A 144,179-nucleotide genomic window follows, 5' to 3' on the forward strand; every position below is an offset into this window, starting at 1 on the left:
TTGATAGAAGGATTTGAAGTATAGATTCACCCCTCCCCTCTCAGTACATTAGCTTTCCATATTGGGCCTAACAATTGGTATCAGAGTTTGAATCTTGGAAAAGGGTTTAACAGCCTAAAGAAAAAGATCTTATCAATGGAAAGCTATAAACAATCTCGGAGAATTGTGTATCTGCAAGAAGAGTTGGATCATGCTAATCAAGTGATTGCAGACATGCAAAGACAAATGCAAAAATCATTGAAAGTTAGAAGAAGATTGTCTGATGATTTGCAGGACTCTCAAGAGCTGGTGGAACAGATTGAGACATCATTTGAGAACAGTATATCTGAAAAGACTGAAGAGATGATTGGAGAATTGAAAGAAAAGAACAAAGCACTGATTGATCAGCTAAAAGTAATGAAAAGAGGACATGAACATTTCAGCACTTAGATGACTGAAAATCTTGATGCATTGAGGACAGCTAAGGATAAAGTAAGAGATCTAGAAAGAGAAAAACAACAGCTTGAAGCATTAGTATCTGAAAAGAATGATGAAATCACTAGGATGACTGGAATACAAAGTAATCTGTCAGATCAATTGGGTTATGCACATCATGAAGCAAATTTGAAGGATAATAAGAATCAAGCATTGAAACTTGAAGTATCAAAGTTGATCGATGAACTTGAAAAAGATAAGAAATCCAAAGAAACACTGAAGAAGAGTTATGAAGCATCAAAGATGTTGGATGAGCAACTGAATACAAGAAGACCCAACAAAGATGCAGGACTCGGTTACAAAGGAAAAAACTCTACCGAGAAGGGAATCCACACTACCGAGAGAGGAGAATCATCAAAGCAAGCTCGAAACAAGAGGAACATCAAAGGAAAGAAGCCTATTTGCAACTACTGTGGAAATCAAGGTCATACTGCTAACTTGTGCCAAATCAGAAAAGGTAAGCAACCGAATGTCATTAGGTCTAATGGTTATTGTTACAATTGCAATAAATATGGTCACACATCTAATCAATATAGGACAAAGTCTGTTAACAGTTATCAGAAGGCAAAATTCAAAGGGTTTTGTAAAAACTGCAATAGATATGGACATAGTACCGAGAAGTGTTGGTTTAAGCAAAAGAACTATATGTGGTCTGCACACCAAGCAAATGCTAGAGGTTACCAAACTCACACAGGTCCTAACCGACAGTATTCTGTAGTACCATGGGATTACAATACAAGGACATGGTGTGAATGTTGTGGAAGATATGAACATATAAGTGCCAACTGCTTTATAAGGTTTGGAATGAACAACCGAAGATCATGGAGAAATACTGGTATGGCATGTTTTCATTGTCACAAAGTTGGACACATGGCTAGAGATTGCAAAGATCAACCTAGAGGAGACACTGAAGAAATAAAAGGCAAATTACAGATGATTTGGAAAAAGAAGGAAATTGTGTCAAATGAAGAAAGCACCTTACCTACCGAGTTAGGTGCACCTATTCCAAATTAATCAATAAAGGTATGAAGGGACTACATTCTCTCAAGGTTAAATCTTAATAGTTCCTATTTTATCATGCACTTAATTCAAAATCTGCATAGCTAAAGATGCATTAGGAAATTTGAAATTTTATCAAGTCTTTTGGAAGCCTATCTAGTCGGTGAATGCAGGAAGACTGGCTACTCGGTAAAAGCATAAAAAGGAAGTGGCAATGAGTGCATTTAATGTCTTTTGACCTAACTGCACGAAGCCCGATAAGGTATATTGTGTACTTAAAGCTTTTACATGGTCATTTCACACTTACCAAGTTTTCAAGAAAGCAGAGCAAAGCGATTCAAAGGCGATCAAACCACCTCCTGAGCGAATTTCAAGGTATTTACACATCGATCTCAAGCATTTCTAAGAACTAGTTTACCGATCATATCAGTTGTGATTATCTGTTTTACATTTGCTAAGTGGGAAGCGTCTGTCATTTGAAAGTTTTCAAACCCTAAGAATCTTTTGTTAAGTGATTATCCGAAATCTGCTATGGCACCTAAGATCCAGAAACCCGTTGTTGTTGCAACATTGAAAAGCCCTCACCGAAATACTCTTTAACTCCCAAAGTAGCTTCTGAATCGGATGATAAAACTGCATTTTCACTCATTCTGGATAAGGTTTTACTAGTTGAGGATGTCACATTCTTCACTAAGTGTCGTGTTGAGGAACTAGGTTATGTTGAAATCAAGGACACATATGATGAATTGTGTACCAATGGGAAATTGGATAGCAAGTATGAACACATCAAAATCAAGGGATTGACCAAAGCCCTAACCTATCCCCGTGTATTCAAACCTCAGTGGGTCAAGTTTTTTCTAAGCAGAGTTCGTGATGATTTCATGTGGTTAGAAGAGCAACCGTTTAAAATCACCAAGGAAATCATTGATTTGATCACCGGTTACCCTATCTTTGGTCATGCTCGAGCTTAGAAAATGATATCACAAAAGGAATTGATCACTCTAACTGGAGTTGAATCAGATTGCAGAGGATTGAAACTGAACAATGTGATAGATGCAGAGCTGAAGTTTGCCATTAGAGTCATAGGTTATTTTTTTTTCCAATCGGCAAGGGAAAACAGTGTACCCTGTGCAGTAGTTGACTTAGCATATAAAATTGTGAAGAAAGGAATGAAAATTGATCTTTGTGAAGTATTGTTGAAAAAACTGTTTGAGAGTCTAAACACCATAAGGAAGTCGAAGAAGAACAACTCGGCTAACACACTGAAGTTTGGATCACTGTTAGTATGCATGTTTTTCTACTTTGAGAAATTGTTTCCATCAGTCGGTAATGTAGTTTGGGAGCTACACCGACCAATCACCCATCAAATCAATGACTTCATCAAATGACTAGGTGATAACTTTAATGATATTATGGATGATTATTTCAGCAAGTTTCAGGAAAGGATGCATAATAGGTACCGGATCCCACCCCAGTTAGTAGAGAAATACAAGGATGACATATGTTTTGAAGTGGACACTGACTACTACTATGTTAATGATGTGGAACGAAGAACCCAATCTTTGCCACCTATGGGTTATGAGATTGATTTTGACATCACACAACAGTAGATAGATGCTTTTCTTACATTACCAAGGCATGCTACTGAGCTGAGATACGATACATATGAAGAAGTAAAAGAGAACGTTAAGATGAGTATTGTAGTACCAAAGGCTACAAGGAAAGCAACAAAAATGATCAAGGCATTAACGGAGAAATTTGAAGAAGGTTCTTCCTCCAGCTCTATCAAGGGCACTAGAGTCATCACCGAGGAGGAATCTAAAGCTCAAGAGGCAGCTATTACATTGCGCACCGAATTGCCTAAAGGAAAAGTTCTGAAAAGGAAGAAACTGGATACATCAAAGGTATCACCAACTCCTTTAGTCAAGTGCTCAAACACAAGATCATCTGCAGCATCACCGAGTAAGAAACCAAAGAATGTTGCCGCACCAAAGGTAACAAAAACTTACAAGAAATCTACTCAGAGACTCATTTTGACTAAAGAGTCTAGTGACACCAAATCTGAAGATGCAAACAAATTTCAGATTGTTAAGAGAAAAAAGGAAGAAGTTCATAGTGTTGATAACTTTTGTGCTAATCTGAAGTAATATGGTGGATTTGGATCATTTAGATATGTTAAATATGAATCCAGATCTGATGCAAAAAAGAGATAAATAGAAGAAACTGTAATCTGCACACTTCTGAAATTCCGATTGGTCCCATTGGAAGTAACTAATTCTCTTCCAAAAGAATTGTATTTGCATATTGATAATAGGTGGAAATATGCCATGGACTCGGAAAAGAAGATGAAAGAAAGAAGTCTGGTATATCTCTTTCCAGACATGTTGGTAGATGAGATCACTGAACATCTGACAAACTACCACTCAAACTTCCTAGTCAAGCAAAGAGCCTTGAAATTGATGAATGGTTTTTATCTAGATGTAGAGAATGAGACAAAGGAAAAGTGGCAGGAAATCTTTTGAATCAAGAATGATGGTGAGCAAGTTGAAGTTGAAACAGTTGATGTTACTGAACAAGATCATGATATCACCGAGCAAGACCCTGCTGACACTATACAAATTGATGAGGATATCATGGACACCAAGGCACCTGAACAGGAAATGATAGAAGGGAATGCATATGCCAAACTGGTATCCAGTGAGTTAGTTTTGGAGCAAGTTCAGCCCTATCCTTCGGTCACTCAGCCTATTTCAATCGAGGCCCCTCAGGATACTGAACAAGGAACAGAAGGTCACAAGTCTACAGAAGGAGAAACTACTTCTCAGGCCACCTAAGGACAGACCTCTCAAGCCCCTTCTAGCACTAAAAATGTTACAACCGAGACCCCAAGCACAGAAGCACCGACGAACACAACAAAGGCTACATCAGAGGTACAAGGAATTGATAAAAGTGTTGCCTCTACCAAGCAACCTACCGAGGGTCAACAAGCCTCACAAGCCATTGTGTTAGTTCAACCAATGAAAGGTAAAGAAAAGAAGATGAAAAAGCATAGTTCCAAATTAGATTTATCAAAACCAATAGTATTGCTGAATGTAGACATTTCTAAACTAAAAGGGCAAGAACTCATTGAATTCGGTGAACTATGCAAAGCCAAAGCAAAACAGGAGAAACAAATGGCTATTCAAAAGAAAAATAAAGTACTTCAGAAGGTGAAAGCACTATTAACAGATATGCTACCTAAAGCTACATTGACAACAGATGCAGCCATCCATATTCGACTGGATGAACTCCTCACTAAAATTGAGAAAGAGATCACCCATCTCTCTAATAAGTTGACCACTGAGCCAAACTCTATTCACAATTTTTATACAAAGCTACAAAAGCTCATGGCTCAACAATTGGAACTCAGGAATGAAGAGCACAAGATAAGGATGGACATAATGACTCTTCAAACATTATTCATTCCTCATCTTTCATCCGTCCAAGAACAGATCAACAAAGCTACCTCCCTATCCACTCAACAAGAGGGAAGCACCTTAGATGGACTAATTTTGCTGTTAGCTAACATTACAGCTCAGAATTCACTCATGGACAGTGTCAAGGATGCCCTCTCTGCCGCTCTCACCGATGCAAGGACAAAGTACAAATCCATTTTTGACCAGTTGCCTCCATCGAATGGTAACTAAGTTTTGATGTTTGTCAAAAAGGGGGAGTATAGTACCAAAGGGGGAGAATAGTATCAAAGTATACAGGGGGAGTATACTGAGCAGAATAGAGTATTCTTATACATAGTTAATTTTGATAGGAAGAGCAGTGAATCGAGCAGTGACAACCGAGCAGTTAATACAAAATATTGATCACCGAGCATGCAAAATCAGAATTTTGTACACTATATTGATAAGGGGAGTATACTATTTTATTGACAAATGTATATATTGTCTGTCTAATCAAATTTTGTAAGTATATAGATTTTTGAGTTATGACTTTGAAAGTAGTTTTGTCAAACATCTCAACTACTGTCAAAAGGGGAGATTGTTACTACTTATTAAGTTGCCATTAGTTTTATATCCAAAGTCATTCTATATACTCTAGTCGGTTACTACTACCGAAACATTCAGTCGGTAAGCACAGAGCAGTCGGTTATAGAAGAAAGTAGTCACAGAGCCCAGTATACACCGAGCTGTCTACCAAGTATCACTGTATGTCTACCGAGCAGCAATAATGATACAGCGAGTGAAACGTGTTACCGGATTCATTGAACCTAGACACACATGTGGAAACGTGTTACAAGATCAAGGAACAAAGAACTGTTATCACATTGGAAATCGCACTTCTAGATTGTGTATGATTTTGAGTTCATCTATCCAATGAAATATTTTGTATGGTTATTCATTCAATAAATCATATTTGTAAGATCGAAGCAATGAACCAGATCATTGACATAAGAGATATATTTATATAGCATGAATTGGGATCAAATAATAAGAGATAGAGAGAGAGATATAGGTGTATGAAGCAAGACATGTGTGATACATAAGAAAGCACTGAGTGCTATGACTGTTACAGAGACATAGAGGTCACCGAGAAGGATTTCAGAGAACAGTCAAGGAACAGAGTAAACAGAAGGGTTTACCGAGTTACTCTATGGGTTACCGAGGTATGCTATAAGCAAGGTAATCTCATTTTGAGCACATAGAATCTGCTATAACATTTCAGATGTAAAGTTGCAGGTATTTGTAAAGATTTTATTGTAATATTTTGAAGTTGTAAGAGAAACCTTTAACAGGGTAAAAGACTCTAACAAAGTCTATAAATAGTAAAGCCTTTAACCAGGTCCAACATTTAGAATAAGTGTTGTAAAATCCTTTAGCAAGGTAGATCTAACGATCTTGATACTCCTAACAAGGCAAGCTATCAGAAATAGCTAAACATGTAGCTCTAACCGAGCACTCTTTATTATTGCAGTAGTGAAGTTGTGGGTGCCATCCCCACCGCAATTTTTCTCTCTAACCAAGAGTTTCTGCGTAACCAAAATATGTGTCATGGAGTGAATCATGTATGAGTGTTATCTATTTGTTTTAGCTTTATGTTATGTTACAACAGTTTTTAGTTTATCCATAACAGTAAAGATATTGTTGATAAAAGGATTTGAAGTATTGATTCACCCCTCCCCTCTCAGTACATTAGCTTTCCATATTGGGCCTAACAGTTTCCAAGAGACATGTTCACAACTTCAGTTTGGCCATCTGTTTGTGGATGATAAGCTGAACCAAAAGAGAGATTAGTACCCAATCTCTTCCACAATGTTTTCTAGAAATGACCAAGAAACTTAACATCCCTATCTGAAACAATGCTAGTGGGCAAACCATGAATTCTAACAACTTCTTTGAAAAATAAGTAAGCAATATGACTTGCATCATGTGTTGTCTTACAAGGAATAAAATGAGCCATTTTGCTTAATCAGTTAACTACTACAAAGATGCTATCAAATCTTGTTTGAGTTCTAGGTAATCCTACCACAAAATCCATACTAATGCAATCCCAAGGCCTATGTGGAATGGGAAGAGGCTGATATAAACGAGCATTGGAGGAATTACCTTTTGCCTTCTGACATACCAAACACTGCTCAACGTACCTCTTGATGTCTCTCTGCATCTTAGGCCAATAATAGAACCTTTGAACCAACTCTAAGGTCTTGTTGAGACCAAAATGTCCACTTAAGCACCCATTGTGCTTCTCCTAAATGAGGTTCTCTCCCATATAACCTTTTGGAACACACAAATGTCCACCCTTGAATAACAAACCATCCCGCAAAGTGAAATCAGCATATGCACCATGGAAATTGGTGTCATGGAAATGGGGACAAGGCAACAACAAAGTTTAATGTTAATAAGTTAGTTTCAACCATAAAACCAAAACAAAGAACTAAAAACCATTCCAAACATATCAAAAGAGATTTCAAAAAAGCATGAAAGAAGTTTAACAAAACAAAAGAAAGGAGAAGAGCCTCCTTAAGATGCTTCTATGATGCCTTTTGATGCTTCTCCCTTGTTTCTCCCCTCTCCAAGTCCCAAATGAGTGTAGCTCTCAGCTTTTAGCACTAGCCATGGATGCCATATGGAGATTCAAGATGGTTGAATATGATTAACAAATGCTATGCAAGTGTAGATAGTGATGATATGAAAAAGCTCTATGCTAATACCAGTATAACAACAATACTCTAATGCTTCCTCTTTGCTTGAGGAGAAGGGTTCTATTTATAGAAGAAATGGGGAAATGAAGGGTTCAATCTTAACAAGGGTTAGGATTGAAAGGTATTCAATCCATGTGAGACTTTCAACCCAATCTCATGTTGACAAGTGTCACCATGAGGAGGCTTGAGAGGAGAGATAAGCAACATTATATGCTTGCAGGGACATGATGGTTACCCTAGGGGGTTGGGTGAGGGTTAGGTTAATGGATATTCCTTTTATCCAAGGGATAAATGAATGTGCAAGGGTTAAATGGTTACCTTAGTCAAAGAAATAAATGCTTTGAAGAGACCCATGAGTCAAAAGGATGGTTAAGCTAGAGGAAAGTCTCTAACCAAAGGTAAAAGGTGAGTTAACCATAAATGGTTATGTAAGGGCCTTTAATGGTTTGGAAGACTTTAGAGGTTAACCATTTGAAGACTTAAAGCCTTAAATGTCTTTCAAAGACTTTGAGGGCTTTGAGAAGTGACTCCAAGTTGCTTAGGAATGTGACAATATTCAGGGGATGGATTAGGCTAATTAGAAGGAGTTAGAAGAATCTAGAAGAGATTTAGGCATGCAAGTGGATTTTGTAGGAGAATGCAAGTGGGGGGAATTTTGAGATTTTCAATTAAAATAAAATTATTTATTTCAATTAAATGGTGTAATTTGCATTTCAAATAAATATTAATTTATTTAAATGAGAAAAAGGAAGATAAAGCATTAAATGCTTGAAGACTTTAAGGGAAACCTTTAAAGGCTTGAGAAGACTCTAGAAGGAAGCCATTAAGTTTGAAGACTTTAAGAGAAACCATTAAAGGTTTCAAGTGGGTGAGGATAAATAGGATTTTAAATAAATAATTTATTTAAAATAGTTGTGCAACTTGCATTTGTAGGAAAATGCAAGTGGGTGGAGGATAAAGGTGATTTAAATAAATGTTAATTTATTTAAATGTGAGAGGTGGGATTTTGGGGGAATTTAAATAAATATTAATTTATTTAAATGTGAGAGAAGATTTAATTAAACAAATATGATTTATTTATTTAATTAATGGTCTGAATTTGGTTAAGTGAATTAAATCAAATAAATTGAATAATTTATTTAATTAATAGGAGAAGAGGGTTAATATGAATTAATTAAATATTAACTTAATTAATTATTGATTGATGGTTAAATAATTAAATAAATACTAAATATTCATTTAATTAAGTGGACAGATTTATGTGACTACATTTGCCCCAATTTGAGACGGTGCGATTTAATCACGTCGTTTCAAAGAAAGAAAAATAGGTGTGAAGAAACATGCCTCATAAATGTTAATTTAGTGGGTGGTATGCCCCCTCGAGAGATGGGCTGATTTTTTTTTTTTTTTGAAGAATTGGGCGATCTCTCGAAAAAGAACGAGAAGTGGAGGGGAGGTAGAAGAAAAGAAATTAGCAATAACGGTGAAAGAATGGAAGAAAAACAGAGTGAATACGGAGAAATGGCAAGCCAGTGAGTACCCGTAGGTTATGCAGGAGATGCAGTGCAAATGTGGTGTTGTTCTTTTGATTGATACTATACAATTGATCAAAATTGGTTGGACAATCTGGTGCAATCGGTTTAATTGCCTCGATTAAGTCAAAGCATGACAGTTGATGTCAGTTGTTCGCTTGGACAAGATAAAGTCTGAGTAAGTGAATCAAAGTGACCTGATGTGACTTAGACAATTGATGCAATTGCCTAATGAAGTCAAGGTATTTGAAGAAAAATACTCGTTGAGACTTAGACAATTGATGTAATTGTCTGTTTGATTGTGTTTGATTGGTTGATCAATTGATAGTGTGTGAGTGTGATGGATGGTTGTGGTGAATCATAGCAGCCCCATTGAGACAAGGTCATTATGATAAATGCCTGTTGTAGTCTAGGTTTGCCATAATCGATTACTTGTTGAGACCCGAAGATACTTGATCGGAGTATCTGTTGATAGTCTAGGTGTATGTGAGTCGATGTGCCTATGTAGACAGAGTAATTGGCTTGATTGGGTTGATGGGAGATGATGTAGGGTATGTGATGCTGATTATCAAAATGGGGAGGGTGAGGGGGGGTTCGATGTTAGATAGAAGAAATGGAGGACCTATGATGCATTCCTATGGAAGAAGAGGAAAATAGAGTATCTATTGTCATTACTATGTATGAATGATATGCAGTTATTATGAATGTATGGATGGATGGAATGCAACGGAATGCAATATATACAGATGAGATGGAATGACGATCCATAGTGCTTTATTTTTCATCATTGAGCTTTTGAATTATTGTAAAAAAATACAAGCAACTTGACATAATGATTCAAGATGACCTGAGTATTCATTTCATGGATTTTGATATATCAAGTTAATACAAGCAACTTGATATAATGGATCAAGTTGACCTGAGTATTGCTTGCAGAACAGACAAGGATTATCTCCTTTCATGCATGACTTGGAACGTCCTCCTTGATCTTTTGTTGATCATCTCCTGAGACAAGTTCATACCGTAGTAAGAGATAAATCATTATCGAGCGTGGATGAGGCAGTAGGAACCAAAGATGGAGCATTGTACCTATAAGCAAACAACATATATAAAGAATATAGAATATGGATCCTCAATAATGGTTCATGCTCATATGGTCGAGGTATATGCTGTAGTCAGCAAGCCGTAGTGATCTATGACTGTATTTTACCTATGATCACATAGCTTAGTGAACTTCCCACGTAGACACCATTAGTACATGCCCCAAAATTTCATCGAAACAATTCGCAGAAGATACACAAACAATGCTGTAGGAATCTGATATATATATATATATATATATATATATATATATATATATATATATATATATATATATAAACGAATGAATAACCTACAAATCAACCAAGTACTTGATAGCTTAAACAAAATTTTCTTGTCAAAGAAAATGTTATCTTATCTTTGTTTTGGTAAGGAAGGATGTATCCTTGTTTAGATAGTTTGCACGTTTGATGTTCATTGTTTGGTCGATGTGATAAGTGGTCATCGTTCGATTATTTCACAATGTTTTGTTTGGTATCTGTTTTGAAAAAATGTATGTATAGTGTGTTGCCATGTTTTTGTTTGTCTTGATGTTTTATCATGTTTTTGGATTTTGTGAGATAGTTTTGAATGTTTTTGGTATTTTGTGATTGTTTTTAATGTTTTTGGGATTTTTTGAGACAGTTTTGAATGAAGAACTCAGTGAATCACAAAACAATGTAGTATCCACTTCCATCAAACTAGATTAAGGGTTTTACCCCCAGTTTAGACGTGACTATAAAAAAGCAGGATGCCAGACGCATGAAGTACTATTCTTGATTGTAGATCAATAACAAGCCATGACTTTGGACAGATGGATAAATGGATGTAATGAATGTGATCGCAACAAGTCTGAAAGATAATGGAGCCATAGCCTTTACGAGTGGTGCCTGTTTGCCAGGTTTTCACCATCGCACTTACGTAAGGTGCCACCGAAGTGGTTGTTCACCGTTTGGATGCATGATTTTTCTTTACTATTTTGATGTTTTTGTATTTTCTTCAGGTCATTTTTCTGAATGTTTTCGGTGTTTTTCTGTACAGCTTTTAGGTATAAAACCGTTTGAGGTGCATGTTGTTGATTGGATCTGCTAGTGGTTCTCCTTCGGAAGTAGCCAACTAATATGCCCTGGACCCAAATACAGCAATGATAACATATGGACCCAGCCAGTTCGATTCAAACTTTCCCTGATGTTCTCGATTTGGTTGGTTACGAGGATTCTCTCGAAGAACAAGATCACCTACCTCAAATGTACGAGGTCGAACTCGATGATTATAGCTTCTGCTCATGCGTTGCTGATAGGCTTTGAGGTGATTGTATGCAGCTTGTTGTTTCTCATCAAGTAGCTCTAAGTCTTGGAGACGGGATACTCTGTATGCTTCATCATCGATGAGATTGTGCAAGGAAACCCGTCATGATGGTATCTCAAACTCAATAGGTAAAATAGCTTCTGCACCATAGACCAATGAGTAGGGAGTTGCGCATGTAGGGGTTCGAATGCTAGTTAGATACACCCATAGTGTTGGATTCAATTGAACATACCAATCACGACTAGCATCATTGACTGTCTTCTTTAGGATTCTCAATATGTTCTTGTTTGATGCTTCAGCCTAACCATTGCCTTGTCATGGACTTCTTCAATTTTGACTTCTACTTCAGCTAGTTTCATTGCTAGTTGATCTAATCTTTCTCTGAGTGCCCTATTTTCCTCTTCTTTGTCTTCAACCTTCTTGGCTAACTCTGCATTGGTCAACATGTTTTCCTAATGTTCCTTTCCTCCTGAATCTTTTGTTGGCTCTGATACCACTATGATAGGGAGGTTGCTAGGTAAGTGCTCAAAACGCCAATTTGAGTCAAAAGGCCATAAAAGGAAACAAGAGGTATTGTTTGTGTCTGCTCCTGATGTTTGTAATAACAAGTTTAGTTACACTTGATAGGTCTCTCTACAAGTATTCACCATCAACCTCCCTTCTTAGTGGAAACTCATACCCTTGCTCTAGCTTACTCCAACTCTTCACTTCACCCATCTACACATTTCTCAATCCCTAGCTTACTGGACATTCAACTTAGTGTTTTCAATGTGCATTAGGCAGTTCCAACATGGTCATGTAGGGGCAGCAAGGTTTTGTTTAAGTTTGACAACTAAACTTAGTTCTAGGCCCATAGACTTTGGCTTACTCAATACACCAACCAAAAGTCAAAATCTCAAAAAGGGGTTACACACCGTCCAAAGTCCTATATGACATTTGTTTCATTGTTCTAGGATGGTCTCACAAAGTTCCATGAGTCCCAAATTCCTCCTTGCAATCAGGTTCTTGTAAGGTGTGTGTTATGCAGTCAAAAGGCTACTAGCCCGTGGAGGGGTAATTGACACTTTTTTTTCTTGTCCTGCTCTACGATGGGTCTGTCCTCCAACAACCTTGATTTGGATGGTATTTTTAAGGTATATGCTAGTGTATTTTCATGGTTTAGGCCACTGTTAGTGCAAAATCATGACTGTCCACTATTTGTGGCACTTTTGAAGGTTTGGTAGGGTTTGGACCAAAGAACATAGAAAGGTCTTCCCAACTCCACTAATCAAGCCTCCAAACTAGCTTAGGACTTCTGCCACACCAAATAAAACCTTCCCCTATTACTGACCTCTAAACATAATTCCAAACACTTGGCACACATCTAAGAAAGGAAGTGGAATACCATTGTCACTGTCAAAATGCGGCCTTTTACCAGTCAGTTGTTGCCACCTCTTTCAACCTGCATAATAAGAGTTTAAATTGGAAATATACCTCAATGAGGTCTGCAAAACACTAGAGAATCTTCCTATTACATTTCCTTCTCATTTACAAGGCTTGGATGATGCTTTTAAAGCATCCCATGAGCATTTGACAAACACAATTCACAAAAACAGTGAACTCACTATTTTGTTTACAAAGTGAGAATTTTTAATAGGAACAAGCTACTCTAACAAACCAAGGTGATCTTCAACACCCTTGGCCATATGTCTAGACCTCTGCCTCATACATTTGTTCACTCCAAATTTCTTTTGGGTGCAAACCTTGAGTTTTTTATCATGCTACTAGCCAAGTAATCAATACTTGCCTAGTATTCAATCAAGTCCTCCTTCCAAACACAATTTTGGCATAAAGTAAAGAATATTTACACTATATACATGAGTACCAACTTGACTAAATCCATTTTGTGGGATCCCAGACCTGGGTTAGTCAAGTGGTGGCATTTGTAACCTGAAACCCTTGACAGGGCAGTGAGCACACAGAAGTAAAATAATTTTGTACAAACAAATTGCCAAAGGAAACCATTACCACAATCACTTGGAGAGAATTGTACAGCTAGTATTCATACTTTCCTAAGGTACAGTATGGACTAGCAAAGCTACAGTACGAACTGTTATTGCAAAGAAGCAAAAAACAATGATAAAAGCCAAAATTTCATAATTTTTATTAGGAATCTCTTGCTCTTACAATCACCAACCTTCTTCAAAGAAAAGAGAGGTATTTTTATATTCCAACAAGTTATTTATCAAGCCTAGTACGGATATGAGGCTTTCACAATTTCATTTTGCAAGAAAAGTCAAAAAATGACAACTTTTTCAAGCCCAAATGACAACATTTATTGCTCCAAAAGACATTTTTGACAATCTAAACTTATCAACTTTTCTAAACACCTTATACATGCTTAAAAAACTTATCAAACATGTTTCAATGCTTTGGAAAGCATTAGAAGACCTTTTTGGCAATTTTGCACATTTTTGCCAAAAATTGTCAACTCAAAGCCTGAAAGGCAAAAGTTGACCTCTTGAGCCCAAAATGAGATCAAAATCACTAAAAAAGACACACAACAACCTAAAACAACATTATAAACTTGACACAAGACATTGCAAACATGAAAGCATTAAATACTCAAAAAGGAGAGTTTTGCTCAACTAGGTGCTCCTGCACCACACATGAAGTAAGGCCAACTGCCTAGAGCTCACTACTCAATTACAAAAGGAAGTCTCACTGACTTACAAAATGGATTATAAAAATTGAATATAATGTATTGCTACAAAACAACATTTGCTATGCCAGGTTCAGTACCAGTTTAAGCTCATACAATAACCATAAACCCTTCTACAAAACCTGCCTTAATATTCGCTCTACATATCCATCATATCTATCATCTATCATATGTGTTACACAAATGATCTACAAGATCTCATACTTATATATGAGTCTTATTACAACATGCCATGTCGGCTTACAAAAAGATATTACAATTAAATACAAAATACAATAATCATAATCTTGTCGGCTAGGATGTCAGTAACCATTATTGTCGCTGCCGATGAACTATCAGTCGATGTAGAGTCTGTCAGTGTCGGTGCCATAAGATTGCAAGGTTTCCATCAATGACAACACCTTCAATCACCTGCAATTCTCATTGGAGTGTGCAATGCCAACATTTTCACCATAACTTGAGCCTATAGTACCATCTTTTCATGAGTCATATAGCTTTGGAAATCTGGTTCTAAGAACTTTCTAATGGTGTAAGTAATTCATTTCCTATGGTTTTGTTGCTAGTATGTTTTATCACCTATCAAAGTCAAATATATTATTTTCGCTCCCAAGCTACTATTTTTTTGTCATTTTCTCTATTTTTCACAATTCTTATAGCATTGGAGAGATCTCTTGGATATGTTCATATCTAGCCACGCACTTTTTCTAGATTTTCTCCAGGTATATTTAATTCCTTTTTTTTCTTTATGTTTTTTCACATTTTGAATGATTACTTTGCTGTTTTGGTTGTTGGCAATCTTTCTATTTGAGTGGGATGACTTCATTTGGATTATTGTACATGTATTTCCAACATTTTTTCCTATTTGAAATTTTGGAGCATCTTTTGCAAGCACTTTTCTATTTGTAGATGCACTAAGATAAAGTATCACTATTGTATAAGTTTTTAGGGATTTCACACATCCTATTGTGTCTTATTTTGTACATGCAATATTATAAAGTATCATGGCAAGGTTTTTGTAATGTTGTAGTTTTCCATCACATATTTATCTCATGTGTGCATTTTAGTTGTAGGTAATTTCTTGTGCATATTCAGATGTTCTTTGTTCTCCTTTATGCACTACATGGTGACACATGGTTTCAATGGACCTTTAATGCCTCTCCCTTTAAAACATTATGTGGTGATTTGATGCTTCCTTGGTTTCTCTTTGGAGTGAGCTATGTAGCTAGTATTTGTTCCTATGTACTAGCCAGATGCAGCAGTTGGAGCACTTACCATATAGAAACTCTTGCATTCTAGTTTTATGGAGGAAATCTTCCATCCTCATTTAATTAGTGTTCCTTAGACTATTGGTGTCTATATTTTCATGATTATCCAATATTTGTTCTTATGTACTAGGTTGAAGTAGCGGCTATATTTCGCTGAGATGGAGAACTTACCATATAGACACTCATGTAGATTGTTGTCTTCTTGATTATGATCTTTTCCTTGTTTTAGAAGAGGTTCTTCATTCACAACACCATAACAGTTATCTTTTCACAAGTGCCTACAACTTCTTCATGCTTTGGTGACGTTTTTCATGTTTCTATTATTTTTTGGAACATTACTTTTGGGTGGCTTCTTAGTCCTTCATCTTGTATTCTCTCTTTCAAAGAGGAGTTCTTTTGCATGAGGGTTTATCTTTTTCTTCAATTGTGAAAGATATTTTCCTTGAAGATCTATACCTAATCAAATGCATTTGCATTTAAAGGTTTTACCTACTCCCTAAGTTGCACTTAAGGGGGGGTGTTAGAGTAATCTAGTACTCTAGTGCTTAATCTTAATCAAGTTATGTTCCTTTTAAGTGTCTTGAATCACATACATATGATGAGGATACATGGCATGATCTAGTTCTATCCTCACCTAGGTTTATCTTAGGTTGCTTTATTTAGCTTTTAGGTTTCCTTTATAAGGATTCATGGTAACATTATTTCATCATTCAAATAATCAATGTGATTCATTTTTTGGATCAATTGTCTTTTGGCCTCCATAGATTTGTTCTTCTCTCTCACATTGTGATAAGTGTTTGATTATAAGTGATCCTTGAGACTTGTGGCATTGAGGGATAAACTCCAATAGTATCTTGTTTTATTTTGTTCTTTGTTTTTATTTTAATTTGGTATTAGAGAAACATCCAAGTCACATTATGCCTCTTTTTATTGAAATTCATAGTTTGATTAGTCGAAGAAAGATGAGAAGCTATGGATGCAAGAAGAATAGCACAAATTTAGAGATGAAGTTGTTGCCAATATGTGTGTGTGTGTAATTTTTTTATTATTGCAAATCCTTATATAGTGAAACATTCACTAAAGTGATTTTCTATTTTTCACCATAGAAGTATTTAAAAATGAAAACTTAGTTGAGAGAGGAATAAGGTTGCAAGAAGTTCATTGAAAATTATTTGTGGAAAAACTCATTAAAAATTCAAGAAAAGTTGTAGTCAATGATAATTCTTGAGTGAAATCTCTAAAAGATTGTTCCATCAAATATTGTGTTATTGTTATGGTGAAGCCAATAAAGATGAAGAAGCCTCAATCTACAAAGTATGAAAAGAAGTCTCCAGCCAAGTCAAAGCATGTTGGCATGGCTATAGTCATTGTTGAAGAACAACCTAATATTGGTAAGATGATGGCCTCATTGAAGATGAGGTACTTATCCTATTTTGAAGAGGAAAAAAAATTGAAGACAAGGAGGGATGCAATGGAGAATATTTAGTAGTATGAGGTGCTTGTAGATCAAAGAAACTATATACCTCGGCAAGGTTATGAGACATACATGTGAGAATTGGTATCAAATAGTTCGGCTTGGGAGATCCAAAATTTGGAAGTTCAAAATTATACCTTTATGAGGGTGACAAGACACTTCATGTACAAATATTGTCCAATGATGTTGGAAACTTGAATCATAGCTAATTGGAGGTTGAGAAATAGTAATGATGAAACAATAATTGTCTTTATGCGCAACTCCAATATAATAGCAACTCTCAAATTTGACTCCTAGAAAATAGAAACAAATTAAATGCTAGGACTCTAAAGGTTGAGACACCTTAATCCCAACAAGATTCAAACGAAAAAAGAAACAAAATATAGTTATAGACAAACTTTTAGTCTGATAGATTTCACCTCTCTTCTTCCAAAAATTGAATATAATATCTTCAATTAAGACATTCAAGGGGATAAAATCTACAAGACACAAGTAATTGACTCCTCATGCATTCTTATCCAACTTCATCCATCATTGTAGATGGTTTTGTATCTTGTGAAACTAGAACCATTGATCTCTCTTTAAGGAGATCCTCCATCTTCAATTTCCACATCGAATAACTACTATTATTGAATTTCAAAATGTCCTAATGAGAAGTAGTCTTCTCCACAAATATGTAAAACTGACAATACCAAAGATCCCACTATAGCCAAAAACCCATCAACACTTAAGATAAAGGTGTCCCTCTCAACATAATGATTAACTCTAATATTAAATATTTGAAATCAAGGTAGAAATGTTGTAATAATAACTTATACAAAGTAATGAGAATTTAAAATTATGTAGCAAAGATTACCCACTTAGATGATTAAGGTGATTGCATATTCAACATAGAACATAAAATCAACATTACCATAGATGAGACCAAATTTACGTAGAGAAACCCTTTCAAGAAAAATATCCATACAAGAAAGATGGAAAGAATATTATTAATCTTCAAAGAGAGATGTACACAAACACACTTCACTACAATTCTTTGAGCAATCCAATAGCATCTAGATACTTGCAATTCAACATGAAACTACTATCTCAAGTCTCTTATCTATATAGATTTGTAAGAGAGAAAACCACTATGATATCCAAACCAGAAGTAAAAGCCACCTAGAAAAACCCATTCCTCCCTTAGTGGATAACCCATATACATGGTAAATGATAGTTAAATATCACATGGCCTTCACATAGGTGAGTGAACCATAGCCAATGAAAATTGGTCAGTCCCAAGTGCTCCATTACTCTCTGATGGCTCATACCCAAAACATGCAAATATGGATACCCAACTCAAGGTGTCATGCAAATGCATATGTCAATATAAACAAAGATGCAAGTCTGGGTGGTCTCTACCCAAAAAGTGGATGCCAAAATTATTAATCTACTAATATGTTTCTTAACCATCACCAAAAGTACATGTCTACTTCTATAAATGCAATTACAATATGTCATAGAAAAATTTAAAAAATATATTTTAGCCTCTTATATTCCTAGATGTCCAACCCATTCCAAGGAATAAGGAGACACACAAAAAATGACTTCGGATTGGAAGGTCAATGTCACATAATCCTAACACATACAACATGATATCAAGATCTAATATCTCCTTTAGAAAACATCATATGCCCCAATGAATGTATTCTAATCACAAGAGAACTTGTATCATGCCAAAATTCTTATGTGTAATCAATAGTACATCATGGCACAACACCAAGCATCCTCTCAATCAAGGACCACTTGTCAAAATTAACAAGTCATAAGTTGACACCTTAACAAAAAACTCCAGGATTCCCCAATGGCTAACCAAGATGTCAACATCTTTAATCACATGAAGATAAGCATCTCTTTTTAATGAAACTTAACATGTCAAAGAACTCTCACAATAGTAATTGGGGTCTAAGAGCTCCTCCCTAACAACAAGACCCTCTACAAAAGATCCATTAGTATTGAAACTCTCACTGAACCATGATATTGACATCTCCATGGAATCATGATAACCATATCCTAATGAAGATTGCCCAATTGATGGTATGATGAAAGAATAAGTATCCGGTAGATTACTGAGAGAGGGGTGAATCAGTAAATAGAAAAACCGATACAAACTCTCCCAAACCCAAACTCAATCACTCAAAGTAAACTTATCAATGAAATACCACTGTCAAGATCAATACTCATAAGAATATCAGTTGACTGTTACCGCAACTTAACAGTAAACAACATCAAGCTTGTAAACATCCGAATGCTTCATTTCTCAATGCTTCCGGTTACCATGTCTTATCAGAAATAGTTAAGTAGTTAATCAAATCAACAATAAGATCATAACCATAAAAACATTCACCACATGACACAAGTATTTATACGTGGAAAACCCAAATAGGTAAAAATCACAGTGAGATGGAACTCACAAGATAATATCTGAACTCTTCTGAAGTTCGCCCTGTTAGGAGCCAAGTCTGTTAAAGCTTTTACAAAAGTCCTGTTAAAAACTAATCCTATTAGGAATCACCCGGTTAAGGGATTGACTACAAATGCCTTGTTAGAAGCAAATACCCTGTAAGGAGTAACCTCAATAGAGGATTTAAGAATCCAATCTAATGGACCACCTTGTTAGAGGATTTAATAAGTAACCAAGCTTGTTAGAGATTATCCAGTTAGAGGATTTCAATTTTGTTGTAATTGTTAGAAAACAACAAGAGTTTCTTGATCTGTTTGAATAGCACTACATTTGTTTGATCAGGTCCATTTAAGTTTCTATCTGCCTTTACTCAAACTGTAGACTCATTTTCTGGTTTGGCAACCACACACTCAACTGATTTCAACCAACTCTTGCCAACTCCAAAACAAAACAACTTCATCAATCTTATGTACAAATCAATTAGGTCGGTAACACAACAAAAATCTAATCTTCTCATCGAGATTACAAACAAGTCGATACAATCATGACGGTTGGATTTCATAGCAATCTCTACACATTAATCAAGAAAACCTCAACCACTCCTTGATTACTGCTTCATCAATCTCAGTAACTCATCACACACTTTGCATTAGATGCAATACACTTTGCTCATTCCCTAGATCAACAAACAAACACGCCAAATCATTTTGAACTTGTCTTCATACAATGACCTTATATGTCACCATCAGATCATAAACCAACATAACAAATTCAACAACCTTAATTGGTTAGGGTTTAGCAAAAACAACTACTAGAAGGGTTTACCGATTACATAACATAGAAGGGTTTAACCTTTTACTCTGGTTACCGGTTTACAATATCCTTCACAAATTTCTTCCTACCGGTTACAAGACAATATCAACAATAACAACAATATTAGCAATATCATTACCACTTCAATTGACACCAATGACAACATAGCATATCATTAAAGCAATCTTCATGCAAATGCCAACAATCTCCCCCTTTGGCATTGATGTCAATACAAATATCAACACCATTGCTTTGCTGCTGTGATTGTGAATAGGAATCTTGGTTTACATTACCAAGTATTCACATACTCTCTTTGTCTTCAGTCTGTCACTAATTTTCCTTCTCATAATCACATAATTCTTCTCCCCCTTTGACAACAATGCCAAATTGAAAGTAAAACATGTAATGTTAAATTCTCACTATGCATCAACAACATACTGCAACTTGATGTTCCCCTTGTGGAATACATCCACTTCTACATCAACCCTTATAAAATTCTGCAGGTAATTTAGGGACTGATGTAGTCAACATCATGCTCAACTAACTTCATGAAGAGGGACAACCCCTAACTGAATTTTAAGATACTCAAAAGTAGTCTTAGGCAGAGGTTTGGTAAAAATATCTGCAAGCTGCTCCTTGGTAGAAACATGCTCTAGGGTAACATCTTTACTATGAACTTTTTCCCTCAAGAAATGATACTTCAATTCAATGTGCTTGGTTCGTGCATGCAAAACAAGATTCTTGGAAATATTTATGGCACTTGTATTATCACATAAAATCTTTATAGGTTATGAAATCTTCATCTTAAAACCTTCCAAAATGTGCCTCATCCAAATAGAATGTGTGCAATTGATATAAGCTGCAACATACTCAGCTTCAGCAGTAGATTGTGAAGTGCAACTCTGCTTTTTACTACCCCATGAAACAAGTCTTCCTCCAAGAAAAAATGCTCCATTGGTTGTGCTTTTCCAGTCATCAACATTTCCTACCCAATCAACATTTGTGTATGCCTTCAAATCAAAGTTTCCTCCATATGGATACCATAATCCATAGTCAATAGTACCTTTCACGTATCTAAAAATTCTCTTGGTTGCTATCAGGTGTGTTTCCTTAGGATTCTCCTAGAATCTAGCAACTATGCCAACCGCATGGGCTATGTTCGGTCTGTTGTGAACAACATAGTGCAATTTGTCAATCATTGACCTGTATTCTTTCTCATCAACAAACTTAGATTCATCTTCCTTAGACAACTTACAACCTGTAACCATTAGTGTCCCAGCCGGTTTACAGTCACTCATTCCAAATGTCTTCAAAATCTCTTTCACATACTTCGACTGTATAATGAAAATACCATTCTTCATTTGTTGTATCTGCAAGCCTATGAAATTTTTTATTTCCCCTACTAAAGACATTTCAAACTCATTTTTCATTTCAACTGCAAAATTGTTGCTCATGACATCATTACCTCCAAATATAATATCATCAACAAATACTTCACTGACCAGTAATTCATCTCCTTCAGACTTGAGATATATATTACTATTATCATTGGTTCTTAGAAAGCCTATCTTCATTAGATGTGTATGAAACCTTTCATACCATGCCCTGGGTGCCTGCTTTAATCCATATAAAGCCTTATGCAATCTACATACCATGTCTTTCTCATCAGTCAAAGCATAACTATCCGACTGCTCTATATATACTTCTTCTTCCAATATCCCATTCTAAAATGCAGACTTAACATCCATCTGATATACCTTGAACTTCTTATGGGCTGCAAATGCAAGTAAAGTTTTGACACCTTCCAATCTTGCTATTGGTGCAAAAGTTTCGCCATAATCTTCTCCTTCTTGCGCATAACCCTTGTAGACTAATCTTTCCTTGTTGCGAACTACAACACCATCTTCATTCAACTTGTTCTTGTATACCCATTTAGTACCTATAACATTCTTATTTATCGATCGACGTACTAGGGTCCAAGTGTTGTTCTTCTCAATTTGATCCAATTCCTCCTCCATAGCTTTAACCCAATAATCATCACCAAATGCTTCCTTAGCAGTTCTTGGTTCAATGGTGAAGATCATGCAATAATTCTCTTCGATTCTTCTTCTGGTCAGTACTCCAGCATCCTTATCTCCAATAATTTGCTCAAGATTCTGATTTAGTCTCACATATCTAGGAATAACATGATCATTATCTTCAGGTTCAACTTCTTTATTGTCATCATCCTCTTCTAAATTTATTTGTTCCGGTTAGACTGGTGCATCAGAATTTGCTTTGCCGGTTTCAGATTTCACAGTTTCTGGTTCCAAAAACAAAATGCAAGGATCTTCATCCTTTTTCTCTGAACTGGTTCTTTATGAGACTTTAGGAAATTTATCCACATGAACATCAACACTCTCAACAATTCTCTGTGTCCGGTTTTAAAACATTTGTAGGCCTTACTCTTGGTGGAATAGCCAAGAAATATACCTTCATCACTCTTAGCTTCAAATTTGCTAATGTAATCACCTCTCTTAATAAAACATTTGCTTCCAAATATCTTAAAATAGCTAACATCAGGTGATCTTCCATACCAATATTCATAAGGAGTCTTTTCCTTACCTCTCTTTACCAAAATCCGGTTCATTGTCTATGCTGACAACTTTTCTCCACAAGGTTTTCGCTAAACCTCCTTGTATCAACATTGTCCTAGCAGCTTCAACAAATGATCGGTTGTTCCTTTCTACGATACCATTCTGTTGTGGTGTCCTCGGTGCAGAAAGCTTCTGTTTGATACCATTCTCTTCACAATACTTAGTGAATTCCTCATAAGTAAATTCACTGCCTTGATCCGTCCTTGGACATTTTATCTTCTTACCGCTCTCTTTCTTAGCTAAGGCCCTGAATGCCTTGGACTTACCAATAGCTACAGTCTTATCTTTCAAGAATGTGACCCACATCATCCATGAGCAATCATCAGTGAGAATCATGAAATATTTGTCACCTTGAATGCCTTTTGTTCTTATTGGTCCACAAAGATCTGTATGAACCAAATCTAAAAAAGTGCTCCGCTAAAAAGGATTTTCTTTTGAAAATTGAAGAAGTCATCTTTCCTAACTGACATTCTTTGCAAAGAGCATTAACCGGTTTGTCTAACTAAGACAAACCTCTCACTGTCTTAGACTTACTCTAACAATGTTATCAAAGTTTATATGACAAAATCTCTTATACCAAAGTCAGCTATCATCTATTTTTGCAATAAAATAGTTGCTAACTTTAGAACTAAGATGAAACAGGTTACCTTTAGTTTGCTTCCCGATTGCAATCAATTCACCTTTGTTGTCAAAGATTTTGCACATACCATTTTTAAACTCCAGTAGGTATCCTTTGTCATTGAGTTGTGCCACACTCAAAAGATTGTGCTTTAGTCCTTCAACCCAGTAAACATCATCTGCACTGCTCTTCCCATTAAGAGAAATAACTCCTTTACTTTTAACTATGTAGGGTGAGTTATTGCCAAATCTAACAACATCGCTATCAAATTCTTTCAAGGAAAGAAATTTGCTCCGATCACCGGTCATATGATGTGAACAACCACTATCAATGATCCAATCATCAGAGTTATCCATCCTGGATACTAATGCCTTCTGGTCTGATATCTCTTCCTTGATAGCTACAAAGACAATATCTTCACTAGCATCATCATCAGATTCTTCATCAGTAATACCACTATCAATAGCAATAAGACAATCTCTCTTGCCTTTACCCTTATACTTCTTGAATTTGTCTCTCTTGTGTTCATTTTCACCATTAGGACAATTAGCTGCTATATTACCAATCTTGTTGCATGCAAAAAATTTTCAAGGTAATTTACCTCTATATTTATCAGTACCTCTAAGCAATCGCTTTGCCAACAAAGCTTCAAGGTCCACTAAACTGTCTTCACCATCAACATCTCTGCTAAATCTAGATTCATAACCATGACTAGTATCTCTACTTTTTCTCACAGATAGGTTAGAAACAAAATCTCTAAATGCAGACTCAGATTTCTATACACTACCATCATAACTATTTAATTCAAAAACAGTAAGCTTGTCAATGATGGAGTCAAGGGTTACCTTAGTTTTGTCAATGGACTTCAGTGCCTGAATAGCTGCAACTCGAATAGCATAGACCGGTAGCATGGTTCTCAGTACCTTACTAATTACTGTGGCATCTTCCACTTTCTCTCCTGCACTCTTAATTTCACCGACTATCTCTTTTATCCTTTGACCATAATGTTGGATATTCTCACCTTCAAACATCCTCATGTCATCAAACTTTCCTTTTAGACTCTCCTCTTTAGCAATCTTAAAATGTTCATCACCGCTATAAATCTCTTCAAGTTTTTTCCATACTTCATATGCAATTTCAAGACCATGAACATCTACATATTCAACATCAGACAAGGAACCGATAATAGCCTCCAATGCTTGATGATTTTCTTGTTGTTCTTTCTTTTGATCATCAATCAAAGTCCCAATAGGTGCAATATACTTAGTATCTACATGATCCTAATACTGACTTCCCATACTCTTGATGTAAATCTTCACTCTATCGCTCCATATCCTATAGTTTTCTCTGTTGAACTTCGAACCTTCCTTCTTCATCATGATCTAACAGATCTTTTCCTCAAGTTGTTAGGCTTAGACCTTAAAGAACCCGAGATGCTCTGATACCAATTGATGGTATGATGAAAGAATAAGTATCTAGTAGATTACTGAGAGGGGGGGGGGGTGAATTAGTAAATAGAAAAACTGATACAAACTTTCCCAAACTCAAACTCAATCACTCAAAGTAAACTTATCAATGAAATACCACTGTCAAGATCAATACTCATAAGAATACTAGTTGACTGTTACAACAACTTAACAATAAACAACATCAAACTTGTAAACATCCAAATGCTTCATTTCTCAATGCTTCTGGTTATCATGCCTTATCTAAATAGTTAAGTAGTTAATCAAATCAACAATAAGATCATAACCACAAAAACATTCACCACATGACACAAGTATTTATACATGGAAAACCCAAATAGGTAAAAACCATGGTGAAATGGAACTCACAAGATAATATTTGAACTCTTTTCAAGTTCGCCCTGTTAGGAGCCAAGCATGTTAAAGCTTTTACAAAAGTCTTGTTAAGAACTGATCCTGTTAGGAATCACCTGGTTAAGGGATTGACTACAAATGCCTTGTTAGAAGAAAATACCATGTAAGGAGTAACCTCAGTAGAAGATTTAAAAATCCAATCTAATGGACCACCTTGTTAGAGGATTTAATAAATAACCAAGCTTGTTAGAGCTTACCTAGTTAGGGGATTTCAATTATGCTCTAATTGTTAGAAAACAACAGGAGTTTCTTGATCTGTCTGAATTGCACTTCATTTGCTTGATCGGATCCATTTAAGCTTCTATCTGCCTTTACTCAAATTGCAGACTCATTCTCCAGTTCAGCAACCACACACCCAATTGATTTTAGCCAACTCTTGCCAACTCCAAAACAAAACAACTTCATCGACCTTAAATACAAATCAATTAGGTCGGTAACACAACAAAAATCTAATCTTCTCATCGAGATGACAAACAAGTCGGTACAATCATGACCGTTGGATTTCATAGCAATCTCTACACATTAATCAAGAAAACCTCAACCACTCCGTGATTACAGCTAGATCGAGCTCAATAACTCATCACACGCTTTGCATTAGATGCAATACACTTTGCACATTCCCTAGATCAACAAACAAATGCACCAAAACATTTTGAACTTGTCTTCATACAATGACCTTACGTGTCACCATCAGATCATAAACCAACATAACCAATTCAACAACCTTAATCGGTTAGGGTTTAGCAAAAACAACTACTAGAAGGGTTTACCGGTTACATAACATAGAAGGGTTTAACCTTTTACTCTGGTCACTGGTTCAACTCACAAACTTACATACCGGTTTACAGTATCCTTCACAAATTTCTTCCTACCGATTACAAGACAATATCAACAATAACAACAATATCAGCAATATCATTACCGCTTCAATTGATATCAATGACAACATAACATATTATTAATGCAATCTTCATGCAAATGCCAACATGGTCCACACATACTTAATTGCAATCCATGTAGATCTAACAAGTAAAATGGAACCAAGATCTCCGAGCCAAGAAGATAAAATCACCACTAAAAATCATTATCAAATGCTCCCATTGAAATATGTAACCAAGATATGCATGACATCATGATAAGCAATTAGGATAATAGTCCTGATAGGTGAACAGGCATTCCAATAATCCATCCTTGCATTCTAATTGAATATACCAATATATAAATGACTACAAATAATGTCAACTAACTAGATATACAACACTAAAAATGCATATGGATATAGATAGTCCACGTTTGATTCATCCCACTACAACCAAATGGGTGGCCAACTCATTAGATTGCATAACTCATATACGTCAAACCAATGTAGCATGCAAACTCACCATCACATTTGTAACCCACAAGTTGAAATAACCAAGAAAATAATATGTAAATCTCCCCAATCAAACATAAAATACCCTAGAGAATTGATTTTCGAAACAAATCCACAATCAAGTGCCCTAAGTCAAGGAACCAAACAATCATCCAAGAGATAAGAACAATCTTCTAACATTGAATTACCACCACATGTATTCGTGAATTAATAAAATACCATACCCTATTAATTGCATGCATGATGATATCATGTCAATGCTCAAATGTACATGGACATCCATGACATCATAATCATCATCATCATCATTATATATGAACTCAACTCTCACTAAATTGAAACTTTGTCTCATATGCATATCAACCATGTCTTTAAACCAATATACAATTTATTTACTTGTCTCCACCAAATTCTAAACTCTAAAAATACTTATAAACATACATTAGAAAGCACAAAACTTAATTACCAATTATACCATCATGTAAGCCTCATAAAAATATGCACTCACAGAGGTTTTCACCCTTTGATTTGTCTAAATGGTCATTAAATTACACCCTTAGGCTCCTACAAGAGCTCAAACAAGTATAATCGCTCAATCCACTATGCAATACACTACAAATCCTCTCCTTTGCCTCTTTGAAATAAAAAATATGAAGTTATGTATGTGTAAAATATGACTTGTTAACCATTCTAGATCAATGCCAACTTTAGGCAACCAATTTTGATAGAAACAAAAAAATCTAGCAACCAAACCTATACCACTATGTAGTACATAGAGAGATCTTCAATGATTATAAGAATTCAAAATTTATCAATATTATGGGTAAAATCCATCCCCTTTAAAGATGATTGCTCGAATAAGCTTAGAAAGAGGTTCAAAGTACTCATACACATAGGTGATGTTAGCATGAATAGGCTACAACATCCACATGGTGTCACAATAGTGGTAGCATGTTGGGTAGTATGGGTGTAGGATATGATTGTTTATTTTTTTTAAAGTTATCATTAAACACATGTTAGGGATTGTAGCTCTAGCTCAACTTAACTAGGGGTTGGGACCAAGGGTCTAAAGGCCTACTAGGCACGACCATCACCTTGAGGGTTGACCAACATTGGTGTGGTTACCAACTTTGTATCAAATTGATACTAGTAGTCAGTTGGCACTGGCTAGTATGAAGCCTATCATGTGAAGTATAAGGGTCTTTAGAACCCTACCCACCCTTTTGAATTTCTTTTTTATTATTTTTGAAATCATTTTTGTAGATTTTTTTACCATATATAAAACGTATGGTTGTATTTCCATAAGACACCAACGGGAGGGACATTTTTTCACTTCTAGGCCTTAGTTGCCAAAATGGGTCAAATTATATATTAATCCTTGTCTCTTAGGCCTTTGAAATTCAAGGTGAAGGTTGTTTTGTCCCATGGGGCTATTTATAAAAATTCCTTCATAAAAGCCTCATGGTAAAAACCCAAACAAATGCCTTTTTTAAACTCTTTTTTTAAAACAAACATAACCACAAATCTATAAACCCCAAAACTCTAAATCTACATTTTCAGCTTGCACGATATATCTTATACCTTGAAATGTATGAAATCTCTCTATCATTGTCATGGCTTCAAATTTGAAACAAATCTCCTTAAGCAACGGCTAGACAAAAAATAGGGATCTTTCACCTCCTTTAACCACCACCATGGCTCTAATATCACTTGTTAATAAATAATATTAGGTTGATCTAAACATCTTCTACATAATCCTATGAGAGAAAAACACACATATAAGCTTACAGAATAACCATAATGTAAAGATGTAATGCATACTACAACATTTCACAAAATATGCCTTGGAAAAACCCTCAAGAGGAAAAAACCTAGCCTCCAAAAATATCCTCAGTCAATGTATTATTTAGTAATGAAAAATATTATAATACGCTTACAAAGTCTCCATGAATACTTTTGAAACATCAAGCTCACATAAAACAACTAAGTGGTAAAAGTAAAACCGTGTGCTTCTAAACCATGAGTACACAAAACCATTTACTCCAATATTTTTTTAATACTAATTTTTTCTAATATTAAATATTTTCCCATGGGCAACCCACACAAAATATTTTAAATATGTCACAAGTTTACAAGAGGACCCAAATAAATATTTAATTTAGCTAAACATATCTCCTAAAGGAGCACCAAAAGTTATTAATATTTACTTTTACATAATTAAAATAATATTCTTTGTAAGGTTGTTTAAACAATTGGTCTTATTTGATTATCACTTAAAAGGAATAAAACCAAATGTGGTCAAGTGTCTACACTAACTAATGTTGGACATCAAACATTAGTACATAACATTACAAGGTTAGTATCAATGTGTCCTATCTCTCTCCCACTTGATTTTAAACATTGTAATGATATGAATAAAAAACATAAATAAATCAAGTATCAAATGCAAGTCGCATGGCCTCCTTGCGCCACGATAACGTATCCATACTCACTAATTTTGTAAGTGAATCTGTAGCATTGCCCCAAATTTCAACTTTGTAAATCATGACCTTACCAATCAACCATACTACAAATAAAGTGATATTAAACATCTATATGCTCTGTAGAATCATGGTACATTTGGTTCCTAGCAAAATACATCACATCTAATCAAAATTACCTTGAAATTAAAACTGGCTATTAAACACAATCTCTATAACCAAAATGCCATTTTTATAGATGTGTAGTATCCATATGCTCTAGTTTGATAGTATGCTCAATTATTTTTGTACACATATCAAAGCAAGTGAAAAATTTAGAGAAAAAAGTAGACCTTACCACTTTTCCACTATGTATTCTTTCCCATTGTAGTGGTTGTCAAGGATGCATGCTTCTAGGTTAAGATAGATCATTTTGGTATTCACTAGCCCAGGACCTAATTCTACCACTGAGAGGGTAACTAATTACAATCTAATGGGTCCACTTTCAATGGAAGTGTTAGGTTGATTTCGACAATATGGTTGACAGTCTTTTTTTATTTATTTTTTGATGAAATTAAAATCCATTATAGATAATGATATCTAGTTTTTGAATATGTGATTGTTTTTATGATTGAACATATTTTCCTATTTATTAATTTTTTTAGGAAGGTAGTTTATAAACTTGAAATGATAGGTATTACCATTTTTTAGTAACTTCTTATTATTTGGAACTTTGAAAAAATAATATGTTACAAATCTAGACAACCGTCTTTACAGAAATTAAAAAATAATAATAATTTAATGATTAGTTTAACTCAAATAATGTTGATTGTACACAAGGGGGTTTTAAAATTAATTTAAGAAAACTTAAAAAATATTAGGAAAAAATTATACAATAACATTTATTTAGGCCAAATTATGTTGGTTGTACACATGCATGTTTTGGCTCAAAACATGGGACTTTTAATAAGATTTTTTTGTAAATCCTACATAGAACCGACTTTTATCATTTAGGTAGTAGAATAAATAACATGTTTAAAAACTAGACACAAAACCCTACATTTAAAATTTTTAGACCTTGTTAAGATTCTAGATATGTGTAAGTGCTTCAAATTTTTGCTCCACTATGACAAACTTTGACTTTGAGGAAAAACACTACCACTTATGGTCAAATGTGTACCCATCATCTTGCACTTACCTTAGACAAGAACAATAATGCAAGTTTATCCTCTTACCAAGTCCTAATATTGTGAAACCTGGGATTAAACCAATATTTACCAATGCGTATACAAAATTTAGAATTTCATGTGTTTAAGGTCATGCATTTAGTTTTCACATAAGAGGAACACATGAAGAAATGATTTGAATACTCGTAAATTATACACAAGACTCCTCTCTAAATGCAATTAAGTGCACCAAGCATATCCATTTGCATGCATTTACAAAAAATTCATTTATCTTTATCAACTAAAATCCATTATCATAGTTCGCTTCAAGGCACACTCCATAACAAAGTATCTAATGACATACATTACTATCTACACTCAAGAATTTATTGGATACCTCTTTTATCTCTTTATTTTTACTATTAACACAATTTTGGATCTTGACAAAAGAGTAAGGGAGAAGTTAGTACATTTTTGCAATGTAGTCTAGAATGCTTCACAATAGTCCTTAGCACTTGAATAAAGCATTACTCATTTCAAATAGGACCAAGAAAACCTTGTTTACAAGTTCAACTCTATTTTGACTAAGATCACAAGTTTCTAGGATAGAATTGAAGATTCTAGATAATTGTAACTTTTGAATCCAATCTTTGTAATTGTGGTTCTCTATTGAATATTTATATACTTAAAATTCATTTATCGCAATCTTCAAATTCATAATCCAATCCTAATGTCCAAATATTAGCATTCTATAGCAAAATATCGTTATGTAAGCTTCACTTAAAGTTATCCAACCCAAAACCCTTCTATTTCTATTTTAGCACACCTCTAATTACAATTTCTAAAATAATTATTCTTCTTAAGCTTTATTTATTTATGTTTTCTTTAAAATTAAATTACTAACCTTAAATAAAGTTCAAGGTTGTCTTATTTTCTTTTAGTTATAAATATATGACGTTAACATTTTTGACTAAAAATTATATTGGAATCTATTTTTTAATTATAAATATGACCTTAACATTTTTTACTAAAAATTATATTGGAATCTATTTTCTATGGAGACAAAATTTTAAAGGGAGCTTAAAAAAATTAACATCATGGTTAGTAGATCAATAAGAAGTTGGTAGGTGCTTGTTTAACTAGAGGTGAATAATTCAAATCATAAAGATGGATCTTTCATACTAGAAATAATTTTATAATGACTACCAACCAAAATTAAGAATCTAATAAACTAAAATATTAATAGATGAAATAATTGTCAATCAAATCAAACCCCTAATTTAAATAGAAATGATGAAAAATGGAACAAATTTCCCTCTTTAAAAATATATATATTTAAGATAATTATAAAGTACAATAAACCTTTCATAATTTCTTCATTAACCACAACATTATTCTCACTCATGAAGGGCAAAACCGAAGAGAAACCATCATAATTTAACCCCCCACCCTACGGTTTGCCACTAGGCCATCTTGGGGACTTCCTCCTTGATCACTTTTATCGTCTAAATATATCTTCTTCTTGGAGAGCTGGATATATTCAAACGAGAGGAATTACGTTTACTACTTAGTGATAATCCTAACTCGAAATGCTTCGCCCCTCCGGTCTGCGCACTAATCTGCACTCTCTTCAACTAACCATGGAGTTCTCCTTAGCTTCCTCCCTTGTTGTTTATACTTTTTAGGGTTCAATACAATGAGAGTGGGACCTTACTCCACGGTTAATGAATAAAAATATTTACAGATATGTTTCTAAGAATCGTATAGTTTTACTAATGAACAAAAGGCCACTTGGAGGAGGAGAGTTCAGTTCAATCAAATCCATTGTAATCTGAACGTTAGTCCTTTTCTTTAATCGTGGAGTGAGATTCTTCACACAACAAAAATCGTCAAAACAAACAGTCTGGCTTCACAAGCTCACATGCGAAACAGTAATGGCATTTAATACTAGCAAACAAAAAGCCAACGGAGGGGATGGCCCAACTAAATCAAATCATTAATGATTGACAAAATCGTGCATCTCCGAACCAAAAGATTAGTCGACTCGGTGGGGTTGTCTAACATACTGTTGTACAAGCCAGGGTCACTCAGTCAAAAAGTATGTTGACAACATACCAAATAGTGTGTTGCAACTTGCTATGGAGTTGTCTCACCTTATTTTCCCGTTTTGATGCAGCAAATCTAACAACTAGATGCAGCACTACCGTCATGTATGTGATCCATAGAGGATTCTATTTTTCCTCGGATTCGAATGACATTCTATGCTTTGCCTAGTTGAGACTTCCTATAAAAGAGTGTAAACTATTAGAGTTCTGCATCGTACTGAATTTCTGTCACAAGTTCGTTCCGAGAAGTCAGGTGAGTTCTGGTTTTTATGATTTTTACCAAATGGACATATATATCTATCCTATCTAGTATTGGTATGGCTTAGCTTAATTTAACTTTGGTTTTCTAAGATTGCGTTTTAGCCTTGTGAGAATGACTGCTCACTACTTAATTTAGCACTGTATAGCAGAGATTTAACAAATTAGTTGTCATTTTTATCTTTGTATATCTAATGGCTGATTTTGAATGTAGTATTGGTAGTGTTTGTTTTAATGAAAACTTGCTATGCATGCATATATAGATAGGTTTGACTATATGAACTTGATACGGTTATTGGGTGCATTTTGCTGCTTCTTAGAGGAAATGTAGATGAAAATACTGCCTTGCCCAGCAGTACATCAATATGAAAACCCTACCAAAATTTGCAATTTGTTGAGTTTTTCACTGACATAATCAGGTGTCTCCGTGCGCTGATTTAGGATCATCTTGTGGGGCTTTAAGGCTGGCTGTGTAGGTAATGTCATTTCAATAAAAGAGAATGGTTTTTTCTTTAAGAATGTGATTTGAGTGGATTAGTGTCGAACACATGAGATTTATAATTCTAGAATTCTTGGAGGAGGTTGAACAATATTGTTCTTCTCATAAAGCTGGTGAATGGTCAATATTTTGTACCTTTTAAGCTAGCTATTTATGTAGCGTTCTTATTTTGTGAGTCAACAATTTTCTATATTTCTTGTTTTATAATACATTGGAAACACTTTGAACAAGCTTTATACCATCCATTCACATATTTGACAATTTGTTGATACTCTTTTGATTATTTTCTTGATTGACTTGTTTGACACCTAATTTACAGGATTGGGAGTTTGAAAGGTCATTCAGGGTTTGAGGCTGGTAAGGGGGGTCATTTCATCTAGTCCATCCTTGCCACCGGCTTCCTTATCAGATGAATCTGCCACTTGCTATGTACGAGTTAGTAAAATTAATTTCTCTGTCTGCCTTGATGTTCCACTATGCTACAGACCCAAGATGCTTGCAAGAATTCCTGGTGTTTCTAGAGGGCAGTCTTCTAGTGCCGTGCTTATGGCAGGGGTGAAGAGGCCCTTAATAAGGAAGAGCTTAAACCATCAGACCATAACGTGCCGCCACTTTACGGTGAGTATGGCTTTCACCTTAAAGTGGCTGCACGTTCTGACTGCTTATGGCAGGTTTTCAACGAGTTCAACATAGAGGTGAGGCAAATTTGATTTTATAGTTTCCTTTTACGTATTTTGTTACTAGTGTAAATATTTATTTACTACATTTAAGAGCTTTGCTAATTTGTTGCGCACAAAATTATATCTCTCATACAACCTGTTTTAAATTTTTCTACCAAAGAATTGCAATTATTGCTTTATCAAATTCAAGGCCTGGTTGTTTGTAAGAAGAAATTGACCTGTTGACCTTTTTTGTTCTGTTTTTAACAGAGATGGTGAAGGGAGAAGCGAGTCTTTGGCTAAGGATGTATTTACTGGTCACAGTGGCAAACAGAAGATCCTTGCTTGGGAGCTACACAAGGACCTCACAAATAAAGGTGTGTCCTGTTTCTTTGATGAGGATCCTCTAAGCTTGCCAATAGCTGAAAAATTCCCTCCCCGCATTTTTGAAGCCGCTGAGAAATGCAGAGTAGCGGTATTGGTTCTCTCAAAGGATTTCAGCCACTCAAAGTGGCCAATGCTGGAACTTTCCGCTTTCCTCAAAGCTAAAATTTCTGGCAAAAATCCAAACATGAAGATACTACCCTTGTTCTTCATGATATCACCAAAGTCCCTTTCTGAAATTACAGAGGACAACCAAGTATGGAAAGACTTGGGGATAGTTGATGAGACTCGAGCTGAATGGCATAGGGCTTTAAGAGAAATAAGGTCAATTAAGGGTTTGGAGTTCAAAGAAGCTGAGGATATGGTGCATTTCCGAGATGAAGTTGTAAAAGCCATCTGCTCCCTACTACTTTCACACTCACCTGATTCTATTCAAGGGCAGACACGTCAAGACCAGGTAACTCACCTGTTTAACCCTCCTCTTGAAAAATTCTGTTTTCAAGTGGGTGTCAATTTTTTTAACTTTTCCTTTGTAATTAGGTGTTGGATGGGTTAGCAGACATCCCAACAACACTTCTTCAGCCTCATCTTCAACAAATGTTACGGACATTGTTCTACAGCAACATTGTATTTTCTATGGACCTGTTAAATCTTCAATGTAGATCACCCATCAGCATGCTGTGATGCCCAAACACTGAACTACAGGCCCTTTTCCACTGAAAGTGAAGACTGTTCTTACAAGAGAGTTATGGGTCTTGAAATTGTGATACATTTATTTGCCTCCAAGCAATTCGCTGTTCAGTTCTGGTTTTCTTCTCAACTCTTATCTGCTGCTCATATCTGCATCAACCAAAAAACATGGTGAGTACTTTCGTTTATTTGAAATTACATTGTTTCCTTAATTCTTGAAGTTTGCAAATATCAATATGGTGTTATCGTTCCTCTGATAGATACGCATTATTTGAAAACAATCATAAAGTTGGAGAGTGATAGAATAGTTGCATTTGCATCACGTGAAATGTTGCTTCTCAATTCTGATAGCTGCTCAAATATGCAACAATAAAATAAATAGTGAGGAATTTCGTTTGTCTTTGGATTTACAATTCTTCCTTCTGTCTTGAATTGAATATGTCAATATGGTGTTTTTAATTAAGGTGTTTACTTGATTTCACTTCTTGTTTACGTGAGATACATTGTTTGTACAAATTATTGTAATTAAAAACTTATATTGTGATATGCATTGGTGGAAGTGTTTTGTAAAATTATGTAGGGCATTTTAAACTTCTGTTGTAGAAGATAACATATGATGCTCTCCACTGTCATTTTCTTGTATAATAAAATTGACTATCGTCACCTCGATATAAATTATCTTGGAATAAATTCAACAATAAACCACAATAAGCACATAATTATAGTCTTGGGAACAGTTTTTTTTAAATAAAACAATAAGTGGGAAACTTGAACAGATTCATTTTCAAAACATAACATTGGAATCAGTGCTGAAGAAAGATGCTAGCTACCAAAATTTGCCAACAAGAAAATGGAAGCAACAAAGTGGCACAGGAAGATGGAAAAAAATAATAATTTGAGCCTATAGAATGCAGAGCAGTGACAAATTTTTAGGTCATGGCAAACTTCACAAAGGGATTCTTATGGTATTATTTCTACTTATATATTATTTATATTCAACGGACATGTTACCAAAGTTGAAACACCTGTGTAGAATAGGAGAGCCTTCAAGTTTAGGAAGTAGAACCACTTAGGCTGTACTAGTTAGACTTACAAACCCTTACACAGCCTAGCATTAACATGAGGCAAACAACTTCATGAAAAGGTAGTTTACCATGAGTTCTCCCTCAATACGATCAGGACAATTTAATGTTTAGATTTGCTAGATTCAATTATCTATATTGTAATAATTATTTTTCAACTTAGAAAACTTGTGAGACAAATGAAGTTTATTAGGCTAATATCCGCAATCAGATTTGTAATTCACTTCTTCAACAGCCTTGAGGTCTATGAACTCTACAATAGTGAGGAATTTCATTGCAATTAACACAAATACATCATTAAAACCACAAACTATTGGATGTGGATGATCAAGGGTTTCTGTCTTGTATCTCTTGAGAAGAATGCATAATATGTGCACATCAGGATAAGTGCCATTTTTGTTTTTAGGGCAGTGGTGTCATGCATCCTGGATATATGAGAAGAGCACAGGTATGGAGGAGCCCACTGGACAATAGTGTTTTGATTAGGATCCAATCTTCTATTTCCGATAAGGTTGATGAAAGCACAATTTCTAAGTTTAGTTTTTTATGTATATGTTATTCTTAAGATGAGTATATATTGTAAATGATATAAAAATTGCGGTTCTTAATCTTCTAAAAAATAATTTTTTATTTCTCCAATATCAAAAAGTAGAAATAAAAATACATTTTACAAACGAATTTATATTTTTATTATTTGAAATTTTCTAATATATCTGTATAGAGGCAATATTAAAAAAACTCTCAAAATTTTATTTATAGAAATTGTAACTCAAAACTCTTTTGTAACTGTCAAAAATATAGATTTGCAGCTACGCCAAAACTTGCAGGTATCAATGAACTTCCAAATCAGCATCTTAACCTAGATCTAGAATGACGATTACTCCATAAGATCAACTGTCAGAGATGCGGCAGTTAATCTAAAGAAAAGGTATCAACATGATAACAAATCAATATATTAAGATTAGATCAGCGACTATCTTGGTGGCATTTGATTAACTCCTTTGATTTGGATCAGAGAGCTGCATGCAGAAGTCTCAGCTAAACGATCTTCTGTTCTACAGTAATATGGATTCGCCTAATGAAATAATTAGATTCCAACCACGAAAGCAATGCTCCAGATTTTCATCCTGTGTATCTGCCTGATGAGGATGCCTCAATAGGAACGATGCCAATTCAAGTGTCTTGACTAAGGTTTGATATGGAAACCCATCTTGAACTTGATAGTTTATTAAATAGGAGATGTTGGAATTGCTTTGAGCGTTAGTATTGCTCCTTTTGTAATTCCTCTAGTATTGCAAACAAAGAGCACAGTTTCAAGGCAACTATAATTATTCGTGGAGTTATATCTTTCATCACAATTTTATTAAAATGAAGTGAGGCCACTGTGAAACAGGGGGCATCATCAGCATTTTGCTATTTGTCTTAGCGTATCTTGTCCCCTGTGTTTGTGTTCTTTATGTTGTTACCACTAGATATTTAGCTGGGCAATTATATTTCCTCCTGTTTAATGGGTAACAAATTGATAGTCAATGAATGCTTTAGTTGGAACATTTCATGAGTCGTGAAAGCACCATTTAATTTACTAACCATTGCTTTTGTTGTTAAAATTATGTCAGCATTTCACCCTACAATGGACTTATCTTCACACTACTACAAGCGCTTCAGTGCTTGATTCTTTATTTTATTTATAAGCCAGTATTTTTTTCAATAAATTTCATTTGTTTGCCATTTTTTAACATTCTCTAAGCAGAATTTTTATATGATTCTTGCCAGCAGTTTAAATGCCTTGTTTATTCTAAAACATTCTCTAAGCTTTAAACAGTCAAGGCTGGATTTAAACAGAAGTGGAACAAGAAATATGTTAAAATAATTAAAACCTTATTGATCTGAATTGAAAGCTGAAATGCATCTTGTGACCTGGATTTCTGTCCTTTTGAAATGCTATTACATGGCAGTCACATTCTATGCTGTCTAATATCCAGTATTTGCATAAACCTTTTGACAGTGGATTTTTATGTGGTCATCATGGCATGCTAAGGCTTTACTTCACCATCCAATTTCCCATGTATATGGATTTAGTGGTAGGAACCTATTGTGTCTGAACTTATTATGATATGGTTGCCTTCAGAATAGTTGAATTGGCAGAGCAAGCCTTGTAAATTAAATCTATCCCGCTTTATCAGCATTCTGCAAAGAACAAACATGGTGTGTTACATACCTGAGGTTTATGTGTGATTTTCCTATGGGTGTGTGCTTATGTGTTTGCTAGTTAGAATTTGATGGTTTACTTTGTCTATTTATTTGTTTGAATTTTTCAGATATAATCTTTATTTAAGGTTTTTAAGACATGATAGAGGAAACATCTCCTTGTTTTGTATTGCAAGCTACAGTATTTGTGTAAAAAAAAGAGGACTGTGAAATTAAAAGAGTTGGTTATGAATCATGTTCATTCTTCTGTTCAACTGTAGTAGCTTAATATTTCTTGCGATTATTATGGATGTCATAATTACTAAACCCTATAGGTTGGTTACAATATTATAATTGGAGAGCTTAGGAAGTCATGTGAAATGTGTGACTACAAGATGGTAAGCAAACCTCTAGTTACCCAACATGAAAAGTATTGTACTTATCTTACATTCTTGCTTTATTGTCCTAAAGGGTCAACTTTCTTTCCACTCTCCTATTTCTGATATAGGTGATACTGAGAAAATTAACCAGTCACCAAGTACAATTTAGAACATGCTCTTGGAATCCTAAATACAAAAAATGCTACATGCAAAAAAGATATATCAGAAGGGATGAAAGCCAAAATAAATAAATTTTAATAAATAATAAGGAGAAAATGAAGAGAACGATGATGGATCAAGGATCATATGCTGTTAAAGGTGAATAAAATTCTGCATAAACCTTTTACCAAACTATTAAATACCTATTCATAGCATTCTAGAGTCACTGCAATCATTGCCTAGAATTGAAGCTTCTCTTTTTGTTATACTCAAAAAGATATGCACAAGAAAAGAGATATGTGAGCATCGACTCAATACATTGAAAGATGCTTTACTAATGCATTCTAGGAAAGAGTTATGGGAAATGTAATAACTGACTCCTTTGTGGAGAGGGTCTTTTGGCAGGTCAATCTCCATGCATTTCCTAGCATGAGAACAGAACAATTTTCCCTGAATTGTTATCATAAAGCATGCCTGTAGTATGAAAATTTACTGAGTGGTTAAAAACCCGACATGGAGAAAGAATTTTTTTTCTTAAAATAGAACTAGCAAGTAAATACAGATTTATTTTTCAATAAGCAACGATGAATATTCAATTTATTAACAATAAAAATTCAAAGTGCAATGATCATAATATATGAGTACCTGGAAGAGAATAAGAACTTGGCTAGCCAAGAATAGCATCCCAGTTAACTAGGTTTCTGGGCATTGAGGGTGCAGCAAACCCAACCAAGTGAACCATTGCCCCATCCACTCCAACCAAGCGAACCTCACAACTATCTCAAATAATAATCTTGTGAAGGAGTCAAGATCATGGGCTTAGGTGAAGATAAGTTTTTCCAAGGATTCACAGGACGAAGACTTTGGTGTATCCCATACTACACCAAGGGTCCATCATCGACCAAACGAGGTCAAGCATACTATTAAACAAGTGGGAAGAGGGTTTCAATGTATCTCATACTACACTAGAGATCCATCCCCAACCCAACAATCATATAGGCACAAGAGAGATTTCCACAAGTAATGAACCTTCCATATTGGTGGATTTCAATTTCAATTTCCCCTAGGCCATTAGCAATAAGTCTATCCACCCAAGAAGAAATAGCTCTGAATGTATACCACCTCGTGGCCTTAGTGATATTGTCAACTATCCACTTCACAATATGAGTAGCACCTAGCATTGATCACCTTCGCACTACAGGCGATTGCCCGCTAACCTTCCCGATGCAACAAACAGCTCTGATTTTTGTTACCTACAAATAGGGATAACAACAAGCTCAACCACTACAATATCACATCTAGGATGGCCCTTGGCAATCTTTCACTTTCATGATACAAGTGAATGTCGGCTAGTCCCTAAGGTACAATAGTTGCCCCAAGCATTGATCATTGGCATGGTCCAATGTTGCCTATCACCACTCCAATATCTTTGAGGTTTAAGCTTAGGTCATCTATAGCCTGGAATTTACTGGAATTCTAGTTGCATTTGACTCAACCTGACAAGCATTCTAAGAAAGATAAATTATTATGGAGCCTTCTAGACAAACACTAGTGTGAACCGGAATTATCCAATTGTTATATTCCTAGGTTGACCTTGTTCACCATGTTTAGTCATCACAATTATACACATAGTTGGGAAGGGTAAAGGTACTAACATTATATCAAGCAATAAGAATGTGAGATCCTCTCTACAAATACAAGGATACTAGTGGACTAGTGAGAGGTGAGCCATAGTCTACGATAGAAATGTTGGTTTAATGTAATGCTCCTCGAGGATGCGTCCCCTACCTTTTTATATCATGATTGCCTATCATACTCCAATACCTTTGAGGTTCAAGCTGAGGTCATCTAATAGCCTGGAATTTACTGGAATTCTAGCTAAATTTGACTCAACCTGACAAGCATTCTAAAGTGAATGAAGAATCGATTGAAGCAACTAAAGGTAGATTATTATAGAGCCTTCCAAGCAGACATTGGCATGAACTGGAATCATAGAAGTTGATGATTTAACCTCACAAGCCAAGAATCATCTGCAAGCACACCACCTAACACAAAGAAAGATCAAGCAAGGATAACTTGCTCAACACAACCTAAGAATTTTGTATTGACTGCACAAAAAGATTATGATTACAACGAATATCAGAATAAATGAATTCTTATAAAAGGATGAATGAAACCCTAAAGCAAGATTAAATTAGCTAGTGCCAAGGGTCACAATCATAATAAATGAGACAACTTAAGATATTATTAGCCTAATTTAATAAAAGGAAAAAAGCACCTAAGTTTAGCTTAAGTGAATAAAGTAATTAAAGGACCTACTTTATTTAATAAAAATAGATATTGTCCTAATTACTCCAACAAGAATTATCCAACCCTTATATGTTTAGGTTCACCATGTTTAGTCATCACAAGTATACACATAGTTGGGAAGGGTAAATGTATTAGCATATTATCAAGGAATAAGAATGTGAGATCCCTTCCTCAAAATACAAGGATACTAAAGGACTAGTGAGAGGTGATCCATTATTGTATTGGTTTAATGCAGTGCTCCTTGAGGATGCATCCCCTACCTTTTTATATTATGATTGCCTATAACTACTCCAATATCTTCAAGGTTCAAGCTTAGGTCATCTATAGCCTGAAATTAATTGCGATTCTAGCTGCATTTTGATTCAACCTAACAAGCATTCTAAAGTGAACGAATAATTGACTGAGATAACTAAAGGTAGATTATTATAGAGCCTTCCAGACAGATACTAGTATGAACCGGAATAATCCAACCCTTATATTTTCAGGTTGACCTTGTTCACCATGTTTAGTCATCACAAGTATACACAAAGTTGGGAAGGGTAAAGGTGTTAACATATTATCAAGGAATAACAATGTGAGATCGCTTCTTCAAATACAAGGATACTAGTGGACTAGTCAGAGGTGAGCCATAGTCTACAATAGAAATATTGGTTTAATGCAGTGCTCCTCGAGGATGTGTCCCCTACCTTTTTACCCTCATTTGGAGGACGCCTGGGAAACTTGCCCTCCCCATCCCCTTTGTTGTCAAAATTTAGAAAATATCCTTCAACTTCAAAAAAATTGTAGGGTACATTGTCAGACGGCTAGCTATCCTCTAACATACCGAAGGACAATTTCAATTACTTTTTAAAATAACTTACAACCTTTCAATGCTTGTTTGCTTTATGACATGTGCAGTAGGATTTGTTAAAAAAACATAAAAAATTGTGTTCGGCATGAAATTTAGTGTGGTTCTGAAGGTGTTAAATTGGGATTGGTGGCAAAGGCTCCACCCTTGACCCTGTCCTATGTCATGACAAGGAACGTACCAAGGGTGTTGCCCCTCAACCCTGTTGGAGGCATTGCCCCAAACCCCCATCAAACTATAAGTCTAACCAAGTAATAGATCAAAGGTGAATTGTGATCACAAAATCTACAAAATACATTGGACAACTTGTTTATCGTATACAAAAGACTGACAAAGACAAAGTTGGCATGCTAGAGTCATCATACTGTTGAATATGAGTTAAGCCATAGTTGGCAAGAAATGTCATTTTCATAATGCAAAAATGCATTTGCACAAATAACTCATAGAACAATCCCATCTAAGGTCAAATTGGAACATAACCAGTTATCTCTTAACTAAACTTTTCCTCTTTGTTAATGAGGTTGACAACAAAACATGCAATCTTGAAGGCTTTAGGGAAACTTTAATAACAAATCCATATCTTGAATATACACATGAGCCAAGCATGCCATCATTAACTCATGCTCATATGTAAATATAGAGAACATCATAATTCCTATTCAATTATCCATGCTCACAAAGGTTCTATAATGTCTATGATGAATGTTATATCAATGCTATGACTATCATATGAATATTTGAAATTTCTTATCTTTAAAAAAAAAAACTTGATAGCCGTCCCCTATTGTCCCCTAAAAAATGGCCAAAATGTACCCCTATACCAGTAACAAATCCCGTTGTCCCCGTCCTGAAAACTTGGGGGAGCATAGGTTTAATGTAACTCTGACATTTAATATTATAGCAGCCTACTTTTAAGTCAGATTTAACTTGATGATTATATTACTAGATTTAAAGCTTTCCCATAAGTTTAAAGGTTCGTATGACCAGAGGAGGGTCAAGGTAACATCATCCACTTATTTATTTAGGTATACAGTACCTATGGCAGTGAATACCCATTCATAAAAACCACAGAAAATTAGCAAGACTTAATTCCTCGACTTTAGAACAGGCAGAGCCTCAAGGGTCCTTAGCGAGCCACTGATTCACATAAGGTTCGTATACAAAAGTTTTATTTCTTCATATGTGTTTATCATTTTTAGTGTCATATACCACAGGACTAGTACAAAAATGTTCGTGATTCCTTTCTTAACTTCGTGCAAGCATGAACTACCATATACAAAAGTTTTATTTCTTCATATTTGTTTATCATTTTTAGTGTCATATACCACAGGACTAGTACAAAAATGTTCGTGATTCCTTTCTTAACTTCATGCAAGCACGAACTACCAAAATAGATGGTTAACCAGAACTAAGGACAGCCAATTGATCAGCAGATTAGTAGAACTTAATTGCTATTAGATTTTCTCTACAAAACTTATGTGAGGTTTTCCTCAAGTTATAAAAGCTCATACAATCAAGGTGATCTGGTGATATAATTCTCAAACTCTACAGCTTACAACTAAATGGTGCACCAGTTCCATAATGAGTTACACCTTGCCTCCTATCTGAAAGAACTAATGAATATCCTGTGTGTTGTTTATTTTCACACTATCTACCTGGATATATAGGCAGAAGTAACCAGAAAATATTTCATTCACTTTTCCTTAGCAAAGACTCCAATGCTCTAATTCTATCATTTATATCCTGGTTTCTTGGCGACAATAGAATGATGATTCTGGATCAGTTTCCACTAACTTAAGGAATTGTAATAACAATCTTGTCACTTGGAGTGGTATAAGAGTAAAGGCTCCCTACAGGCTTCTTCAACTTAGTGTTTTCTTTTACAACCAGTCATGTTAATGACACTATACCCTAAACCTTATATCAGCACTGGCAAATGGATGAGGGTTAGCAGTTATTACGGTGGAGGATATATTTGCAGCTACGGTGATAGTAATTATCCCAATGTAATACTTATCCAATTGTTTAACTTTTGTTTAATTTTGTTCCTAGATAGCACAGTTCACAGCTCATAAGTAAAAACCAGAAAAAACCAACTTAGCTGAATGGTGGTTATAAGCTAGACTTAGCTATTATTTTTTTCATTTTTCACACAGCTATTAAAGGAAGACCAACTTTTACCAAGCATCTCGAGAACTCCAACCATGTAGGACCATTTAAACAAATTCCTGACAAAATTTATAATAATTTATGCTATCCAAGAATCAATCAACCATGGTTTCGTAAATTCCAACCTAGAACTCAAGGCTTCATTTTGACAAAGATAAAGAGTACGTTGACGATAGTCAATCCCTTTTGGGTGGGAACCCATTATTGCTTATAGTAAAACAAAGTGATCACTTCATTGTTACATTCTGTCAAACACTTTGTGAGCATCCCTCAATAAACATCTACCTTTAATAGAAAACACTTATTAAGGCTCATACCCTTCCTTGCCCTCTTTATCACTAACATCAAATTGAAAACCATCACTCAACGCAATATTAATGAAGCATCTCACGTTAGATGCTATTATACAAAACATATAAATAACTCAATCGCTCTCTAATTTCTAGTGGTTCAGGTATATTATCTGAATTGGCATTTAAGAAAAAATAGGAAGAACATACCAGCGCTTTAAGAACCTTATTCTTGGTGGCAGACGTATTCCAAGCTCAGCATTGTTTAAGGTGTATTATGTCTGAAGAAATACTCCTACTATCGCCCGCCCGCCGTCTACACACCTCTGCAACTCTCCTCAACCCCAGTCACCTCTATTCACGGCTTCCCTCTGCCTTTCTCTCCCACGGCACAATCTAGATCGCCTGTTATCACGCCTTCCTCTGCATTTTTCTTCACAAAACGGAGCCTGAAATTGCAGATTTATGGAGGAACGCGAGTCTATTTCACTCCGCGCGCTGTCCTGCATCCGTAGCAGCAAATTTCTAGAGGATTGGAGGGTCGTCATGCTCCCTATATGGCACTGTCGCCCCTTCTTCCTTGCCCTACTCCATACTTCTGCACACTCACGTCATGCCCTCTTAACTCGGACTGCCTCCTTACCGAAGTGTCTATACACGGATCAGAATGAACAGATGATCTTACCTATCAAATTCAGAAATAATAGCATTAATCTAATAAATTGTGAAAATCTGATGACACAAGCAGAATACAACTGTAAAAAAATACTATCCCTGAATATAGTCGCCCTCTCCTTACTGCATGGTTGGTGTAAATCTCATGACCTGGCTCTTTTTTTTTTTACTTTTGTTACATTTTTCCTTCTGTTTTTTAGTTTTTTTTAATAAAGATCCAGATGGCAAGCCACCAGCTCAATGGAGTCTATTTATGTGTAGTTTCTAACTTGAATGTTTAAGAATGTCATTCGGTCAGTTACGATAATCTTTATATGTTAATCTCATTTTTTAAACACCTTAAAATCGATTAGACAAAGGTGTCTAGTGTTGCAATATTTATTCACTCAATCGATAGCTTGCAAATTCATCCATTCATGGTTCATGTAGAATGTCTACGAGACAATGAGAGGTTTATTTGAACAGCCTTCTAGAGTGAAGTGATGGTCTACCAATTAAATACTTTACTTGTAATTGGCAAGGAGATTCATAGTCTCGTGGTCTATTAAGTGTGACTTGACCTCCTAGTTGTAAGGCAAGGCTATAAAGTTTAAGGATTGTTTTCAAAATAAATTGTTAGGTTCATTTAGGTATCTGTATAATTAAATTAAATTCTTATACATACATCACTACAAAATATTAGTATTTGGTTAGTCTAAAAAATATAACACATATGTATAGATACGATCGCATTGTACATTAAAACAACACATTCATTTCATAACTTTTATTTATTCAACATGGTAATAATTAACTATCAAATATTAAGTTTATAGCTTGAATCATTAGGTCTATACTATATTTAAAAATATCAAGCACGATATAGTTAGGATTTTCATTTTAGTCCAAATTACATCAAAACCTTAAGCATTTAACACAAAAGAAAGTATAAGGTTTATGTGGATGTGACATGAACCTCAACCATATGCTAGATCTAATGGAGGACTACCTTAGTTGATTCCTTTTTAGATATTTTCTCGAGTTCTCAATCTTCTTGCTTTGTAGGATCCAAATTGATTTGATCATATGTTCAATGGACTTCCATTATAGATGAACTCAAGGTAACACATCTTTATAAGAAAAAATCCTCTTGACAAAGAGGAAATTCATTGTACATGTTGTGAAAACTATCTCAAAAGCTACCTTTGTTGCATTTTTTTTTATTAACAATCCCTATAAAGAAGCCTCAAAAACCCTTAATGTAAAATTTCTTGATCCAAAGCATCAATTTAAGGGTGAAAGGTTTTAGAATTCTCCATTTCCCCAATTGTCAAGTCGTTCCTTTGAAGACTAATTATCTACCAATTTACTAGCAACTATGTTGTGAAGCTCATTACCCTAAGTAGCGAATATTAAATTGTTCCCTCGTGTAGGATATACATTTTCCCTATCAAGGTTACCTACAACAATGTTTTGGCCTATTCTTCTAGGTTCTTTAATCATTTTATTTACATATATGATAATTATAGTAATTTGATTTTGGCAAATAATTTACTAAAAGAGATTGTATAGTTTTGTAGATAATTATGAATTTTCTTATGGTTGTTTGTAAAATCTATATTCTCTTCAATTCAACATTTTCAAGAGTCATTTAATTGTGGAACTGAAATATAGAAGTAGTTTTATTCTTTATATTCATATCTTTTGCTATTTATTGTGAAGCGAAGCGAGATTAAGTGAAGAAAAACAATCTACTCCATAAATTTGTAATTTTGTTGAACTAATCCTAGTAGAATATGTGTGAGCTTGAATTTCATCCTTATAATATTACTTGCAATAAGTTAGTTTCACAAAATACAAATGAAAATGCTACAGGAAATCCAAATTCAACCAATGAAATTACATGAAATACATTCTAAAATAAAACATTATTTTACCTTCATGATTTATGTCTCATTGTGTCCTAACTCCACTGTTCCTAGTTGCAGATGGTGTGCTCTCACACAATGCACTGTTGGCTTCCGAGATGGCATATGAAGAATGTACTGATAACTGTAGTTAATTGATACTATGATATGCAATACTACATGATTATGCTAAAATGATTATGCTAAAATGATATATGATATTGCTATTTGATAATTGCTAATTGCTTCAAAAACTCACAGATGCATATGATTAGCTTACAAAATGCATTTGAAGTCTCTTGAAGTCTAACTTGAAGATTTACTCTCTTAATTGAAGCTCTTGATTTTATAGACTTTGAGAGGATTAGATGATGTGGCTCAGATCAACGATCCTGATCAAATCTACAAATTTGGATGGTTATGAGTAAAGATGAAGGTTGAGAGAAAGGGGGAAGGAGAAGACAAGTGTCAGTCATCTCACCTTGACTGGGTTGCTGATTGAGAGAATCTAGGGATGGTTGGAGGAAATTTAGGCATGATAGGACAAGTGGACTCAAGCCCTTCCTAAGATGTAGGGGTGTTGGAGAGAATATAGGAAATGGTTATGAAATATGTGTACGTACACAATTTTCATTAAGTTTGGAAGTTGGAGATAAATGATGAATTAATATTAAAGAAATATTAATTTCCTTAGCCACATGTTTGATGAGTTGGCAAAGGGAAGATGAAGTGGAGATGGAAGAATGAGTTGGAAAAGGGATTAAATAATTTAAGAATTATTTAATATTTGAGACTATAGGATAGGAAAATAACTATTAAATACTGGATATTTAAATATTGGATATTTAATTGTTTGGAGGAGATAATTAAATATTAGATATTTAATTAACTTGGTTAGAGGAATAATTAAATATTAAATATTTAATTAATTAGAAGAATAGGATAGATGAATTAATTAATTAAATATTAATTAATAGAAAGACATGAAAATGAATTAAATAAATTAATCTTTTCAAATTAACTATTTAATAGAAGAATAAATATTAAATAAATATAAAATATTTATTTAATTGCTCGGCCAATTTTAGGTGTATACATTTTGCCCCTCTTTGAAATGATGTGAAGACAACATTGTTTCAAAGATCAAATCAAGTCTCGATAATGTCTGATAGAGATTAAAAATCCAAATTGTGTGCCCCCTTAGGAGATTGATCGTGAAATTGTTGAAAATTTTAGTTTGAACGATTAATCTCGTGATAATGTGATAAAAATTCAGTCAATTAAATTCATTTGTAAAAAACAAATTAAATTGCCCCATTTTTGAAATTAATTACTCTTCAAATAGTAAATATAAAATTAACTAAGGCTAATTTTAACTTCATTGTTATCCTTGTCAGCTTTTGGAGAGAATATTCTTGCTAAAGTGGCAAAATGGTGATTCCAGTGGAGTGTCATCGTTTTGAGCGAGTTCGGCGATATCAATGGCCTGCCGAGTATGGTTATTCGGTATGTAACTTATCTCGAGCTTTGTTTTCAAGTTTTCGTTCAAAATTTCATGTTTTAAGCGCTTTTTTGAATTTTTGAAATTTTTCAATTTTTTTGATTTTAGATTAGCGCTTTTGCAGTTTTTTTAAGCGCATATGCAATTTTGTTTAGTGCAAATGAATGTTTTAACGCATATGCTCTGTATGTTAGCGCATTTGCATAGAATGTTAGCACAAATGCTTAGGATAGCGCTTATGTTTCATTTGTTAGTGCTTATACTCAATAGGATAGCGCAAATGCATAAAGCAGTGCATATGCATGGTGGATTAGTGCATATGATAAAAAAGATAGCACTTTTTGTTAAAGTAGCGCATATGCGTCGTTGATTAGTGCATATGCTAAAAAAGATAGTGCTTTTGTTTAAATTTGAGATTGTTGATAGGTACAAAAGCTAAAAATCACTTTGATGATTAGTTTTAACATGTTTGATACGCATGTATGATAAAATAGAGTCGTGATTGAGTGATTGTATGATTGATAGATCGATAGATAGCTTTGATTACTGGATTGAGTAGCTCTAATTAGCATGATTGATAGATGTGATGATTGAGTAGCTCTGATTAGCTTGATTGATAGATTTGATGATTAAGTAGCTCTGATTAGCTTGATTGATTAATTTGATGATTGAGTAAATCTGATTAGCTTGATTGATAGATTTGATGATTGAGTAGCTCTAAGAAACTGATTTAGGTTCTGATGCAAGAGCTTAGCAGAGTTTTTTATTAAACTCAGTAATTGATAGTAAACCATGATTGATAGGTTTAAAAAATGATTTGATAGCTGAAGTTGCTTCAATTTGATTTGATAGATAGATAGATAGATGGATAATGATTGCTTCGGTTTGATTTGATAGATAGATAGATGATGATTGCTTTAGTTTGATTTGATTAATTGATAGATAATGATTGCTTCAGTTTGATTTGATTGATTGATAGATAATGATTGCTTTAGTTTGATTTGATTGATTGATATCTCTTGAAAAATAGGAGAAACTTGATGTTCTCCAGTGTCAGGAGAAATTACCGGCCATGTGTCATTTAGTTCCAAAGTTGTCCCAGGCTAAGATTAGACATATAGATGCCTATGGTTTATGACATTTATTATTTATGCTTGAGATTACACATAATAGAGGATTGTTGACTGCGTTAGCCGAGAGATGGCACAACGAGCATAACACTTTCCACTTGCCGACGGGTGAGATTAGTGTGACTCTTGAGGATGTCTGCAGGATTCTGCACATCCCGGTGACTGGCAGACTAATGTAGTATGATTATCAGGATCGAGTTGGGATAGAGGCTTGTAGAGTCATGTTTGTTGATGAGAGCATCAGTAGAGGAGAGATCTGATGGGTAGATATGGTGATGTACTACGAGACTCTTCATGTTATTCTTGTTGGTTTGATTGGAGGATTCATATGTCCTGATAGGTGATCGTGAGGTTTTTCTGTTGGCTGGGGTGAGGTTCTTCTGAGTATGATGCAGCATCGTACGTGATATGCTTGGGGTGTTTGCATGTTGGCACATTTATATCATGATCTTTACTAGGTTGTGTATGATGAGAGTGCTAGTTTATCTACAGGATGCACTTTATTGCAGATCTGGTGTTGGGAGCACATTGCTATTACATGACCTATCCATCATAGAGTTTGTGGAGAGAGGCAGCCATATGTTTATTTTTATGTAGGTATCCTTACTCAACATAAGCTGGGTGTGGCATCCTAAAATTGCAACACTTGCAATTTCGACTGCATTTGGGTCTTCACGATGGCGATGCAACACAGAACCTGAATGGAGACCCCAAAACTTGTTCATGACATCAAAAACTACATTTTTCAGCACCCTGGCCTAATCCTCCTTGCACCCTGTTGTCCCTGGAGGTGGGACCATGGCGCCCAGCGCCCTGGTCCCTGGCCCTATTTTTGGGCCCGGTCTCTTTTGGGTCTCGGGTCTTTAAGTTTGCAAATTGGAAAATAATCTTTCCTGGTCAGCCTAAGGTCGGAAAAATCAGTCTTTTAACCCTAATTGGCAAGTATATAAACTACATTTCCTCTCCCATTTTGGAAGATGGAAAAAAGGCAGAAGCGATACTCAAACATTCAAACATTCAAGCATTCAAGCATTCAAGAATTCCTTCAAGCAATTGAGCATTCTAAGTCTCCATTCAAGGCTAAGTGTTGCATTCAAGACAAGGATTCAACCATTGAAGAGGAGATCACATACAACAAACAACATACAACAACATTTACACCTATGCATGTAAGAATACAAACATTCTTACAACAAGGTATTGGTACTTTATTACATTACAATCATTTACATTTACAGCAATTTCTCATTTCTTGGTTAATTCCAAAACTGGGGTTTGACCTAAGGGCAAACCCTAATCCCTAACCCCCCAATCATCCTCTCTTTTTTGTGTGTAGGTTGCAGGTACGCGGCTGTAATTGAAGATCTGGAATCCTTGTGCAGAGACGAACAGATCCCCCTTTGTTTCGTGGATTTTTCGGAGGACCGTGTGCACGTTGGGCGCCATCATCCCGTCAACTTTCGCTCAAATTTGCAGGACAGCGCCGTCTCGACATTTTACTGCTAATTCCAGGTCCGCAGCTTCATCCTATATTCCTATCTCTGTTTATAAGTGAATCTTTCTCACTTTCTATGCATTCCTAGTTCAATCTTTCTATCTACAATCTTTACAAAAGAGGGTATTCTTGATGTCTCAACCCTTGAAACTCATTTAGAATCCAATCTTGCATTGTGTGGGATTGGATCTTGTGGGTTTCAACCCCTCTTTTGAATGTAAAGTCTCCCCTAAGTGAAAATCGTCAACCCTAGTGACCTCCTTCCCCTCTCCTCGGAGTGGTGGGGGGAACACTTAGGGTTCGATCGCGATTTTCCGCTTTACACTGGGTAAGATGGAGTATTGGTGTTGGGTGCTTGATTCTTTAGATAGCATTACTTGGAGACCATATGTTGATTGTGAGCCATGGATGGATGATGCACAGACATTACCGCTTATTATGCAGAGTAGATATCTTATTGGTCGGACACCTTTCATTGTTGAGCGACAGTTGATTGGTCGGATTTTGAGACAGTTTGGTATCATTCAGCCTATGCCTACTGGTGTGATGATATATGTGTGACGATATAGAGATAGGCGAGATTGGGGACCGTCTTTGTCATTTGAGATTGCTCGTGCAAAGTTTATTACTACTCCAAGAGTGGTTTATGATATGAGATTACACATTCTTGATCCTGGGGTTACTACAGAGTATGCTCAATATATATTAGCTCATCCATTTCCTTGGATTACGGATCCGACAGATCCTCCTCCTAGCTCAGGAGATGATGATGATGATTCAAATGATCCTGTTATCAAGAGACAAAGACATAGACGAGAGCTTAGAGATGCTCATGAGGCTGGGAGAGGTGGAGATGATGGTGGGGATGGAGGTGGTGGTGGTAGACCTGGATGGAGAGGACATCAATTGAGAGTCCGTGGAGGACCATTTGGACCGGCTGGCAGGATTGAGAGACCTCGTCCTATGGGTGGGAGAGATGTTGGACGGATTGGGAGGGTTACTGGCAGGGTAGGGATGAGATCACCTAGAGGATTGCCATTGACAGGAGTTAGGGTGACTGGATTGGATGGGGGTTGTGGGAGAGGCCTTGATTTTGGACAGATTCAGCCAGATCCTAGAGTTATTGCAGCTCATGGTGGTGATGATGAGGATCCTGAGGATCATGTTACCTTGATTAGATGATGGGTTTAGAGAGTTACTCAGACTGAGATTCCAATAGTTGGACAGGTTGGTGGTGAGGGGATTGGGGTTCATGGACCACAGTAGGATCTACCAAAGCAGGTTGCACCAGTGCAGGATATGCCAGATGTGGTTATACCAGAGCATGATGTTCCAGGGCATGATACTATTGACAGTCTGAGAGCACAGATTGATCAGCTTCGAGCATAGATACAGAGTCTTATGACTGAGAGAGACACAACTGTTAGGAGACAACAAGATACTTAGGGTCTTCTGGATCATATTCAGCAGGTTGGTTCAGGTACTCTCTCAGCGGATACTGTTAGAGCATTATTTCGGGCCAGGAAGGAGACTTCCTACTGGCGACGATGATATGAGGAGGCAGTTGTAGAGAGCCAGAGAGCAAGTAGTTATCATACCACCATGTTGATGGATACTAGCAGTGGTGGGGTCATGGGACCTCCTCAGAGGAGTGGTGATCATGGTAGATAGATATCTGGAGGATCTTCTTGCCCATAGCCACAGAGATGGGCAGAGTCAGGTGGTAGTGGTACAGGACAGTCATGACTTGATTTGAGGCGCTTGTATTGTTTATCGGATATCATTGTATACTTGGACTTTTATTGTTTTATGATGATCTATATGCAGACACGAATTCTATATGATGATGCTTTTTATTATGCATGTTACTCTATTTGATGATGATCTATATGCTTATATGCTTTGATTTTATGGATGTAATGATTAGATGAATAATGATATGATGATAATGACTTTCATGGTGCAAATGATAAAATGCTTTTGATTTTTTATTTTAATGATCCTGGATGTAAATGAAAATTTCACTTAAATGCTGTAAATGCAAATGATCTATATGAAAATGCAAATGAATGATTGCTTAATGCTTATGATGATGTACATACAAATGATCTATATGAAATGTTTTTGGATTTTATGCATGCAACTAAATGAAAAATGGAATAATGATGATACACTATATTATATGATGAATAAAAATGCACTTATTTGAATGCAAACTAATGCAATGATGTAAATGCAAATTGTTTTTGTTTTTCAAAGTATACTCAATCTTTATTTATGACCATTGATCTGTTAATAAAATGATATGCTTATAATGCAACTGATCTTCAATGCTTATCATGCAAATGAATAATGAGCTAATGAAATGATCTAACTAAAAATTGTATTGCCATTCTTCATATGTGATCTTGTAACAGTGCTTGATTTCATCATTGAGCTTTAAAATGTTGTAAGAAAATACAATCAACTTGACATAATGATTCAAGATGACCTGAGTATTTCTTACATGGATTTTGATATAACAAGTTAATACAAGCAACTTGATATAATGAGTCAAGTTGACCTGAGTATTGCTTGCAGAACAGAAAAGGAGTATCTCCTTTCATGCATGACTTGGAACGTCCTCCTTGATCTTTTGTTGATCATATCTTGAGACAAGTACATATTGTAGTAAGAGATAAACCACAGATAGCAATCAAAGAAAATAATCATGCCCCATCATAGCTTCTCTAGTCATGGACATCCTTGAGTCACATAGAGTATATGATTAGCAATAAAATCAAGATATAAACACTGAATCTTGTATGTCATTCACATGTTCTAATGGTCATTAATTGATATAATCATCTTAATGAATGATCTTTGATAATCCTTTATAACTTGCTTATTGATTCTTCAATTTCTGAGTTTCATGTTTCAGTTCTTATGAAATGCCTTGATTTTCATTGCTTTGTTGCTTGTTATCTATTTCAAAACCTTAGATGTTTTTGGTTTTTTCTAAGTTTTTCAAATGTTTTGGAATTTTCAAAGATTCAAAAGATCACCTTAGCAAAAGGAATTTGGATTTTGCCCCCAGCGGAAACAAAAATTTATTATGGATAAATGAAATGATCAAAATCCAAACCATGGCGGGATACAAATGCAAATTGATCGATTTTGATAAAATCTAAGATAGTGACTGCGACAAGTATGTCAAAGATTGATAAATATTGGTAAGCTGCATATTTCTTGCTAAATGGTTTAGAGAAATGGATGCGAAAGATGGAATATATGAGATAGGATAGATGGAAGCAATAGATTGGATATGATGACATGGATAGGTGAGCAAAGCGATCTCGTAGATGGAGGAACTCACTTTGTAGATAGTGCCTATTTACCAGGTTTTCACCATCTAAATTTATTGCATTTTTGTTGTTTTATACCCCCCCTTTTTTTTAACTTTTTATTGATTTTTTTTTTAGTACTTTATATCTCAAGCATAGAATTTCTTGAGATGGATAGAATTGATAGGTTCATCAAACCAATCACCTTCAGGGGTAGATAACTTGTATTCTCCTGATCCATATGTTGCTACTATGACAAATTGTCCTAGCCAATTTGGTTCAAATTTGACCTTCTTTTCCCGATCTTGTTGATTTCTTGGATTTTCCCTTAGAACTATGTCTCCAATCTGGAAAATGTGTGGCTTGAATTTGTGGTTATAGCTTCTTGCCATTCTTTGTTGATATACTTTTAAATGATCTGTTGCATTTTGGCGACGTTCCTAAATCAGTTCTAGTTCCTGGAGTTGAGAGACTCTTTGTTCTTCTTCTGGTATAAGACCATGCAAGGATACTCGTAGAGAAGGTATCTCTACTTCTATAGGTAATATAGCTTCTAATCCATAGACCAAACAATATGGAGTTGCCCTTGTTGGAGTGCGGACACTAGTTCGGTATGCCCAAAGAGCAGGATTTAGCTGAATGTGCCAGTCTTTTCCAACTTCATTGACTGTTTTCTTCAAGATTTTTAAAATAGTTTTGTTTGATGCCTCAGCTTGACCATTACCTTGTGGATAATATGGAGTAGAGAACCTATGTTGGATATGAAACTATTCACATAGCTCTTTTACATCTTGATTTTTGAATGGTCTTCCATTATCAGTGATAATGGTCATAGGAACTCCATAGCGATAGATTATATAATTTAAAATGAATGATGATATTTGTTTTCCTGTCACTGTTGTAAAAGGCACTGCTTCAATCCACTTAGTAAAATATTTAGTAGCAATCGGAATAAACTTATGTCCATTAGAAGATGAGGGATTGATCTTTCCTACCAAATCCAGACCCCACTGTGAAAATGGCCATGATCCTGTCATAGGATATAACTCTTGTGCTGGTGCATGAATTAGATTTCCATGCTAAAAGTAACCCATACGAATAAGTTTCTTAGCCAATGTTAAACCACTTGAGTGTGTACCGCAAATACCTGCATGAATGTCATTAAGAACTCTTTCAGATTCATCTTTTTCAAGACATCTCAACAATGTACCATCTAGAACACGCCTATATAGGATATCAGCAATAATGGTATAGCGAGAGGACTAATGGATAAAGTTTCTTCATTGATTACGAGATAATTCCAAAGGAAGGATATGATCTTTCAAATATTGGTAGGTTTGACCGTATAAGGATTGACTGGTTCCTGATATATGGCAAATTCGACAGGTATGTTGGGATTGGATGGTAGGGGTTAAGATATCTTCCACAAGAAATTCGTAACATTGTTGATTCTCTTTATTTTGCAAGAGAGATGCTATTGTAGCCATTGCATCTGCTGCTTTATTCTCATTTCTGAGAATCTGGGTGAATGTGATTTCTTTAAAATGTCCTTTAAATTCTTCCACTAGCTATTTGTATGGCATAAGCTTATCATCCTTTGTTTGATATTCATCATTTATTTGATTAATGACAAGTTGTAAATCACCATATACATGTAGTTCTTTAACATTCCATTCAATGGTCATTTTGAGCCCTATAACCAATGCTTCATACTCTGCAGTATTATTGGTGCATGGAAATCGCAGTCTATATGATTTCAGAATGGAATGTCCTTGAGGTGTGATAAAAAAGATTCTTGCACCCGATCCATATTGAGTATAAGAACCATCAAAGTACAATTCCCAAAATTTTGTACTTACTGTCAAGATATCTGCATCAAGAAATTCGATGTGCAAAGGCATGTTATTTTGTAAAGGTGCATCAGCCAATTGATCAGTAATGACTTGTCCCTTGATGGCTTTCCGGTCAACATATTCTATGTCAAATTCATTCAGTATCATAACTCATTTGGCTAGTCTCCTCGTTAATGTTGACTTGCTCAACAAATATTTGAAAGGATCTATCTTTGCTATTAGTTTTACAGAATGAATCAACATATAATGTCGTAGCTTCTGAGTTGCAAATACAACTGCTAGACATATCTTTTCGATTGATGAATAATTTAACTCATAGCCAACAAGTGTTTTGCTGATATAATAAACTGCTCTTTCTTTCCCTTCATCATCATGTTGAGCTAGGAGAGCGCCTAATGATACACTTGTTGCTGAGACACAGAGTAACAATGGTTTCCCTTTGGCTGGGGATATCAGTACTGGAGGACTCATAAGATATTCTTTTATTTGCAAGAAAGCTTCTTCACATGTTAGATCCCATTTGAATGGAACATTTTTATGTAGAAGATGGGTAAATGGAAGACATCTATCGGCCAATTGGGAAACAAATCTCCTGATTGATTGCAACCTTCCCTGTAAAGATCGCAATTGACTTATGTTCTTAGGTGATTCCCTCTCCATGATAGCTTTAACTTTTCCAAGATCAACTTCAATGCCACGAGCTGATATAATGTACCCAAGGAGCTTTCCAAAGGTTACCCCGAATGCACATTTCTTTGGATTTAATCTCAATTGATATCTTTCCAGCCTATCAAAAATTTTGCTTAAAATGTTCAAATGTTCTTTTGTTGTGTGAGATTTTGCAATTATGTCATCAACATAATCTTCCATAAATGTATGCATCATATCATGGAAAATTGTCATCATAGCCCTTTGATAAGTCGCTCCTACATTCTTAAGCCCAAATGGCATAACATTCCAGCAGTACGTTCCCCTTGCACAGGTAAAAGCTGTCTTCTCCTGATCTTCAGGTGCGATTTTTATTTGATTATATCCTGAGAAGCCATCCATTAATGAAAACATCTCATGTCCTGCTGATAAGTCCACTATGATATCGATGTTTGGTAGTGGGAAATCATCTTTTGGACATGCTTTATTTAGATCTCTGAAATCTGTACAAACCCTTATGCTTTTATTTGGTTTTGATACTGGTACAATACTTGAAACCCATTCTGGATAAGCCACTAGTCTTATGAAACCCACTTCCAATAGTTTCTTGAGCTTAGTTTTTACAAGGAGAGCAATATGTGGGTGCATCTTTCTTAGCTTTTGTTTAATAGGTTTTGCTTTTAAATCCACATTAAGATGATGCATGATAAGAACTGGGTTAAGTACTGGCATATCTGCATAAGACCAAGCAAAATTTATTTGTCTTTGCTTAAAGAATTCCATGTATTCTTTCCTCTCTCTTTCTGATAATGAGGCAACAAAATGAAGTATTTTAGGATCCTTTGATGTATCAATGTTTACTACTTCTATTGGTTCTATCAGGATAGCAGATCTCTCTTGAAAATATGTAGGAAAAATGTCAAACTTTCCATCTTCTGGTGCCTCAAGGAGGTTTTCACCATTAGATACGTCCTTTATTTTATCTTTTGATTGATCTAATGTTGCCATGAAATGGTTTTAAACAATAGGTCTCTTTCCTTGTTTTATTTTATTTTTGCGACTGAAAAGTTTGGCATTCTCCTGACTATGAGAAACATCACTTGATTCTATAGTGGAAGATATCTTAGGTGGGATGGGTTCAACAACGTTAAGGTACACAGCTAAGTCATGATCATTGGAAAAGACATTTAGTTCGGGGTTGTCTAAATTATCCCAATCAATTAGTTTAGGATGAAGAAGGGGTAAATCATAATCACTTTCATCATTAGGTGTTTCAACGTTCATGACATAATGATCAAAATTCAGCATAAAATAGGTATTATCATAGATTAGATGTTTTTGAGGATTGTCTTTCTCAAGCATTTCCGAATTAGTCTTAGCAAGATTAATATTAGCATTTTGTAGTTCACACTCAAGTGGTTCTTCAATTGACGTTTGTCCCTTAAATGAATGGATTATATCAACACACATGTCTTTGATACTGCAAATTTCTTCTTGATTGACTTCATTTGCATTTTGGAGTTGATATACTTGTGTACATGATAAAGAGGATTCTTTTAATAGATTTTGTCTCCTTTTAAATTCAACTTCTTCTGGACTAATAGTTAATCCAACTTTACTATCTCTTATTTCTTCTATGGTTCTTCCATATCTGATCCATGTTTGCACTTCTTGTGGCATTGTGTCGTTGTTTTTGTCATTCTCTTTTCTTTTTGCATACACCTCTTTTCTCTGAATTTTGAGTTTCTCTTGTCTTCTTTCTAATTTTATCTTTTGTTTTGTAATAGACAAGTCTTCTTTTGTGATAGCTGCTTGATCTTCATTGTGTTCTTTACTTGATGTAGTAGATAAGACATCTGGTCCCCATTCATACTCATTGGAATCTGTCTCTAAATCCTGATCTAAGATTACTCCACTATACCATACTGGAATGTCATATGGTGCAAAAAGTTCTTTGATTTCTATCATTTCTATTTTTACTGCCTCTGGAATATCTTGTTCAAATTTTGCCGTTGTTTGTATTTTCAGAACTTGTTGACAATATTTTTCGTTACCTAGGATGATAATCTCCTCCTCTTTCTTTTCATATTCCTCTTGCTCTCTTTGTTCATTGGTTACTATTTTGGCCGCTTGGTGTAGCTTTTCTTGCCAATTGTCTCCTTTAGAAACTGATTTCTTTCTCCATTTTTGTTGTTGAGTATTGTGTTGCTTTTGATTAGACTTCAGGTATTCCAAACCGGATTTATCTTCTGTGGATTGTGAGTGTGGACAAATAGGTTCTGAAATTCCCTGATGTTGCTTACCAATTGGTTTTTTTCCTTCATATCCCATCTTTTGCATGATTTCATATCCTTTGCCATATTGTTTTATGGGAATATTGACTTCTGCTACTATTGCTATAGTTTTATCTTCATCTTTGTATAACCAACCAAGAATGTCTTTGTCTTCATTTTCCTCTTCAAGGGTTCCAGCACTAACAAAGTTTCCTTTAAACATATGTTTTTATTTGCTTGATGTCTGTGATTGAATATTCGTAGGTTTTCCATATGACTTAGGGGAGAGTGGAAAATTATTCAAAGAATACTTTCCCATTCCTTCATCATTTAACTTGAGCTTTTCTTCAAAAGTTTCCCATAACTTTGCTTGAACTTCTTTGGTAGGATATACTGATTCCCTGTTATGTGGAACTCTTATATCTTGTGTTGGCTTCAAATTATTGCAATATTGACTAGAATCTACAATTATAGTGATCTCTTGCCCTTCGTGAGGAATTTTTACACATTGATGATATGTAGAAGGAATTGCTTGTATCTTGTGAATCCAGGGTCTTCCCAGAAGAATGTTGTAGGAGAGATTCAAGTCCAAAACTTGACACAATGTATCCTTTTCCACGGGTCCTATCTTTATTGGTAGCACAACAGTTCCTTTAGAAGAACGTTCTACTTCATCATAAGCCTTGATGGTTATTTTCTTTTTTGGGTCTACTGCATTCTCTGAATATCCCAAAGCTTTTATCAAACTTAATGCACAAATATTTAAGCCAACTCCTTCATCTATGAGTACACGTTTGACACGAGTTTTATTAATGGAGACTTCAACATATAAAGGAGCATTGTGAGGATGTTGTAAGGATGCGTCATCATTTTCAGAAAATGATAAGCAATGAGGAGCTATAAGATGTCCTACCATGTTTTGGAACTGATCTATATCCAAATCTTTTGAAACTACTGTTTCCACTAAAGCTTTCTCCAAAATTTCCTTATGCATAGGTGAAACCTTGAGAAGTTCCAAAATTGATGTTTGAGCGGGTATTCGTTGTAATTGCTCTACTAAATTGTATTGTTGTGATGTGGATGTTGAGTCTTTTGCTATACCTGGAAAGGTAACCTTTGCTTTGCTTCTTGTGATAACGTTGATTGGTTCTGAAGATGGATTTTCGTTAACAATGATCACATTTACTACATCATCGTATGTATAAGTGTAATTTACTTTGGTTTTTCCTTTGTCATTTTCCAATTGGGATGATTCACCTTTATCATAGTTTGGAAGTGGAGTTTTAAAAGCCAAATGGGATTCATTCATCTTATGGCTATCCACCGTGATGGTTCCATTATCAATTAGATCTTGGATAATGTGTTTCAATCTTTGACAATCATTTGTTAGGTGTCCTTTATTCTGATGATAATTGCAAAAATGATTGTCATTCCACCAATTTGGCTTGACTGGTGGTTCATAAATTCTTGCTTCTGGTAAAACAATCAATTTGTTAGCAAGCAAAGTTTTTAGAGCTAATTCTAAAGTTTCTCCAATATTTGTGAATTTTCTCCGAGGATTAGAGAAAAAGGACTTGGCTTTATTGTTTTCTAGATTGTTATTGCTTGGGATTTGACTTGATAGATTGAAAATTGGTTGTTGTTGTTTTGTAGTATTGTTATCATCATTTCCTTCATTGCTGACATTCCTATTCTTTGACCAGAACTTGGGTTTGTCATTGTTGTTGTTGTTGTTGTTGTTATTGTTGTTGTATGAATTATTGTAAAGTTTTAGTTCTCCTTTCTTTACCATTGCGTTCTCTATTTTCAGACCATTTTCGATCATTTTGGCAAAAGAGGGAGGACATTGCATCCTTAGTCGATAACTCATTTCACTGATAAGATTATCAATGAATATTTCCATTTTTTCTTGATCAAGTACATCTCGGGGATACCTATTAAACATGCATTTCCATCATTGTAAGAAGATCATAAAGGATTCACCATTCTTTTGTTTAACATTGCAAAGATCTAGCATTGTTATTTCATTCCTTATATTGTAGGAATATTGTGAAATAAACCTATTCACAAGTTCTTCAAAGGATTTGATTCTGGATGGTAATCTTGAAAACCACTCCATTGATTGTCCATTTAAACTCCTAGGAAAAAGATTCATAAGGTAAGTTTCATCGTGAGAAAATTCCATGCTCATAGTACAAAACTCCCTAATGTGATCTTGAGGATCAGATTTTCCATCGTATTTGTCATATTTAGGAATCTCGTAATGTTATGGAAATGGTATCATAGTTAGATTTTTATCAAAGGGAAATGGGCATATGTCTTCTAATGAATACTTCTTGGAACTTGTCCCATTTTGCATGTCTTGTATCTGTTGTTGTAGAGTTTGTATTTGTTGAGTAAGGTTGGATAATGGTTTATCCACATGAGTTCTTTTATCATTACGTTCTTTTTTTTTTGTCATCCTTTTCTTTCCTTGTTTCTTCATTGCTTTCTTTGTTCGCATCTTCGCTATTTGGCTCATCTGTGTTTTGGGTGTTACTTGCCTCTGCGTCTTGTTTCAAGTTTTTTATGTTAAAGTCTTGTGGTAGTTTAGCTCCAGATTTTGCCAACATCAAGAGATATTTCTCTTTTTGTTTTGCCAACAATTTTTCCATTAGCCTATCAAATTTGAAATCTTGTTCAAGGTCTCTAATGGTGCTATTGACTGCTTCTTCATCAACAACAGTGAATCCAAAAGTGTGGAATACAAGAGTATCTTCTTCCTCCATTTGTTGTTGTTTTCTAAGCTATTCGTATTGGGCTCTAGTCCAAACTGGCATGTGATTATTTCAAAGTTGTTTGAAATTTTCAATGGACAAAGTCAATAAGTGATTAGTGGTTTAGGAAGATATGCCTTGTTGATTTTACCACTATTGTTTATTCATTGGGATAAAGCGTCTCTTTGTTGAAAATCACATCTTTGTAATGTTTCACCGTCAAATTCTGTACCACAGCCACGTAAGTAGTGACGAAAACGGTGTAGGAATGTCCTATGTTTTAATAAGATCTTGTGATTGATATATAAGAATCTTACCCTTTTCTGAGTAGCTTTATAACCGGGTTTTCTTTTCTTAAGGTGATACATAAAAGTCATATAAGCATTTGACAATTTACAAGTTTGATTCCAATGTTGGTGCAATTTTGGTTTTGATATAACCTAGGTTCAAAATAGGAAAGATATATCCAAGATTAAGAACCTAGTATAGATTTGATCAAGTTTCGTGATAGAGGATTTGATTATCCTGATGAGAGACTTGACAAAATATGTTGATTTTTGCACTTAAGATGGTTGAATCTATAGCTTGTTAAATGTTGATGTTTAAAGAACCTTTTGGGTATAACCTATTGGATTAGCAACCTAGTTGTTTGAGCTAGTTTGAAAATACGTGATGGTTTAGAGACAAACCTACTTCGAGAATTATTTTGATATTTGATGTTTTGATACTTTGATTTTGATTTGGTGTTTCAAGTGTTGGAATGCTTTTTGTTTTACCCTTTTGATCACACTTTTTCAGTAACTTGTTGATTTTTGATCTTTTCTAGATGATAATTTTCTTCAATTTTTGACCATTTGGAACATGTTATAGACATAGAAGACACAATTTTTAATAAATGAAAAGCACAAGCAAGTACAATCCCTATGGCAGGCTGAGACAATAGTTGTTGAATCTCACGTGGGGCTTCCCTCGAGGCTACGCTATTCAAAGCGGATATTTAGATGCTTGACCCCATTGGCTCCACCCTTGGCACTCACTTCTTCGGGGCAGCCAAGCACCAGTTTCCATGAAATCTCCCCATGACAAAATTTATATCTCTACTAGGAACCGTATGTATGTGAGCCGCTTCAGAGGTCTGACCTCCTACGCCAACAACTAAAAGGATTTTGGCAACTAGTACAAGTGGTTTTTAGTAAAGGCTTATGGTCATGTGGCCATACATGCATCACTTTCAGCTCTGTAAATACAGAAGGTTCCCAGCCTATAGAGGTTACACTCCATAGGGTTTATGGAGAAACATAGTTTCGGTATGAACTTATCAACACATGTTGTTTGAACTTTTGTCACAAACATGATTTATTTATAGTGGATTGGAAGGACTCGGTATTAGCCCATTTCCACTTTAGGTCATTCCCCTCTCACTGGCCCCCTCAAGGCAGCTCGGGAAGGCAAACACTCTAAAGGATTTTAATTGCTTGAAAGTAAAGAAAGCATAAAAGAGTGGGTTTGGCTTTTTGGTCACCCAATTAAGGGGAGAGCATATACCTACCACTTTCAAGACACGGAATATAAGTGTTCTTTTTAACTTTCCATAACAATGTGATCTATCCTCTACTTGGAGATGTTGCTCCAACAAGCATGGTGTTTATTTTAGCTCTTCATAGCAAATGATTTTATAAACTAGGAATTGGAAATCCTGGTCAACAAAATGAAAATCATTGCAAAAAGTAACTTTGCTTTGTAAGAATGGACAAGTTGATTGTTTTTTTTTAACTTGCAAAATATAAGATTGATTGTGCTTTTTACCTTTGCAAGAAAATAAAAGATTGATGTTCATTTTAGAGTCCAAAATTTGAGGTGTGAATCCCAACTCTGCAAGAAAGTAAATGTTTGATTTGTTGTTTTTTTACCTTGCAAATGCGATTATTTTTAGAGCCCAAAAACAAGTGAGGTACTTTTTAGAACACCAATTTGAAAAATGAAGTTCTTTTTACCCAAAAGGAAATATGAGTTATTTTTAACCAACTTTGAAAAAGCTAGAAAATAAATCACTAAATCCTAACTTAACTCCTCCAAATCTGCAAGAAATTGTTAGAAACCTGCAATAAAAAAAAAAAGTTAGTGAAAAACCCTAGGTGGGCTTCCACATGCCTAATTTCAAATTACAGTTACAAAATTTTCATTGCGCTAAACTGTCTGCCAAATGCACTAGTCCTTGTTACAAAAGTGCTAACCTACGTCAGAAAAGTGCTAACCTTCGATGCAAAAGCGCTGATTTTCAGACAAAAGCGGTAACCTTCATGACATATGCACTAACCTATGATGCAAAAGCACTGATTTTTGGACAAAAGTGCTAACCTACATGACATATGCGCTAACCTATGATGCAAAAACATTGATTTAAAAACAAAAGCGCTAACCTACATGACATATGTGCTAACCTATGATGCAAATGCGCTAACTTATCAAACAAAAATGCTGTTAAAATTCACACATGCGTGAATCTGCATTACAAATACATTAATTTTATTTTTGCGAGATTTTTAAAGGTATATGTGAGGTCCAGCCCCACAGTGGGCACCAAAATGTGTGAGCTTGAATTTCATCCTTAGAATATTACTTGCAATAAGTTAGTTTCACAAAATACAAATGGAAATGCTACAGGAAATCCAAATTCAACCAATGAAACTACATGAAATACATACTAAAATAAAACATTATTTTACCTTCATGATTTATGTCTCATTGTGTCCTAACTCCACTGTTCCTAGTTGCAGATGGTGTGCTCTCAAACAATGCACTGTTGGCTTCCAAGATGGCATATGAAGAGTGGACTGATAACTTGTAGTTAACTGATACTATGATATGCAATACTACATGATTATGCTAAAATGATTATGCTAAAATGATATATGATATTGCTATTTGATAATTGCTAATTGCTTCAAAAAATCACAGATGCATATGATTAGCTTGCAAAATGTGCTTGAAGTCTCTTGAAGTCTAACTTGAAGATTTACTCTCTCAACTGAAGCTCTTGATTTTATAGACTTTGAGAGGATTAGATGATGTGGCTCAGATCAACGGTCCTGATCAGATCTACAAATTTGGATGGTTATGAGTAAAGGTGAAGGTTGAGAGAAAGGGGGAAGGAGAAGACAAGTGTCACTCATCTCACCTTGACTGGGTTGCTGACTGAGAGAATCTAGGGATGGTTGGAGGAAATTTAGGCATGACAGGACAAGTGGACTCAAGTCCTTCCTAAGATGTAGGGGTGTTGGAGAGAATATAGGAAATGGTTAAGAAATATGTGTACGTACACAATTTTCATTAAGTTTGGAAGTTGGAGATAAATGATGAATTAATATTAAAGAAATATTAATTTCCTTAGCCACATGTTTGATGAGCTGGCAAAAGGAAGATGAAGTGGAGATGGAAGAATGAGTTGGAAAAGGGATTAAATAATTTAAGAATTATTTAATATTTGAGACTATAGGATAGGAAAATAACTATTAAATACTGGATATTTAAATATTGGATATTTAAATATTGGATATTTAATTGTTTGGAGGAGATAATTAAATATTAGATATTTAATTAACTTGGTTAGAGGAATAATTAAATATTAGATATTTAATTAATTAGAAGAATAGGATGGATAAATTAATTAATAAAATATTAATTAATAGAAAGACATGAAAATGAATTAATCTTTTCAAATTAACTATTTAATAGAAGAATAAATATTAAATAAATATTAAATATTTATTTAATTGCTCATAGCCAATTTTAGGTGTATATAGAATACATTGGAGCCCCTTATATTAATAGTTGATGTATCAACCCTGAGTGAATACTGGAAGTCAAGAAGTGATATTTTTTATCCTTGGGATTAGTAAAATATTAATCTTTCAAGAAAGTAGGCTAAACTTTGAAGGGAATTTTACCATGTTGAAGTGAAGTTGACTTCTACATCAATAGTTTTGGTGCTAGAAGGAGGGCCAAAAATCTTATTCTACTAGAATTGGGAAGCTGGAGTATACGAGAGTAACTAGATCTATGTCTTGTGAGCTTGGATTTCAATTTTTGGAACTACGAAATAAGAGGAATAACTGTAGGCCTAGGGCTAACTTAGTCAGTCCCATACCAACCTCATATAATATGATCTTACCTCAACTCCCTATAGTTCATGTTAGCTAGGCGCAAGCTCCATCTCTTCCACCACCGATGGCTTTCTTTAATGCTAACTCACCTATTAGATTTGCCAATTACCATGACTTGCCTAAAAATCCAGACAAATTGTGCCCTAATTTACAAATTCATAGTGATGTTGGCAAACATCTTTGTATCTTCAAAGATATATATGTAAGAGCTCACATTCCTCTTGAAGATGTGGTTTGCAGGTTGTTCCCTTATACCTTGAGTGATGAGGCATATGTGTTGTACATCAATTTTCCTATGGGATCCATTACTTCTTGAGATTTACTGGAAAATGCTTTTTTATCTCAGTTCAAATATCCAATTGATTCTACAACATTATATAATCAATTTACCTTAATTTGTAGAGAACCACATGAACCAATAAGTTGTTTCAATGATAGGTTTCATAGAGCTTACTCTAAGTTAGAAGCTTCATATACATTGACCAAGAAGGCTGCATTATCATTATGCAACTTTAGACCCCTTAAAATCAATGTTTGTAACTTGAAAATTCCCCATGGTGGTGAATTTTTTAGAGGCTTATGCAAAAGCAATGAGTGCAAATAAAGAGATGAGACAGATAAGGTATGGTTTGTTGCTTAGCTTAGGGATTCAAATGATGACTAATCAAGTGCCTCTAGCTCATGGTTCTTTGATGCAACATATTCCATTACTCAATCCTATTCCTAATGCTTCTATGCCTACACCAACACAAAATCATGCAATTCAAGATAATAGTTGTTGGCGTTTGGAGGAATTGATTATGTGTTGCATTGATGTTTTTTCATTGATGTCAACACTAGTTGTTTTGTTGTCTATTGGCTTCTGGTAGAGTGGTTGGATTAAGATATTGATCTAGAGACCATCTCCGGTATTCTCTAATTTGGTCTAGCTTGTGGTATTGACTTGGATTGGTTGTTCATATGTTCTCGATACGTATCATATTTAGTTGGTTCAAGATTTGATGATTTGGATGCTATATTTTGTTCTAGTAAGCCTTTTGGTCACCGATAAGGGTTTTACCGACAATGCTTTGATGAAGATCTTTTGATGAATCTGATAAGTGGTGTTAGTGCGGCTTCTAGAAGGTTATCAGGATGTTGATGGTTATCTTCTTCTCATTCTAGTTGATCGGTGGTGTTTCATTTGGCTTATGGCAGCCTATTTTAGGTCTGGTGGTTATTTTGCTAGGTTATGGATCGGTTTGTGTAACATGTTGGTCGATGCTCTTGATGTGTCACCAGTTGGATTTATTGTTTGGTTTATGCATTTCAGTAGAAGGTTTTGTGAGCTTAAATTTCTATAGTCTATTGACAACTGATTCACCCCCTCCCCCCTCCTCTTAGTTGTCCATAGGTTATCTTAACAATAGTCACACTTTAGTCCTACATCCTAGACCAACAATTATAGAGATGTCACCTAATGGAGGTTCATTATTTTCTCAAGTGTCTAATTCAAATGGTCATGGCGAAAGTTGTACTAAATAAGACATTAAAGAGATTACTGAAATGTTGAAGAAGTTGACCACTAAAGTCATATTTGAGAAGTCAGATTTACCATACAAGGAATGTCAATCAAGGAATCTTTGATGAACAACAAAGATTCAATTCAAACAAGCCACCTAGAGTGTGGAACACAAAATCAATTAATTATGGGGTTGTTTCACCTTTAGATAACCCTCCTCAAGGTGACAATAATCAACCTACTTGGTTGAATTTGATAGAGTGCACTTTGAGCAATTGGTGTAGAATCCATGATTCTAGTGATCACTCAGAAAAGGAGTTCCCTTAGTTTAAGATAACATCTAACATCTTCTAATCTAATGTCCTGACGTTATTCCACACAGAAGAGTCAATGGAGCAGAATTGATGCCGAGAAATTGTCCCCACGAGTTAGGATGCAACTTTATTCCTAGAGTGTCACATCATATCAATGAAATGTCCTGGTCAAGAAAGTTCCTATGAAATTTATACCTTAATTGACAACAAAGAGTGTTCAACATTAGTTGTGGAGTCTTGCATATTTCTTTTTCAACAAGAAGAGACTTCTGAATTAGAGGCTAAAGAAGTATATATGACTAAGTAGTATCAAAAAGGACATACTTATAATTTGTAGAGTAAAAATTATAGTAAGACTAAGAAACCTTTAACTACATATACTCGTCCAAACAATTATCATACTCCACCTAACCCTCACTCTAGTAATTTTCCCAAGCCACCTAAAGAAGATGATGCTTATAAGACCCTCATTGTGCATAAGAATAAGAAACTCCAGATGGAGGCTAGTGATGTTAGTGCAAATCAATTAATAAATTACTTGGCTAAAGAAGTAATAAAAGTTAAAGTGAGTTTATCTTTGACTGAATTGCTAAAAACTCCTATTATCAAAAGTGCTTTCCTTAAAGGTTTAGAAGATCAAATTGATAGAGAGAAGCTAGAAAATAAGGACAAAGCATTAAAAGAGGTCTCTAAATTCAAAGAAAAGAACATCATGCCTGATGTAGAAGGGTATGTAGCTATATATAAAGGAAAAACATAGGTCTTACCTTTCTTGTTAACACTCAAAGTTTTTGGTAAGAGCCTACATTTTTTTTTAATAGATTTGGGAGCTTCTATGAATGTTATGCTCCTAGCAGTGTGTCAACAATGGGGCTAACCCCCACTAAATCCAATAGAAAGGTAACTCAACTAGATCGGACTAAGGTTAATGTCACTAGGGAGTTGAATTATATACATGTGCAGTTGGCTTGTGATCTTAGAATTCAAGCTTTCATGGACATACAAGTGGTGGATATACCTCATCAATATGGGTTGTTATTGAGTAGAGATTGGACTAGAATGCTAAATTGATATATACTTGCAGATTTCTCTTGCATGTGGTTGTCATGAAAAGGGATCAATAATCAAATAAAAATTGAACCTAAACCACAAATGAAGTTAATGGTTACAGATTATAATTAGGAAAATGAAGTACTGCATCTTGAAGTAGAACCAAGAGTATACAGTATAAAATAGTCAACGATGCAGATAAATGAAATATGTGTATATCATATAATACCTAGGCTAGTCATAATCTTGAGCACTGATGTCCTTAATGATTTAGATAAAGGGTCTTCTGATGAAGAAAATGATTCCTTAAACCAGTTTGTTAATATGATATCACAAGAAGCTGTAGAGTGTTAAAGGCATAATCTACCACTAGATTTGGTATTGTTGCAAGATTGATGCCTAATACATAAGATAAAGGAAAGCCAATGTTCATTGTATCTAACAACTATAGAGAATAAAGAAAAGAGAAATAAAAGTGAATTGTTCCTACAAGAATAGTCAAGTCTATTGAGTAAAGCTCAAGGTAATCCCAAGGGTGAACAAATTCAAAGTTCTAATAAAAGTCTTTCAAATGGAGAGATGAATCCTCCCAAAGTGGAAACATTTGTTTAGGAGAAGAAAGTCACCAAACAAAGCATAGTGAAAGATGATGAAATATGGACACTGAAATTTGATGGTTCTAAATCAAACAAGGGATTGAAGTTGGATTTGAATCGATCAATGTACAAGGGAAGTCCTTTTTAGCAGCTTATAGATTGCAATTTCAATGCACTAATAATGTTATTGAATATGAAGCTTTGATTCATGGATTACTACTAGCTTTAAAGAAGAATGTTAGAATACTAAAGGTCTTGGGGGACTCAGAACTAGTGGTTAAACAAGTCAAGAGATAGTATGTGTGTCATTATAAAATATTGGCTAGTTATAGGCATAGAGTCTGGGATTTGATAAAAGGATTTGAAGCTTTCAACATAATGCATATCCCTAAAAAATTTAACCATAGGGTAGATGCCTTGGTGGTAGCAACTAGTTCATTAGAACCCCTACCATTATCTAAGATTAAGAAATTCATGGTTGAGCTAGTCTCAATTCCCTCTGTACTCGATAATGTACAAAATTTCTAGTGTTTGAAGATTACGGGCACACCTTAGAGTTTATCAATAATTTTGGGATATTCAAAGCTCAAATTATAGATGAAAACATGATCCTTTGTAAGAGGAGATAAAAGAAGATCCAGTAGATACTATAAAGAGCAATAATATCCCTAAGGGTGTTATTGAATTGGAAAGGTTATTTGATGCAGACTAGATGCTGAAACAAAATATTTGACAAAGACAAGAGGGGATCAATGCATGACACCTACAACTTGGGAAGTGAAGAAGATCCTAAAATTGTCTTGATAGGGAGAGTTTGTTCTGAATCTAAAAGGGAAAATATTAAACAAGCATTGAAGGAGTATATGCATATGATAGTATGCTTATGAAGATCTTAAGACCTATGATACTTCAATTATTTCACACACGATCCCTTTGAAGTTAGGTACAAAACCATTTAGACAAAGACAAAGACCAATTAATGCATTGATCGAACCATTGATCTAGAAAGAGATTCAAAAGCTATTATCGACCAAGATCATTTTCCTTGTTAGACGTAGCAAATTTAGTACCGATCAGAAAGAAAAATGGAGACACTCTCTTTTGTGTAAATTTTACAAATCTGAATCGAGCCTATAAAGAGGATAACTACCCTTTGCCCTCATTAGATGAAGTTTTGTAGATAGTGAATGGTTCTCAAATGATGTCAAATAAACATAGGGGCTACTTTTCAAAGAGCTATGGATATTGTATTTAAGGATTTGATAGGTAAGTGTATTATTATATACATGGATGATTTAACAGTGTTTTCCAAGAAACAAGTTGTTCATGTACAAGATTTGAGGAAATTATTGAAGAAGGGTAAACAATTTGGAATATCATTGAACCTAAAAAAGTGCATGTTTGGAGTTACATAAGGTAAAATTTTGGGACATGTTATATTACAAGCAAGAATTTATATTGATCCTGAATGGATTAAAGCTTTGATGAATTTGCAACTCCTTGGTAGTAATAAGGAATTGAAATTTTGTGCAACAAATTATTATAGGTCTTGCAGAAATTGTATAGCCTTTGAATGCCATGATAAAAAAAAAATGCTAAGATTGAGTGGCATAAATTAGCTAAGGAAGCTTTCAAAACCATTAAAAGAGCTATTGAAGAAGCACCATTATTGTCATGCCTAGACTATAACAAACCATCTTACATATATTCATTTGCTTTAAAACATACATGTGTTATAATTTTTACTTAGAAAGCTGAACAAAAAGAAGAAAAAACCATTTCTTTCATGAGTTGTCCCTTTAAGCATGCATAACTAAGATAAATCAATGTGGAAAAACAAGCATATGCATTGGTTAAAGTAGTCAACAAATTTAGACATTACATTCTAAGGAGTAAAATAGTGGTAGTTGATCCAGATGCCTCAATAGAAATGTTGTTGATGCAAAACGAATTGGGTGATAGAAGAACCCAGTGGATGACCATATTACAAGAATTTGACATAGAAATCACACCTATGAAGCTAGTATAAGGACAAGCTTTATTACAAAATATATGGTCAGATCTTTGCACCTGCAAAAGAGACACAAACAACACAAACACACCAATGGGACATTGCATTAGAAATCAAAATCAATAAAGCATGTTAGTTAATCAGAAACTCTCAAAATCATCTCATTGTCCTCTACCTCCAAAGATCTTCAAGATTCAAGGTGGTACTCACTTGGAAGAGAACTTGATCTTTAAGATGACAACATAAATAATGAGGTTTAAATGATGAACTAGAATCCAAATGGATGCAACTAAGATCCTAGTGATTAGATGATCAAAACTATTGATATGAAGATGATATGCAAAATGGAGGTGTATTTCCAAATTGAACTATTAAATGATCTAATTAAGCTAAGATGAAGATGAGAATGCTATGGAATTGATATGAAATTAAGCTAAATGATAATCCAAAACATGATATAATCTAAGCTATGATGCAATTAGGGTGGCCTAGATGCTTGAAGATGAACAATTCAAGCTCCACGATAACTTGCACAACAAGATAACTATAATATGGATGCAAAATAATATGGATGGATTGATAGATTGAATAAATGGGCTCTATTTATAGAGAAAATAGAGAAATGGATGGTCAAGATTGAGCAATCTTAACAAGGACTAGGATTTAAAATTATCAATCCATGAGGGGGATTCAATCCAATCCCAAGTTGACAAATGTCACCTTGAGATGGCTTGAGAGGATGCTAAGAAAGAATTAGATGCTAAGTAAGCATTAGGGGTAACCTCAAAGATGACATCATTGGATAATGCCATTATCCAAGGGAGAATGCTATTGTCCAAGAGGTAAATTCTTGTGAAAAGCTAAGGGATGGCCAAAGGGACAACCACCATGGGATAGGATGATGTCTTTTTTACAAGATACATTAAATGCTCTTTGAAGACTTTGGAGGTTAACTTGTTGAAAGTTAGATAACCTTACAAGTTTGGAAGACTCAACAAGTTAACTTGTTGAAGAAGGTAGAGTCTTCAACACATTTTGAAGACTTTCTTCCAAATTTGGAGAAGTGACTCCCCCAAATTTAGGGATGTAGCATAATTAGAGGAATTAGGCTAATTAATGAGGGGTTAGAGGGGTTCTAGAACACTATTATCATGCTAATGGAAAATGTAGGAGAATGCAGGTGGAGGAAAATAGGTATTTTAGATAAAATAAAAAGATTTATTTTAGCCAAAAGGGATGCAACTTGCATTTGTAGGATTTTGCAAGTGGGGAGGACTATTCACAAATAAATAATGATTTATTTAAATTTACATGGATTTTTAATTAAATGTAAATTCGATTAAAAGGGAAAAGGGGTTTTTAATTAATTAAATAAGATTTATTCAATTAAATGGCTAGAGGGGTACTTAATCAAACCTTAGTTTAATTAATAGGTTGGCCTAGAAGAAATGGATTTTAATCAAGTGTTTAATTTGATTAATAGGGTTATTGGAAGAATAGGGATATTGATTGAACCTTAATCTAATTAATAAGTGAATAAATGATGATTAAATGAATAAAATTCATTTAATTAGTTGTGCAAGTTTTAGGTGTCTACACAAACAATAGCAAAATTTGACCCAAGACTAGTTAGGCAACAATATATGGTTGATGAAATGTCTCAAGAAGAGTGGTACATAGATATTATACATTTATTGGTACAAAAAAAACTTCTTGAGTACATGGGTAATCCTCTATTATGGATCATATCAAAGAAACATTCATAGCATCATACAGAGAAGATAGAAAAATGTAGAGTCTCGAGAAATCAATTGGTGTCCCTATCCAACAGAAGAGTCCACATGATGAACTCAATTTTCCCTAGGGCTGCGATGTTGGGAGCAAGCCCAAAGTGTTTCTTTAGAAAGTGGCATGCCCTATGATATTTTTCTCAATGCTCTTCAATGGTGCTTTCTTGAAAACGCCCCAAGAATTGATAAAGATGAACTAGAGTTGGAGAAACCCAAAATGCTTCGATGTCCTATGACATAGGAATGCCATAGCTAGGCAATGCCACTTCTAGGACCACGTCAAGGCCACCTACAAATTCATCATTCAAAAGGATGGTATACAATACAAAAACATCATCTTCATCTTCTCCTAGTTCAAGCAAAGATGCTAAGAACCAAGAGGCAATATTTGAATTAATGCGGTATCTAGTAGTGGAAACCAAGAATTCACTCCCGAGAATCCATTTTATCGCTTTCTCCACTAAATCTACATTCTGAATAGAATTCAATTTGAAAAAAACAATGCAACCATTGGGACGTGATGGAATCAAGAAAGGCTAATTGCCTTACCATGCTAGTCAGACAAATAGCAATTAACTAAAGGGTAAAGCTATCTAGCCATGATAATAAAGGTAAACAACCCAGTGCGAGGAGAGTAAAGTATGAATAAAACCAAGGAAATGAGGGGGTATAAATATGTTGGCCATTTGGTGAAATTGATTATGTGTTGCATTGATGCCAACACTAATTGTTTGGATGCTTTATTGGCTCGCTTCTGGTCCTGGTAGGGTGAGTGGTTTTCTAGTTGATTTGGATCCAACATGATTCGGTAGGCTCTGGTATAGTTTGGTGATAGAATTAGCTTGTTCATGATACTCATACTCATATTTAGTCAATTGGTTTTGGTCTAGTGATCGGACGCTATCTTATTTGCTTAGAAGCTTGGTTTCGGGTTCCGGTGAGGGTTTCACTGGAAGAGCTTTTGATGAAGATCTTTGATGAATTGCATAATTTGTGTTGGTGTAGCTTCTGGTGGAGTTTCAGGATGCTGATGGTGATCATGTTCGAGACTTGGTAGATTGAGATCATTGTTGTGGCGTGTGGACCTACACTGGGTCCCGGTTGGTCTAGGTTATGGGTTGGTTTAATGAAGCGTGTGGATTGGACTTCTCGATATGTTTTCGGGATGTCTTATGTGTTGAATATTATTTGTTTGGTCTAAGGCCTACATGGTTTGTAATTGTGTAATTGGTTTATTGTTTGGTAGCCGACCTGATTGTTTATGGTCGAGGGTTTGTATATATAGATGTAAGATCTCATTGTAGATCATCATGGGTATGTTAGAGGTCATGGTCAAGGGATGTAATGTGCGAATAATGTAATATCATTCAGGAAGAGGATTTGGTCGATCATTGGAGATTGAATTGGGTTTACGTAAGAGGATTTAGTCCTTCAGTATTGAGCTTAATCAGAACTATACTCAGGCATAGGAGATGCTATCTTTTGTAGTTCAACACTTCTCTGGATTATAGTCTGGATTTCTACATAGTTAGTGAGACTCCTTTTGTGATGAGTAGTGCGCTCTAGGTTGTTGGCCTTCCTGCAAGTGTAGGCCCCTCAATTGTAATTCACATACTTACTATAGAAGTATTATTTGACTGTGGGTAGGCTTCCCACTGTGGTTTTTCCCTTTACCGAGTTTTCCACGTACAAATCTTGGTGTCATGTGGATGGTATTTATTCTATGATTATTGTTTATGCTTAATTGGTTTAACTGCTATTCCAGTATTTGATTTAAGCATTCTAGTATTAATGTTTTAGGTTCCGGTATTAAATTTTTAATTGCTAATGGTTCTGGTAATCTGTGACAACTGATTCACACCCCCCCCCCTCTCAGTTGTGTTCTGGTTATTTGAACTATCTAACAAAATAAGAATACATGGTAAGAAAAGAATTAAATGGACACAACAACAAAATAAACAAAAATGTTTCCAAATTGAGTTGAGGCAAGGAAGAATTAGCACCAATAGTAGAAATCCCCCTATAATGCTAACAATGGAGAGAGATGATAGATCTGGACTAAAAATACATGTCACCAAGTAGTTCATTAAGGAGAAGAAACATCTAAATGTGTATAAGAAAGTACATACACCTAAAAAAGGGTATGCAACTGTATACACCTAAAAATGCTCTGAAGATATTTAATTAAATAAGCAATTATTTAATTAATCCCCCTTCCTAATTTAATTGAATTCATTAGGCAATTTGATTAAATTCTCCCTTTCATCTACTTATTAATAAATCTAAGGATTTATTTAATAGGTTCATTTCCATAGTCCCCTTTGATTAATTAATTCAAATTAATTAATCCTCCCCCCACTTCAATCAATTCTTCTAATCCTCTAATTAATTAAAACAAATCAATTTATGAGTTGTTGAGAATTAATTAGTCTTTTCCTATTATTTGAATTTTTAAATTCAAATTACCCACATGCCTCCTAACTTCTAACCACCTAACCTAACCATCCCTCTAACCTAACCCATTCCACCTAACCTTGGGTTTAACTAACCCTATCCTATCTTGCACATTCTAACCTCATTATCCTAACCTCCTATGGTGTGGATATTTTCTTCTTGAGACACATGGCACTTTGGCCACATGTCTCCTCTCTTGGACACTTGCCCTTTTATGAGAAAAGCTCCTTGACACTTCTCACCATAGAGATGACAAGTGTCTCTTCCTCCAACCTCCTCCAATTTCACCCTTGATATCTTCAGACTCAATCTTGACCATTGATTCCTGCCACCTCACCCTTGGCCTTGGAAATCCTATAAATATCCCCCATTTTGGAGCAATAAGGATCTGATCTCAATTCATCTTATGCATTGTTATTATAGGTAGATCCCATCTCATTTCATCTTATGCATTATTACTATAGGCATATCATTTGAGTATTGTTGTTTTAAAAAAATTCCATCTTAGATTTAGCTTAATTTGATCATTTTCTAGCATAATTGTTGAATCATGTAGCTTAATAATTCCCTCTTCTAGCTTAATTGCATCATCATCATAGCTTAATCATGCATATCATTAGCTTAATTAGTCTCTTGGATCAATCTAGCATAATCAATCTCATCTTTGCATATCATTATCATTTCAAATCCTCCATCTAGGTGTAGTCAAGTCACTGGGATTGCTTATCCAGATTTGAGAGCAAATCCATACTCACATCTCTTAGGAGGCGATAGGTCGCTTTGTCATGGCTCATCTTTGTTTGATTATTATTTGGTAACCATGCTTGTAATGATCTATTGAGTGTTTTGTGTTGCAGCTAGAGGTATCACACTTCATAGGCACGACAACAACTAATGCAGACACACATGGGACAATAATTATTAGGATTTGATGTTGTTGTGGAGGGACATTCATCAGGAAAAGGTGTGATGGAAAAATAAAAGGTACTACACAATCACCCATGATACTCTATGATATAGTGCATGTACAAAATAAGGCACATCAGAATTTGCAAAATCCCCCAAAACAATAAACAAGAGTGGTACTTTATCTTAGTGTGTCTACAAATGAAGAAGTGCATGAGAAAGATTCTCAAGATGCCCAAATAGGGAAAAGTGGTGGAAATACATGTAGAACAACCCAAGTGAAGTCGTCCAATGCAAATAAAAAGTTTCCAAGAGCCAAACAGACCAAGTAATTAGCCATAAAGTGAAAACACAAAAGATTGAATAAAAAATACTAGGGAAAAATTATAGATTTTGAAAATAGAAATAGATCTAGACATAGTATTGGACCACCTTTTCAAGACCTACTTGTTTGAAAAAACTGAATCTAGATGTGCAAGATATGGCCCCAAAAGTGCAAAAAAAAAGATCTGAGTTCATAGAACTAGTACGATAAATTGAAGAAGAATCTAAAAAAATACCAACACCATTGGATTGGCATTGAAATCAACTTTTTGACAATATCTCATCTGCGCAATTTTGACTTTGTATGACCAAGTTATGGCATAAAAACCAATTGTAGGTGGAAAAAATTTTCTTAGGGTTTGGAGGGCATGCACAAGTTGTTATTATGTTGGATACAAGAGTGAACCCAGATCAAACAAAGTGCGCTTTGTATCATTGGATAAAAGGGTGAACCTATATTGGATGGAGCATGCTTTAGACCACTGGATAAAAGGTTGAACATTGTGAAGCACCTTTCACATTGTTAGATAAAGGGTGAACCTAGATTATAGAGAGCACGCTTCAGACTACTCGATAAAAGAGTGAACCTAAATTAAATAGAGAATTTTCAAATCATTGGATAAAAGGGTAAACCCAGATAAGAGGGAGCATGGTTTGGACCACTAGATAAAAGGCCACACCTTCAAAAAATATTATAATTTTTTTTTGAACTTTGATTTTGACAATTTGATAGGTGATGTTAGTGTTTTTGGGCCTTCTAAGTGCAATGGTAACCTCCATTTTTCTCCAAAGTGACTAAATTTTTTTTTGACCTCTAGAGCTTGCTTCAAATAACATGCCCACTTCTAGACCATACAAGAAGGTAAATCTAGTGGCCATGCAATATTAATTGTGTGAATAAAAGTCTGTAAATCTTGAGAAGGGGTTTGTTGAATCAATGGTTTGATACCATGTTGGATTTTGCAACATAATCCTACAAGATCAAACAAAAAATAAGAACACCTTCCACATACAAGAGTAGGAAGAAAAACATTTGCAGAGAAAAGAGCAGAAAAAACAAGACCTTGAGTAATCAGACCAAGAAGGGGCAACCTCTCCATTAGATATAAACACAATAGCTTTAGGTAATCGAACCACTAGATGCAAAGATGCAACCTAAGAAATCCAAAAGCACTATCTCCACTAGTAGCTCGTGAGTCAAATCCATATCCATTTGTTGGAAAAATAGATCTAGCTAAGGTTGGGTGGGTGTCCGTTTATCCCCCAACCCAACCTTGCCAATGGGACTAGGTAGGATGCCCCTACAATTATATGTGGTATTGTTCCAAGAATTCTAGGGGCATAGCTAATTTTATTTTGAAGACCCATTGTTTACCTTGTTCACCCAATAAATAGAGTATCAATTGCACAACTATGGACACATGTAGTTTCATTTTATCTTGTTGAAATTGAAAGCATTGAGGAAGAAACCAACAAGGAATTTAGTAGATCATTTATAGTTTTCAAACAATCCCAGGAGAAACCCTACAACTATAGATATTACAATCAAGATCCCCATGCTTAGACTCGATACCACTAATGTTGAGAAAAATTGATTTATTTTAGAATGGATTTGGAAAAGATTAGGAAATTTTTAGACAAAGATGGAATATTGGACTTTGTTGGATTAGTAAGGTACGAATAAATTGAATGGTATGTAAAGAACTGCCTAAAACATTTTGGAACATGGTACAAAGTAAAATCATAATTTCTATTAAACTTTAGGGCACCAAAAGTTCCCACCAAGAGTGTCACAAGAATGAGGATCTTAACACAAGGGTCATCATCTACCAATGAATATGATAGGAGGTTCAAGGAGGTATGTAGAAAATCAGAGGAACCTCTAACAGAAAATAGAGAATTGAATTATTCATCTCTAGATTGGATAGAGACATAAGAACCACCCTACATGGCAGGGACTTTAAAATATATACAAACTTGATATTGGCATGCCAAATAGAGGCCCAAACATGGAAAAAACTAGAAAGAGATAGAAACATTGAACTATTGAAAATTATATGAGAGAAAATCAAGAAGCTAACCCTACAACAAGAAATAAAGATAGTAGAACCCCAAAGAATTTGGTGCACATATTGTAATTGAGAAGGACACATCCACATCGATTGTTCTAAAGACATGGTATAAAAGATACTTTCTACCACTAGAATACTTAAGAAAGATATAATTTATTATGCATATTATCAATATTGGGACCTACACATAATTGAGGATTGTCCTAGACACAAGCCTCTACCTCAAAATGGAGGAAATGAGTGTTGTTTTAATCATAAGTGTAGCTAGGAGGATACATATGATGCCAGATACTAGATATTGCCTTGGAAAGATAAATAGAATGTATGTGCAACACAAGTGATGCAAGAGCATCCTCGTTCTATGAGCAATCTTGCATCAACCAAAAATATTTCCTTTCAGTTTAGTTCTTGTTCAATTTAGTGTGCAATTTTCCGTGTTCTTATCGATAGTTTCTTGATTTTCATTGCAGATCCTATTTTTGGTTTTTAGGCTGGTTCATGTGGTTAATTCTAGATTTTTGATCCTTTTAGATTCCTTTTTGGCTAGTTATTGCTCCCGGTTGACTGTTTCTGGGTTTTGGGATAGTTCTCGTGTTTATCAGTTAATTTTACTTCATTACCGGAGCGGTTCTTGGCGTGTGGATCTTTTTGGGGTCTTGTTTGATGTTCTTGGGCATGTGGCCGACCTTTTTTCTGATCCGATCTTCTTGGTTGTTATTTTATAGAAGGATTTCTTTTATTCTTAGGGCCGACCTAGTTGCACATTTCATTTTCTTGCATTGGTAAATGTAATCTTTTGTGGCTGACCCAGATATGTTCTGGAGGGTATATATATGGCACTATATAATCATTTATAGGATAGGGGAAGTGGAAATTAGAATAAGGATTGAGATTGGTAATCCGTATTCTGGTTAATTCTAAGAGTCCTGGTAGGATTGTATCTGGCTTGTAGCCTGCATGTAATTGGTTAACTACTGAATTTTCTAAGATGATTGTATGATGATGACCAGTTGGTTGCCAGAATTTCTAAGGCAATAACATGATTTGTTTTTGTAATCTTGCTATGTTTTCTTGTTGCTTTCATTGTGTTACTCTTTCTACATAAGTCAGTTGATTCTCTTTGAGGGTTTTACCGGTTATGGTTGCATCAATTGGTATCAGAGCTGGTTATGAACCGATTAGTGGAAGATTTGTTTGTGAACCTTGAGGCATTCCTTTGGGTGGATAGATCGTCGATTGGAGACAGGTTGCGCATGTGTTCAATAGATTATCAAGGGGAGGCAATTGAAACCGGTAGCTAGATCGCCGAGTTGAGGCAGTTCACCAAAGTGAAAGAGGAGATGCCGCCTAGAAGGAAAAACCCCTAGAGGGTAGAGAAGATGATGGAGGACTTCAAGAATGAAGTGAGGAACGAAATCCAGAATGCATTGGTTGGTTTGTGGAGAAATCCTAAATATGAGGATGAGTATGAAGAAGTAGGTGAAGAGATTGAAGAAGAAGAGGTGGAAGGACTGGAAGATGGAAGAGAGGAAATATTCCTAAGAGTAGTGGTGCAAGTGAGTAAAGTTCATAAAGTGGAAGTTTCAAACTTTTCTGGAATGTTGAACCCGGAGGATCTAATTGATTGGATCAAAGAGCTGGAGGATTACTTTGAGTTTGAGGATGTCAAGGATTCGTAGAGAGTCCGGTTGGAACAGACTAAGTTAAAAGGGCATGATGCCTTATGGTGGAAGGAATTGTAGAAAGACATAGTGGAGAATGGTGAAATGAAAATCACCCGGTGGAGACATATGGTTGCAAGATTGAAGGCCAAGTTCATATCAGGAGACTATGAGTTGGAATTGTTCAAGAAGTTGCAAAACCTAAAACAGAGAAACATGACTATGAAAGAGTACACTAAGGAATTCTACAAGGTGATGATTAGATTTGGACATAGAGAGATGGATAAAGAAAAAATGAAGAGATACATAAATGGACTTGTATTTAACATTCAAGATGAGATGAGTATGTTTAGGGTTTCCATAGTTGAAGAAGCTTACCAATATGCTTTGGAGGCTGAGGAGAAGGTGAGAAGAAGACGGCTGAATAACCCTAGAGGGAAGGAGAGATTCAAGGGACATATGAGTACAAAGAAGCATAATATTGAGGAAGAATCAAAACCTAAGTGGAGTAAAGAACCAAAACATAAAACACAGAGGAAAGGTAGTGGTAGTACCGATAGAGAATTTTCCAGCAAATGTTTCAAGTGTGGAGAAATTGGACATAGATTTTATGAATGTAAGCAGGGAATGGCAAGAAGTTGTGTGGCAAATGAGGAACCACAAGGTGAGGTTATTGGAACTGACTATACACCGAAACAAGGAGAATCCCTTATATTCAAAAGAGTCATGATGGAGTAGAGCAGTGAGGATACCAGATCTACTCAGAGAAAGATTCTTTACCAGACTGTGTGCAAATCAGGTGGTAAGTGTTGCAAGGTTATTGTGGATATTAGAAATACTGATAATTTGGTATCTGAAGAGATCATAGTGAAGCTTGGGTTAAAGAGGCTTGAGCATCCTTGTCCTTACAAGGTAAGTTGGTTACAAGATGATCAAAAGATAGAAGTAAAGGAGAAGTGTTTGGTGAATTTCAATATTGGCCTTTTAGGAATGAGGTCTTGTGTGATGTTGTATCTATGAGTGCTTGTCATGTCTTGTTGGGAAGACCTTGGCATTTTGATAGAGAGGAGCTATTTACGACTGTAGAAGAAACCTAATCACTATTGAGAAAGATGGGTAGAAGTTCACATTAACTTCTTTGAAGGAGAAAGAGAAGGAGGTGGAGAATCTGAGTCTTGAGAAAAGTTGCAGTACTGAGAAACCAATTGTAGAGGTAATACCAGAAGGTGACATGAGTTTGCAGAAAGATCTAATAGATAAACCCGATGGACAGATGGATCTGGATGACAAAAAGCTTATGGAGACAAACTAGATGAAGTCTTGTGGCAAAAAAAAATCTAAGTTGCAGAAGAAAGAGAGCAGTAAAGAGAGACAATGTGCAAATCTAGAGCAAAGGAAGAGAAACAAAGAGAGTTAGGGGTTAGAGAAGTCAGTTGAGACCTTAGAGGATCTAAAGAAGAGATTGGCATATAAGGAAGATGTTTGGATATCAAATGAGCATGGGGTCTTTATCCCGAATCCTTTGAGATGTTCATGAGTTGTCTCTCATGGAACATCTCTTTCTACCTTGGGTGTCTGATACAGGAGTATCCTCGGTCTATGAGCAATCTTGCATCAACCAAAAATATTTCCTTTCAGTTTAGTTCTTGTTTAGTTCAGTGTGCAGTTTTTTGTGTTCTTATTAGTAGGTACTGATAGTTGCTTGATTTTCATTTTAGATCCTACTTTTCGGTTTCCAAGCTAGATCACGTGCTTAATTCTAGATTCTCAATTCTTTTGGATTCTTTTCTAGCTAGTTATCGCTCTCGGTTGACTGTTTATGGGTTCCGGGACAATTCTTGTGCTTACCGGTTAACTTTTCTTCATTACCAGAGCGGTTCTTGGTGTGTGGATCTTTTTGGGGTCTTGTTCGATGTACTTTGGTATGTGGCCAACCTTCCTACTGATCCTATATTTTTTTTTGGTTATTTTCTAGAAGGATTTATTTCATTCTTAGGGCCGAGCTAGTTGCACATTTCATTTTCCTGCATTGGTAAATGTAATCTTTTGTGGCCGACCCAGATATGTTCCAAAGGGTATATATGGCACTATGTAATCATTTGTAAGATAGAGGAAGTAGAAATTAGAATAAGGGTTGAGATTTTTAATTCATGATCTGGTTGATTCTGAGCTTCCCAGTTGGATTGTATCTACCTTGTATCCTGCATGTAACTGGTTAACAACTAGATGGTCTAAGATGATTGTATGATGATGACGGTTGGTTGTCAGAAGTTCTAAGGCAATATCATGATCTATTTCTGTAAGCTATATTTTCTTGTTTCTTTTGTTGCGTTACTCTTGCTGCATAAGCCGGTTGATTCTCGTTGAGGGTTTTACCAGTTATGGCTGCATCAACAAGGGTATCAAGATGATAATAATAGAGGAGGCTAAGAAAACAAAAGAAGGAATGATGCCATTATTGGCTTGATGATGATGATATAGTTGTAATAGGTTGTATGCCGAATTCATTTGTGTTGTCATTGATGGAACATGTTTTGTTTAGTCATCTAGGTCATCGAGAACAATCGGTACAGCCTAATTGGTAGTGGAATCAGTTAGACAACAAAAATACTAAGTTACTATCAATTGGTAAGCAGGAACAAATCGATGATCAAGCGACCAGTACTGATGATTGGTGAAGAGTTAGACATTATGATTTTACACGAGTGTTGGAGACATGAACATGCACCTATGTTCCAAACCGCATCAACAGATTCTATGTATTGAGTGAGTTATGATGAATTTTCCAATCATAGTCAGGAAGAACAAAGAATCGGTATAGCAAAGTTAGTTTAATCAATAACCAATAGACTTTGTTGGCATTGACAAAACCGATTAATCTAGTGAACCATTTTATTAGCTGAGATTTGTCATTGATGACTAACACTTACTAGTGGAGTTGTGTATCACAGTAGCAAAGGTGATGGCTTGTAAACAACATACAACATCAGAGATAGATGATCAAGGTTCAATAGGCTCAAGGGAAGACATACTAAGCCAACCGGTCTATCATTCAAGAAGATTGGTGTTAAGGTTAGATCTTCAAGTTGGTCATTTTGATGATGATGAAGTTACAGAAGGTGACTTAGGCAAGAAGGCTTGAGGTTCTATGCAAATCGGAACCTCATTGGCAAACAAGAAAAAAATCTTGATGGAAACACTGCAAACCGGTATCAAAGGATGAACCGGTAATGAAGAGTGCAGTGGTATACCAGTAGACCAGTGAAGTAAAAGGAAGATAGGTGGTCACCATAAATCTCGAAGTGATGATCGGTTACACAGTTGTGATGGGAAAAGGTGAGTTGGTGAGTTTGTGTCAACGCCGAACTAAAGGTTGGTGAAGTCAACTTCAATTATCATATAGTTAGGCTCTGATTACTTGCAGATTTTTTGGTTTGCATTTAAAACATTGGACTCGACCAGAAGTTGCTATTTTTGGGGGATACAGTGGCAAATTTGGATGAGTAGTTGGTGGAATTGTTGCAGGGCGTGCAAAGAAAGAGCAAGAGAATTTGAATTTGAAATCTATCAAAATATGTGATTACATTGATTAAGGAAACACTTGAAGGCGATGACAGAGAGTGTATAAAGTATTTTGAGTTGATAGAAAACTTCTTGATTGAAAAATTTGTAAAGAGAAGATCGTGTGAGAGGCGATCCAAAGTGTAGAGTGAAGAGAGAGGAAGTGCTAAATAATTTAGAAAAGCAGAGTGTGTGTGAAGTAGACCGATAGAGTGCAGAGCCGAGGGTGTGAGTAGAGGATCGACAGAGTGCAGAGCCGAGAGTATAAGCAGAGAATCAGTGTAGTGCAAAGCACACACAATCGATGTAGATAGAGTATGATTTTCATTATGATCTAATCAAGCTATCAGTAGCTATTCCAGTAGATCAACTTCTTGTTGCTATCTAACCATTGCAACTCAAATCCCTTAACTAGGTGGACTTTAACAGGTCCCTTTGTAAAATCCCTTAACCGAGTGACATCTTAATTAATGATCCCAAATCCTCTAACAAGGATACCTTTAATAGGGTAAAGGCACTAACGAGCTTTAAATAAAATCCCTTAACTGGGTGGCACCTAACAGTGTCTTTGTAATCTCCTAACAGGGATGGCTTCTCACCAGATGTACTCCAAAAGAGTGCAAATTTTGTGAGTTTCTACTCACACCATGGTTTTCTCCCATTTGGGTTTCCAAGAGATAAATCTTGGTGTTACTATGTATCTTTTATGCATGCATGTTCTTCTGCAATAACTATTTGTATTGATGAATATTAAGTTAGTGCAGACTTGAGTTAAAAGATTTTAATTTTATAAAACTAGAAAAGTGTTGATTCACCCCTCCCCTCTCAGCACTAGTTGGGACTAAAAATTGGTATAAGAGCATTGGTCCTTAGATTCAGAGAGCTTAACAACTTAAGGAAAGATCCAAGATGATGTGAAAGGAGGGTCCTAAGTTCTCTAAGGAGAATTACACCTTATGGTGTGGTAGAATGAAGCTCTACCTAAGAACCCTAGGAGATCAATACTGGAATCATGTAATCATAGAATATAATGAACCTACAGGGGTTCTCACTATAGATCAAATCAAAGAAAGGCAAGACAACAGTGCGACTATGGATCTGATTGCTAGCACTTTGTCTGATAATGAGTATGCTAAGGTTCAATATCTGCAGCCTATGAGATGTGGAATAAGCTGAAGATTATTTATGGAGGAGATCCTCATGCTCAAAAAGCTAAGGTGGATAGCTTGAGAGGCAAATTTGATGAGATGAGGATGCAAGAAGGATAAAATATAGAACAATATAGCAAAAGAATAAAGGATGTAGTAAATTCCATTAGAAGTGCTGGAGGAAAGCTTGAAGAAGATGATGTGGTAAGAAAAATCTTGAGAACTTTGTTACCACAATATGCCATAAGGGTTTCTGCAATTCAGGAACTCAGATCCTTGGGAATAGTTAGTGTTTCACTTGACTCACTGATCAAAAAGTTGACTGCCTTTGAACTGAGCAACTGTGATAATAGTGTACCAAATATTGATACTTCCTTCAAAGCTTCCATGATACATGCACCAACAAGGAGAAGAAAAGAAACCAAAACTAGTTCTACTACAAGAACTGGTCATTCTCATGAATGTGAAAACCTGTTATTTGAAGATCAAGAACAAGATGAGATTGAAGCTCTATTAGCAAGAAGGCTTCCAAGAGGAAAAGGAAAGTATAAAGGTAAACTTCCCTTGAAGTGTTTCTCTTGCAATAGGATAGGTCATATTGCATCCAGATGTCCTGACAATGATAGGAAGGATAATTTTAGAAGCTACAAATACAAGAGCACGAAGGAGTGCTATCTTGCAGAAGAAGGAGTTACCGATGAAGAATTTGAAGGATCTGATGGAGATGGAATTGCATTTGTAGTGGTAAAGGAAGATAACACAGAGGAAAGTGATATGGCACTGATCTCTAGTTCAAGCCAGTGTGGAGACTGGGTAATTGGTAGTGGTTGCACTCACCACATGACCGGTGACAGAAACAAATTCCTGAGCATGGAGGACTATAATGGAGGAACGGTGAGATTTGACTATGATGCTCCTTGTGCAGTAAAAGGTACGGGATCTATAGCCCTAAATGATAAAACAAATTGTGAAGATGTTTATGGGGTAGAAGGGCTAAAATGTATTCTGTTAAGTGTTGCACAACTTAACAATAAGGGTTATCAGTTAGAATTCAATGAAGGAATATGCAAAATAAATGATAAATCAGGAAGTTTGATTTCTATCGGTAAACAATCTAGAGGTAATCTGTTTCACCTAGACACAACCATAGGTAGTTGTCTAATGGCAAAGGTAGAAGATAGTTGGTTGTGGCACAAAAGACTGTGTCATGTTAACTTTGATAGCATTGAAAAAGTAAGTAAAATGAAGCCTGTAAAAGTAAAATGAAGCCTGTAAGAGGTATGCCTAATATTATGAAACTTGAAAATGCTATGTATAAAGAATGCCAACTAGGAAAGTTGACTAGGTCTAGTTTCAGCAACAAATCTCATTCATCTGAAAAATGTGCTGGACTTAGTTCATACAGATTTGTGTGGTCCTATGAGGAGCAAGAGTTTCTATGAGGATCGGTATTTCATGTTGTTTGTAGATGACTTCTCAAGAATGATGTGGGTTGTATTCTTAAAAGAAAAACTTGAAGCCTTTCACATGTTTAAGGTCTTCAAGGCTCGAGTAGAGAGAGGAACCAGTAAAAATCTGAAATGTCTGAGATCAAATAGAGGAGGAGAGTTCACATCTCAAGAATTCATGAAGTACTATTTAGAACAGGGGATTATGAGACATATGTCTGCACCCAGAACACCTCAGGAGAATGGGGTTGCTGAAAGAAGGAACAAAACTCTAATTGATTGTGTGAGGACTCTGATGATACAAAATGATATTGCACATATCTTCTAGAGAGAAGCAGTAAAAACTATTGTGTACACCTTGAACCAGATACAGGTGAAGAAAGGAACAAATAAAACTCCCTATGAATTATGATGTGGATACTCACCCAATGTGATCTATTTCAAAGTATTTGGAATTAGGTGCTATATCAAGAGGGATGATTACTCTAGAAAGTTCGATCCCAAGAGTGATGAAGGAAGCTTCTTAGGTTACTCCACAAAGAGTAAAGCATATCAGTGTTTGAACAAAATGACCGATAAGATTGTGGAGAGTGCCAATGTCAGAGTGGATGAGTTCTCTGAGAAAAATGAACAGGATAGCAATAGTGAACCAGTGGATTATCAAGGATTCGAGTACACTGTACCGGTCAAACCTGCTGAAGAAAATCTTGTTATAGTGACAAATGAGGAAGCATGTGAAGTAGAACCTGCACAACTAGTAGAAGAAGCTCCAAGAAATGAATTGGTACTAGAAAGGTATGTTAGAAATAATCACTTCGCTGAAAATATCATTGGTGACAAAGATGTAGGAGTATTGACTAGAAGAAGAGCAAGAGAGAATGTCTGTTTGCTCTCCAAAATTGAGCCCAAAATAGAAAAGGAGGCTCTAAAAGATGAAGACTGGGTCAAAGCCATGGAGGAGGAACTAGAACAAATTGAGAAAAATGAAACTTGGACTCTAGTGCCCAGAACAAAGAACAAAAATGTGATAGGTACCAAATGGGTGTTTAGAAACAAAGTGGATGAAACTGGTCAAGTAGTAAGACATAAATCAAGGTTAGTCTGCAAAGGGTATGCTCAGGAAGAAGGTTTGGATTATGGAGAAACCTTTGCACTGGTGGCCAAGTTGGAAGGGGTCAGAATCTTGCTTGCTTATGTTGCTTACAAGAAGTTTAAAGTTTACCAAATGGATGTAAAATTGACATTCTTAAATGGTATTTTAGAAGAAGAAGTGTACATAGAACAACCAGAAGGGTTTGTATCAGAAGATGGAAGAGATATGGTATGCAGGCTGAAGAAGGCTCTATATGGGCTAAAACAAGCACCAAGAGCTTGGTATGAGAGGCTACACTCATATTTGTTAAGCATAGGGTTCATGAGAACCAGTGACAATAATAACTTGTATTTGAAGACTGGAGAAGAAGGAAAACATCTAATTGCAAAAAAATTTGTAGATGAAATCATCTTTGGAGGAGATGATGAGATGAGCAAAGGTTTTGTAGAACAAATGAAGAAAGAGTTTGAAATGTCCATGATCGGTGAAATAAAATTCTTCATTGTCCTGCAAGTATCTCAGCTAAAGAATGGTATATTCATTAGCTAGACCAAGTACATAAGGGAAATATTGAAGACTTGTGGAATGGAAGATTGTAAACCTGTTGGAACTCCAATGGTTACAGGTTGCAAGCTCTCCAATAATGATGAGGCTCATGAAGTGAATGAGACACTTTACCGATGCATGATCTGTGAGTTGTAGTATGTAGTACATAGTAGACTGGATATAGCACAAGTTGTTGGTTTAGTTGCTAGATTTGTTGCAAATCCGAAAGAGACTCATCTGGTGGCAGTTAAGAGAATATTTAGATACCTTAAGGGGACTTATGAGTATGGTCTCTAGTATCCACATCAGGGAGATTTCAACTTAAGTGTCTTCACCGATGCAGATTGGGCAGGGAACATTGATTACAGAAAGAGCACTAGTGGAGGTGCATTTTTTCTTGGAGACAGGATTGTGTCATGGACAAGAAAGAAATAGAATTGCATCTCTCAATCCACAGCTGAGGTAGAGTATGTGGCTACTATAATCAATTGTACATAGGTAGTATGGATCAAGCAATTATTGGAAGGTATCCAAGAAAAAGGTGACTGAACTTGTGGTGATTCACTATGACAACACCAGTACTATCAACATATCCAAGAAGTCGGTGATGCATTCCAAGACAAAGCATATAGCTATCAAATATCACTACCTCAGGGAATAGGTTCAAGAAAAGGAAGCGAGGTTGGAGTATATACCAACAAAAGAATAGGTGGCTGACATCTTCACCAAGCCACTATAGAAGGACACCTTTGAATACCTCAGAGGTAAGCTAGGGGTGATACCCCTACCTGCATTAAAATAAGTGAAAAAGGGCTCTACATCAATCTGGGGAGATATCATAATAGTGTTTGAGTATTGGTAAGTAGTGTCGAGCAGAAGTTGCTGAAGCAGAGGTTTGCCAAAAGTGGTTAGAATGGTTTGTTGGAAATAGAGTATTACCAGTGTTAGGGGGAGATATTCATTACTCAGAGTAGAAGTAATGACCGGTATAGAAATAAAGAAAGACTAGAAAGAAAGTACATGCAAGAGCAACTCATCAGACAAATTCTGAAGCATTGCCATCAATGCCAAAGGGGGAGATTGTTGGCATTGTCAAAACCGGCTAATCCAGTGAATTGGTTTATTAGCTAAGATTTGTCATTGATGACTAACACTGACCGATGGAGTTGTGTATCTTAGTAGCAAAGGTGATGGCTTGTATACAACATACAACATCAGAGATAGATGATCAAGGTTCAATAGGCTCAAGGGAAGACATACTAAGCTAACTGGTCTGTCATTCAAGAAGATCGGTGTTATGACCAGATCTTCAAGTTGGCCATTTTGAAGATGATGAAGTCAAAGAAGGTGACTTAGGAAAGAAGGCTTGAGGTTTTATGCAAACTGAAACCTAATTGGCAAATAGGAAAAAAGGCCCGATAGAAACATTGCAAACCGATATCAAAGGATGAACTGGTAATGAAGAGTGTAGTGGTATACCGATACACCGATGAAGTAGAAGGAAGATAGGTAGTCACCGTAAATCTCAGAGTGATGATCGGTTACATAGTTGTGATGGGAAAAGGTGAGTTGGTGAGTTTGTGTCAATGCCAAACTAAAGGTTGGTGAAGTCAACTTCAGTTATCATGCAGTGAGTGCATGATTACTTGCGGATTTTTTGGTTCACATTTAAAAGACTGGACTCGACTAGAAGTTGCTATTTTTAGGGGATGCAGTGACAAATTTGGATGAGTAGTTGGTGGAATTTTTGTAGGGCACGTAGAGAAAGAGCGGGAGAATTTGAATTTGAAATCTATTGAAATATGTGATTGCATTGATTAAGGAAACACCTAAAGGCGATGATAGAGAGTGTATAAAGTATTTTGAGTTGATACAAAACTTCTTGATTGAAAAATTTGCAAAGAGAAGATCCTGTGAGAGGCGATCCAAAGTGCAGAGTGAAGAGAGAGGAAGTACTAAATGATTTAGCAAAGCAGAGTGTGGATGAAGTAGACTAGTAGAGTGCAGAGTCGAGGGTATGCGTAGAGGACCGACAAAGTATAAGCAGAGAATCGGTGTAGTGCGAAGCAGACACAACCGGTGTAGATAGAGTATGATTTTCATTGTGATTTGATCAAGCTATCAGTAGTTATTCCAATATATCAACTTCTTGTTTCTTTTTAACCATTGCAACTCAAATTTGTTAACCACGTGGACTTTAACATGTCCCTTTGTAAAATCCCTTAACTGGGTGACATCTTAATTGATGATCCTAAGTCCTCTAACAAGGCTACCTTTAACAGGGTAAAGGCACTAACATGCCTTAAATAATTTTTTTTTAACTGGGTGGCACCTAACAGTGTCTTTCTAATCTCCTAATAGGGATGGCTTCTCATCGGGCATACTCCAGAAGAGTGCAAATTTTGTGAGTTTCTACTCACACCGTGGTTTTCTCCCATTTGGGTTTCCATGAGATAAATCTTGGTATTACTGTGTATCTTTTATGCATGCATGTTCTTCTGCAATAACTGTTTGTATTGATGAATATTATGTTAGTGCATACTTGAGTTAAAAGATTTTAATTTTGTAAAAATGGCAAAGTGTTGATTCACCCCTCCCCTCTTAGCACCAGTTGGGACTAATAGACTTATTATTATGTTTTTAAGTTATGAATTGTTTTGTCGATAAGAGAAAAGTGTAATGAGTGGGAAAATATAAAAGGTGACTAGATTCAATGAACCTAGAGAATTGTTTTAAGGTTCTTAGCCGACTTAACAGAGTTCTTTATAAGGTGATGTAAGTTGTATGATTTCATAGATCAAGAGTGAGAATTTGATCATGCAGTTGAAGGAGAAGTTAGGTTTTGACATTTAGTTGGTGATAGAGCCTAAGTAGAAGTGGATCTAATGAGGCACAAAGGTGCTAACTTCAAATCAATTGAACTTGTTGTCTTCCTAATAGTTGCAACAAGAAAATCCTCTAACAAGGTCACTCCTAACAGGGTGTGGTAGGATCCTAGAAGGTCTGAAGGTGAAATCCTTTAACCAGGCGACACATTATCTTGTGTTTGTAAATCCCAAAAATGTGGGTAGCTTCTAACAGGGCTGGGTCCTAACAGTCCTTATTGTATAGCTCTTAACCAGGCTAAACCACTCTTAATTAGGTGTGCCCCTAACAAGGTGGTTGTATGACCTTAACTGGTTAGATCTCTATACCACAGTTAGAAGATCCTTGTGTGTACTAATTCCCACCGTGGTTTTTCCTAGTTGGGTTTCCACATGAAAAATCATTGTGTTATGGTTTGCATGCTTTGTTGTATGTTTACTTACGTGGTTATATTTCTTGCATGCTTAATTTTTTTTAAGTTGGTGAAAGTTATTATCAGATTTATTAAGTTTTTTTCTTGCATTGATTCACCCCCTCCTTTTAGTGCCTTATAATTTTATCAGCCACATGTTTTAACTATGAAAAGGTAGGACACTGAACCTTAGAGTGTTGGACATAAAAGAGGCTTAGATGCACATTCTATGGAGGAGATAATCATACCATATTACCAGGGTTATAAATATAAAGACTTCTATAGGGATATGGATAAATCATCTTGGAGTGACAAAGTTTAGAAAGGAGCTAGAGAAATCTAGAGAATACCTTTTAGGGAATTCAAAGTCATCATAGGATGGATGTGTGGACCTTTGAAACATTGCAAGAATAAAATTCCAAGGAAGAGGTCGTAGTGGAGAAAAAGAAGGAGCACATAAATAGGAGAAAAGAACATTTTGTTACTTGACAAGAAAATGATATGAAAATCAATTTGAAGAAGTCAGTAGTGGAAGAAGGTTTTGAAATCTGTTATGACTTGGATGAGGTAGATGAAGAAGAAGCAAAAGAAGAATTTCCTTGTTCACCCTTGATAAAACACAACACAACAAAGGTGTGAAGGATGCAATGACACTAATTACTCTATTGTTGCAAGAGGAGGTAGCTGGATTAACTAAGCAAGACACCCAAGCCTTGAAGGAGCTAATAATAGTACTAAGAAAGAACAAACTAATTATCAAAATAAAGCAATTAGGGAAATATCCTACCATCTAACACATGGGAGAAATTGGGTAGACCACACTTAGTGAAAACCCCTATGAACATATGTCTAGCAAATGGGTCCCAAATGAACACAATGTGTACTGGGAAATATGCGGAGGTTAGCATTAAAGGGGTTAAGAAATGTATTTTTGAAGTGGTCTAAATGAAAGAACCTTTTCACACATTTAGGGCTCTACTCAGGCTTAAATAGTTTATAGATTCCAATGGTATCATTTATTCAAAAGATGAAGAGATTTCTTTTGTAGATAATACACAAATAGTAAATATCCCACTAAAAATTGACGAAAGGTCATATATGGAACCATGACACTCCAACCAACCCATCTGTAAGTTATCTAACCCCACCCAAAGTGAGGATACCTCGACAGAAAAGAACATCAAAAAAGGCATCTCTCATATCAAGCTACCAAGATTCTCTTGAGTAGGGAATTTGTTATAAAGTAAATTGTAGCTATAGATAAAATATTTCCATTGGAGTTAGCAGGGATGAAAACACTCCAAGATACACTACTATGTAGTGCTACTTGTTGGTGGAACACAAATAAGAAGAACATTCTAGATTGACACACTTTTAACATCCTTATCAAAATCTAGTATCAACAATAGGATGGAGAATACCCTAGGTAGCGTCTACAAATATGAAGGTATCATCTCCCTAAAGGATCACCTCTAAAATAATGTGGTAACCTACACTAAAGATAGGGAATATGATAATTTCTTGTACATACAACTCTTCTATTGGACCCTAATATTGGTCACTCAGACTTGGTACATTAATCAAGAAAGAAGAGAAGAAACTAAGGACTAGGACATAATGTTTACAAATTTTAATCACACACTCTTTCTAAGATAATCAAGAATGAATCCAACTTTCCCTATTTAGGATCAATGAGATAATATTTATATCTATTTTGGAAAATATATCTCTTGCAGCCAATTCACCAGCTTGGAGTGAAGGTGTATGGAAATTAATTGAATGGATAGATAAGCATGCATAACTAGCCCAAAATTGATGCTATACAAATCATATAGATGAAGAAGAAGGGGTACCTAAGTTAAACATTGAAGTATGAAAAGGAGAAAGAGAAATAGAACTATAGAAGGATTACAAATCCATGCGACTATAAAAAACCTATCCAACTTTAGGAGGAAAACATTGTTACAGTAGGAAACTGAAAAATGGCAAAAATAGGAGACTATTGAGATGAGTCCACTATGGGAGCCATTACACAACTCTTGACATAATATGAAGAATTATTACTATAGACATTCATTGAGATGAAGGGCATTAAATAATAAGTTTGAACTATGAAGATACAACTCATAGAAGGAACCAAACCAATTTGAAAATAACCATGCCACCTAAACCTTAACATAAAGCAAAAAGTCAAAATTGAATTGGATAAAATGTTGGCAACAAGAATAATAAAACCAATGGATGATTCTTAGTGGATAAGGCTGATGGTAATATAGAATAAAAAGATAGGAGACATTCGAGCATGTGTAGACTTCCATAAATTAAATAAGGCTTTCTTACATGATCCATTTCCCACACTGTTCACTGAGGAAATCGTGGAATTAGTAGCTAGGGGAGAAATCTATTCTTTTGCTGGTGGTTTTTCAAACATGAATAGGTCCAGATAAGAGAAGAAGATTAGCCTAACACTACTATTTCTATAGAATGGGGTTCCTTCATGTACATGGTAGTGTCGTTTGAACTTAAGAACATATCGATTGTATTCAACCGCATTATGGTAAACACATTCAAGAAATTCATTCATGTCTTTCTCAAAGTATACTTCGATGATTGGTTTGTGTCCATGGATTAGTTAAAGATCACGCGCAAGCACTTTGGAACATGCAAGAAAAGTGCAAAATCATGCAAATTTCCTTGAACCAAAAAAAATTTATTTTTGCAATACCATTTGGGACACTCCTAGGACACATCATATGCAAAGAAGGTCTAATGGTGGACCCAATGAAGATAGCTCTTATCATGACTCTCTTACCCCCTAAGATAGCTCTTGTCATGACTCTCCTACCCCCTAAGATAGCATCAAAAGTCAAAATATTTTTGGGATACACCAAATACAATAGGAATTCCATCAAAGGCTCTGCTACTATAGCTGCCCCAAAGGAGGAACTACATAAGAATAGAAAAATAAACAAGCTCATTGAATGGACTCCAAAATGCCAATGATCCTTTGATACTCAAAAAAAAAGATAGCCAAACCTCCTATATTAATTTTCCCAGACTGGAATGTTTGATTTCATGTACATGCTGATGCCTCTAGAATAGTTATAGGTGTTGTGCTAGCTCAACCTAGGGGAAATAAATATTACTTGGTAGCATTTTTTAGTCAAAAATTGTCTAAGACAGAAAATAACTATACCACCACGAAAAGGGGGGCCCTTTCTATTGTCTATATTTTACATAAATTCAAAACTTACCTCATATCAAACCATTTCACCTTCTATACCAACCATGAACCTTTGAAATTCCTTCTCAACCTACTAGAGATACAAGAAAGCATATGTAGGTGGCTCCTACTATTTCAAGAGTTGAATTTTGACATAATGGTCAAAACCAAAAGGAAAAACTAAAGACCAAATTATCTATCTATAATTGATGCCAAAGAAGAACTTGAGGACTTTGATGAAGAAGAATTACCACAAACATATCTATTTTAGATTACAACAGTATTCCATGAAATTTCATGATGTAGACGAATTTTTATCAACTAAATGATATCATCTAGATATGTGTCCAAACGATAAAAAAACTACTATTATCAACCCTCTTTCTAGAGCATCCAAAGAAGGATTTATCATTGCCAAAGTAGATTACCTCACTAAATGGGTAGAGGTTGAACCTACTAGGGATTGCACAACATATACGATAATTAACTCTCTTTAATAGAACATCATTAATCACTTTGGGTGCCCTCTAAGCATCACAAGTGGTGAAGGGAAATATTTTATTAACAAGACTATCAAGTAACTCTTAACTAGTTTCATGATCAGACAAAACCAAAGTACCCCCTACCACCCACAAGCTAATGGGGCCAGTGAAGCCTTAAAAAAAATCCTTGGAACTACCTTAACCAAAATGTGTAATGAAAACTAACAAAATGGGATATCAAGATACTCGCAGTACTATGGGCATACTGGATAACTTATAAGTGGGTAGACACACATTCACCCTTTGAACTATTATATGGCCTTGAAGCTACACTATCCATGAACTTCATTGTAAATAACCTCCGTGCAACACTTACCCTTTAGCTTATATAAGATGTTTGTTAAGGAATGACTTAAAAACTAGAAAGGTTGGAGGAAGATTGTTAGATTATAGGACACATAATCGAAAGGAGAAGAAAAGAAGTCTTGCAGGATCAAAATCTCAGAACAAAGCATTTTAAACTTGGGGACACTTTACTCCTATACAAAAACAAATTTAAAAAGTAGGGAAAAATTTAAGTTCATTGGCTTCATCGTTACTAGATTAATGAAATTTTAGTCAAGTGCCATTTGGTTGGGCACATTGGATGAGAAAATCTTACAATGCTACAATAGTGGATCTAGACTAAAACACTATCATCAAGATACTACAATCTAATTTACTTGAGGAAAAGTCAAGGGTTTTTCAAGGGGATAATGTTGATAAGAAAAAAGGCTATAGATATTGGTCTGAAAACACCAAAAGGTAATCTAGTAAATATTATTATATAATAAACAAACTAGGAAAGAGATTAGTTAGGAAGCTATGAGAAAAGGGTTGTGACCCTAAAGAGGAGATACAAGTAGAGATAGATAGTCACTAGGGAGACTAGGATTAAGAAGGTAAAGACTAAGATGATAGGGAGACAGGTATACTTGATAAAGAGGATATAGGGAATGTACATTGCATATTGAGATATTAATATAGAGATTTTCTTTTTTTGCTCCAATACTATGTATGATATTTGTAGCATCATAAATTGCATCCCTATGCAATTTTTTGCTCAGCTAGGCCTTATTTTAGAATGAATGGCCTCTCACATTTGATCATGTCCATCCCAATTCAATTCCACATCTTATTCTAGCTTCTCCTTCCTATTTTGGACCTCAAGTCCAAATTTGGGGCCACATTGGAGGGAGCAAGGTGCCTCGAGTGACCTACTCTTGGGAGCAAGTTGATTAGGGCATCCCACTCCACAATGTTTGGGCCCAAATTCAAACCACTTAATGGTCAGCTTGGTTAAGTAGAAAATCTTTGCTCGTGTCGGCCTGCTCTGAGTTTTACACCTGTAAATTATTGGGAGAGGTATATAAGAAAGGTATCCTCCCTCATTTTAGGTAGCACAAATTGGAATAGGAGAATAGAACAAGGAAGCAATTCAATTCAAGCATTAAAGGCATTTCATCCCACCATTTTCTTCATTATGACAACCTTCAACAACCTTCATGCAAGAATGTATTTTATGATTTTCTTTTATGTCTTTTTTAGAGTCATGTTATTGCATAAACATTTGTGATCATCTTCAAATAAGCATTTGCATCATCAAGATATAAGACATTTTCATTCTTAAATCTACCCTCTAGTACATATCAACACACTTTCCTTTCAAGTAGATTTCTATTCAATTTGAAGGTTGATTCCAAAATTGGGGCTTGACTTAGGAAAACCCCTTTCTACCCAATATTTTTCATCTTTTCTATGTGTAGGAAGAGGTGTTAGACCCATAAAAATAAGCACATATAAAGTGAGTGGAGATCTATAGTTTGCAATTCATTGGAGTTGAACAGTTGGGAGCAGCTCGAGTTGGGCACCTCAGTCTTAGGATTAGTAGGGAACCCTAGTACCTCTAGTTTTGCCTGAAATTTGTTCTGTATGTTGGTTGTAATCTTCTTTGTTAGATCTTCTTCCGGAATCAATTTCCTAATTCACAGTTTCCCTTTGCACACAAAAAGGTCATCGTTTCACCCTATTTTGCATCCCTCTTCTTAAAATTGTAGATCTGCCTTTCAACTCCCCCATGAGGGAACACTGAATTAACCTTGTGCCTAAGAACATTTTGGGCCATGTGGACCATTCTCCCTCTCAAGGTAATTAAAGAAAAAATCAGCCTAAGCTTCCTAGTTTTCCCATACAAGCTAGTAAGCCTTATTTCCCCACATTACAATATTTCTTCTAGATTGAGTAGTTAAACTAGATCTAGAATTCATTTAGTTGATCACCTCAATAGGACACCTTCAGGGTTAAAGATTACAACTAGTATAAATCCCTTGGGAACAAAACTCTGGTTTGTCTCGTTTAGATTTCCTGCTAACAAATGACATGGAATGGGGTTTGGGGCAGCACCTTGATTTAAAAAAAATAATTTTGCAACATGAAAATATTTTAAAATATCCTTTTTGTCTATGATGTTTAATGCAATTAAATAAACATGCTTTGTAAACCATAACGTCTATAATTAATGAAGCAATGATGTGATTTAGTAAGCAATGCAAGTACATAAGTAATACATTTAAAAAATGAATGAACATCTAAATCTGAAAATTTCATGCAAAAATCAGATTTGAAATTGAAAGTTTGAAATATGCAAGTGTATGACATGTTGGGTTCACCAAAATGAAATGTAGGGGAAATAAGTGTTCATTAGTCTAAGCATGCAAACTAGGAATCATTCCCAATCTTGTAAAATTTCATTGGAGAACAACCAATTAGGCCCAACTTTAGTCCCTTGGGAGAGTTGGGCACTTGTGATCGATTGTTCTCTTTTTGTTTTTGATGTGATTGGATATGAGGAAGAAAAGAAATGATACAAGAACAAGGTAAAAGAATGTTCTTATGCATATTTTGTCTCTCTTTATAAATTTAGATTTAACTACCTTTTGATTTATCTAGATAAGACCTTGTTGCACCTTACCTTTATGATAATCTATTTAACTTTTAATGGATCTTATGTGTGCATCTAGATGCATACACTTGTTGTAGGAATCGAGATTGGGAGAAGATGGATACATGGAAGGAGAAGTGTATGAGCAACTTGCAAAAGAGAAGGTACGTATACTTGATGACTAAAATACGTATTTATTTGTCGTTCCTTTATACTTCATGCAATGATTAACATATATTTTAAAAATGATACTCTCTATTATAGCTTAGATGATGTAATATGTTATTGCAATATTGCTTGTTGTTTTTTTTAAATTGCAATTTAGTCAAGATAATGTAGCATTGTTTGTTGTTTGTGTTCATTTTGGTGTGGAAATTTTAGGCATTATAGAATTTATTTTCTTATCTCTTATTAGATGTTGGTCTTATCATTTAGGGCAAAGTTTCCTTTCCAATTTTCCAATTTTTTCTATTCTTGACAAATATGAATTTAATATCTATTTTAGTTTCTGATTTGTGAACCTAATGCTTGTGAATTGTATTTATTGCACATTTATTCTCTATTATTTTGCTCTTTCTTGTAGACAAAATATTGTAGAATTCCTAGCTCTAACATGTTTAGTAGGTACTATTTCTTTGGCTTTTTTTTTTGAAGATATGTTTATTATTATAATAATAAATTATTTATGAAATAAATTAAAGTAACATTCTTTAAGGTCATTATAGTTGTTGATATCAATAATTTCATAATGGTAGTAATATTTATGTTTTTTTCTTGCCATTCACTATTATAATAGATAATGATATATCATTTTTAAGAACAAAGAGATAATTTAATTTTTAAATGGAATTGTTGAGGCTACTAATAAAACAATCAAGTGAATCTTAAGAAAAACATGTTTAATAAGAAAAATAATAATTGGGATACACAACTTGATCCTAAATTAAGAGCACATGCTACTAGAATCTACACTCCTACAAGGTTTACACTGTATTCTTTGATGTATGGAACAAAGGACATGATGCTTCTTGAGCTTGAGATGGAATTGATGTGTTGTTCATTCCACAAAATTATTGATGATTATATAAATAAAGAACATCATTTACAAGAGCTCAAAATCTTTAATGATAGAAGAGTAAATAGATTAGATAATTCATCAAGAATAACATATAGAAAATAAATCATTCAACAAAAAATCCAAATTGAAGATTTTATTCCTTGATATGAATCCAAACAATGCAAATAGTAAAAAGGAATTGAGAGGAAAATTTCAACCTATTTAGATTTTTTCATTCATTAATACCTTATCGTATCGCACTAGTACTTTTATCCTTTCTAATCATGATGGAAAAACAATGAATGTTTTCGCTGAAACATCATGCACTTAAAACAATATTTATATTGACTACCATAGGAAAAGGGGTTGTGTTCCATTGATTTCCATCTTTTCATACCCTTTATTATTTAAGATTCAATATTGTATTTAATTTTACTTGTGGGATGATCCACAATAGTGGGTTAATTTTTTAGTCAAAGTGGAACATTGAAATCAATTTTTTTAAAGCTAAATTTTACTTTTTGACACCTATAACAACTGAACTTTAAAAATTTGAAGATGATGTGAACTAGTAATTTTAGAGGTTTTGTGTATAAATTATACATACATACACATGCACATGCACATGCACATGCACATACACATACACATACACATACACATACACATACACATACACATACACATATATAATTGAAAAATAATCTATGAATCTTTTAATGTTAACTTTTAATAACTTTTCTATGATTATAAAATTTTAAACATAGATTCATAACACTAATATCTAGTCTACATATATTTTTTCATGATTTTTAAATATTTTTTTAAAAATGAGATTAACTAAAATTTAGGCATTGGTTTATTCCAAACAACATACGTTCTTTGTATGTATTTGAATTAACTTATTTTTATTGAAATGAGAACATTAATATCTAGTGTGTAGATAATTTTAATGTTTTATTATTATCTATTTAACAATTTTTTGTTTATGGAATAAAGGCCTTAACAATTGTTGAAGAAGGCATTTTTAATAAATATGGGTAAGCACTTTTGACTCAGAGATATGGACCTATGAGTTCATAAACATGGAACCTCATCCCCAACATAAATATTCAACAATAACACCCCAACGAAGTTTGAACCTTAGTGGAAAGAATAACAACACTATATTTAAACCATCACACTATGGTAATACTATGCTAAAAAATTTATGTTCCCTAGAAGATAGAAAATGCATATATTAAAAATTGTACTTGTTAAAAAGCTTATTTCAAGCTCTATAATTTAAAAAAATATCTTGTCTAGTTGATTCCATCTTAAGCTCCAACCACAATTTTGAAATTGAAAATTTTAAGGCTGTAGGTGGAAATGCCATTTCTAGGACCTTCATTCAAAGGTATCCAAGGACCTTGGAAGGACCTTGGAGTGAAGGTACATCATTTCCATAAAAAAGACTTTCAAATGAATTAAATTCCTACAAGTTGAAATTGCCTCCATTCAAAGGTATTTTTATATTTTACACCTTTAAACAAAGGTTCATTTTCATTTGAAGGTGAGTTTTGACTCACCTTCAAATGAAGGTACTTTAAAAAAAAAAAAAAACCCTTTGAATTCAAACATTTTTCCTACTTTAATTTCTCATCCAAATTGAAATATCTAATATCCCAAGTTTGGGACTCATTGTTGTGTGGTTACCCTATGCCTTTATGACCTTATTATTTTATATCAATTATATTTTTCATATTTATCTATTATAATTATAATTTTTTTTATAAAGCATTAGGTAAACTTTTAATGTCATGGGTGACATTGGCACGACACACCTTTTGGTACCATGTGAAATGCTTTTGACGTAGAGCCTTGAGCTATTAAGGGAAAGAACTACGGACCTCATCTCCATTTAACAGAGTTGAGGCTCAAAGCGACGAACACATTGGATCAGTCATGACACAAACCTGCAATCACAATGGCCCAATGGGGATTTGAACCTTGATGGACACAACACCACCACCACCAGTTAACTAACACACAATCTGATGAGCCCCATTAAAATTATAAATATTATCCCTCATTTGAAGATGTACTTATCTCAATAAGATAAAACAATTATATCTTTAAAATCATATTCGAGGGCACCATGTTTTTTATTAGAGCAAAAACAGGTTTTGAAGGGACCCAAAACCCTTTAACAAGAAAGAGTAGAGTTGACTTAACGAGGCATTAACCCCAAAAAAACCAACTAGAATAAAAAGGCCCTACACAAACCATAAGCAACATTACATCATATGGGCATAACAAAAAGAGCAGATACAAGAAACAAACTAAACAAAAAGAGCCTGAAAATAAAAAGCCAGCAAAGAACCAACATAGAAACAACACCTATCCAACACTAATCGAACAATCTCATGGACTACTCGATATCTTTTTCATTTTTCATCATAGTGGTGGTGATTTTCTTGAGCTTCTAAAAATTAGGAGGAGCGACAACCTTTCTCTTCAACATTCCTCTGGTCCTTTTGCTTGGTCCAAAATTGGTATCTTGCTCAATATTTGTATCCATGTCCACAATGTCCTTCAATTGGAATTTCTCCTTGAGACTTTTGATCATGTTTTTGAAACTATCCATAATAGCACTCAACACCCCATGGCTTGTTTTAACAACCGTCTTGATTGCATCCTTGATTTTATCCATCTGGTATACCTGAGTGGCCATCCTGGCTTCATAACCCTTTTTTAAGTCATAAAAAGCCTTCATTGTGGATTTAATACATTCTATGACTAAGGCCTTATCTTTCAATGACCTAGGGCTAATCTCATCAGTCACCTGCAACTTATCCATCTACTTAACTCTATCTTTGACCATCTCTAAATTACTGCTACTATCCCTCCGTTTTAACTGAGCATCCTTAATTTCATGAAAGATCCACTTAAATATATTAAAAGTGTCAACAACCCCATCCCTGGCCAAAGCCAAAATATCTGTAACAATTTTCTTCTTAGAGCCGAGCAGGTTTGAAGAAGGATCAAGATTGTTGGAAAAGGGTTGGCGACTCTCAGGGTTCTGAACAAGAGGAGAGTCACAAGAGGCTGAGGGAGAGTGAATCTTTCCCCGACTCCAATGATTAGCACTAGGAGCAACAACATGGTTAGGGCCAATTAGGGGGGGCTAGAATTGCACAAAGGTTCAGGTTTAAGGCTTTTAGTTGCAATGAATTTTCCCTTGCTTTTAGTGGTGGCCGCGTGAGGGGAGAAATCCTCATCATCGGTCTTTGTGTGGTAATCATCCTCTTGAGACTGAGTATTCTCTAAATCAGTATTAACCTCAAGGGGAGAGAACGACATAGGCAACAAGGAATTGGCATGTTCAAAAATAAAAAGGATGAGACCAACATGTAAAACATGGTACTTAATCAATTCCTTTTTATGTCTAGCTAAGCTATCATTTAAAGAGCTTGGAAGAAAAAAGGGGAAGAAAATTGTCACCTTGTTCTTGAAATGGTTTAGGAGAGAAAAATTATAGGCAATGGCCCTTGTATATCTGTCGTCAAGAGTGGCATACTTCATTAATACCTTCAGAATATTGCCCCATATTGTCTTGATCTTCGTCACATTATAGCTTGTCGACCATCTCTAATTAAGTCATGCTTCTCCTTCTCCTCTTTTGGGAAAAGATTTACAATGTTCTCAAAGAATCTTTGTAGAAATTAGCACCATTGGTAGAGAGACCCATAATTTCGATAATGAGGTCCTAATTGACAGCAAACTCTCTACTGAAAAAGAGAAACAAAGCCTTTACTGTAATTTTTGACAAAGGTTCTCGTAACCTTAGCTTTGTCTCCGTGTAATTTCTCAATATCGGTGGTAAAACCACCTTTTTACAAGATTCTCCAAATAGTAGTGTTATTCTTTAGCCTTGTACAATCTATGGGCTCCACTCACTTTAAGTCCCCCCCATTCTATCAAAACCACTGTACCCAAAAACCTGTTTGCAAACTGCCCAGACTCTGTAGCTCTCCATATAGAAAATGGACCCAAATTGTTTGTGCATACCATTTAATCCCACTCTTACCCATAAAATGAGCGAAATGAAGGCTCTAGAAAATTATTTAATGCCAATCTCCCAAGGGATGTCCTTCTCACGCTGTGCACAACTGGAATTCATTACAAAGGATCTCCGAGCCGAAAAAGAAAGTATCATGATAATCATTAAAACTTAAGTTCTCAGATGGCAAGGCTATCCAACTTAATAAGTACCTTAAACTTATCATCAAGATAGTCCCCTTCATGCCATATGATTTTCTCAAGGGCTTCAATTCCTATGTTGGCAAAATGATCCACCACCCTATTATTTTTCTCTATAGGTATGGGAAACTTTAATTTTTTCAAAGGAATTAATAATGGAATGAGATAATTTGATCCAAGTCACTATATTCCATGAAGGTTTGATTTCTCTTTTAAGACATTGAATAATATTATTGGAGTCCCTTCAATCCAAACCTTAGATTTTTTTTTTTGTTTGGCAATCAAAAGAATCTGAAAAGCTCCAATAGCTTTGATGATGTGATTAGTTTGGCTGCCTAAGGGAAGAGCCCCTTCAGAAATAAATGTACCATTACTCCCTCTAATAACTCCTCGACACCCAATAAGGCCAGGATTACTCTTAGTTGCACCATCAAAATTTAATTTAACCCACCCCAAAGGAGGCTCCAGCCAATAGGAAATCTCACAGGGTTTTCTTAATGGCTTGAAAAATCTAGCAATATCCAACTGGATTTGCCAAGCACTGGCCATCTTATGATCATACTCAGTGCATATATGAGTTTTAGTTCCCAGTTGATCACCATTGAGACAATTGAAGTTTTCTTTAACATTTCTTTGAATTTTGTGGAAAACAATCTCAACAGAAGAAGCTAGGTCTCTAGAAATCCTATTATTCCTCTCTTTCCATATACCCCAGACAAGATGCAGAAGGGTATAGGACCAGAGTCTTTTGATGACTTGATTTGTACTAGGAGCTCTCCATTGAGTGAACAAATCCAGCATAGAAGAAGGAAAGACCCAACTAAGATCCCAAGATTGGAGCATTCTCCCCTAGATTTCCTGAGCAAAGGGACATCCAATAAAAAGATGGGCAACAAACTCAACATTAGCCATACAAAGGATACACATATTGGGAAGGAGAAACCCTCTTTTACATAAATTATTAGTGGTTAGGATCTTTTTTTGGAGAAGAATCCATGAGAATATGTTGACCTTAGGAATGAGGTTTTGATCCAAGCCTTCGCCCAAACAAGGCTAGAGGTATACTGATTATGAGACACCAGGGAAAAATAGAAGACACTGAATACATACCAGAGGGATCAAATTTCCAAACCATCAAATTTTTCGCTTGAGTCACACTGGACGAATTCAAGAGAGATTGTAGAGGGTGTAATTTTAGACTGATCTGATTTAAATCAACCCAACAACCATTCCTTTAGTAATCTTCAACCATATGACCAAATCTTCTAATGCAATCATTGTAGAAGGGATTGAAGGAAGAATTAAGACAAAGAGGCTCATAACCAATCCAAGAGTCTTCCCAAAACCGAATACTTGAACCATTGCCTAACTTCCATCCAAAACCTTTTGGAACAAAATCTCTAGCCTTTATAATACTATTCCAGAGATATGATCCATGAGGTAATAAAATATTTAAATGAGGTAACTTGTCTTAAATACTTGCTATGTAATATTGAATTTCATTCTATTCTCTTTGAGTAGATCCTCCACACCTGTTTTGCCAAAATAATTTCATTAAAAGATCTGATATCCCTCCATCCAAGCCCACATAATTTCTTGGGCTTATAGACCTCACTCCAGGCAATTAGCAGAATTCTTTTCTTATCCTCAACTACTAACCAAAGGAATCTCTTTTGAATACCATAAATAATGTCTACAAATTTAGATGGGATTTTAAAGACACGCAAGGCATAAACAGACATATTCTGCAATGTAACATTCAACAATTGAATTTTTCCAGCCTGACTAGGATGACACCTTTCTAGCTAGTAATTTTCTTATTAAATCTATCCATCAGAGAAATCTAGAAATATTCTGGCAGGATAGTTCCAAGAGGAAGTCCCAAGTAAGTAGATGGGAAGTCTCCAATAGCACACCCCAAAATATAGGCTATTCTCTGCTGCCTCTCAGCAAGAGTATTAAGAAAGAAAAGGGAATATTTACCTCTATTAATGAACTGTCCTGAAGCTTCTTCATAGTTGACTAGAGGTTTTTTGAAATCTCGAACCTCACCAATAGCTGAGGTTCCCATCAGAATAGTGACATCAACAAATTGTTGATATGAACAAATAGAAGAATCTGACGAGGGGTGGATCCCTTTCAAGCTACCTTCTCTAAACAATTTTAGAAAATACCTTCCAAGGATTCCCACCATTATGGTGAAAAGAATAGGGGAGATAGGGTCTCTCTATCTTAAACCCCTAGAAGACCAAAAAAAGTGAGAAGGCGATCCATTAACAAGAATAGAGGTATTAGTAGTCGAGATAAGTTGTCAAATGAGATCTAGAACCTTGTTATCAAACCCCAAAGCCACCAAGACCTTGATAAGAAAACTCCAATCCATTCTATCATATGCCTTTGACAAGTCCAATTTTAACAAGAATCCCCATTTCTTAGATTCATCAAGAGAATGGATATTTTCATGCAATTTAATAATTGAGTCAAGAATCTATCTTCTTGGAACAAACCCAGTTTGTTGAGATGAGATAATAAGAGGGAGCACAATCAACAATCTAGAAGTGAGAACCTTAGAACTGATTTTATAAAATAATTACAAAGGCTAATGGGGTAGAAAGCATCCAAAGAATCAGCTTCGGGCACTTTCAAAATAAGGACAATGAAAGTTGAGTTAATCTCTTTGAGGATTCTCCTATCTCCAAAGAACTCCTTCACCACATTGCACACAACTTTAGCCGCAATGTCCCAAAATTATGAAAGAAGAACATGGGAAAACTATCAAGGCCAGGGGCATTGTTACCTTCAAAAGAGAAAACAACCTTTCTAATCTCAAGACAAGATGGGATGACAGTAAGCATTTTATTTTGTTCTTCATTAATAATTTTTGAGATAGCATCAATGAGACACGGTTGAGCCCCAAAATTCAAACACGAATCAATAGCAAGAAGCTCACTAAAACGCTGGACTGCCTCGCCTCAAACTCTTTTCCCATTCCTATAAATATGGTCAATTATGTTTGAAGCCATGCATTTCATAGTCAAGAGGTGAAATAATTTGGTATTCCTATCACTAGAAGCAAGCTAGATAAGCTCTTGACCTCTACTTCCAAAACTCCTCTTCCTTTGATATAATATCAAGGTAATTTGACAAAACTTCATTTTATTTTGCTAAGTAGTCATCCTTATAACTTTCCTTCTGAATTTTATCTTGAATTTTCTTCAACTCCATCTGGATAGTCGACTTATTAACAAAGATATGTCCAAAGGACTCCTTGTTCCAGATTCTAATTTTCCTTTTATCTCCCCTAATTTTTTCACCACCCTAAACATAGCAGAGCCATTGACACTAATGTTACACCATAGTTTGATATTTTCATGAAGAGACTGATGAGAGAGCCACATTTTTTCAAATCTAAATGGAAAATTCCTTTTCTTTGATAAAGAGTCAATAACAAAACTAATAGGATAGCAATCAAAACCAATTCTTGAAAGTGTCAAAAAAGAGCACAAATAGTAGCACAACCATTCATTGGAAACCAAAGCATGGTCAAGTCTAAACTAAATAAGTTAATTCCCAACCCTATGGTTAATCCAGGTGAAGGAGGCACCTTTGAGCTCCAAATAAATTAAACCATGATTATTAATAAAATCTAGCAGATCTAGCTTACTATCTAACTGCACTTGGGATCTACCAAATTTATCAGTCATTGATCGGGGTATTGAAATCCACCATTATAATCCATGCTTCATTTAGAAATTTAGATCTAAAGTCAGCCAAGGACTTCCATAATTTTCTTCTTGTCAATATGCTATTAGGGGCATAGATATTTGAGAGAATCCAACAAAAAATATCCCTAACATGATGAAATTCGGTAACTACATGATTAGAATCTTCCCAAACCTGAGATCCATGAATGATGTTAAGATTCTAAAATGAGGCAACTCCTCTAGAAGCTCCTTCAGAACTATTTCCATGCGCACCATTGGAGGTGAAGAACTTAATTTTCTCAACTCTTTCCTTAGGCATTTTCGATTCTTGGACTAAAACTATATCAGGTTTATGATCTCTAACAAAATTATGCAAAATTTCTTGTTTATGGGAGCTATTTAACCCCTACATATTCCATGACATAATCTTCATTATTTACTAGGGGTAAGATTATTACATATCTCAAGGATGGTGTGTTGAATCCCATCAGCAATGTCTTGGTCTCTATCCTTCTCTCTATGCTATCTTGAAGATTTCCTTCCAGCACTTCCTCTTGGCCCCAAATCAGCTCTAGTTTTGTTTCTAGTGATCATACCAGGAGCCGCCTTATTCTTAGCTCTTTTATTCTTATTAATTGTAGTGAACCCTTTGTCCTCTTCGAATTTGGTTTCTTCTATACTTAGGTTCTCCTTGCTAGAGTCATAAATCTTCTCTTAGGGTTTACCGTCTTGTTCCCATATCCACCACTAGGCTTTGGTTTTTGTCCTCTAAGATGGGTTGAGAAGCATTTCCCAAATTGTCCAATCCAACATTGGGGAAAGTGGATTTAACACATCTAACAGACTCATATGAGTGAAGAGAAGAGTTCTCTATCTGACTGTTAATAGCTTCCTCCAAGGATGGGATAGGAGAATCACTGGGTCTCCACAAAAGGAATCTCTTCTTTACTTGTTTTCTTTCCATCAAGGCAAGGACTAACTTCTTCAGTCTTCTTTGTCAGTCTAGTACCATTATCTCCTTTTTCTCCTTGAGTCTTTTTCAATTCCATTTCTCCATACTGGGTTTTTCGTCTAACTCCTTGAAATGATTTTCACCCTCATGGGTAGAAGGCTTACCCACCCTCGATCCCTTAATGTCTTCATTTTCCTTCAGATTATTTCCTACTGGGGGATTCCTTTTTTCCTTCCAAACTTTCTTTGCATTATTTTATGGTTTCACAACCAATCTTGAACAATTCTTTATCCCAATGACACAATTTCTGCAGTTAAAGTAGACAAAGAGGAGGGTCTCAAACTCTATTGTTTGAACCCATTTCCCTAATTTTGAAAAAATCTCAATCAATGAACGAAGATCAGAGGATTGGACAACACTTACACAAATCCTGGCAAAAACCAGCCTCTTCCTAGTCGTGGTAATTTGATCTATTGATAATAATTCCCCAAATGAGCTCAAACTTCTTCATTCCAGTATTCCATTGGGAGTCCGAGGAGCCTAACCACTGCTTCAAAGAAACTTCCCAATTCAACACCATTTAGGGTCCATTTCTTAAGAGCCAGCGATGACTTGCCAATGACCCAAGGTCCACCATAGTGAACAACAACAATATCCTCCTCACAAGAGAAGTTGAATGAAAAGAAGCCTTTAGGCAATTTTGCGACTTCCACTTTCCCTTTCAATCGCCATTGTTTCTTCACAAAATATCTCTCACATTATTGATGTTAGGTCTTGGACCCATAAACTTTCCCACCAGGGATAAAGCCATCAAATATATATTATGATCAACAATTGGGTTTGGGATAGATATTGAAACACCACCACTGCTAGGGTATAAGGAAATAGTAACAGGGGGAAAAGATGATTTACCATTTGGTTTAACTCCAAAGAGAGAAACCCAAGGTGATTTGCCTCCCCCATTTTTCCCACCCAAATTTAAATTTGAACTTTGGAAATTCCTTCCTTCATTTAAAACAACACTATTGGCCCCAAAGAACGACCCTTTTGAGCATTGCTTCCAAGAGACCCAACAACACCCGATTCCCCCTGAAAAGGAGGGATACCATGTTGTTAAAAGTCAAACTCTTACCTGGGTCCACTTGAAGCATTGAGACATGGGTCTCCTCTGCAGGGAACTCCTTTCTAGTACTTGTGATAGAGCCAAAAGTTTGTCCAGGGTCATTCCTACCATCTCTCCATCACCTTCTGCACCTTTGTCCTTCTGCATATTGCTACCATCCGCGCTACCTGCCGCCACTTCTACCATCTCCACAATGCTAGTTCATGTATTAATTGTTGTTGCTAAAAAATTTCGAGGGAACCATGTTACTGCCACTTTTTATTTTTTATCAAATTAGTACCATATCTTCAGACATGGGTGATATGATGTAGCTCCCCTCTTTAAATTTATGTTATTCTTTATATTATATTATTAAGAATATTTTTTTACATGAGGCATTGACTTCCTTTTACACTTTACTTCACTTTATTGTATTTTCTCATCAATATAGGGCCTCTTATTTGAATTAAAATTTCACTACTATATCTCAAATTATTGTGTCTTCTTAAGATATATTAGTTACATTCAAATGCATTATGCTAAGTGCTCTTCTTCTTAGAGGCTCTTTTCTTTTATCATAAGTTTATGCCTTCTACTTTGCATTTGTTCCCATCATTTAAATTCTATATCACTAGGAACTAATTTTCTTACTAACCTTTTTATGCTCGTGATTTTAGACGCAAGATTGGAGTATATATGCCTACCTTCACCTCTGCATGCATATGAGTGTTACTAAGCTAATGAGGACTGCACTACCAATTTTATTTCTCTTGTTGGGGTAATTGATACTTATCTACTAACATCATATCTACCTCACATGCTTACATGAATTCTTTATATTCATTTTATATATTAACATGATTATATCTTAAATTACATATACAAGTTTCATGTACTATTTTCCTCTTCTAAACAATTATTTGTATCCTATCAATACAATCAGTTATTTGGGAGGCATATAATGTCAAAATGTTAATGCTATTTTATTTAGATATGCATATGACTACATGTTGTTATAGAGGATCATATTATTGAAAATGTTGGAAAATTGTGCTTAGCATAGGTTATTGAATAAAGTAAAGATTAATTGTTAGTTGAGTGGTTATAGGTAGTTGATTGGTTGGAAGGATTTATAAAGCCATTGATATGTAATACTTTTATTGATTATTATTCAATGAAGAATTGTTAGATTTGAGCCATTGTTTCAAATTCCAATATTTGGTATCAGAGCAGGTTTTTGAAAGAGTCCTCTCTAAATTTCACTCCACTTATGTTTCATTTGTCAAGTTGATTAAGACAATGGATAGTGGATTCTATGTACCTATGCAACCCCATTACCTTTTTCCATTCCCATCCATTTATTGTAAACCAAATCAGTGTTCAAACAAAGGATTAGAAGGATCCCATGAACCTCATGTAGAATCTAGAGTTTGTAGTGTTCACCCTTATTGCATATTTATTAGTGATTCTTGTTGGGGTCCCACACTCCTCATAGTGAGTTTGTTGACATCCATAATTCATGCACATTGTTTCTCTTTCATTAGTTGAGTCTTTCTACAATTTTTTCTCTATTTAAATAAAGTTAATAATATGGATGTATGTATGTATATATATAATTTAAATTAATAATATGGACGTATGAAGGTATTATTTTATTTAATAAGTGATTTAAGAGTTACTTTATTTTATTTAAGACATAAATACATTAATACGTAAGTAGGACATAGTTAAAGAAACTTATGACCTTGTCATTTAGACACAAATCCAAAATAGGATTCATATAATTTTTAATTTATTTATCAATGTACAATAAAAATAAAGTTTAAACAAAAAGAATGTTGTAATCAATTGATTAATTTATCATGTGACAAGCATACTTACCATGTATGCTCACTATATTTTATAACACTTTGGAAATATAGTAGAAGATTGATCTAGACATCATATTAATATTCTGACATTGGTTATAATAAAACCATAATAATTCCAAAATGATTACTTGAAAAAGAAAAATATCAATGCATATACTATAAATCTATTCAACAATTGACGTGTTAATATATAAATCTTCTATACTTCTGAGAAAAAAGGCATTGAATAAAATGATGTGTGAAAACAAAATGGCAACTAATAAATGTAAAACACTAAGAAGTTGAAATAAATTTGGATACATTTGATCATGTTGAATGAAAAATAAATAAATTCACATTTTTTGATAAAGAAGAAACTAGATCGACATTTTATATATTATTTACAACTCAATTCTTGTTGGAAACTAGACTTCTAATGGTACATAAAATGATTGAAAACATTATATCTTTCATATTTCTAAACAAAATGGCAAATTTAAAAAAAATTCAAGCATTTCCTTTCTCAAGAGTATTAAAATTCAGCACAAGAAATATAAACACGTGCACACACACGAACGTGCATGCACGTGCACACACACGCACGTGCATGCACGTGCACGCACACACACAAGATATTGATCATGTTGAGTGAGGTCACTAAGAGTCACATGTCTTCAATAAGTTATACATAATAGGAAACATATTGAGCGCCAAGCATACACAAATTCTTGTAGATGATGTCATATATTAATAACAATTGAAAGTTTCCCTTATTTAGTTTATAAGTACTACAAATTATCTACAATTGATAAATAGATTAGTCATTGAAAATTTCTCTAAAATGTCAAGTATCAATTTGCTTTTGAATTTAAGCAATATAATATTTTGAATTATGATGAATAACTCAAAGAAAAATAAATCTATGATTTACCTTTGATATATATGTATGTATATATATGTATATGTATGTATCTATGTATGTATGTATGTATGTATGTATGGATATGTATATGCATATGCTTATATGTATATGTATGTGTATATGCATATGCATATGCTTATATGTACATGCATGTGTATATGTATCTATGTATATTTGTATACATACATACATACCTATATATACATGCATGCATACATATATGTATATATGTATATACATATACATGTATAGATGTATATACATATACATGTATAGATGTACATAATACATATCCATACATACATACATACATACATACATACATACATACATACATACACACACATATATGCATATATTTGTATATACATATATACACATATACATATACATATACATATACATATACATATACATATACATATACACATGCACATGTGCATGCACATGCACATGCACTGCACGTGCACATGCACATGCACATGCACATGCACATGAACATACACACATATCACTTAATCCTTTTCTCATTCTTACACAAGGTGAAGGGACAAACCTATGTCATCTTTTATTTTGTAAGTGATTTACACAAGGTGAAGGGACAAACCTATGCCATCTTTTATTTTGTAAGTGATTTATTGGATACATGCTCACCCAAACACTTGTGTGGAATTGACATGGTTTCTTTGTATTTAAGGGAATTAGTTATATTTATTCTAGACAGTTATGTTTGTAGCATTGTAAATTTCAATGTATCTACCATTTCTATTAGTCCCAAAATTAGGTGAAACTCTATAATAAAGTTATGTATGTTATCAAGGTGAATCCAAAGAACAAGTACAACTCCAGAATAATAAATTAGTCTTAGCCCCATGAATCTCCTCTAATAGGACATCAATCCAATATAGAAATAAGTGATTACATTGGGAGAAATGCATTATATTCTAGGGCTTTACAACTTAGATATTTTAGGACATGATCAATTTGAAAATTTTAATATATTATTAACCTTATTTTATATTTATATTTATATGCATCTCAATAGTTCATTATTTCTTATTCAACACTTTCTAAAAAATGAATTAATTACTCGAGGTTGATTGTGTTTATGTGCATACTTTTTATTAGAATAGTTTAGACTAAACCAAAGGAAACCTTATTTTTCTTTTCCAAGGAATAAATATATATTATATTATAATTAATAATTTGGACACAGAGATAATATTTTATTTAAGACGTGAACACATAAAAAAGGTTGAAGAGATATTATTTTATTTAAGACATAGATACATAAATTGGTAAGTAGGACATAATTAAATAACCTTATGACCTTGGTGATTGAACACAACCCCAAAATAGATTTCACAATTAATATAATAAAAATAGAGTTTAAACAAAAAACACTTGAGCTAATAAATTGATTAATTAACATATGATAAGCATAATTACCATATATGATCACCATATTTTCTAACACTTTCGGAAATACAATCAAAGATCAAAAGTAGACATCATATTAATATTAACTAATGTGGGTTTTAATATTTAACTATGATGTTATTTCAAAATAAGATCACCTAAAATGAAAAAAGAAAACTATGTATGTGCTATAAATCAATTCAATAACTGAAGTGTATAAGTATAATTCCTCCATAGTTTTGAGGAAAAGGGCATTGCACAAAATAATGAGTGAACAATTAATGAGAACCAATAAATATACAACACTAAGAAGCTAAGGAAACTTGAAGATGTTTGATCGTGTTGAATGAAGAAAAATATTTCATAGATTTTTATAACTATTAACATTTTACATATTGTTTATACCTCAATTCTTGCTTTGCAATAGATTGCTAGTGGTATATCAAGTGATTCACCAACTTTCTTACATTCATATATCTAAACAAAATGACTAATTTTTAATTCCTTTCTTCATAGTCTTTATTTAGTACAAAAAATACACATATATGAGATAACATATTTAGTGAGACCATGAACAATATTATGTCTTCAGCAAGGTGGACATAGTGGGAAACCATCCAAGCACCTGAGCATAATCAAATTCCTACATACACAAAGTTATGTATTACTAACAATCAAAGGATTCCATTATTACAATTAAAACTACTACATATAATTTACAATTGATAGATAGAATAACAAACGATAATTTCTATACAATATTAAGTGATATTCTTTTTAGTTTAAGCATTATAATATTTTGAATAATAATAAATAATTCAAAAAATAAAAAAATCATCAATTTACCTCTTTCATTTCATGAGTTGTAGATGTATCCTTTCATACTGTTAGATTCTTCATCCATGGAAATAGATACTTTAGGATTTCATCAACTTTATCAAAATATATCCTCCTTGTACTCTCTTTTATGAAGATCAATAAGATTATCACCCCAAAACCTGCTCCACAAGACAATCCTAGTGCTATAGAATACCATACATATTCAATGCTTTTTTTGTTTTTATTTTCTTTGGTAACTAGCACTAGAGGAGCATGAGAAAATTGTGGCCAAGAACAATTTTTGGGTAGGGGACACCCCCACAATTTAGGATTCCCTGAATAAGAAGATTCTCCAAATGTGCCAGTTATATGTCGTCCTTGTGGTATACATCCTGAAAGATTGTTGTTTGATAGATTTAGTGAACCCAAATAGTTTAGAGATTCAAGCTCTGCAGGGACTTTTCCTGAAAAATAATTTCTTGAAAGGTCTAATGATTCCAACTGATTCATTTCTCCCAAACTACTTGGAATGGTCCCATTCAAATTGTTCATTGAAAGATTTAGAAGCCTCAAACCTTTCAAATTCCCCAAATTAGAAGTAACTTCTCCCTCCAATTCATTGTTTGAGAGATCTAGGGATGTGAGAGTGGAAAGAATATATGTGTAATGCTGATCTATGCCTTTTAAAGTCATATCCAATCCATCTCGATAAGGAACTTGGGAAGTGGACAATATAAAACCATATTGGCTTTCTATTGCCATTGCTTGCAATGATACAATTGTTTGTGGAATTAAACCTGAGATATGATTGGAAGAAAGAAGCAAGATTTGAAGATTCTTCAGTTGACCAATCTCCTGAGGAATACTACCTATAAAATTATTTCCCTTCATTACCAATACTCTTAGTCCTGAAAGATTTGTAATTTCTATTGGTATTTCACCTTCAAATAAGTTGTTCCCAATATCAAGAACTTGTAGTTTTGTACAGTTTACTAATGAGGGAGGGAATGATCCATTCAACTTATTATTGTGAACAACTAATGAATACAATTCACTCAGTTGACTAAATTCAAGGGGTAAGATTCCCTTCAAACTATTATTTCCCAAATTTAGGACACTAAGGGAAGAACATTTGGACAAGCTTGTAGGGATCACTCCAGTAAAGTTGTTGTTTGCAAGATTTAATAACTGAAGTTGAGATAATATACTCAAACTTGGAGGAATATTGCCACTGAATAAATTATCATTGAGCAACAATATTGTCATATTTGGACCCCACATTGATGGAATGTGGCCTCTCAATCCATTTCTAGACACATCTAGTATTACTAGTTGCATCCATATTGAAGTATTTGAGGATAGGTTTCCTTCCAAATGGTTTCTTGAAAGATTTAGAGAGTTCAATAGAAGATTGGTTTCCCATAGCCAAGAGGGAATTTCTCCTATAAGACCAATGTTAACTAATTCCAGTGCATCAAGTGAGAATTGTGTTGAAATCCAAAGTGGAAATTCACCATGACCAATAGTACATGACACTAAAGATAACTGATTTAATTGGAAGGGTGGAATCCAAGTTCTGCTAATACTTAGCACACAGTCGGATATATGCAGGTACTTTAGAATTGTAAGGTTGTGAAAGAAAGTTTCAGAAATTGATTGGTTATGGTTTAGTGACAGGTATAGATTAACTAAAGAAGCTGGAAGTGACGAAGAAGAGATGCTTTCATTGAAACGATTGCCATAAGCTTTGAACTCAGTAAGGGAGGAAAGTTGAGCAAATGAAAGGGGAATGGTCCCAGTTAGTTGGTTATTTCTAATATCCAAGAAGCCAAGTAAAAGCAGATTGCCCAAGGACTCTGGAATGCTACCAGTCAATTGATTATTTTCAAGGTATAATGACCTCAACAAAGTGAGACTTCCAAGAGAAGCTGGTATGCTACCACTAAGCTGGTTGTTATGAAGGATTAGGTACCATAAAGAAGAAAGTTTACCCAGAGAAGCGGGTATGCTTCCATGAAGATGGTTGGCACCTAGATCAAGGCGACTTAAAGAAGAAAGATTGCCCAGAGAAGCTGGTATGCTTCCACTGAGTTGGTTGTTACAAATCCCAAGGTACCCTAAGAAAGACAGACTACCTAGAGAAGCCGGTATGCTTCCACTAAATTGGTTGTAACTAAGGAGGAGGTAAGTTAAAGAAGAGAGGTTACCCAAAGAATCTGGTAGCATTCCACTGACTTGATTCTTGTAAAGAGTGAGGAAAACTAAGAAAGATAGATTACCCAGAGAAGCAGGTATGCTTCCACTAAGTTGGTTATCAGCAAGGTGAAGGTTTCTTAAAGAAGCAAGATTGCCAAAGCAGGAAGGTATGCTTCCATTGAAGTTATTGCTAGAAAGACCAAGGTGTGTAAGGCGGGTGAGCAAACAAATGGAAGTGGGAACTGACCCACTAAACCCATTTCCATATAAATCTAAAAATTCAAGAGAAGAGAGGTTTCCCAAACAGGGAGGGGTAGTGGTAGTACCTGTTACTCCGCTTATGCTCAGTGATGTGAGAAAATGAAGTTGACACAGGTTCTCAGAGATCACACCTTGAATGGAGCCCAAAGGGCTTACACGAAGAGAGACAACGTTGTTGGTCTGAATGTTGCAGGATATGCCGGTCCACATGGTACAGCAGTCTGTTCCATTTACCCACGAACCGAAATAGCCTTGGGAGTCATTGAAGGCCGCTTTGAATCGGAGCAGAGCTTCAGATTCGTGGGCAGGACATCTGATGGGCATTAATGCATGGGAAAGAAGTGTAGGGTGTGAAGAGGGGAGGAATACACTAAAAACTGAGACGATAACTAAACAGAGCTTCTGTAAAGAGATGGCCATTTGGGATGGAGGGGAGATGAGGGAAGTTGCAGATGATCTTCAGGAGGGTTATGGCTACTTATATGGCCAATATGTGTGACAACGCCTCATGGCGCAGGACTAACTGTTAGCAACGTGCCTTGACTAAGGCAATCGAAGCATTTTCTGTGCTTTGAATCTGAAAAGTAAATCTAGTGTTTTAAATTACCTAAAGCTAATAATATATTTTTTTATTGTTTTATAAAATTATAATTTCCAATGCAAACAGCATTGGACAGTTGTAGAAGGTGGGATGGATGGATGGTAATGAAGTCGTTTAAGGGAATAAGAGCCACAAAATTTTGATATGGAGTTTATATGGAATACCTAGAAAGCTTGGGTTGATCAATACCATCTATTAATATTCAAAACTTAGTATCTAGGTATAGATTTGATTTAGTATTAAAAGTTAATAATCATGTTTTTTTGGTGATTATATTCTCTTTTTCATGAGTCTTCATCATTTGATAGGATTTTAGAGTAAATATAAATTTGATCATTCATAGTGAATCTCTCAACAATATATTGTAGCAAGGTACCATAACTAAGTGGAAGAAGAGAAAAAAATTAAAATATTGGTAAAAATGATAGGGCTTCCATATATATTGTTGAGTTTGATCACTGGGACTAGCTCATTGGACATAGCTATCTCAAATGGGCCAAGTTTTTTACTCTTCATCATGCTCTAACCATCTTCTTTAGTAAATAGAAGAGACGTGTCAACAATGAGATTGGAGAGTGTTTGAGGCATAAATGAATAATATATGATCTTTTGATTATGGGAGGAACATTAAAAGTATTTGTTGATAAAGTTAAAGCAAGTGAACTTTTATGAGAGATGTGAAGAAGCCATTGAGCTTGTTGAACTATAAGGTGAGGGAACTAAATACTAACAAGGTTATGGAGTAATACTAATTTATATTTGTCTTATGATATATAAAATTATTTGAAGAGTAAACAAATTATTTGAAGGGTAAATAATTTATTTTAGGGAAATCAACAAAGGAACTAAGAGGCCTAGAGTCTCCACCTAAATGAGAGCTTTGAGAGACTTATTTCAAGACTTTAAAGTATTTAGCCAAATAGGAGAGTAACAACAAGTGTTTATCAGAAGTTGACAGTCAATCCTATTAAGGAGCATATGGATTTGATGGAGGTCATTCATGAAATATATAATAAACTTTAGTATCATTCTTAATCCAAATGGCCTTAATGCCATGAAGCTCCAAGGGATATTTCATCTATGTAAGAAAATACTACCCACATGTGATATGACATAGATAATAAGCTTTTCATAAAATTCCTAAAATATTCAATAATATTTGGTTTGAAGTTGGTGTCTTACCATGTAAAATTTTAATTTTTTTTTTTGAATATATCTACACGTCATGATTGAAAAATAAAGTAGACATAATAGTGAGTGCTACTCTCTACCTAATTTAAATGACTTTATTTTCTTTGGTGATATTTTAACACAATGAGTCAATTAATGTCTTGTTCAATGGTTAATATATCATAGCAAAATTTTGAAGTGAAGTTAAATTTTTTTAATCATTATCCTTGTGACTTATCTAGAACAGTTATGATATTGTAAGATGCTTTCTTTTTGTTTTTTCAATTTATAATAAGATTTAAATGAAAAATATTATATAATGATTAATTTCTATTGTTGTAATTAAAAAAATAAATAATAGAAAAACAATAAACATTAATTATAAAACATATATTTTTAAAACTTGTAATAAAAATGAAAATATACCAAACTATATTAAAATTATTAAATTCTAATTATAAATATATAATTTAATAAATACTTTATAATAAATTTAAATATATAATATTACATTAAATTCAATTATATTTACCTTAAAAAATCATTATATATATATATATTAAAAATATTTCTAGAATGAAAAGCCTTACTCCAATATGATAACATATCTACACATCATGATTGAAAAATAAAGTAGACATAATAGTGAGTGCTACTCTCTATCTAATTTAAATGAATAATAATTTTAAATGATTTTATTTTCTTTGGTGATATTTTAACACAATGAGTCAATTAATGTCTTGTTCAATGGTTAATATATCAAAGCAAAATTTGAAGTCAAGTTAAAAAAATATAATCCTTATCCTTGTGACTTATCTAGAACAATTATGATATTGTAAAATGTTTTATTTTTATTTTTATTTAAATGAAAAATATTATATAATGATTAATTTCTATTGCTGTAATTATAAAAATAAATAACAATAAATAATAAAAATAAATAAACATTAATTATTAAACATATATTTTTAAAACTTTCAAACTATATTAAAATTATTAAGTTCTAATTATAAATATATAATTTAATAAATACTTTATAATAAATTTAAATATATAATATTACATTAAATTTAATTATATTTATCTTAAAAAATCATTAAATATAATACACAATGTTTAATAATTAAAATTATTTGATTTATATAAATAAAAAATAATTTAGGAATATGTGAAGATATTTTTTTATATTCATTCTCTATGAACCAATATAAAATTATTGCATATCACATACCTTTATATTTTGTTATATTGTGGATATAGAATAATTAAAATTAGACCAAATATTTTTAAAAAAATCATACGAAACTTTCAATTATTATTTAAAAAAAAAACTATTATTTTACTAAAATAATGCAACAATATATATATAAAAGGAACAATTTTCGTCCCCTTTCTAATTCAAAGAGTATAGGTAGAAATTAGTGGGAGTGGGTGAGTAATAGAAATTTCCCGTTTCAAAAGTCAACACACGCGATAAAGTGAATATAAATAAAGTTACAAGAAAAAAGGAAAGTGAAGAGGATAATTTGAATTTGAGATTTTAACCAATATTAAATAAGACATTTCATTATATTTACATGAAGGTCTAATAGGATCTTAAAATATAATATACTTAGTGTATTTATCATTATAGTTATTGTATTAGGATGGGAATAAATATTATAAGTAATTTATATTCTTAATAAATTTAGTTTATAATATCATGTCTTATTTTTATCTTATTATTATGTATGAGAAGAATTTAGTCATGATCTTTACATCTTCCATTCACTACCTTAGACTAGAATTTCAAGTGCAGAGTTGATCTTAGCTCGTTTATGTGGTTATGGATATGAACTTCAAAATTTTAAATTCAATAGTCAAATTTGAGCTTTACTGGCTAGTTCTTACTAGTCATTATCATTCATTCAAATGCACATTTGTATTTATTTGTGTACTATGTTGTTGTATTTAAAGAAATTTATCACTCGTTTAGAAAACACATTGGATAATCATTAAGGGGAATTGTCATAGAGTGTTAATGATAAACCCACAACTGCATTATAAGATTACTCATAGGTGGATCAATTGAAGGTTAATAGATATGGCCAAATTATAAAATGATCACCCATTACAAGGTGAAAGATACACATAGAAAGCTTAATGACACCTATAACAAAGATACATGTCATTTGAAGTTTCTTGTTAAGATTTTGGGGGCTAAAAATTCAGTTGTTATAGATATCACAAGAATAATTATTGTAGAAGTCACCTACAGTAGTAGTACAAGTGATATGATTTACTTTTCATCTTTACTTATAATTACCAATACAAACACCCATACTAGGTTGATAGTATTGTTATAACAATGCTATGTATAAATATGACCAAATCTTTATTCAAGACTATAATAAAGTGGCATATACATCTAATGTAATAGTAATGACACATTGATTGATTAAGAAATGACAATATCTAAGAGTTGCAAAAGGTTGGAGTGTTGTGTGTGAGCATGCAGTTCATATAAGTTCGAGGTAGCAAATGAGGTTGAAAGGTGGTAGATATTCTATGTTATCATGTATAAAATATTTTTCTTTAGAGATGTGGCTATCATATGCACTAGTAATGTTTATTCTCTAGTTTTGTATCCTTTGCAATGATGACTAAAAAATAATTTGCAAGAACCCACTAGAACTAGTAGCCTTAATGTATCATTTTCTATATTATCAAATCGTATAGGGGTTAAGAAAGCTAATGGAGATGACATTCAATACGTTTGAAATAGCTAGAAAACATAAAAATTATTAGCATATTTAAATTTATGAATAGATTAATGATCATGATAATGTGAAAAAATCATATTATATATTGATGATATAAGATAATCCACATTAAATTTAATTATATTTATCTTAAAAAATCATTATATTTAATACACAATGTTTAATAATTAAAATTATTTGATTTATATAAATAAAAAATAATTTAAGAATATGTGAAGATATTTTTTTATATTCATTCTCTATGAATCAATATAAAATTATTGCATATCACATACCTTTCTATTTTGTTATATTGTAGATATATAATAATTAAAATTACACCAAATCTTTTTTAAAAACTCATACGAAACTTTCAATTATTATTTAAAAAAAACAAACTATTATTTTACTAAAATAATGTAACAATATCTTGATATATAAGGAACAATTTTTCGTCCTCTTTCTAATTCAAAGAGCGTAGGTAGAAATTTAGTGGGACTGGGTGAGTAATAAAAATTTCCCGTTTCAAAAGTCAACACATGTGATAAAGTGAATCTATGTTTGGCTATTCTTTTCTGAATGAAATTTAATTGTATAAATAAAGTTACAAGAAAAAAGGAAAGTGAAAAGGATAATTTGAAATAGAAAAATGGTACAAAAAGTTGGAATTTGAGATTTTAATCAATATTAAACAAGTGTCATATAGTGACTAGTACTTGCTTTGTTTTTAGTATAGTTTTAATAATAATTATGATTTAATTTTAATAATGATTATATTTTAAAAATTATAATAATTAAGATAAAAAAATTAAAAATAATTATTTCATAATAATTAAAATTTTATTTAAAAAAATAATATAAATTAAAGAAATCTTAATAAATTTTTAATTTTTTGTATTGATTATAAAGAGATCAAAAAAAGATTACAATGAAGAAATCCATAGTATCAAAAAGGGGACAAGGCCCCAACGGAAATACAGCTCATAAGAGCAAAACGAAAGGAGTATCTAGAGTTAATAACAGTAAGCAAAAAAAGGTGCCCAATAAACCACTAATGGAGGTGTCCATCAGTGATATCGACCCAGGTGGTCCAGCCCTGTTCTCCTTCCATCCATGCAACTTTTTTCTTATTTGGAATTTCCGGAAGCATGGCTAAGATGTCTTTCTTGGAGTTTCTGTTTCTCTTGATTTCTTTGCTCACTTTATCCATAGTCTTCTCAAACACTTGAAGGTTATCCAGGTTTCTCCTCCATTCATGTCTATTCTTGAGTTCGAAAGCAAAAAAGGTGGCATGTCCGTCCTAAAGAAATCTACGAAGTTTCTTATGATCCATCATCATAGTGGTGTGCACCTGCAAGGAAATTTTTAAAGATGTGAGTTTAAGAAAAAACTTAGTAAGAACCCGGGGAGTGTCCTGGAATTTCTCTTCATTTCTGCATTTCCAGATCTGCCATAATATGTTAGAAGATAAAATATTCCAAAAAATATTAGAATCAGCTTTGAGACCTTTAATATAACCAGTAACAATTTCAATAATGGAAACATGAGTAGGGTAGTATATGCCAAAAAGATTCCAAATATTTCTAGCAAAAGAACAATCAAAGAAGATATGTCTGCTGGTTTCCGGAAGATTACAAATTTTGCAAAGATTATTATCATGGTTATTTCTCTGAATAGGAAGTCTGTCAAGAATAAAGAGCCATTTAAAGCATTTAATTTTGGGTTCCACCCAACCTTTCCAAAGAATAACGAAAAACTTCTTCCAAGAAGAAACATCCAGCGAGGAGTACCAGATTTTGTTAATATGGCCACGAATGGAATCATCATATGCAAGAATTTTGTAAATGTTATTAGCTTTAATCTTGGATAGGATGGTCCCATCCGGCCATTTGCATTGTAAGTACCTTTGAGAATCAACATGGCAGGTAGGAGGGAGATTTTGCGTTGCTTTAAGAATCATGTTATAAGTTTTTTTCTGAGAGTTTGGGAGACTAAAAGTATTTTTCAGTTCCTCCCAGCTAATTAAATTATCATGTTCAAAAATGTCAATAAAGCTAATGATACCTTTGCTGGCCCAATGTTTGGCAGAACAGCCCTGTAGAAGAGCAAGGGGTTTCCCTGAAAGTTTAAGGTTCCACCAGATGGACCTTTCACCATAAATTTGAGTATCATCATGAAAGCCCTTGTTAACAATAAATGGTCTAACAATATTCCAGGCTTTCCAGATAGATTTAAAAACTTCCGACCCTTGAACTGAAATGGGGAAGTTACCAATGACTAAATCATTAAAGGGCATGTTATTCCAGAATTTAGCCTTAGTAGGAAAGCCTCTCTCAATATTATTCCTGTAGTCACATAAATCTGTCCACTTAATTAAATGAATATTTAATATTTATTTGATTATTTAACCATCAATTAATAATTAATTAAATTAATATATTTAATTAATTCATCTTAACCCTCTTCTCCTATTAATTAAATAAATTATTCAATTTATTTGATTTAATTCACTTAACCAAATTCAGACCATTAATTAAATAAATAAATCATATTTATTTAATTAAATCTTCTCTCACATTTAAATAAATTAATATTTATTTAAAACCCCCAAAATCCCACCTCTCACATTTAAATAAATAAATCATTTATTTAAATCACCTTTATCCTCCACCCACTTGCATTTTCCTACAAATGCAAATTGCACAATTATTTTAAATAAATAATTTATTTAAATCACCTTTATCCTCCACCCACTTGCATTTTCCTACAAATGCAAATTGCACAATTATTTTAAATAAATAATTTATTTAAATCACCTTTATCCTCCACCCACTTGTATTTTCCTACAAAAGCAAGTTGCACAACTATTTTAAATAAATTATTTATTTAAAATCCTATTTATCCTCACCCACTTGAAACCTTTAATGGTTTCCCTTAAAGTAGTCAAACTTGATGGCTTTAAAGTCTTCAAACTTGATGGCTTCCTTCTATAGTCTTCTTAAGACTTTAATGGTTTTCCTTAAAGTCTTCAAGCCTTTAATGGTTTCCCTCAAAGTCTTCAAGCATTTTAATGCTTTATCTTCATTTTCTCATTTAAATAAATTAATATTTATTTGAATATTTATCCAAATGCAAATTACACCATTTAATTGAAATAAATGATTTTATTTTAATTGAAAATACCAAAATTTCTCCCACTTGCATTTTCCTACAAAATCCACTTGCATGCCTAAACCCCTTCTAGATTCTTCTAAACCCTTCCTAATTAGCCTAATCCATCCCCTAAATATTGTCACATTCCTAAGCAAATTGGAGTCACTTCTCAAAGACTCCAAAGTCTTTGAAAAGCAATTAATGCTTTGTGTGTTCAACAAATTAACCCTCAAAGTCTTGGATAACCTTTGAAAGCTTCCAACCTTCAACCACTTAATCCCCAAAGTCTCCAATAACCATTAATGGTTAATTCAACCCTCCCACATGGTTAAAACATTTGTTTTGACTCAACCTCTACCCAACCCAAAGGTCTCATCAGGCCATTAATGCTTTGACCATGATTATCTCTTAAACATTTGCACAAAGGTTTATCCTTGGATTAACTCTTAATCCAATGGGTAATCCTAATTTAGGCTTGACCCTTACCTTCTAGATAACCATGAGGTCTTCTCAGGCCTTTAATGCCTCCAACCTCTTCTCTCAACCCAATCCTATGTTGACACTTGTCACCATTTTATTGGTGCCAATTGTGCACATGGATCCCCAACTTTCAAACTTGGCCCTTGATTAAACCATTCAATCTTAACCCTTCATTTCCCTATTTCTTCTATAAATAGAACCCTTCTCCTCAAGCAAAAGGAGAAGCATTTTAGAGTATTGTTGTTATACTGGCATTAGCATAGAGCTTTTTCATAGCATCACTATCTACTCTAGCATAGTATTTAGCTTTTCATTTCATATTTGAAGCTTAGTATTAAATCTCAATCCTCCATAAGCATCCATAGTGCAAAAAGCTGCTGAGAGCTACACTCATTTGGGACTTGGAGAGGAGAGGAACAAGGGAGGAGCAACTATGAGCATCTTGATTAGCTATTTCATTTTATGTTTATATGCTTTCTATTTCATGCTTAATATCTCTCTTGATATGCCTATTTAGGATAATCTTTTGTTGCTAACACTAATGTTTGTTTCTTGTGCTCTTGTATGTGTTGCCATCAAACAGATTTTCTAATCCTTTTTGCAGAGCATCATTTGGTGAACCCGACGTGAATCCAAACACCAAAAAGATCATTTTTTTTTTAACCAATAACATGTTTGAATGTTGAAAATGTCACACAGGTTGCGATTTTGACACTGTTTTGGTGCGTTTGGCATTATTTTGGCGCTATTCCCCCTGTTTCAGTGCTTTTCCCTTCGCTGTCTTTCCCTTTCTTTTAATACGTTTGTGTTAAATAGTGCCTCTGTTCAAACGCAGACTAGCGCTATTGTAACAAAACGTTGTACAAATCACTTTGTAACCAAAAAAAATAAAAATAAATTTAGGCTTGTAGAAGCCCACCAAATAGGCGGATTTTACTAACTATTTTTCTCTTTTGTGCAGATTTAAATTAGATTAAAGAGTAGATTTATATTTTTTACTAACTTGTTTTTGAAGTTGGTTTTAAAAATGAATTCACTTTTTATTTTGGTTTAAAATTAACTTCACATTTCAAATTTGGGCTTTTGAAAAAGAATCACACATTTGTTTGGGTCTATTAAAAAGAATTTCATTGTTCAAAGGTAAAAAGAACCACAAACTTATACAAAAACAACTTTATTTTTTTTGCAAGTTAGAAAACAAACTTCGTTTTGGTGCTTAAAATCAACAAGGCAAATTTTATTTCTTGCATCAAGATAAAACTCACAATCCACACTTCCATTTTTGGTGCAAATAAAATTCACAATCAACTTGTCTCATTTTCAAAGCAATTTTACTTCATGCAAACGTGTTTTTCATTAAGTTGACCAGGATTTTCAAATTCTAGTTTACTCAAACAATTGCCTTTGAAAATTAAAAAGAACACCATGATTGTTGGAGCAACATCTCCAAATAGTTAGATCACATTGCAATGATAGATTAAAAAGAACAAGTGTTTTTTTGTGCTTGGCACACTTGTGCAAAGAGTTGGTCGAGTGGTCCTACTTCTAACACACACTATCCTCTCCCTTGGCTTTCGTGGTCCTAGGTGCAAGAGAAAAGTGTTAGTAACACTCACATTTTATCTTTTTAAGAGAGGCCTGCCAAGGGATCGATACTCTTGGGAACGACCTCGAGCGGTAAATCCTTCGAGCCGCTATAGAAATCAGGTGAGAGCGAAAGCTGTAGCCTTGGGTATAGCTGTTCCTACAGTGTAACTGGCCGAAAAGACAAATGGGCCCCACCACCAGTTACAAGGCTCTTAAGTGAGTCACTGCAGAATGAACTTATGTCCAAAAACATCGAACATGACTAAACACCTTTAAGTAGTAGCCCACCCGTTCTATTGATTGAGGATATTTGAGATATAATTTAGTGCAAGAGCATAGATGGTTTTGCTCCCAAGATACTCACCATACATATTTCCTTGAGTAGAAACATAGCTTTTTGAAAAGTCACTTGTGGCTTGATAAAAGTGGTGACTCCCCCATCATAGGGATCATCTATTTGTTATGCTCGTGCAAGACTTAGTATATCACATCCTTACCTGCCACGGCGGGATTCATAAGGTATGTAGTACCAAAGTCGAAGAAATATCAAGATGTGGGCTAAATTTATCACAACTGGCCATTTGACCTTAGGGATAAAAAGTGTTTGAAGTGTGTTCGTTTTACAGACCTAGTGCGAATTGAGCCGACTTCAGGCTTTGGAAATACACCTTAAAATAAATCTAAAGGAAGGGTCAAAAACAAGTCCAAGGATTGGGTTGATCTAGACCCATACTCATTTGTGCCTTTGAGGCTACAATCTTGTGTTTGTGTGCTTGCTTTGTTTTCTTGTCAAAGAAAAATCAGAAAATCAATCCCAAAAACAAAGTATTCATCCAACATCTGTCAACACAACCAAAAATACCAAAAACAAAGTGCAAACAAACAAAGAGTCAAAAATTTATGACCATTCTTCACATCTTGCGAAAGAAGAAGTGTCATCAGAATATTACCTTGAAAAGAAGACCATTAAGCTCAAAGGCTTTGATCAAAAGGAGGAAATTCTTCTATCTCAATAGACAAATATTTGTCTCACATAGAGTCTTTCTACATCGCATGCGTCTCTATCTTCAAGGTAAAACAAACGAGTTTGATTCCGAATCATTGAACCGCAGAGCTTTTATGCAATATAGAGCTCTGAGTTATCACAAAAATCAAGGAGGAAAGATTAATCCCAACTTCTTCCCAAACATCTGTATCACCTACAACACAGCTCGAGAAGTGCCACCAACGCCAGAAAGGGAAGAGGTAGAGTTTGTCCCATCTGTGACACAAAGTTTTTATTGAAAGATTGAAAGTTGAAAACAAAAACATCCATCATCTCATTCATACATCATTTTTCCATCATCAATTCATCCCAAAACTCTCAAAACATTAAGAGGTTCTTGTCCCAAGATTCCTTTTTTAGATATTGCTTGAAATCAAACACATCACATCACTTTTAGATTGTTTCTACATCTAAGATAAGCTCATCCTAAGAGACACATCTACGCAGGTTAAAACTAGTTCATGAGTGAATCCTCTCATTGCTAGGTAGTCAAAATCTGTAACACATCTCAGATTTCTCTACACCTTATCACATCAAATCTTATCAAAACAAACAAGCAATTCAAAGAAAGGAATTTCGGTTACATCTACCTTAAAAGTGCTAGAGATCCCCATACAACACAAATCACCAATCATCAATCTTTCATCACCAACTCATCATCATCTTCAATCAACTTCAAAACAAACTTGCAAACAAAATGGCTCAAACCCGATCACGATCAAGGCAGCGAGAAATAGAAATTGAGGAAGAAGAGGACAACCTCAATGAATTTCAAGAAGCACTTGGAGGAACTGGGAATGATGAAAACCCAAGTACTCCCACTCCTGCAACAATAGAGAGGGCCCAACATAACCCTCACTTTAACAGATTATTTGATGAAATTCTCAGGAGCAATGCGGATGCTCACTTCTTAAGACTTGCTCAAGAAGGAGCCAAACTCCCCTCAGACTTTGATCTTGCCCAATTAAGACAAGCATCAGAAAGACAAAGTCGCCATGAGGAGGAAAGAGGTAGAGATCACATCAGATATAACATTCCTCGAGGTAACCCACCACCTCCTCCTCCAAATGAAATGGAGATGTTGCGGCAACAAGTTGAGAATCTCGCCCAACAACTTCATAGTGGTGTTAAGACCAATCAATTCTCACTTAACGACATCTGTCCCTATCCGTTTGATAGGAATCTTTATATGCCACCCTTTCCACGCGGGTTTGAAACACCCAAATTTGAAAAATATAGAGGAAAGGGAGATCCCCGCGATCATGTCCGAGAATTTCATTCCGCTTGTCTCGAAGTTGCATATGAAGACACATACTTAATGCGCCTTTTTCCCCAAAGCTTGGGAGGAACAACCACATCATGGTTTTCCCGACTACCAGGTGGCATTAGAACATTTGAGGAACTCATCCAGAAGTTCCTATCTCATTACTCTTATAATATTGAACGCGACATCACCATGGCTGATTTGTGCAATACCAAACAAAAACCAGGTGAACTATTCTCAGTATTCCTGCAACGATGGCGCCAAATGTCTAGCAGACGTTCTCTTCAGTTACCTGAACAAGAACTAGTGGAAATTTTCATTTCCAACTTAAACGAAGAAATGGAATTTCACCTGGATGTCAAAGACACAGACTCCTTTAACGATATGATCACCAAGGGTATAAAATGTGAAAGGGCACTCATCAAGAAAGGACTCATCAAAATCTTTAATGAACCAAAAGATGGTCCTCGCCCGCGATTCAATAGTGATAAACCAAACTTCTGGAACAAGAATAAAAATATCGTCAACGATGGGGTTGTGGATGCTCGAACTATCCAAAATGCACAACCTGTGGTTCGGTTTGCAGGACAAAATCCTCCACCTCAGAATAACACAAATGTTCCTCCTAATCAAGGTCGCATCACATCTCAGGATGAACCAAGACCTCATCCACAAAAACAAAAACGCACATACACTCCCTTAGGGGAACCCATTGAAACAGTGATGCGACAACTCATTTCTCAGAATTTGATCACTCTACCTAAGTTATCAAATTATGAGCCTCAGGTCAAACCGGCATGGTGGAGAGATACTGAACATTGTGAGTTCCATCAAGGACGAGGACACAAGACAAGTAATTGTCACCGATTGAAAGATCTCATTCAAGATCTTATTGATCGCGGAGAAATTGAGATTGAAGGACATGATCCAAAAATGACAAATAATGATCATCAGATGTTCAAGAATCCACTTCCATCACAAGATCAAAGGGGTCCTTCCACTTCCCGACGAGGCACTGATACCACTGACTATACGCAGGCTGCATATAACTACACTGTAAATCACCTATATGATGCCAGTGAACAAATTGCAACTATAACCTTCAAAAATCCCACCTCAAATTGCAATGTTGTTACACGTCGTGGCAAGGTCACCATCAAGGCAGCTCCACAGGGCACCACCTCTGTCCCAAAGCAATATAACCTTGTGGAACAATTAGATAAAACCCCTGCGCTCATATCCATTTTAGAGCTATTGCGCCTATCGCCATCTCATAAAACAATCTTGGATCAAGCACTCCAAGAGGCGTCAGTCCCTGCAAACCTGAACACAGATCAATTTCAAGCCATGGTTGGAAATCTCAAGTCATCACCTTGTCTCACTTTCTCCGAAAGTGACAACTCTTCTTTCCAACAACCTCATAACGCTTCACTACACATTGAAGGCTTTATCAACCAACACAGGATCAAGCGAGTCTTGATAGATAATGGAGCAGGCCTAAACATTTGTACACTACAGTTGGTCACAGCATTGGGATATGCAATAGAATCAGTGGATCCTCGCAAGAAGATCACCATCAAGGCCTATGATGATGCAGAGTGTTCATCCAAAGGAGCTGTGGTACTACCAATCTGAGTGGGCCCTGTGGTAAAGCACATGATCTGTCAGGTTCTAGACCTTTCTCTTCCATATAATCTATTATTAGGGAGACCTTGGATACATGCCATGCAAGCTGTGCCATCTACCTACCATCAATGTATCAAGTTCCCACATAATGGTGCAGAGATCACAATCCTGGGCGATGCAAATCCCTTTGCATTTTGCCATAATATCAGCCATCAACCAGAGATTACTGTTCCTAATAATAGGGAAGCCATTTCCTCCACATCATATGTAAATCCCGCCTCTCTTTCCAGTTCGAACACCCCTATACCCAAGAAAGAAAAGCTTAAGATGAAAGTCGCAGAGGAAGGTCCTGGAGAATACAACTTGAGTCAGCTCTTTTGTGTGGGACAAATGCCCACTTCTCCTAGAACACATGGTAAACCACAGCAGTTGCTCCAGCAACCACTAATCACACCAGCATGTGCCTTAATGCCTTTCATCCTTGGAAAGAGTCAAGAGGAAGAAACACAAGATGAGGACCTAGCGGACTGGATCTATAAGGATCCCATCACCACTGACATACCGCGAGTTACACTTCCTACGGAACAATATGGCAAAGGCCTCCTCATTATGCAAAGAATGGGGTATGATGGTCAGAGTGCTTTGGGATCCTGCCAACAAGGACGACACGAACCGCTGCTGCCAGAGTTCAAGCCCAAAGGTAATACAAGCCTAGGCTTTGAAAAAGAGATCCTTCCTAAACTCAGATTTAAAGGAAAACCTAGCAAACCATTTTTCCCACCTATTGCAAAGAGGACACCTTTCATAATCAAAGCACCATCAAGCCATATCCCCACTACCCCATTGAGGCTCACAAACCCAACACCACCATCTATAATACCAAACATCCCACCAATCGAACCAATACTCCCATCCGCAGCACCCATCACATCAATAATACCAGTAGCAGCAGCAACTCTATCAAAACCCGCAGCAGCATCTATGGCACCGATGGTATCAGCAAAAGCAACTGAGTCAATATTACCACTACTCCTTGTGCCAGATTCCTTGATCCCCACCAAACTTCCTGCAACACCGATTACTACAAAGGTCCATAAACCAATCACGCCTGCAGTATTCAACTCCAGCGACATCCCAGTATGGTATAGCAATTGGATGCTGGAGAGTGATTCAGAGACTGACTCACATGAGTGGGAATTTGATTCTGTACAGCTTAACACTTCAGATGAGGAAGACACATCACCACCTCCGCCATGCAAAGACATCCCTGTTTACGGAGAAGCACAGATAAAGACCACTTGGGTACCTGAGCTGGAAACATCTTCCACAGACCCTACGTCTCATCCTACGCCTGATTCTGACAGGGAGAGTACCATCAACGACCTTCACCACACTGTCTTAACCCTCACTGATACATCTCCCGCACTTAACTTAATCGATGAAGTAATGCCCATTATCCACCCTGAACTCATTGAATGGAACCAACCAAATCCCCCATGTCTTGACCTCTTCCAGAACGATGAGGCTATCATTGACTTTTTGGAATTAAGGGATAATCTACCAAGCGGGGATCACAAAGCTGGATTCGCCATTGAACTTAATAGCGCAGCATACTTCGGGGCAGATGCCAAATCCTTCAGCTGCAAAAATATAACAATAAAACATGGATCTTCCAGTAAAAACCACACTGTGGCACTATTTGATCCGACAAAAGTAAAAAGAAAGAGCGTATCCAATGGTGAAAACCTCTCTGAGGCGCCTGAGGAGGAAGGGTTTGACATCCTCCCTGCTAGTACACAACAGGAACGATCAACGATCCTCATTGAGGAGACTAAAGAATACAATTTGGGGACTCCTGAAAACCCTCATATCATACATCTGGCATCTCTTCTCACTCCAGAGGAACAGCCTCAATTTATAGAGTTCTTCCAGCAGCGTCAGATCAACTTTGCATGGTCATATGCAGACATGCCTGGGCTTGATCCGGATTTAGTTATGCATCATCTCACAGTAGCAAAAGGAGCCAAACCTGTCAAGCAGAAGCTTCGTAAGATGCATCCTCAGATTGCCGTGCTAGTCAAAACAGAACTCAAGAAACTCCTGGATGTTGGTTTCATTAGACCAATTGATTATGCAGAATGGATCTCCAACATTGTACCAGTTGGCAAACCAAAAGGGGGCATCCGCATTTGTACAGACTTCAGAGATCTGAATAAGGCATGTCCTAAGGATGACTTCCCTCTACCAAATATCGACATCATAGTAGATTTGACAGCAGGACATGCCATGCTTTCACTCATGGATGGCTTTTCAGGATACAATCAGATAAAGATCGCACCAGAGGACCAACATAAGACAGCCTTCACATGTCCATGGGGCACATACTGCTGGAATGTAATGCCTTTTGGTCTAAAGAATGCAGGAGCAACCTATCAAAGAGCAATGACCACCATCTTCCATGACATGATGCATACTATGATGGAAGATTATGTGGATGATTTACTAGCAAAATCACTCACAAGAGAAGGACATCTCCACATCTTAGATAAAATCTTTGATAGACTGGAACAATACCATGTTCGACTCAACCCAAAGAAATGTGTCTTCGGAGTGACCTCCGGGAAGCTTCTAGGATACATTGTCTCAAGCAAAGGTATTGAGGTCGATCCAGCAAAGGTTAAGGCAATCATGGACATGCCACCTCCAAGGAATATCAGTCAGCTAAGGACACTACAAGGACGGCTTCAATCCATCCGCAGATTCATTGCACAATTGGCTGATAAGTGTCACCCATTCACACACCTGCTACACAAGAACATCCGCTTTCAGTGGGATGCCCGATGCCAGCAAGCATTTCAGGCGCTTAAAGACTATCTCATGAATCCACCATTGTTGATGCCACCAGATCCAAGTAGACCGTTGTTACTTTATATCTCAGCAACAAGTACAGCACTGGGTGTGCTACTGGCACAACATAATGAAGAAGGTAAAGAGTGTGCTGTTTACTACATCTCTCGCACACTGGTTGGCTATGAACTCAATTACACACCTATTGAACGAGCTTGCCTAGCAGTAATCCTGGCAGCCACTAAATTGCGACACTATCTGTTAACACACAAGGTACAACTCATCGCAAAAATTGATCCACTCAAGTATTTACTCAGCAAAGCAGCATTGACAGGTCGCTTAGCCAAATGGGTGATGATTCTAAGTGAATTTGATATTGAGTATGTGGACCGTAAAGCTATCAAAGGTCAAGTTATTACAGATCAGTTGGCTGATGCACCTCTCATAGGCGATCATCCTCTCATTTCCAATTTTCCAGATGAAGAGATATTCATGATTACAGAAGCACAGTCATGGAAATTATACTTTGATGGTTCATACACTAGGCACGGCTCGGGGGCAGGCATTCTGTTTATCACACCTCAAGGTGATAGCATCCCGAAGTCTTACAGGCTCACATTTCCATGCACAAACAACATAGCAGAGTATGAGGCCTTGATCACAGGACTCAGGTTAGCCGTACAATGGAAATTACAAGAACTACAAGTATATGGCGATTCCCAACTAGTCATTCGACAAGCAACAGATGAATATCAGACCAAAGATGATAAACTCATGCCATATAAGCAAATGGTGGACACTCTAAAGACATCATTTACTACTATCACTTTTGAGTAGATACCAAGAGATCAGAATCGAGCTGCTGACGCCATGGCTACCATCGCATCTCTACTAGATCTTCCACAGAATTCAACACGCTACGAGTTCTTGGTAGAACAACTTTGGATCCCCGCTTATGATATCCCCGAATCTGAAATGATATGTTGCCTTGTTGGTTCTGAATCCCCATGGTACGGTGAGTTCTACACCTATCTCCACGATCACACCCTTCCTCCCAACCAATCAAATAACCAACGAAAAACCTTCATTCGCCAAACTGCTCGATATACCATTATTGCCGAAACCCTATACCGACGTAGTCTTGATGGTACTCTCCTTCGATGTCTAGAACAAGGTGAGATAACAAAGGCTTTGGAAGAGGTACATGAAGGAATTTGCGGGACTCACTCAAGTGGTCCATCACTAGCCAAGAAGATCATGCGAGCTGGATACTATTGGCCATCTATGGAAAAGGATTCCTACTACTTTGTCAGGAAATGCAAGAAATGTCAAGTTCATGGCGACCTGATACATGCACCAGCCCAGGAACTGCAACCAATCACAACACCATGGCCTTTTTGTCAATGGGGTCTTGATCTTGTGGGTAAAATCCATCCATCTTCATCCAATGGCCATAAATTCATTATTACCGCCACCGAATATTTCACCAAGTGGATCGAAGCTGTTCCACTTACCCAAGTCACCGGCAAGCAGATCGCCTCATTCATCCTCAATTACATCATCTGCCGGTATGGTGTGCCCATGTCCATTGTCACAGATAACGGTCTTCCTTTCAAAAATCAGGATGTTCGTGAGCTTTGTGAGAAATTTCATATCCAACACCACTTTTCCACTCCCTATTACCCACAAGGCAATGGTCAGGCCGAAGCATCCAATAAAAACATATTGAGGATCCTAAAGAAGACAGTCAATGATGCCGGCCGTGATTGGCATGTTCAATTGAATCCAGCGCTATGGGCATATAGAACTAGCATTCAGACCCCTACAGGTGCAACTCCTTATTCATTGGTCTATGGTGCTGAAGCTATCTTACCTATTGAGGTCGAGATACCATCCTTACGAGTTTCATTGCACAATCTCATCGATGATGAAGCATACAGAGTATCTCGTCTTCAGGACTTAGAGCTACTTGATGAGAAGCGACAAGCTGCATACAACCATCTCAAAGCCTATCAGCAGCGCATGAGTAGAAGCTACAATCACCGAGTTAGACCTCGTACATTTGAGGTAGGTGATCTTGTTCTTCGAGAAAATCCTCGCAACCAACCAAACAGAGAACATCAAGGCAAGTTTGAATCAAACTGGTTGGGCCCATATGTTGTCACTGCTGTATTCGGGTCCGGGGCATATCAGTTGGCTACATCAGAAGGAGAACCGCTCGCAGATCCAATCAACAGCATGCACCTCAAACGGTTTTACACATAAGCTGTACAGAGCATTAGGCTCCCCTGCCTATCAGAAAATACCAAAAAAAACATTCAGAAAAATGTCCTGAAGAAAATACAAAAAACATTCAAAAAAGTAAAGAAAAATCATGCATCCAAACGGTGAACAACCACTCCGGTGGCACCTTGGGTAAGTGCGATGGTGAAAACCTGGCAAACAGGCGCCACTCGTAAAGGCAATGGCTCCAGTATCTTTCAGGCTCATTGCGATCACATTCATACATACACACATCCATCCATTTAACCATGGCTTGTTATTTGATCTGTCATCCAAGAAAGTACTTCATGCGTCTAGCATCCCGCTTTTTCATAAATCATGTCCAACTTGGGGGCAATGCCCTTACAATCTAGATGATGGAAGTGGATTCTACATTACTGGTGATTCATTGGCAAAAACATTCAAAAATGTCTCGCAAAATACAAAAACATTCAAAAATGTCTCGCAAAATATCAAAAACATTCAAAAATGACTCACAAAATCCACAAATATTCAAAAACTATTACACAAAATCCAAAAACATCGGAAAAACCATCGAAAATCACCCAAAAACATGACAACACCTTGTACATATTCATCCGATCAGATACAAAATAAACATTGACAAAATACTCACACAATGACCATTTACCAATCAAACCACACAATCGACATTAACAAATCAGAAACTGTCTTTAAAAACAAGGATGCATCCTTCCTTATCAAAAACAAAGACAAGATGACGTTTTCTTTGACAAGAAAATTATGTTAAGCTATCAAATACTTGGTTGATTTGTGAGTAATTCATTTGTTTATCTGTATCGGGATCTTTCAACATTGTTTTGTATCGTTTGTGCATTATTTCCGATGAAGTTCTGGGGCATGTACTAATGGTGTCTACGTGGGAAGTTCACTAGGCTATGTGATCTTATGCCAAATGCAATCATAGATCACTACGGCTTGCTGACTACAGCGTATACCTCGACCATATGAGCATGAACCATTACCAAGGATCCATATTCTTTTATTCTTTATGTATATATTGTTTGTTTGCAGGTACAATTCTCTTTCTTTGGTTCCTCCTACCTCATCCAAACTGGATAAAGGTTTTTTTTATCTCTTAGTACGGTATGAACTTGTCTCAGGATATGATCAGCCTAAGATCAAGGAGGACGATCCAAGTCATGCATGAACGGAGATAATCCTTGTCTGTTCCGCAAGCAATACTCAGGTCAACTTGATCCATTATATCAAGTTGCTTGTATTAACTTGCTATATAAAAATCCATGTAAGAAATACTCTGGTCATCTTGAATCTTTATGTCAAGTTGCTTGTATTTTCTTACAACATTTTAAAGCTCAATGATGAAAAATAAAGCACCATGGATCGTCATTGCATCTCATCTGTATATATTGCATTTCATTGCATTCCATCCATCCATACATTCATAATAGCTGCATATCATGCATACATAGTCATAATAATGCATACTCTATTTTCCTCTTCTTCCATAGGAATGTAATAGGTCCTCCATTTCTTCTATCTAACATTGAACCCCCCCCACCCTCCCCATCTCGATAATCACCATCACATACCCTACATCATGTCCCAATCAACCTAATCAAGCCACGTTCATCACCATCCATCTCTAAATAGGAGGGATTGTGTTTCCTATCCTAAGTCATCCAATAAGTCAAGAAAGTTACTCTATCTACATAGATACATCGACTCCCACACACCTAGACTATCAACAGATACTCTGATCAAGTATCTTCGGGTCTCAACAGGTAATCAATTATGGTAATCCTAGACTACATCAGGCATTTATCACAATGACCTAGTCTCAACGGGGTTGCCATGATTCCCCACAACCATCCATCACACGCACACACTATCAATTGATCAACCAATCAAACACAATCCAACGGACAATTACATCAATTGTCTACGTCTCAACGAGTATTTTGCTTCATATACCTTGACTTCATCGGGCAATTACATCAATTGTCTAAGTCACCATCAGGTCACTTTGATTCACTTACTCAGACTTTATCCTGTCCAAGCGACCAACTGACATCAACTGTCACGCTTTGACTTGACCGGGGCAATTAAACCGATTGCACCAGATTGTCCAAACAATTTTGATCAATTGTATAGCATCAATCCAAACCCCACACTACATCTGCTATGTATCTCTTGCATGACCTCAGGGTACTCACTGGCTTGTTGTTTCTTCATATTCACTCCATTTTCTCCCATTCTTTCATCATTAGTTCTAATTTCTTCTATTCTACCTCCCCTCCACTTTTCATTCTTTTTCGAGAGATCGCCCGATTTTTCAAAAAAATTCGGCCCATCTCTCGAGGGGGCATACCACCCATTAAATTTACATTTTATGGGGCATTTCTTCACACCTATTTTTCTTTCTTTGAAACGACGCGATAAACCGCACCGTCTCAAAGAGGGGCAAATGTAGTCACATAAATCTGTCCACTTAATTAAATGAATATTTAATATTTATTTGATTATTTAACCATCAATTAATAATTAATTAAATTAATATATTTAATTAATTCATCTTAACCCTCTTCTCCTATTAATTAAATAAATTATTCAATTTATTTGATTTAATTCACTTAACCAAATTCAGACCATTAATTAAATAAATAAATCATATTTATTTAATTAAATCTTCTCTCACATTTAAATAAATTAATATTTATTTAAAACCCCCAAAATCCCACCTCTCACATTTAAATAAATAAATCATTTATTTAAATCACCTTTATCCTCCACCCACTTGCATTTTCCTACAAATGCAAATTGCACAATTATTTTAAATAAATAATTTATTTAAATCACCTTTATCCTCCACCCACTTGCATTTTCCTACAAATGCAAATTGCACAATTATTTTAAATAAATAATTTATTTAAATCACCTTTATCCTCCACCCACTTGTATTTTCCTACAAAAGCAAGTTGCACAACTATTTTAAATAAATTATTTATTTAAAATCCTATTTATCCTCACCCACTTGAAACCTTTAATGGTTTCCCTTAAAGTAGTCAAACTTGATGGCTTTAAAGTCTTCAAACTTGATGGCTTCCTTCTATAGTCTTCTTAAGACTTTAATGGTTTTCCTTAAAGTCTTCAAGCCTTTAATGGTTTCCCTCAAAGTCTTCAAGCATTTTAATGCTTTATCTTCATTTTCTCATTTAAATAAATTAATATTTATTTGAATATTTATCCAAATGCAAATTACACCATTTAATTGAAATAAATGATTTTATTTTAATTGAAAATACCAAAATTTCTCCCACTTGCATTTTCCTACAAAATCCACTTGCATGCCTAAACCCCTTCTAGATTCTTCTAAACCCTTCCTAATTAGCCTAATCCATCCCCTAAATATTGTCACATTCCTAAGCAAATTGGAGTCACTTCTCAAAGACTCCAAAGTCTTTGAAAAGCAATTAATGCTTTGTGTGTTCAACAAATTAACCCTCAAAGTCTTGGATAACCTTTGAAAGCTTCCAACCTTCAACCACTTAATCCCCAAAGTCTCCAATAACCATTAATGGTTAATTCAACCCTCCCACATGGTTAAAACATTTGTTTTGACTCAACCTCTACCCAACCCAAAGGTCTCATCAGGCCATTAATGCTTTGACCATGATTATCTCTTAAACATTTGCACAAAGGTTTATCCTTGGATTAACTCTTAATCCAATGGGTAATCCTAATTTAGGCTTGACCCTTACCTTCTAGATAACCATGAGGTCTTCTCAGGCCTTTAATGCCTCCAACCTCTTCTCTCAACCCAATCCTATGTTGACACTTGTCACCATTTTATTGGTGCCAATTGTGCACATGGATCCCCAACTTTCAAACTTGGCCCTTGATTAAACCATTCAATCTTAACCCTTCATTTCCCTATTTCTTCTATAAATAGAACCCTTCTCCTCAAGCAAAAGGAGAAGCATTTTAGAGTATTGTTGTTATACTGGCATTAGCATAGAGCTTTTTCATAGCATCACTATCTACTCTAGCATAGTATTTAGCTTTTCATTTCATATTTGAAGCTTAGTATTAAATCTCAATCCTCCATAAGCATCCATAGTGCAAAAAGCTGCTGAGAGCTACACTCATTTGGGACTTGGAGAGGAGAGGAACAAGGGAGGAGCAACTATGAGCATCTTGATTAGCTATTTCATTTTATGTTTATATGCTTTCTATTTCATGCTTAATATCTCTCTTGATATGCCTGTTTAGGATAATCTTTTGTTGCTAACACTAATGTTTGTTTCTTGTGCTCTTGTATGTGTTGCCATCAAACAGATTTTCTAATCCTTTTTGCAGAGCATCAATTCCTAACAAGAATCTTCCATGGGGCATCTCCATTCATGGAGTGAAAGATCCATTTGGCGGCCAGGGATATACCCTGGATCCTAAGGTCTTTCAGTCCCAACCCTCCAGTAAGTTTATCAGTACAACACCATTTCCACTGGACAGAGTGCATTTTTTTTTTTCCTTGACCATCAAACCATAAAAAATCTCTAACAACCTTCTGAATCTCAAAAATTTGGTAATTACTAAACATCCACGCAGAGGAGTAATAAATGTTGTAAGAGGATAAGATTTTTTGGCAGACCTGAAGTCTACCAGCAAAGGAAATAGCACGGTTATGCCACATATTCAATTTTTTAGTGATTTTACCTTTGACCCAAAGCCACATGTCTTTCAGTGAGGGATTTATGGCAAAGGGGATGCCAAGATATCTCACAATCTTTTGGGGACCTCCCCATTGGAATTCATAATTTTTAAACCATTTAGGGGGGTGTTCATTCCATCCCAGACAGATGGACTTAGAATGCAAAATCTTAGCTCTAGAAATTTTACAGAATATCTTTAACTTGGATTGCAGATTTTCAAAGTTATCAGCAGTATTTTTAAAGAAAATAGCCGTGTCATCAGCAAATTGGCTGTTGATGAGCTCCTCATTGTTGGGGAGAGATATGCCTTGGACAGTAGGGGAAAGTGTATTATCTCTAAGAAGATAAAATAGAGCATCAGAAGCAATGGCGAAGAGAGCAGCGGCCAAAGGGCAGCCTTGCCGTATGGACCTTCCCAAGGGAAAGGTATCAGACAGGGAGCCATTAATGTCAATTTGGGCGCAAGCATCCTAGAGAAGCATACTGACAGCCTTGCAAAAGAAGGGAGGAAAACCAAAAGCTTCAAGCATTATGTGAATGAAGCTCCATTCAATCCTGTCGTATGCTTTTTCGAAGTCAAGGAGTAACATGCCCGAGTTCTGACTGGACTGAGAAGCCTAGTTCATGGCTTCCCAGCTAGTAAGGACATTTTCTAAGATATACCTACCTTTAATAAAACCAGTTTGGGTAGAGCATATGAATTTAGGAAGAATTCCAGCAAGTCTAGTGGCCAGAATCTTGGCAAAGATCTTATAGGAAACATTAAGGAGCGTAATCGGTCTCCAATTTTTGATGAGAGCTTTATCCCCATCCTTGGGGATAAGCTTAATAATGCCTTTGTTGATAGATGGACCAAGAGATCCCTAGGCCAAAGCTTCATTGTAGATTTCGAGGAGGTCTTTGGCAATCCAGTGTTGATTAGCTTTGTAGAATTCAATGGGGAGGCCATCAGGGCCAGGAGTTTTATCATTTTTGAGGGAATTAATGGCATTGTTGATATCCCCTAAAGTGATATCCTCTGCAAGACAAAGTGCATCTTCAGAGGAGACCACCTTAGGGATAAGAATTCTGCATTGATCTCTGAGGTAGGCGGCTTCCCTCGTATCTTCAGAAGAGAAGAGCTTATGGTAGAATTGAGCAAAAGTGTACTTGATCATACCAATGTCCGAAATTTCATGGTTCTCATGGATGATCTTTTCAATAGTTTCATTATAATGTTTGTGTTTGATAAGGTTGAAAAAGAACTTGGAACCACGGTCACCATATTGGAGCCAGTGTGTCCGAGATCTAACCTTAGCACCTCTGGTTTTAGTCACAAGGTGTCTTCTGAGGGCGTCTTTAGCTTTCATAACCTGAGAAGTACAGTTAAGGTCAGTGATATTAGTTTGGTTATTCACTTCTGCCTTAGTTAGTTCAGCCGAGAGAGCTTTCTCAGTGAATCGGAAGTCCTTTGCTTTCTTTTGACCAATGGTCTTGAGCAGATTTTGCCAGGCAGGGATGTTCCTATTCCAAATGTCCCTCTTTAAATCCTTCGGAAAATTGGTCTTATTAATGATGTTAATAATGTGGATGGCAGCAAGAAGATCAGTATCTTTAAGAAGGCTAACATTAAGGAGAAATTCGGAATTAGCAGTGTTGGGTCTAATCGGGGCTTTGTTGAAGGTAAAAGATGCAGAGATGGGGTGATGATCCGACAGAGTGGAGGGAGTAACAAGAACGGAGTTACCAAGATCATTAGAGAGGAAGGAGAAAAGATTTCTGTTGGCATAAAATAAAGTTAAATAATTGAAATAGTTTTAGATTTAAATCTACTTTAAAAACTAAAATATAATAAACAAAAATGTGTAAACAAAACTATATAAAAAATTAAATATTAAGAAAAAATAAAATTAATAATAAATAACAATAGTCTTGATAGATAATAATTTTATTAAGTCAAATTAATTAAATAAAAATAGTAATCATTTTTAAAATTCATTGTAATTTAAATATAATAAAATATGTATAAAAGTATAATTAGTTTTAAACATATTAATTCAATAAAAAAAAAGTGTAACTAAAAATAACAAATCAATTTATTTTATTATAACATAACATTTTATTTTTTTACTTATGTAATTATTATTATAAATATATATCCCTTAAAATTTTATACAATTTGATACTTTTATTATTTGATTTGATTATAGATCTATTTATGTTATAATAATATATTATTAAAAATAATATAACATTATAAAATTCTATATTTATTCTTTATAAAGTGAATAAAGAATGTCCATTAAATTTGGTCCGAACGCTTTCGGAAAGCTTAGCTTAAGGAAATGGACGTCAAAATTTTCCTAAATTTACATATATTTCTGGCTATATAGTTCCCACTAAAACTAATTATTTTGGATTTCCTAAAAATCCGCTTATAACAACTAAATTGTATTTAGCCAATAAGTGTACAAAAAAATAATTTTCGTAATTTATAATGTTAAAAATTGTACAATTACACTTAAGAAAATAAAAAGATTGAAAAATTAAAAGTTAAAATTTGTTTGTGATTGGTTCAAATTAAGTTATTTAATAACTAGTTAACTAGAAAAACAAAAAACTCATTACAATAGTATTGCCTAACGGCAAGTACTAATAAGACATTTCATTATATTTACATGAAGGTCTAATAGGATCTTAAAATATTTGATTAATATTATTTAAGAATTTATATTATTGTAAATTAAGAAATTTTAAGGAATAAAAAATATATGATTTGTTTGGTCTATAGAATATAATATACTTAGTGTATTGATCATTATAGTTATTGTATTAGGATGGGAATAAATATTATAAGTAATTTATATTCTTAATAAATATAGTTTATAATATCATGTCTTATTTTTATCTTATTATTATGTATGCGAAGAATTTAGTCATGATTTTTACATCTCCTATTCACTACCTTAGACTAGAATTTCAAGTGTAGATTCTTCGTTGGAACTACTCTTAAGACTATTGATATCAAGAGATGCTTGCACCACTAGAGGAGATTTGCATTTAGACTTAGTAGCCACAACACTAGGTGGTTCACACCCAATTCCTTGATATTGCAAATTGTTTGTAGGTTGTTCCCATTGACTAAATGTCTTAGAAGATAGTGGCAGTTTATCAACATGAAAGATATATTCACCACATCCTAGGTCTTTAATCTTGAACTTTTCTTTGATCTTTGTTTTCTTTGATGTAGAAGCTTTCAATGATTCGGGATCAACATATGTTGATGAAGGAACAACCTCTCAATTGACTGGGATTGTTATTTATGATCTACGTCGTAGGTTATTGCAATATATGAACGGATTCGAATTGCCTTTGATGGTCACTTCAACTCCATTATGTGGGAATTCGACACATTGATGATATGTTGAGGGAACAACTCACATTTCATGAATCCATGGACGTCCCAAAAGTATATTGTATGTGAGATCTAGATCAAGGACTTGACAAACCACATCCTTCGTGACTAGCCCAACTCTAAGAGGTAAGGTGACTGTGCCCTTGGATGAACGCTCTTCATCATCATATGGTTTTATGGTGATTGCATGTGTAGAA

The 144,179-nt window shown here is 35.0% G+C and overlaps 1 protein-coding gene and 1 long non-coding RNA gene across 16 annotated transcripts; one reads left to right on the top strand and one right to left on the bottom strand.

The window, feature by feature from the left end:
- Positions 1-32,436: 32,436 nt before the first annotated feature.
- LOC131049637 (uncharacterized) lies at positions 32,437-98,667 on the top strand. 15 transcript variants are annotated; one of them, XR_009106771.2, is made up of 7 exons: positions 32,442-32,772; positions 33,197-33,253; positions 33,596-33,971; positions 34,206-34,776; positions 34,860-35,180; positions 36,893-37,019; positions 37,107-37,516. It is a non-coding gene; the product is annotated as an uncharacterized LOC131049637 (long non-coding RNA). The 15 variants fall into 15 exon arrangements; XR_009106768.2 differs by having other exon boundaries at positions 32,443-32,772; positions 33,219-33,253; XR_009358676.1 differs by adding exons at positions 48,392-48,500; positions 98,653-98,667 and having other exon boundaries at positions 32,445-33,971; positions 37,107-37,282.
- A 17,090-nt stretch (positions 98,668-115,757) lies between these two features.
- On the bottom strand, positions 115,758-117,527 carry LOC131049640 (probable leucine-rich repeat receptor-like protein kinase At1g35710). The gene is made up of 2 exons (XM_059210683.1): positions 115,970-117,527; positions 115,758-115,871 (listed from the first exon to the last, which is right to left on the bottom strand). The coding sequence occupies exons 1-2, from the start codon at positions 117,515-117,517 to the stop codon at positions 115,758-115,760; spliced, it is 1,662 nt and encodes a 553-aa protein (XP_059066666.1). The 5' UTR covers positions 117,518-117,527.
- Between the last annotated feature and the right edge of the window lie 26,652 nt (positions 117,528-144,179).

This window comes from Cryptomeria japonica, chromosome 8, assembly GCF_030272615.1.
Source record: "Cryptomeria japonica chromosome 8, Sugi_1.0, whole genome shotgun sequence".
Lineage (NCBI taxonomy): Eukaryota > Viridiplantae > Streptophyta > Pinopsida > Cupressales > Cupressaceae > Cryptomeria > Cryptomeria japonica.

Bases quoted from the DNA above. Each gene is read 5' to 3' on its own strand.
- LOC131049640 (XM_059210683.1), bottom strand. From the start codon at position 117,517: ATGGCCATCTCTTTACAGAAGCTCTGTTTAGTTATCGTCTCAGTTTTT. The intron at 115,872-115,969 runs GTAATACTAGAT...TAATTTATTCAG, and splicing joins CTTCAATATGGATGCAACTA to TGGCAATATTCCTCCAAGTT.